The sequence below is a fragment of the Nelumbo lutea genome, chromosome 8 (assembly GCF_056320005.1).
Source record: "Nelumbo lutea isolate HS-2025 chromosome 8, American lotus-T2T, whole genome shotgun sequence".
Classification (NCBI taxonomy): Eukaryota; Viridiplantae; Streptophyta; class Magnoliopsida; order Proteales; family Nelumbonaceae; genus Nelumbo; species Nelumbo lutea.
Genome location: NC_142691.1, coordinates 2,676,303 through 2,779,002, shown reverse-complemented (window position 1 = coordinate 2,779,002; position 102,700 = coordinate 2,676,303). Strand labels below are relative to the sequence as shown.

General features: G+C 38.8%; 4 protein-coding genes and 4 long non-coding RNA genes across 14 annotated transcripts; 2 read left to right on the top strand and 6 right to left on the bottom strand.

Moving 5' to 3' along the window:
• Nucleotides 1-3,463: 3,463 nt before the first annotated feature.
• LOC148842185 (uncharacterized) lies at nt 3,464-11,464 on the top strand. 2 transcript variants are annotated; one of them, XR_016103245.1, is made up of 3 exons: nt 3,470-3,714; nt 3,859-4,347; nt 11,119-11,464. It is a non-coding gene; the product is annotated as an uncharacterized LOC148842185 (long non-coding RNA). The 2 variants fall into 2 exon arrangements; XR_016103244.1 differs by lacking the exon at nt 11,119-11,464 and having other exon boundaries at nt 3,464-3,714; nt 3,859-4,492.
• On the bottom strand, nt 11,320-16,847 carry LOC148842184 (GCN5-related N-acetyltransferase 6, chloroplastic-like). 6 transcript variants are annotated; one of them, XM_088957624.1, is made up of 10 exons: nt 16,349-16,847; nt 15,825-16,048; nt 15,633-15,681; nt 14,099-14,135; nt 13,131-13,196; nt 12,516-12,572; nt 12,331-12,423; nt 12,084-12,237; nt 11,634-11,713; nt 11,320-11,546 (listed from the first exon to the last, which is right to left on the bottom strand). In XM_088957624.1, the coding sequence occupies exons 1-10, from the start codon at nt 16,450-16,452 to the stop codon at nt 11,481-11,483; spliced, it is 930 nt and encodes a 309-aa protein (XP_088813750.1). In that variant the 5' UTR covers nt 16,453-16,847; the 3' UTR covers nt 11,320-11,480. The 6 variants fall into 6 exon arrangements, with proteins under 6 accessions (XP_088813750.1, XP_088813749.1, XP_088813751.1 ...); XM_088957623.1 differs by having other exon boundaries at nt 15,633-15,685; nt 15,829-16,048; nt 16,349-16,839; XM_088957625.1 differs by having other exon boundaries at nt 11,634-11,710; nt 15,633-15,685; nt 15,829-16,048; nt 16,349-16,836.
• A 1,964-nt stretch (nt 16,848-18,811) lies between these two features.
• LOC148842183 (uncharacterized) lies at nt 18,812-19,685 on the bottom strand. Its single transcript, XR_016103243.1, has 2 exons — nt 19,215-19,685; nt 18,812-19,118 (listed from the first exon to the last, which is right to left on the bottom strand). It is a non-coding gene; the product is annotated as an uncharacterized LOC148842183 (long non-coding RNA).
• Nucleotides 19,686-20,763: 1,078 nt separating this feature from the next.
• YLMG2 (YGGT family protein) lies at nt 20,764-23,404 on the bottom strand. The gene is made up of 3 exons (XM_088957622.1): nt 22,942-23,404; nt 21,598-21,797; nt 20,764-21,305 (listed from the first exon to the last, which is right to left on the bottom strand). The coding sequence occupies exons 1-3, from the start codon at nt 23,236-23,238 to the stop codon at nt 21,038-21,040; spliced, it is 765 nt and encodes a 254-aa protein (XP_088813748.1). The 5' UTR covers nt 23,239-23,404; the 3' UTR covers nt 20,764-21,037.
• A 9,452-nt stretch (nt 23,405-32,856) lies between these two features.
• LOC148842181 (uncharacterized) lies at nt 32,857-33,862 on the bottom strand. The gene is made up of 2 exons (XR_016103620.1): nt 33,586-33,862; nt 32,857-33,417 (listed from the first exon to the last, which is right to left on the bottom strand). It is a non-coding gene; the product is annotated as an uncharacterized LOC148842181 (long non-coding RNA).
• Nucleotides 33,863-38,140: 4,278 nt separating this feature from the next.
• Nucleotides 38,141-94,520, top strand: LOC148842180 (copper-transporting ATPase PAA2, chloroplastic). The gene is made up of 17 exons (XM_088957916.1): nt 38,141-39,102; nt 39,197-39,274; nt 39,802-39,899; nt 40,008-40,061; nt 43,038-43,124; nt 45,244-45,408; nt 62,012-62,122; nt 63,311-63,379; nt 65,255-65,364; nt 66,916-67,021; nt 69,632-69,698; nt 71,138-71,217; nt 71,361-71,815; nt 91,542-91,716; nt 92,836-92,967; nt 93,606-93,756; nt 94,164-94,520. The coding sequence occupies exons 1-17, from the start codon at nt 38,460-38,462 to the stop codon at nt 94,250-94,252; spliced, it is 2,670 nt and encodes an 889-aa protein (XP_088814042.1). The 5' UTR covers nt 38,141-38,459; the 3' UTR covers nt 94,253-94,520.
• On the bottom strand, nt 62,623-94,636 carry LOC148842179 (uncharacterized). Its single transcript, XR_016103288.1, has 2 exons — nt 94,511-94,636; nt 62,623-63,002 (listed from the first exon to the last, which is right to left on the bottom strand). It is a non-coding gene; the product is annotated as an uncharacterized LOC148842179 (long non-coding RNA).
• Nucleotides 94,637-95,190: 554 nt separating this feature from the next.
• Nucleotides 95,191-96,141, bottom strand: LOC148842178 (Putative membrane lipoprotein). Its single transcript, XM_088957917.1, has one exon. The coding sequence runs from the start codon at nt 96,051-96,053 to the stop codon at nt 95,427-95,429; it is 627 nt and encodes a 208-aa protein (XP_088814043.1). The 5' UTR covers nt 96,054-96,141; the 3' UTR covers nt 95,191-95,426.
• Nucleotides 96,142-102,700: the final 6,559 nt, after the last annotated feature.

Sequence of the window (102,700 nt, the reverse complement as noted above, 5' to 3'; positions counted from 1 at the left end):
AAGGTGGTAAAAAATTTTAGCACTGCATAAAAGAAGAAATAGTAAGAAAAATACAACAGATGCGAAACATGTAAAGAAGAGGCCCGGTAACAACTGATCAAATAAATCAACTCTTAGGAGACTAGAGTCTGTATGGATTATAAAGCAAGGTTCAAAGTATTGACACGTATTGGCCTGTATTAGTTGATACGTATCGTTCCGGTGCCCCACCGATGCACCCCTACAGTGGGTGTATCGGTGGTCTGACCGGTTCAGGGTGTGGCGAAGACCTAAACCAGCTTCCCTGAATCAGTTGGCAAAAAAAAAAAAAACCACCAAAAGGAGTGCCGATATTTTGAACCTTGCTACAAAGTCGTACTGTCCAATCAAGGTTCAAATTTTTTATACGATACACCTCGTATCAAGCGTATCATATCATATATGTGGCTTAATGATACACCCCTATAGGGGTTGTTTTAGGTTTGACCTGGTTCAGGGGGTAGACTAACCTTAAACCGGCTCTTCTGAACCTATTTCCAAGGTTCAAATCCAGGACCCCTCCGATACGCCCCTACAGTGGGTGTATCAGAGGTCTGACCAGTTCAGGGGGTAGAGGAGACCTAAACCAGCCCCCCTGAACTAGTTGCGAAAAAAAAGGCTCCAAAATGTGTATCAATCAGCCCAATACGCTGATAGGGGCGTATCAGGCTTATCGATATTTTGAACCTTGCCTATTTCAAAGAAAAAAAGGAAGATCGAGCTTCGATACAGGCCGATACACCCCCTATATCGATATTTTAAACATTGAGTCCAATCAATACACCTATCACACACCGATTCCTTGGTTCAGAAGAAAATGTTAGGAATAAAGAAAAAATGTACAGCAAATGTTCAAACATCGGTAGCATAGGCATTTTTTAGGCCTGATTTTCGACGGGAAAAAAAAAAAAACACCCGCCCAACTAGCATGTATTATCCATTTTTCAAGTATTTTGCTGCAGAGACGGGTAGGCATGGAACAACGATTTGCTGTTTGGTATGGTGATTTTTACCACCGCTTCTCATAGTTAGCATGCGGTATAAAATATGGAGATGCATGTTAATCCTATATCCTCCATTTGTTTAATGCCAATCCAATGGTCTAGATTCTTCATATGACCATTTTACATTGTTTATTAATAAAATTCAAATCCAACGATTAAATTTGTTCTTGGATTAGATCCAACACCTCTGCATGAATAATGGCATGTATTACTCGTATATTTTTGCCATTTGCTGCTCATTAGTATTTTGAGCTACATTATCCAGTGGTTTCAACCTTGTAAATGTTCGTGATCTTCCAATAGCATTTTTATGACTAATAACTGTCATAGATATTTGTTTAACAGCGGTTTCAGCTTCATAAATCTGATTCCTCCTCAATTAACCAACTGTTCCAACCTCCTAAATCTGTGATTTGAGGCTTTAGGCAACGAAAAAAATGGATGAGGCTTCAAGCAACTTGTTCCAAAGAAGGATGAGGGTTTGGACAACTGTTATGGTACTGTGAGATGAGTTTCTTCATGAAAACGGGGAGGAAAAACAATAGAAATAATATGCATGCTTACTGTCGTTACCGACGATGGCCGAATGATGAAGAATTGCAGTGACCTCATTCAACTCTAGAAATCTAGAATGAAGGTACAATGAGATAATATGAGTTTTCATGTTAAAACAGAAAGGAGAAAAATTGTATGTATGCTTACCAACATTGGCAATGGTGAGGAGTTGCAGCGGTGGGGGGCTTGACGATGAAGAAGAAGACAGGATATGGATGGAAAACCATTAAAACCCTATTTATGAAAAAATTGTTGCACAAAATGAATTAGTGTGCACTGAGAAGTATGGTAGTATGCATTTAACATGGGGAAATTTCTCAATATCCTGTACTTTGGGTCTAGTGTCACTTTGGTCCCTGAACTTTAAAATGTGACAATTCAGTACCTGAATTTTCAAAATGTGACAATCCAATACCTGTCGTTAAATAGATGTTAATCAGCCATTAAGTGATACTAAAAGACGCAAATGCCCTTTGAATTTCATCTAATTTTCTTTATCAACTATGCATTTGACAAAAAAAATTAATAGTCCCAAATCCTTGCTTCTTCTATTCAAGAAAGTTAGGGTCATCAAAATGTTCACTTAAATGTAATCCCAACTTTCTTGAATGGAAGAAGCAAGGATTGTGGACTATTAATTTTTTTGGTCAATGTTTGCATAATTGATAAAGAAAATTAGATGACACTCGAATGGCATTTATATCTTTTAAAATGTCACTTAACAACCGATTAACAATTAGTCAACAACAGGTACGGGATTGTCATGCAATATACATTTAACATTAATAAACACATGCAATATTAATAATCGGGAACAATGTAAAACACATGCAATATACATTGAAGGTGGGGGGCTTGACAGCGAAGAAGAAGGCAGTGTATGGATGAAAAACCATCAAAGCCCTATTTATGAAAAAAAAATTGTTGCACAAAATGAATTAGTTTATTAAGAAGCATCAGAACATTCCTATGCATTAAACAATAATAGACACATGAGATACACATCGACCCCGTGTCATTCAGCTGTTGGGGGCAATGGTGGGCCGATACATGAAACGCCAAAATTGACGTTTCTTTTATTAAGCTTATTTTGATTTATGAGGCGATATCGCTTTTTTTTTAAACTGCCTGAATCAAACATTCTAGGCGATGTTTGGCATCGATGTCATTTTTTTAGAAAATGATGCCATGTAGTCACCACATCAGAGAAAGTGGTGCTTCAAACAACATCCTCTTGTTTGATATCGTTTTTCCAGAAAAAAACGTTGCTCTTGACCATGCCTTGAAAATTGGAAAAGTGTGGTATGGAGCAATGCCAAATTTGGTGTTTTCTAGGAAAACAACACATTGTTGCTAGTGGTGCAATGATGTGGCATCATCTTAGACATTGGATAAATAGATCAATGTTGAAAACGTTGCTACCAGCAACGGTACCAAACAAAACCAACGTTATTTTCTCAAAAAACAACATATGTAACAACACTGATTCCAAATAAAATAAGCACTTACAATTCCACATGCCCAACACCATTTTTATGAGAAAACGGTGCGATGTTTCCAGCACCAATGCCAAATGCCTACCTAATTTATTCAAAAAATGGAAATGCTGAACTAGCTCCAACGTGGCACTGTTTTTTTTTTTTAAAAAAAAAACAACATCGACACCAAACATCCCTTTAATAATCCTGTTTTCCCTCTCATTAATAATTTTTAAATTCAAATCATCCAACCGTACAATTTTGGGAATATGGGTGATATCATGTGTCTATAGCATATAGTCCAATCTTAAAATAAATTATATTGATTTTCTCCGTATCTATCTTAAACATAATATATCTCATAAAATTATATTTCCACTACTTTGAACATAGAATGCAGCAGATGGTGATTCCTCTCAATTTTTAAAGTTGATATGCCTTGCCCTTGCTTGAGGATATAGACTTGAAACACGAGGCAAGGAATATAGTGTGAAAACTGAATCACAGCCATTTCCCTTCTTATATATCTCTGGAATTAACTGATCATGTCAATGACGGGAGAAGTCTATCACCAAATTAACGAAATAGCAGCAGCTTTATGGCCGCCTCATTAGCCGAACAACATAATAGGGTCCAATCCAGCACCGGCACCGCTCAATGTTGTACATCAGTTTTCTTAATTTCTATTATTACGTATTATTATTATTATTATTACTATTATGTGAACTAAAAGATAGCTCTGCGTTTCCTTTGATTTTCCTGAATTAATTTGCTAGCTTAATTTTGGGTTTCGGTGATGACAGCCACAGCCACAGTCAAGGACCCTGCATATTACGCGCCCTTGCACCGAGCTATCAATGAAGGTGACTGGAATGCAGTGGAAGAGTTCTTTAAATCGAACTCGGATGCCAAAATCGTCTCAATTTCCGACAGGTCCGAGACGGCTCTTCATTTGGCGGTATTTGCAGGAAATGGAAAGATGGTGGAGAAGCTGGTGGATGTGATGCCTGCAGAAGCGTTGGAATTGAAAGAATCATCGGGCAGGACGGCTTTTGCTTACGCAGCCTTGGCCGGAGATGTCAGGGCCGCGATGGCGATGGTGAGAAAGAACCCAGAGTTGCCAAAAATTAGATCCAATATTGGTATGTCGCCCATCGCCTTTGCAACCCTCAACCGTCAAAAGGATATGGTGTGATATCTTGTGCGACTCACCAAAGATCAATATCTCAGTCCTTTTCTTGGCTCTGATGGTGCTCTACTTCTCAATCATATCATTTTCGCAGATTTATATGGTATGTTATGTTTTATATATATTAGTATTAGTAAATTTGTATGTGCATTTATACGTGATATTATTTTTAAGAAAAATTATTTATAATTTTAAAACCATTATAAGTGGGTAATTTCTGAAGTGAGAGTAAAGGATATATATATATATATCCTCTTTATGCCTACTGTGTGAAAATTCCAGAAAAAAATAGGCATTCACTCTTTTGCGTTGCTCGTCAGCCTCCCTCTTAATTTATGGCCTTTGTATCCTATCTTCACATTTTCCTTTTCTTGTGGATATAACTTTACCTATGAGTTCGAATCAGCTCCCCACAAGTTGCCCCCACAACGTCCCACAATACATCCTAGCCGTATATTGAGAATATTTTCTGATGATGATATCATCATTCCTAATATATCATCGGGAGGTATTCCATAGACGGCAGGCAAGAATGTGCTGTGGAACGTTGTGGGGGCTGACTCGGTCTCCTTATCTATGGTCTTTGTATGAATCTAGCTCACATCTCTCATCAATAAAAATATATATTAGGCACAATCAGCTTACAGTCCAAATTTATATTGCTTTAATTTGGTGTAAATGCATGGGTGTGCAAATGGATTGAGTGTAATAAATTCAGAATATTACGCATTTCTGCTTCAGATTTGATTTTGTCTTTTATTCATTTGACAAACAAGTGAAGTAGGAAGCAAACATGCGTGGTGTACTCTCTGGTAGGAAGGTCAGGTGGTGCAAATTTTTCTTGAATTTTTTAAGATGCAAAATTTACATTGCCATTGAGTGCAAATAAGACAATAAAAAAATACTAATTTTGTATCAGATAAAAAATATAAATCATAATTACAAACAAATGAATGCAAAATCTGTATCTATTTCAGATTTGCACCGTAATTAGAACTTTAGACTTAATAGGCTCAGCTTGGAAGGAGTACAAATGCAAATATGTAGAGTGCAAAACCTTATATTTTGTATTATTTTGTATGTATTTACATTCTACATATTTGCATTTGTACTCCTTCCAAACTGAGCCTTAGGATTTAAAATGAACTCATGTTTTGGTAGTTAAGCACATAGGAAGTGTCTTAATCTTACAAATTACTATAAAAACTAATAAGCAAATAACAAAAAGAAATAAAGAAAGTTTAAAAAATTAATTATTTATAATTTATATATTTAAAATGAACTCATGTTTTGGTAGATTAGCACATAGGAAGTGTCATAATCTTACAAATTATTATAAAAACAAATAAGCAAATAACAAAAAGAAATAAAGAAAGTTTAAAAAATTAATTATTTATAATTTATATATGTACAATAAATGTGTGTAAATATAAAGTATTAAATGTCAATTATAAACTTTACATAATTATCAATAGAATGTCGATTATAACATCAAAATCTGGAATAATTAGATTTGGAGTCAAATCAGGTATTTCAGAGTCCACTTACAGCCCAAGTGTTGGTGTTAGCATTATTCTTATGGGAAAATCTATGATATGGAAAAGATATGGTATGGAAGGAGTTTTGACCAATCAAAACCCACTCATGAATTTTGATAAATCACACCATGTTCTTAACCACGTTTAAGATTGTGTTATTGGTCAGTTGTTTTTCAGTTATCATATCTTTTCCATATCATAGTGGAACCCTATTCTTATTTGATTGGGCGCATTAATCGTATGCTAAGGTCATAGTACTTATTCCTTGCAACCCCAAATTAAAAACAAACATCATAGGGGGCATTCTACAACATGGATGTTTTTGTTTTTATTTGTTTTGGAATCATCACATCAGCAAAAATAAATAAATATCATGTTCTTGAACTCTGTTTTTATTTTTAAAAGAAAAAAAAACAAGTTAGTTTTGATTCAAAAAATAGTATATGTTTTTTAACCAACAAAATATTGGTTTTTAAAACAAAAACAATTTTTTTCAGTATGGAAATTATATAATTTATGAAACATGAAGTTGAATAAACAGATTAAAACATGTTTTTGAAACCAGATTCAAGAACATATTTTGTATTCCAGTTTTGAAAACAAAAAACACAACCAAGAATATGTTTTTATATTTTTGTTTTAAAAAATAATCTATTTTTAAATTAAATGTGATGTAACCGTTTTCAGCCACGTACCAATGTTTTGTGATGTAAAATTTTTTGGCTAAGTACCTCGTTATTTGACCCGGTGGTGGCGTGCCTTAGTGATGAGCTACTTGGTGGTGAATTGCCTATTGGCGAACTACTCGGTGGAGAACTGCCTAGGGGCGAACTGCCTGGTGGCAAACTGTTCGGTGGTGAACTGTCTGGTGGCGAACTGCCTGGTGGCGAGCTCCCTGGTGGCGAACTGCTTGGTGGTGAACTGCCTGGTGGCGAACTGCTTGGTGAAAAACTGCCTAGTGGTGAACTACTTGGTGGCGAACTACCTGGTGGCAAACTGCCCGGTGGCGAGTTGCTCGGTGGCGAACTGCCTACTAGGCGGCCGGTGACTTAGAGAATGCTGGAGCTCCCTGGTGCGGCGCAATCCGACTGCCCTCAGCATGAGGTGGTCTTCTTTCCTTTGTAGGCAGCGGGAGCTGAGGGACCTGCGAGAACATCATCTTTTCCACCTCTTTGTAGGTGGTGGGAGTTGAGGGACCTACGAGAACTCCATCTTTTCCTCCTCTTTGTAGGTGGTGGGAGCTGAGGGACCTCCGAGAACTCCATCTTTTCCTCCTCTTCGTAGGCGGCGGGAGCTGAAGGACCTGCGAGAATTGAATCAGAGGTCCCGGGGGTATTTTCCCGGTGGGGGCTCTCCGACGCTTAAGTTAGCACTCTTATGAGCTTTGAAGATAATATGAGAGAGCTAGAGAGCAGGGTTACTTCCCTTTTTTTCATCCCCTCCCCTTTGGGGGGTGAGGTCTTTATATACTGGAGTCCTCGCGGGTTAGGTGGGTGAAAAATCTTCAAACGGTAAGACTCGTCGCATCCTGTCAGAACCGGGGTATGGCGGTGAACTCCTCGAGGTCGTCAAGCTGGCGCTTGTGTCAGGCGGCTAGGACGACGCCTGGGCCGGGTTGTCAGGGGAGCGCCTGCGTCAGTCGGCGGGTCAGTGTCTAGGCCAGGTCGTCAGGTCGGCGCCTGTGTCAGTCGGCGGGTCAGTGTCTAGACCAGGTCGTCAAGCTAGCACCTGTGTAAGTTGGCAGGTCAGTGTCTAGGCCAGGTTTGTCGGTGGACGCCTTATGGGTGGCTTGGCCGGATCATGCACTAGGCTGGTCCAGGTCAGCCAGGTCGCGCAGGCCGCACGCCGCACACAACTCGCGCAGGCCGTGCGCAGTTCTCGCGTGCCACGCGCAGTTCGCGTAGGCCGCTTGCGCGCTGTGCAGGTCGCGTGTGCCGCGCGCAGGTCGCGCAGGCGCGCGTCAGGCCGTGCCAGGCCGGCCAGACTGGTTCCCGGGCGAGTCACCAACTTTGTAAGTTTGTTGGCTGGGTGTTTTCCTAGTTGTCACGAGGTGCCACGTGTCACAATTTCACTGGAGGGCCAAATTTGCCCTCATCAATAGCCCCCCACTCCCGAGCTAATAGTAACTCAACGAAGGGAGTAGATTTCTTTTGGCCCGTAAGTCGATGATCTAGTAAGTGCTGATCCAATTACTAGTGTGGCCCGTAGGCTTTGGGAGCGACTCGTAGTCTACTCTTCTTTGACTTTTGCCCGTGCCAGAGAGGCGATCGGGTTTTTAGTAGTAATGTGACCCGTAGGCTTTGGGAGTGACCAGTGGTCTACTCTTTTCTAACTTTGCCCGTGCTGGAGAGGCGACCGGGTCTTAAGTAGTAATGTGGCCCGTAGGCTTTGGGAGTGACCAGTGGTCTACTCTTTTCTAAATTTGCCCGTGCCAGAGAGGCGACCGGGTTTTAAGTAGTAATGTGGCCCATAGGCTTTGGAGTGACTAGTGGTCTACTCTTTTTTTACTTTGCCCGTGTCAGAGAGGCGACCTGGTCTTAAGTAGTAATGTGGCCCGTAGGCTTTGGAGTGACTAGTGGTCTACTCTTTTCTGACATTGCCCGTGCCGGAGAGGCGACCGGGTCTTAAGTAGTAATGTGGCCCATAAGCTTTGGAGTGACTAGTGGTCTACTCTTTTCTGACATTGCCCGTGCCGGAGAGGCGACCAAGTCTTAGGTAGTAATGTGGCCCATAGGCTTTGGAGTGACTAGTGGTCTACTCTTTTTTGACTTTGCCCGTGCCGGAGAGGCGACCGGGTCTTAAGTAGTAATGTGGCCTGTAGGCTTTGGAGTGACTAGTGGTCTATTCTTTTTTGACTTTGCTCGTGCCAGAGAGGCGATCGGGTCTTAAGTAGTAATGTGGCCCGTAGGCTTTGGAGTGACTAGTGGTCTACTCTTTTTTGACTTTGCCCGTGCCGGAGAGGCGACCGGGTCTTAAGTAGTAATGTGGCCCGTAGGCTTTGGAGTGACTAGTGGTCTACTCTTTTTTTACTTTGCCCGTGTCAGAGAGGCGACCTGGTCTTAAGTAGTAATGTGGCCCGTAGGCTTTGGAGTGACTAGTGGTCTACTCTTTTCTGACTTTGCCCGTGTCGGAGAGGCGACCGGGTCTTAAGTAGTAATGTGGCCCATAAGCTTTGGAGTGACTAGTGCTCTACTCTTTTCTGACTTTGCCCGTGCCGGAGAGGCGACCGAGTCTTAGGTAGTAATGTGGCCCATAGGCTTTGGAGTGACTAGTGGTCTACTCTTTTTTGACTTTGCCCGTGCCGGAGAGGCGATCGGGTCTTAAGTAGTAATGTGGCCCGTAGGCTTTGGAGTGACTAGTGGTCTACTCTTTTTTGACTTTGCCCATGCCGGAGAGGCGCCCGGGTCTTAAGTAGTAATGTGGCACGTAGGCTTTGGAGTGACTAGTGGTCTACTCTTTTCTAACTTTGCCCGTGCCGGAGAGGCAATCGGGTCTTAAGTAGTAATGTGGCCCGTAGGCTTGGCCTGCATCAGCTTCGTAATGCCGGTCACCTACTCCTACAAGAAGCTACTAGGAGCTCGACCTTCAGGGGCAGCACTACTAACTTTAGGTTGCCAGCTCACACGGGAGCTTTGGAAGGCTCGACCGGTAAGGGCGCCTATGTCGTCAGTTGGCCGCTAACTCCCGCGAAAGCCACGAAGAGCTCATATTTGTAGGGGGGACCTTGCGAAGAGGACTGGTGTAGTATTATCTGAATTGAAAGTAAGGTTGGTAGAGCTACTTAGTTCGTTAGCTCCTTGCATAGTCTCTGAGTTCATAAAGAATGTAAACTATAAAGCAATAGTTTCAATTTCTAAAAAGTGAGGACTTAGTTTTGGCAAGATGAGAACTTAGCTTTTGTAGGATGAGAACTTAGCTTTTTGTAGCGTGTTCCCACAGATGGCGCCAATTGATGTAACCGTTTTCGGCCACGTACCAATGTTTTGTGATGCAAATTTTTTTGGCTAAGTACCTCGTTATTTGACCCGGTGGTGATGTGCCTTAGTGATGAGCTACTTGGTGGTGAACTACCTACTGGCGAACTACTGGGTGGAGAACTGCCTGGGGGCGAACTGCCTGGTGGCGAACTGCCCGGTGGTGAACTGTTTGGTGGCGAACTACCTGGTGGCGAGCTCCCTGGTGGCGAACTGCCTGGTGGCGAACTGCCCGGTGGCGAGTTGCTCGGTGGCGAACTGCCTACTAGGCGGCCGGTGACTTAGAGAATGTTGGAGCTCCCTGGTGCATCGCAATCCGACTGCCCTCAACATGAGGTGGTCTTCTTTCCTTTGTAGGCAGCGGGAGCTGAGAGACCTATGAGAACTTCATCTTTTCCTCCTCTTTGTAGGTGGTGGGAGTTGAGGGACCTGCGAGAACTCCATCTTTTCCTCCTCTTTGTAGGTGGCGGGAGCTGAGGGACCTCCAAGAACTCCATCTTTTCCTCCTCTTCGTAGGCGACGGGAGCTGAAGGACTTGCGAGAACTGAATCAGAGGTCCCGGGGGTATTTTCCCAGTGGGGGCTCTCCGACGCTTAAGTTAGCACTCTTATTGTAGAGAGCTTTGAAGATAATATGAGAGAGCTAGAGAGCAGGGTTACTTCCCTTTTTTTCATCCCCTCCCCTTTGGGGGGTGAGGTCTTTATATACCGGAGTCATCGCGGGTTAGGTGGGTGAAAAGCCTCCAAACAGTAAGACTCGTCACATCCTGTTAGAACCGGGGTACGGCGGTGAACTCCTCGAGGTCGTCAGGCGGACAGGTCGGCGCCTGGGCCGGGTTGTCAGGGGGGCGCCTGCGTCAGTCGGCGGGTCAGTGTCTGGGCCAGGTCGTCAGGTCAGCGCCTGTGTCAGTCGGCGGGTCAGTGTCTAGGCCAGGTTTGTCGGTGGGCACCTTATAGGCAACTTGGCCGGATCATGCACTAGGCTGGTCCAGGTCGGCCAAGTCGCGCAGGCCGCAGGCCGCACGCAGCTCGTGCAGGCCGTGCGCAATTCGCGTGTGTCGTGCGCGTGCCGCGCAGGTCGCGTGTGCCGCGCGCAGGTCGCGCCAGGCCGGCCAGACTGGTGCTCGGGCGGGTTACCAGCTCGCACAAGTCATACCCAGGCGGGTCACGAGGTGCCACGTGTCACAATTTCAGTTGAGGGCCAAATCTACCCTCATCAAGATGATGGTTTTGATTTATTTTTGGAACTCCAACAGCAATAAAAACAATTCACATTGTAGAATGCCCCATAATAATTGAAAATAAAATTCGTAACATAATGTGATCTGTTTTTCATTTGCTGTGCTGGTGTGTCCGTGTTCAGTTGTGGAGTCACAACGAAGTCGCAGCAGAGCCTATGTTAATTCAGGGTGCATTTGGAATGGGATCTTGCAGCCACATTTCCAAAGCAAGAGTTGATCGATTGCTTCCTTTGCTGGGGTATAGGGGATGCAGAAAAACGATCCCACATAAAAACTGCTAAAAGACAAGCCACTGAAAGCAGACGAGGATGGCGGACTCTGGCTTTTATACCAAAATGTATCCTGAATTTTTCTTGCAAGAAATAGTAACAGAAACTTCAACAGATTTCAACCCTTTTGGAAAGGTTTGATCAATGTAGAATATCCATATTCTATTAGAAATTTTTTCAAGACAAAGAATTGAATGAAGAAGTTGTCGGGTGACTCAGGTCTTTAACCAAAGCAAATAAATCTGACCCTCTAACCAACGAGAACTCTCCTTTTCAACTACCTGAAGGAAGAAAGAGCTTGCATCAGTCTTGAAAAACAAAAAAATAAAACCAGGAAGATGGCTAAAGAATCAAATTGGCCATATCACCTGAAAACCCATCTTATGGTACAATGCCCATGCAGGCAGGTTATCTCCATGAACATGCACAAATATATTTGCCACACCTGCTAAATACAAGTTAAAAAATAAAAAATAAAGGGGATAATTCATACATTTTCATTTTTGACAACCATGAGGATCTGTTTGGTTTATAATCGAAATCTTTTGGAATCAGAATCAAAATGATCAATTCCCTTCATCAGTTTGGTTCAGACTAGAATTAGAAACGAAATCCAAATTAAAATTGGTTGGAATGGATTCTCATTTCTAGGAGAAGGAGAAGAAATGACCATTCTCTAATATGCGGATGCCATTCCACCAAGAATGAAAATTAGATTCCAATTTTATGCAATCAAACAGTTTGAATTCCTGCAAACCAAACGCCAATAAACACTGAACAATGTTTCAACGAGTGTGACTACGGTGACATATGCATACCATTTGACTTGGCATATTCAATAGCAAAATACAGCATGTTACTTGCAATCCCTTGTCGACGTGCAAATTTGGCTACACACAAGTTGGCTATATAGCCGTATTTGCAAGGTCTCCCTCTGTTTATTCTGGAAAGTATCAGAGCCTTCACGGGTTCCTATTAATTGAAGGAATTAATCAACAATAGATTATTTCTTCTAGTGATTAATTTGATCCCCACATTAAATAGATCCATCACAACATATTTTACCCCTGGATGCATCTCTCCTTGCAACGCCTCCTGGATGTTTAAATCTAGAGTTCCAACTACAGTGCGTTGTACATTCCTCGCTTCTTTCTTTACCTAAAGATGTTTTTAAACAACATTGCATAAGAATCCCTTGTTACTTGAATTGAAGAATAAAGAAAAATAATGTGAAATTGTTTGCTTTGTACCTTAGAACTCACTTCACCAATGTTTTGATGAATTTGCATGGGCGCCCCACAGATAATCTATTCGTAAATTAGGAACATCACCCATACAAATATATTATTATTCATGGAAGATGTTCCTAATACACAATGATGTGGCTGTGAGTTCAGTGTCTATATGAGGACCAGATCTCAATTTCGTTTTAATATTATGATTTATGACGTTCATTTGCGATAGACCACTAAACAAGGCAGTGTACAGTGGGCTAGAAACCATCAGTCTATATATATATTTGGTAACAGATGTATTCATTCCTAATTGATTTATATAGCCCACTGTACATGTCTTATTTGCAACAGATTTCAACTGTGCTGATTTGGATCAAGGTTCAAAGTATTGATACATATCAGCTAATACGTATCGTTTGGAATCTCTCTGATACGTCTCTACAGTAGGTGCATTGAGGGTCTAACTGATTCAGACGGTGGAGGAGCCCTAAACCGCCCCCTGAACCAATTTTAAGAAAAAAAAATATTGATTCACCCGATATATCCCTACCCATATCGATATTTTAAACCTTGATCTATATTAAATTTATCACGGAGATGAATAGGTGAAGCAAACATTTGATGTCATACCGCAACAAGACAAATACACTCGTGGGCATGCTGCCCGCTGCATCTTCTTTTTAGTGCATTGAATTCCTACAGATTATATAATATAGTTAGAACTTACAAGTAGAAAGACTCAGACATGAGAAAATTTTGGCTGTTTAACTTCAATGAGATTGCATTTCCAACTGTGTGTTTGGTTTAAAACTGGCTTGTTCACATTTTATTCTCTAATGTGCCGGGCCAGTCCAAGTTCATGTCGGGGAGGCACAGCCCGATTTTACACCTCTAGTCATGTAGGAGAACCATGTTGACAGCCTACACAGCCCAGAAAGCATGGCCTCTGTTTGGAGAATTCACTCCCGCATTTGCTGCACCTATTGTGCGGTGTGCACTTCCATTAGGAGGGCTTTCATTTTGTTGCTTCAGCTTCTATAACCAAGGTAAAAGCTACTTAAAAATCCAGTAAACACTTACAGCCCATTTGGTTCATAGGAATAGGGGTTTGAAATTGGAATCAATAGCTGTTTGATTGGGTGGAAGCAGAATCTCATTCTTATTCCTGATGGAATAACATTCCCCCATTTAAGAGAATGACAATTCTCTCTCTCTTTCTTGGAAATGAAATCCTATTCCAACTGATTCTAATTTTCATTCCAAATTTTGTCTGAACCAGACTATGAGAATGGACTATTCTGATTCTGATTTCAAGGGACTATGATTCTGATTCCAAATATGAACCAAAGGGACCCTTAGATGATACTCCTTTGAAGTTTCTTTTGATAATGCAGCTTAGTTATAAAGTAACCATAGCTTTTTTCTTTTGTATGTGTGTGTCCTTGTTAAGCTACAGTAACTCAATTATCACTTAAGCCCCCCCAGGTGTCAAATGGGGTCTAAATCATGAATCGAAAAAAAAGGCCTAAATAAGAAGCACAACTGCATGATTATACATCATCTAAGTATATGGAAATGAAATAGCATTAAAATATTACCTGCTCTGTATATTTCCTTTTATAGCTATCAACATAACTGCATTAAGAAGGAAAATTTGTGACCAGGATGCCACATAAATAATGAATCCATTTTTATGTATATACCAGCAAAATTATGATATATGTGAGGCACGGCTCTCCCTAGGATTAGCTGTCTATGGAGATACACTAGTTCATATAAATACAAATTCTATTCAGGCCCCAATCAAGCTGCTATGGAGAAGCCGCGTTGGTTGAGCATGTGAGAATTGCTCAACTAGCATTTCGAAAGTTGTGGGTTTTCCTCATTTTCACCAAGCATTACTTTTGAATTTGTTACATAGGGCCCACCTTAAAATACCAGAAGCCGTTGTTCAAAAATCCCCCCAAAGGGGCCCTCAATAGTAACCTTGGCCCACATTGGCTGTATGGATTAGCATGTCACGCAGAGAGAGAAAATGGGCAGCACAAGATATCAACCAACCAGGCAGTAGGAATGTGGCCATGTGGGACATCATTTTGAAAATTACAATTGAATTGAGATTTCGTCCTCACAAAACTGTCCTCACAGCTTTTTTTTTTCAGCATGCATTAAGAATATCTACATACTTGTGGCTTAATTTGGAAGGAGTATAGATATGTATATATAAAGTGTAAATTTTGTATTATTTTTGATGTATTTGTATTATATATATTTGTATTTATACTCTTTTTAATCTGAACCTATGACTCAATTTGGAAAGAGTATAAATACAAATATGTACAATACAAATACATAAAAAATAATACAAAATATAAAGTTTTGCACTCTACATATTTTCATTCGTACTCCTTTCAAACTAGGCCTATGGCTCAGTTTGGAAGGAATATAAATACAAATATGGGAATAGACCATTCCAATTCTAATGCACATTATATATAATTCTGATTATAATGCAAAATCTTAGTATCCGTTTGGTTCCTAATTGGAATCAGAATTATAACCAGAATCAAAATCCTCCGGAATTAGAATTGGAATGGTCTATTCCCATAATCTGTTTTGTTCAGACATGAATGGGAATGAGAATTAAAATCAGCAGGAATAGGATTTCATTCTCAAGGGAGGGGCATGGAATGGTCATTCCCTCAAATGGGGGAATGTCATTCCAGCAGGAATGGGAATGGGATTCCTATTTCGCCCAACCAAACAGCCGGAATCAGAATAGTCCATTCCAATTCCGATTTCAGACCCCTATTCTTACAAACCAAATGAACTCTTATAATACAAATACAAATATGCATTATTTTATATGTATTTATAATGTGCAAATTTATATTTATAATCCTTCCAAAGTGAGCCTATATATTTTTATTCATAGCAAGATATTCATGATGCATAGCTGCAAGGAGCCGTGAGGACGAAATGCGAATTCATCACAATCACAGAGACTGAGAACTTATTGAGTTATTGGCCGGATAAGAGCTGCCCACTTCCTAGATTTGGTGGGTTTTCTACCAAATTTTCAGATAAAGAAAGGGGTGGAACTGTGGAAGGCAATTTGGTTTAAACACAAACCGCTCAATTGGTCGACCCTCCCAGTGGCTTTCAGCTCTCAACCAAGCCGCTGTCTACCACAAAACAAAAAAACAGTCAACAGGCTCACAGCCATAAACTTGTCAACAAAAGGAAATAGAGCAAAGGGGCAAAAAATAAAGAAAAATTCATGGTCGTGGTTCCATCTTGTATTAAGACCACATCTGACCTCACCTACCCAGTACTCTTCATCGAGAAAGGCCTCTCGAACCACAAATTCTCCGAATTTCATCATCTGGCTTTGCCCCCGATCGCACTCTTGATTTGATGACGGCAACCGGTCGAACCGGAGACCCGACGAACATGCGGTGTGAAGTTGGGTAGCTGAAGGGGTATGAACCTCCGAGATGGAGAGTTTTCCCCTTTCTCGCTTTTGTGAAGCTACCGGAGTGATCTTCCTGTAAATGGCGATGTGGATCGAGAAAAATCACTCCAATCTTACAGTGTTGCTTAGAGTTAGATTATCCAGAAAATTAGATTTGAATATGAACGAGAAAAGCAGCTCCGGCTCTAGTAGAAACAGAGAATTCGAAACAAAAAGGATGTAACCATGCAAATTCTTACTCCACCTCTCTCTCTCTCTCTCCACCCCCCTCTTAATTTTACTTTGATTTGAAGAAAACAACTAGAATCTCTGCAAATGATTAGTTTAAGTTTATACCAAACAAATTCAAACAGACACAAAATGGGCAACTCACATTGTCACAGAAACAGGAGTAGCGTGAGATAGGCAATGGTTTCTGAAGCCATGGTGTGCATTTTTTAGGAAAACAGGTCTGCGAAACAAGAGTGCCATCGACATGGAAGCTTGCTATATCCAGATTTGCCTCCGCAAAAATTAAATAAAACACGTAATACTTGTTCAAGCTCTTCCGATCCTGTGACGGGGAGGAACTAAGGAGATGCCAAGAAGGTCAGGATTGTAAATTAAATCGATTGGGTCATTCACCATGTCTAATGGTCTAGGCCGGTTCAATTCGGAAAAAAATGAAAATGAAATTGAACAAGGAAATGATTTCAACTGTCCAAGTCCAAAAATATTGACTATCTTCCTTGTAGAAAGCTAAGTTGATACTTCATAGTTGGGCCGTTCCTTTTTCGTAGATAATGTGTCGTGGTCCTTGTGGGTAGACGTTGACTCAGGGATAATGTGTCATGGTCCTTGTGGGTAGACGTGGGCAGAATTTGTGTAGTCCCCTGCATAATGTTATGTAAGAGGATGAGAAGTTCTTTATATGTGGTTGCGATGTTATGTGGGTAGACATGGGCAAAGTTTGTGTGGGTAGGAGATTCGGATTCAAATGCATAAGTTATTTTTAGGAAAGACTTTTCGAGGTAAGTGCATTTACCCATGTTCTTTTTATTTCTCATGTAAATAAGGCAATGACCATTTTAACCATAAAAATCCCTTATTAAAAAGGGCATTTTTATCTCATTCAAGTGTTGGCAACTTCCCCCCTCCCCCCAAGTGGAAAAGTTATTTACCCACCTAGGAAAATAAACTTTTCTCGGTCCCCACATAAATCTAAAAAAAGAACATGGGGTTTTTGGTCAATGGAAATCAAAATCCCATTGACCAACTTTCCCCCTCCCAAAATCCAAAAAAAAGAAGGATCCCTTGATATGGGGGCATTCGATCAAACTGCTAAGACCAGACAATACCAACATTATTGTTATTGCAGTCATTTACTAGAACACCCCCTATAGTTTCATTGATTTACTTAAACTATGCTATTAGTTTTCATTTTAAAACACCCCTACAATTTGCAACAATTTACTTAGGCGGTGTTTGGCATCAATGCCATTTTTCTAAGAAAACAACGCCACATCGATGCCATGTCAAAAAATGCGGTGCTTCAGAAAATGACCTCTTATTTGGCATCGTTTTTCTAGAAAAAGACGTTGCTCCAGACCACGCCTTGGAAATCGGGAAAGTGTGGTACAAACAAATGCTAAATTCAATGTTTTCTCAGAAAACAACTCATTGTTGTTAACGGTGCAATGACGTAACATCATCTTGTGCGCTGGATAATGTTAGACCAATGCTGAAAATGGTTATACAAGACCGATACCAAACAAAACCATTGTTGTTCTCCCATAAAACAGTCTATGTGGCAGCATCGATGCCAAACAAAAAAATGAGTCATTTTTTGAGAAAATGATGCAACAGACCCTCATGCTGACAGCACCGTTTTCTCTGAAAACATCTCTAAAGCAATGACATCGATGCCAAACACCTACTTAATCGACTCTTTCACCAAGAAGTGTTTGTATTGACATGAAAATAGTCTAAATCATGGTTTATTCCAAAAGTGTCCCTAACACTTATTAGAAAAAAAATGACCAAATAGAGTGGTTGCTCGTTTTTTATTTTTATTTTCTTTTGATTAAATTTATTCAAACAGACATTAGGGTCAAAACTATCATTTTCCACTATCATCTAATGGAAGGTCAATTAAGTAAATAGATTTACAAGGTTTGTAAATGTTTCTCTACCTTTCCCTACTTTTTCCTTCAAACCAAATATAGTCTAAATCATGGTTTTCAAAATTGGATTGGACCGGACGGTTGGACCAGAAAAAAACCAGGAACCAGTTAGGTGTATTTATCCAAAATCATTATTTTCCCAAAAACCATTGATTTGGTCAACGAACCGCTAACCCAAACGGTTGAACCATCCAACAGTTTGGTGATTTTTTATTTTTTGTCAGATTAGGCTGTTTGTTTGGTTCGAACAGTCAGACTTTTGACCCAAAAACCAGACCACTGACCGGTCCATTATCCGGTTTAGTTTTAAAAATCTTGGTCTAAATGACCCTTATTATTGAGCCGCTTTGCTTAGTTGGGCTTATTCATGTCTGCTATGCTTGAACTCGCAAAAGAACCTTCTACGATTTCATTCAAACATGGATACATTGAGGGGCTGTTTGGTAGTAGCTGAAGTGATTCAACTGAAAAAGCTTGTTTCTTTGTTTAGTGAATTAAGGTGGTTGTGAGCTCCTTAATGGCTTTAATGCGTTTTTCAATTCAGCAAGGTCATGCTCCTATAATGCATATCAGCATATGTCAAGTGACCGCTTTACCATTTTCAACAATGCCATGATAAGATCCAGTAATTTGGAACATGTCACGCCTATTGGGACCATAGAGACTATGGGGTGTTTATTATTGTGAAAATTCCGTGAATTCCTTGATTTTTTTAATGTGGACTGTTTATTACAATCAATCACCCAAGATAGTTTATTAAAAACTGTGTTAAGAATACACCCACTGACCCACACCACAATGTAAAGCCATAGAGATGGCATTATTACCATTATTTAGTTGATGACGCTCATCTAGGGAGTATGATAGTCCCACCCTCGCAAATAGAACCGATGTCTTAATTGAGGTGGACGCACAACAAATAAAGTCCTGCCAACTTTGACGAGCCAAAATGGAAAGACGAGGAGGTGCATCAAGCAAAACCTGCAACTAAAACACGGTCAGAGATTTTTAGGATGAGGTCATCGGGAAAGGCATTCTAATGTTCAAGTCAATAAGAGGTGAAAAAATCGGCCAAACCAAGTTATAAAGGGCGAACTAGTCTGGATCGAACAAGGTTGAAAAAGCAAAAGAGCAAAAAGGCTAGAGTGGAAGAGATTCATCATCGGAACCTCCGATCACGCTTTGGTTGTAAGTTCTGTTCGATGCATCACCTCGTTCTTCCACTTCAGCTCATCCAAGTTGGCAGGACTTCATTTATTGCGTGTCCACCTGGTGCGGACAACATCAGGAACTAATACCCTTGGTTTTATAACAGCAACTCAAACGGGTTGTATTAGGTTGAAGATCAACCAGGCCCAATTCTAAAGGTGCAAACTTCATGCCCTAATTTTCTGGCCCAGGCCTGACCCGTACAGAAAACCCAGATTGGAACGAATCGAGAATACTAATTCATAGTTCCAAAAATAGCAATCCCCCACAATAATTTATCATATTCTCCACCGTGCAAGAATATCAGAAAGGAAAACTCTCTCTTGACACTTGTATTGCCTGGTTCAAAAATCAAAACACAATCACGAAATAAACTACTAAACACGCTTTAATGTATCATATGCTTCAAAAAATGCATCTTTAGTTTCAAACAATGGGTCCTATTTTCTGGACCATGCCAATGATTTTTCTTATTCCAACCATGAAACAAACACTGCTTTGATAACTTGATGCTCATATACAGCAAAAACGTCAATTTTCGTCCTTTCTACATGAAGACAAAGGGAACCTAAGCTCACTTTGGAAATACAAATACAAATATATACAATACGCATACATACAAAATACAAGGTTTTGCAATCTACATATTTATATTTATATTCCTTCCAAACTGAGCCTATTAACTGCACCGTTTGACAATTTTAACTTGTAAGACAAACTCGAGTTGTGTGTGGTTTCATTGCTGTTTCTACCTGTTATGTTTAAGGTTGACCAACACAATTTTGTGAGTAAAACTCTTTCAAATTGATACAAATTGTTATTTCTACATGAACGTCAATTTTGGCCTTTCTTCTACAAACACCAAGATAAACAAAAAAAATATATATATCTCTCAACGCCAATGATCAATCCCAAGTATGCATTTTCTAGTTTATCTCATGTGATGTGACAAGACACCTTTCTCAAAAATTTGTATCGATCAACCCCAAATTGAAAAGAAATAGCCATATGACCAGCAGAATATCTGAATTCTCAAAGCAGGGCACAAATTAAAATAAACATCTCTGTTTTAATCGTCATTTCTTGGGCCATTGTCCTAAACAAATCCTGGCATTCTAACATTGTTAATACCTCAGAGAGTCAGAGTTTGGACTTTATAAAGTACCTTTTTTTATGAACAACTTTATAAATCATCTTGATTGTCATTACTCTCCATATTTCGTGTAAATAAAAAACTAGACCAGTATATGGGTGAAGTGCAAGCCTTAATAGAACAACCATATATTGGACTTGACTGTCCAATTGAAATGGTTCTGACTGGAACAGGCCCCCAATCCGGTTCAATGAAAATAGCCAGTTTTCGGTTTTTAGGTTGATCGGGAAACAAAAGCCAGGGAAGGGAAAAGCCACATTCTGCTTTAGTGCCCAATTTGCTTTTCAAAGCATTGATAAATAGTAAAAACTTCCCATTTGACAGCGTGATGCATCTGAAGGACATGACATACAGTTCTGCCACTGGTAGGTCATAAAGAAGGATAAAAAAACAAGGTAATTAAGGAGATTCTAAGTTTCTAACTAACTTGAATGACAATGAGAATACACAGAACATCCATAACTTTTTCATGTCTACATGTCATGGATTTCACAGAGAAAATCAAGAAACAAAGCACTCTTTAAAGTGAAGGAATTAACTAAGACCCTCCAGAGTTCTTTGATCCATTGCCGTAAACCCTTCTTAACCATTTCCTTTGTGCTGTAGTGGGACTAAAAAACCTTGATTTAGATGAAGATTGCCCTACTTCAGATGCTCCTGTAATGGGTAATTCAGCAGGAAGAGCAGCGGCAGTGCTGGTGAAGGCATTTAAAACTAGAAAGGCTAGAATAGGAGAGAGATCCAGTGTCCCTCCAAGAGGTGGAATAATCCCTCGGAATATGTTCAAGTAAGGATCACACAATGTGCTGAATGAAGGAGAAAAAAAAAAGAAATTCCAAATCAAAACATTTGAGGCATAGAAGACAAAAATAAAAAAAAATCAAAACAATCACTGCAAGGATAACAACAAAACCAGTTGTATAGGCTCCATTAGAATTTGAAGTGTCTAGAAAATCAGATAGCATATCTTTGTATTCTAATTGACGGTACACAATCACAGGCAAGCAAATTTGGAACTCCAATAGCTCTGATTGCTCAAGATTGATTTTTCTTTACACTAGTAAGTCGAGAGCATTCATGAGGGTTAAAGAAGCACACCTGAGGGGGCTAACAATGGCCGGAGGAGTGTTGGGAAACCAGGTCAAAACAAGCCGGACAATCAGCAGAGTGTTATAGATGTTCAAGAAGTTCAAAATTCCATTTGACACCACAATCCCTGCCACTGAATCACCAGGTAAAATGGCAGCAAAGTTGTGGTTGTACAAGGTATTGAGACTCCTGGAATTTCTGCAATGAATCTGAAAGAAGATTTCAATGTAGTACTCATGTTTCTTAAGAAATAAGAGAAATTTGTGCAACTTAAGTCCTGATAAGAGTTATATGTGCCAACCATTTACTCATGCTGACAACCAGCCCAAAACTCCAACCTAACTGTTAATAATCTGACTAGATCAATATGACTAATTTCAATGTAGTACTAGTACACAGGTCTCTTAAGAAATAAGAGAAATTTGTGCAACTTAAGTCCTGATAAGAGTTATATGTGGCAACCATTTACTCATGCTGACAACCAGCCCAAAACCCCAACCTAACTGTTTTCTTGTGTTCCTGGGCTACCATAGCTCAAACCAGTTAATAATCTGACTATATCAATATGACTAATTTCCATCGACATCTCCATCATCTAAGGCTTGTCCTTACTGACCTTCATCTCCAATGTAATTTGGCCCTGCCTGAATCTAACTAACTCCCCAGATTTCCCCTGTTAGAGATGGCACACCTCAATGGAATTTGTATCGTCAAGAATCAACCCATTGCCACATTTAGGTAAGTAAGTATCTGAAGCAAAATGACCAACTCAAATACCATATGAGAACTACTTGGCTGCAGATATAACTTTCAGGACAGACAAAGTCTATATTCAGACTATAAATTTTTCTCTTGCAGGAACAATACGAGTGTTTGATGTTTGAACAGAGAAAATAAATCCCTATCCAAGCCAAGGAATGAAGGAATAGCTTTTCACGTTTGGTTTGAACATATCCTTTAAGACAAATTTCTAATTTATCCCAGTGAAGGTTTTGTATGAACGAAAATCCCTAACCAAACAACTTATATATGGTATTTATAATGAGATAGAATTTAAGAAAGTATTTCCCACCTTTCCCAATCAATTGCACGTACAAAGGCCAATTGTGGGCAGACATTGTTTCAATTACTTGTCATACTTGGATATGACAGTCTTGAAGTGAAAATCCATAATTGTCTATATCAAAAGGATTCTAAAGTTTTATGACAGTCTTGATGTGAAAATCCGTAATTGTCTATATCAAAAGGTTTCTAAAGTTTTATGACAGTCTTGAAGTGAAAATCCGTAATTGTCTATATCAAAAGAATTCTAAAATATTTCATTAGGGGAAGAAGAAGGGTGCAGAGAATTACCTGGAAGAAGTTGCAAAAATTGGTAGGTAAAGAGAAGAGATTCTGAAGAAAAGAATTTGCAGAAATGATTGAGTTTAAAGTCTTGAAACACCGATCAGCGGATGATAACAGCGACCTGTGTAGCACCTGGATGATATCGGGGGGTGTTGAAACGAGATTGGGTTTCAAATGTCGAAAACGTGGGGGAGAGAAAGGTGTTTGAGGAAATGTCGAAGCAAGTAAAAAGTTGGAGACGATTTTGGCTTCGTAATTCGCCTCCCGAATCTCCACCTCATTTGATGAAGAAGAAGAAGCCATGTTTGATCTGCCTGTTACTGAGCTGAATGAGAGGAAGCCTCCGCTGTTCGGCCTTGAGAAGGATCGACTAGATAATGTTTGGATTATTCCTCTCGAGTTTCCTCCCACGTGGCGGGAGCGTGGGAAGGTCTGTGGCGCCAGCACCACCGCTTGATGAGAAGATTCAAACGGCATATGATTCAAAGTTTTCATCGTTTATATAGAATCGATTTTCGGTTTGATTAGCCGGTTTAAAACATTTAAGCGTAAAAAATAAATTTAAAAATTAAATTCATAATATAAAATATTTTAGACTCAGAAATATGGAAAATTTTTCACTTTCTTATATTAAAAATATAAAATATAAATATATATCTATATTCGGGTCATTCAATTTTGGTCAATTTATAAATGGGCAAAGCAAAACTAATCTCACCTGTTCAAGTTTCATCAGCATGATAATAACGCTAGCTGAAATTAATTATTGTTATTTTTGTGTTATAAAAAATTATTGATAGTAATATATAAGGGGAAATTTATGGTATCGAAAAAGTTTTGACTAATGGAAACCCACTCTTGAATTTTGATAAATAACACCTAGTGGCTATCACGCTTTATGATACGAGTTGATTGGTCAAATTTTTTTCAAATATCGTATTTTTTTATATCATTGTCAAACTCAAAAATATAAATAATTATTAATTATTTAAATTTTAAAAAAATATAAAACAATTGTATACTCTTACGTGTTTCTATTATTTAACTTTCACTTAACAGATCCCATGCATTGCATAGGTCCCGCTAGTATTAGATATAGGTTGACTAGAATCCTATCTTGTAAAGTTGTAATTTAAACATCATAAGAATAATATCATATAAATCTAACCCTTTAATCCAGGGATATGAACCTAAAGGATTTCTTATTTCATTTCTTGCATCTATATTCATGCATTAGTGAAGAATAACCACTTATACATGGCAATAAATTGTCAAATATAGGGTAAATGGGCAAGTGGGTAAGAACAAAATATAAAGAATAAAAAATAATCTATTTTCATATGCATTTATTCTTATTTTTATATTTATTTATTTGTTCAATGCATCAATACAAGGCATTATTTTTTTGTCTTAAATTTCTATTTTACCCTTATATAAGCCTTCATATTTAACATTAGCATGCCAAATAGTTAAGGCTCAAACCTTGAACATTACAAGGCCAAAGGCCCAAAGGCATAATTCTCAAACAACCGAGGACCTGATCCTTGTTGTGGGGTATTATGGAATATGAGGCTATTGAGGCTAGGCATTTTTTCCCTAGCCTCACTTCAAGGTTTTAAACAATGGGTGCAATTGAAGCAATCTTTAATCAAACGGTTTGGGCTTAATTCCATTAGGCTCAATTTGAGTTTCTCAAGCTCGACATTTTATAGGTCAAATTCAAGTTACAAAATTAATCAAGCTTATCTTGAGATTCAAACTTGATTATATAAGAGTGTTTGGTCGAATCAAATTAAAACTTGAATTTAAATATAGGTCATGTTTGTTTTTTGGAAACACATTTACCCATGTTCTTGTTTTGTTCAATTTACTTAGGTAAATGAGATTGCCTACTCTCATATGTTCTTTTGCAACATCCACTTTCCTGGGTAAGTTGGTATTTTTTTCACATCCTACCGATTTTTCCCTTTGGGCCTAAATCAATGTTTCAAACACCATTGCAGTATGCATGATGAATACAATGTTTTGTTATTAAAAACTGAAGTCTAGTCCTATACACCCTTGCAGTATGTTAATTTATTCTACATTTCCACAACAACTTCAAATCAGAACAGATGTCAAAGCATTTCGGCCCTTCATTACCCAGTTCTAATTTATTCATTTGTTTTGTTCATTTGCAATGCAAATGAAGTAGAGCCTGAAGCAAAGTAAAACCTGAAACAAAAGTTATTTAAAAATTGCACTCTCTTTTTAAGAAAACTAAAACCTGAAGCAAAAATTGACCAAAAAATTGCACTCATATACATTTGTATTAGTGCAATGCATTTTGCACTGCAAACAGATGGAGCATAAATAACAGAATGGTGATACCTGGTGCTTTGTCACTACATAAACCATCAGACTTCAATGGCATTACAAACAAATGAGTAGAGTGCAACATTTTCTCCTTCAACCCCATAACGGATGCCAAAGTTGTTTAGATGAGGAGAGAGAAAGAAGCTTGTTAGAACTGCAGTACAAACAATTATAGAGGAAGCCTATGTCTGATTATTATGTTGTTGATGATAATGTGATGAACTTATAATTTATCTATAATTTTTTAGGATTTTAGTATGGATTTTTATGCCGATTTTATTAATTTTTGCTTTAATTTAGCTTAATGTTAAGAATAAGTTTCAGGAATAATTAATCTAAAAAAAATGAAGGAAAAAGGCAAAAAAAAAGAAGGTTCAAAACGACCAATTTCAGCCCAGCCCGGTTGTGGAAGCAAGAGAAAGCACTTCGGCCCAAGAAGATAAAGTGGATTCCTTGAGAAAACCCAAGAAAAGAAAGCCTAGCTAAGAGTAGAATTCGACCCAGCAAAGAAAGTCCATTCTCAACCCAAAAGAGTAGCTCAAAATATAACTATCATGTGCTAAGAGAGAGTCTAAGTGCAACCCAAATAACAGCCATTAGGAGGCTTTCAAGAGAGCTCTAGAAAGTTCAAGAAAGGAGTGTAATATACCCCATTCTTGAGGCTTCAAGAAGGGGCAAGAGCCCCATTGAAAAACTATATAAGGAGACCTCTAGGAGGGGGAGAGGTGTTCAATTGCTTGAGAGGAAGGCTCTCCCACTCTTAGAGGTCCAGCCACCTTGAGAGAAGAGAAGAGAAGAAGGCTAGGCGCAAGGAAGGAGAAGAAGAAGGGCTGAAAGAGTTCAAGTCAAGCTAAGTAAGAAGAGAAGGTGAGTTCGAAATTTGGGGTTTTTTATTCAGAAATCTATTGTAGTCATTCTACTCTTGTTTCATTTTCCTTTGATTTGAATTCAGCTTCCTTGTTGTAAATTTTTCTTTCTCTCTCTTCCATTCTTTCTTGATGTATTTCAATTTATAAAATTTCAGATCAGCAATCAAATTCTTTTTGATTCATTCAAATGGTTGTGAATTGTACTTGAAGTTTCTTGAATAGGGGTTAAATTGTAGATTAATTCGGCCAATTAACTTTCAAAACTCATATCTGAATTCTCAAATCTGAGATTGCAAAATCTGAATTGCTTGAAAGAGAATTCAGATCTGCAAATTTCAGATTGGCCGAATGGATTTAAAGCTTGAAATTCCTAGAGTGCTTGAGAGAGACTCTAGGAATTCAGATCTACTATTCAAAAACTGAATTGAGTGCAAGGTTAGAGATAACTTGCACAATTCAGTTGGTGATCAATTCAGATTTGAATTGATGCCTTAGAAGTGTTTGAAGAAATGCATGCATGGGGATTAGATTTTTGCTAGAGATAAAAGAACTGTCACTCATGCATAGGATGAACATGCGCTTGAGAGAGGCTATTCATAACCTTGGGGTTTCACCAAACCAAGGCTCAATCATGATTTATTCGAATTATCCAAATTGATAGATTGTTGAATTCTGATATTGACATTTACTGCTTACTCTTCTAAACTGATTTGAAGGCAATTGAGCCAATAATTTAGATCGATTTTAGTTTAGAATTTTTAGCTTTTTGAATAAAGTTTTGATTTATTGTTGATCAGATAAGAAGTGCACAATTTAGTATTGATAATTGTTTCCTAAATCCTCGTGGGAATGATACTTCATTCACTACTTTATTACTTGAACGGCTAATGCACTTGCTAGTGTCACAATAAGCCACACCATAATGATGAGGGTCTGAAGTAACCTCCATGTTAGAAAATTGTAAAGAAAGGCATTGGGGAAGTAATGAACTTAAATAAAAACCTTCCTTTACAATAATCTACTAGGTGGAAGCTAATTGTCATGTTATTAATATTCCTTACTCAACAATGGCAAGTTTGGTGCAATGTTAAAATTCCATTATGACAAACAATGGGAAAGAAGGCTCTGAGTCCGAGAATGGCCAATTCATTCAAGAAAATGCCCGAATGTTGGGTTCATTTCCAGTCCAGCCCTCCCAAGATCCTAAATAAATAGGACCAACATTAGGTAATACTCCTTTTCATTGTAAGGATGAGTCTTTAGAACTAACACAAGTCAATCTGTTTTTATATTTCTATTGCAACAAGAAAGGATCAACAATACCAAATATATCCACATTTGGTGTAATTGCTGAAAGTTTAAACTTTAGAAGCCTGAAGTGGAGATAGATAGCTTGAATCAGTCGTATTACAAACTTGCATTACTACATCACTTCCATTTCATGCTTCACTATAGCCAAAAGTCATCAAATGATTTGTGTTTTAAGATACCGCTCATGATAAGCAATAACTTTTCAAGCAAGTACACTACCTCTCTGTAATCAAACGATATTTTGGTTGTAAAAACTAAACAAAACAATATAACAATCAAAGAAAAAATGGAACTCCATAGTATAAATGCAACTTGAACTGACAAGAGGAGAAAAGCCTTATGTGGTTGCCTAAAAATGTATCAAAGAAGCCATAGAAATATCCATTCACCTCAGAGCACATAATTGCAACTAAAATAACCTCAAATTTTACATGGACTGATTACATCCATTCACATCTAGTGATCTAGATGAGTCACAATGGGCTCTAGCTCACTGAGTTCTACTGACAAGCCTCAAAACCTAGATGAGGCTAAGGCTTGTGACTCTAAATATTAGTAACTATGTGATGTTCATCCTTTATGTCCCCAAGGTTTATGTTTCCAATTCTAATGTTAGTTCCACTACACATAAGTAGTGATGAGGCAAGCGCTAGTGATTGTACTCAAGTTCATTGAGGCCACTTGTTCCAATTCTGATAAATGTAGGAATGAGTTTAAGAGGGTTAGGATGTGTTTAGGAATGATCATAGGACAAAAGACAAATTTGTCCCAGTAGCCAGAACAAATTGCCATTATCATAAGAAAAACCAATATTATCTAGTGACTAAAATTCTAAACATAAATAGGGTGGCAATGTTGATCCTGACCCTTTTGACCCACCCACTTCAAAACCCACCCATTTCAACAGTGGGTTATATGGGTCAAGTGACCCATTAGGGTCAAGGAAAAGAGGGTTAGGGTGGGTTGGGTCGAGGGTGCCCATTGGGTCAAAAAGGGTTAGGGTCACTTGGGTAAGGAGAGGGTTGCGAGGGTAAGACCGTAAGAGGAGAGGGTCGAGAGAGAGTTGCTGCAAGAGTTGAACTGTCGAACAAAGATCTCTGGGTATTTTTCAGTTCTCAGTCGAACGAACTTCCACCATTGAAGATTAATCCATTATTTAAGTTTCAGATCTTTGCTCTTTGTTCCACTAGTCATTAGATCAAGTGCAAGATCAAAAGGTGTTAGGGTTTCTATCCATTCACAATTCTTTGTTCCATTATTGAAACAAGTTCTCCACCATTGAAGCAAGATTGTCGTCTCTACCATTGAAACAAGTTTGTCCTCTTAGCTTCAATGCCATTGTTTCTCAGTATTCTCAAATCTCAAGTCGCGTGTACATCAGAGTTTTGGATAGGTAAATCTTTTGACATTGCTCAACCTTCATTGATTATCTACCTCCCATAGTCATATTGTTCAATCAAAAAGTTGAACATGAAACATGTCTGAAACTTGTCCCTGTTGCTTATATTTTGCGCCAAAAGTGCCCAAAACATATATTTACTCTCCAGTGGACATAGAAAGATCCCCATTGGTTAGGTGGGATGATTCATGGCAAGTTGAGTCATGGGATCATGGGAATCTCTCTGTGTTGGACGACTGTTGGAAGAAAAAGATAAAACAGAGAAAAGAACGAAATGGCTACAAGGCTGTCGGACTGGATCAATGAATGTCTCCCTTAACTTGGTGCTTGTAATGAAGCTTCATTTATTAAACACCACAGATTTACAGTATAGTCTAATGCAAATCGACCCAGCAAGTATGTCTTCAGTTTGTTCTTTTATCAAATATCTAATGGCCGCTTGTCTTCTCCTTATATCTCGTCTAGAGGTGATGGTTCTAATTAAGTTGGGTTGACGTGAGCGTCCATTCCTGATAACTTCATTTCTCTTATTTTGTTTAAGTTTGACGATGACTTGTTTGAACTTAGATTCCGAGGCTGCCATGCACCCATGCCCATTGAACATGGTCATTGTTTTATGACAATCTTATCTAATATCCAGCACTGAACCCCACATCAGTTATGCAAATTTAAATTAAGGTCCACGGCATTGACTAATTGTTAATTAAATTGGAGCAATGGAAGTCACATCTTCCACTATGCTGCACAAGTCCAAGCTCATAAAAGTTGTATTATTATAATTTATAGCCTCAAATCCGTTGCTCTATTAAACCCACTGTGAGTCCTGTTTGTAAATATTAATTTCTCTGGTTGTTTATTCACTATAATATGGTTTGGTAAAGAAGTTTTCAATCAACACCATGGGATGGTCTCTAATGAATAAAGAATATTGGATAGAACAACAAAGTTGCAGCAGACTGTTTGAGTTTAAACATGACTTCATTTATAAAGAATTGTCTTTAGAAGTTTAAAGAATATTGATAGAAGTTCTTTGTGTCATTCAAATTAAATATTTGATACTAGAAGCATTCATTTGGAATCATATTCTAGTTAGCTGATTTTTGAGCCTATCACTCTCCATTCTAGGAGGGTGGGACACCTGAGTAGCTTACCCCAGGTTGGAACACATGGAAAGTTATATGGCCCCAAACTATGTTAGAGGTCTTGTGTCTAAGTAGCTATGAAAAATCCCTAGTTGTCATCAATGACCCTTGATCACAATTCACAATGTGTCTAATCTTCCAAGCTCACTCTTTTGATTAAAATAGCATTAACATTATACACCAGAAATGCCACACTTCAACAACTTCAGCTTTTTAACTACTCTGATACTTATGGTTTATAACTTTAACCCAGCACAGACATGACAAGACTTGATCATGCCCAATCTAGCTTCTAAAATAAGCATTCCAAATATTTCCTCAAAATCTCTATGTTCTTTTTAATTAAATAAGGTCTATTACTTTCCTTATTGTTTTTCTTCTGTTAGAAATACCAAGGCATGAGTTTTTGCTAGTATACTATCACTAAATCAGAAAGTATTATTTAATAAAATGAACATTTTCACTAATCTGCTAGACCAACCCATAGTTTCCTGATTCAACTTCCTGCTTGTGTGGTACTAATTGGCCTTGATTCATAATGAAGGAAAATTACAAATTGGGATAAACCATGCACAAGCCATAATCTTTTATTTATTTTGTTTATAATTAAGGAACATGTTAATTACTTGCTTTTGTAAAATAGAAAAATAAGTAAGTTGGTTGACAAAAAATTGATGTTTTTTGTCTAAAACTTGTCTTTGTGTCCCTGTTCCACATTGCTTATTTGGTTTTAGTAGCAAATATATAAATGTTCAAGGTTACTAATCATAATAAGGCAAAGCTTTTCTGAACTTCAAAGTAGAGTTCACCCATCTAGAATTTTGTATGCCTTGAAATTCATGTGATATTTAGCTAAAATGATTAAGCATATGTTTCAGTTTCCTTGAAGCAACAAGTTATTATTCCATCTAGAGGAGCATCCTTGAATTAGCAACAAACTATTGTAGGCATGGCCAAAGTATTGTTCCATGTCATACTCTAATATATAGCATATGTAGGCATGGTCAAAGTATGTACTTAATTTTGCTCATGGCTAAATATAATGAATGTTATTTTTGTATTACTTCTCTTATTTCTCATACACTTACAATATGAAATATGTATTTTTTTTTCTCTTTGTCATACACCTAAATTGTATGTTTGCATGTTTTTTTTTTCTAGATTTTGTTCAAAATGTCAGAAAGTTATACATTTTTTTCTGATTTTTTTTCTGCAAAAGTTATACACTTTTTTTTTTATAATTTTCTACTTTTTTTGCATTTTCTACATTTTTTTTGCAATTTTCTGGTATTTTTGGCATTTTCTGCTATTTGTCTGCAATTTTCTGGTGTTTTTTGTATTTTCTGTAAATTTCTGGGTTTTTTTCATTTTCTGCAAAATTTTGCTATTTTTGGTATTTTCTGCAATTTTCTACAATTTTTTTTGGTATTTTCTGCAATTTCTGCTATTTTCTACTATTTTCCTGCATTTTCTACAATTATCTGTTTTTTTTTTTTTGAAATTTTCTAGTATTTTTTGCAAAATTTTCAATTTTCTGGTATTTTTTACAATTTATTTTTTTTAGCAAATTTTTCTAATTAATTTCTGCATTTTCTGGTATTTTCTGTTATTTCGGCTATATGGGTCAACCCCACCCGTTTATACCACGTGACAATCTTAGGAGTTGTTTCTCTCAAAAAATTGTTATTTTTCGGGTATTACAGGCAGTCACGACCCATTTCTACCATGTGGCATCATTTAGAGGTGTTTCATAAAAAATGTTATTTTTTGGTACATGGATCGATCCGACCCGTTAATGTATTTATATGCGATGGTAGGTGGGTTAGTATGGGTGAGGGTGGGCAAGGGTCATATGAATGGGTCAAGTGGGTTAATATGGGTGGGTCAAGGTTAGGGTGGGTTATGACCCTTTAACAAGCATTGATGATGGGTCATGGTGGATTGGTGGGTCAAGATGGGTGGATTGGTATTCAACCCTTACCCAACCCAACCCACCCATTTGCCACCCCTAGTTGTACAAAACAGAATTTTCATCTAATATTACGTTCTGAATTTGAAATTGTTGGTGTTGTACATCAACATTTGAATATTAAGAAGAGGCACGAACTAGATATTAGATGAGAATTCTGTTCTACACAACCAGAGTATCTAGTACCCGTTATTTTCAATCATAAAACACTAGGTACTATTTTAACTCTACTTGTTAACTAAGAGATGGTTTACCATACCCACTAGGTATAAATAATATAGAAACTAAATCAATAAAGAAAAACAAATCAATAATAGTATCTTCCCTAAATACAAACACACCCAACCAAGTCTCCTAACCCACCAAAGAGGGCTTAAACTATCCCTAATATTTCCATACGTGTCTCAAACAACTATATACAAAGGTAATCCACAATTATATCTCTCTAACAGTTAGGTTTAGGGACTACCACTACTCTAACCCTTGACAGGTTTTGCTGATAACCTTTCTATCAATTGAGTAGCCAAACTTCAGTAATTTCAACCACGGATATGACTTAGTTTCTTGAATATTCGATAAAAAATCCTATTCATTTCAATAGAATAGATAAAATTTCCACTATCCCAATAGAAATTATAAAAAAAAATTGATATTAAAATGAGCATATGCTTTGCTTCCAAGAAAATCTATTGACAATCATAATCAAAAGAAAGGGACATGAATAAGCTTTTTTTTTTTTTTTGCATTATAAAACAGATTAAAACTGAAATATATGGAACCATAAAAAGTAAACAAGCATTCAAAATCACACACAAGAAAAGGAAAAGAGCAATAAATGGAAGCAGGACTGTACCTTAATCCTGCCCCAACTACCAATAAAAGAAAAAAATGCTTCCCATTTTCATTATTCCAAACTAACAACAATATGTTTTTGCTCAAAAAAAAAAGAAAAAAAAAGAAGAATCCAGATGTTGGTGTATGAAGCACTTGCATTTGATACAAAAAGAACTTCTATCGTTGATTTTTCAAGAAATTAATACCATATCCTATGAAACAACAACAATGGTGTATGATGCATTTTTCTCTTTTCTTCCCAGTAAACTAAATAAGTATCTCCTGTATTTTTGGCCATCCAAAAAGTAACATTTTGCTAACTTTTTCAGGTTGTTGTATGTTCAAAATTGTTACACAAGAACCTGCAATTAGAGCTCCTGTGAGACTTCGCTTGGGCTAGATTTCTTGGTAATCTGAGTTTTGCATGCCTTAAGTAAGATTCTTTTAATAGCATCTCAATTAAACAACATCTGGCCGGATTGATCGACAAGATAAGCATATCCATCATTTCTCCGCTCCCAAATGTGTATTCTGCCTCACTATAAGTTAATGTCCTCCAAAATCATTCAGGTACCCTTTCAACAAATTGGATTACCAAGAATTCTGGAAACAAAAAATCAAAATAAAAAAAAATGAAATCAATGAAATAACAATAAAAAGGAGAAAAATAAGATTAGAAACAATTTTTTGAATGGGATGAAAAAAATAAGATGCAATATGTGCATCAGAGAGGAACAATGCATCACTGGGAAGAGGAATAGTAATTCTTACCGTTTCAATGGATGAAAAAACAATGAGCAGCGGCGACAACTAGGCGAAGCAGCGACGACGACAACTAAGAGGATCAATGGTGCCAGCAACAAAGGGGCGGTGAAGATGATAGATTGTAGGAGGATAAACTCTTTGGCATCAGTAAGTAAACGGAGTAGCAACGATGACCTGATAAAGCAGTGGCAACAATTGAGGGAATTGGCAGCGGTGAAGCTGCTTTTTGAGAGAAGCAGGAGAGATACTCTCAATTGTGGGGGCAAATTTGAAATTTTAAGTTGAAAACCCGAGTCTCGCAAGGGTACCATTTATTCGAATAAATGATACCGAGAAAATCAATCTTTTCGTAGGTCCCACACATTATGAATCTAATTGACCAGACTTTCCCCCTTTCGCTTCAAGTCATGCTAAAATTCGACTCAAGTCAATTCATTTACACCTTTTTTTTTTTTCACCTAATCTCACCCCATGTCCCAACTCCCAACATCACATGACACCTTTGCTTTTTTTTTTTCCTTTTTTTGATATTGATATTATATACACATGCTTTCTCATGGTTTACAATTCGATGTGAGTTATTTGAAATTATCTTTAATATATATATGAGATATTTTGAAATGAGATAACAAGAAAAAAAAACTCAAAATTGTTTGGTTGTTGTTTTTTCTTTTAGAGCTAAGTTATTAGAAGTTTTAGTGAAACCATGAAAGGTCATTTAGGTGACGTTCGGAAGCGTGTTTATTTCATAGATAGACCATGTCGGTCCATGCCACGGGATAAGTTATTTGGTTGGTTGTGAATTGAATTGGTCCACATTATATCGTGGACTGGCCCTATCCACACCCCAAAATCTTGGTAATGACAATTTCTCATGTCTTTGGTTGGTCTACACTTAATTTTTTTATTCAATACTTCTATACCCTATATATTTTTCTTTCCTTTTTACCGTTAGAAGTCCTTCACCACTGCTCCTCTTTCTCCACTACAGGGCAAAATCAGTTACATTTTCAAAATCATTGCAAAAAGAGTAAGTGGGAGAGTTTTTTACTTTTTTCTAACCAAAATGACCTTAACTAAAAGAGTGGCCCAATGAAACCTGCCTTTTCTTTTTTTCAATCTTATTCTCCCTTATCCCTTTTCTCATTGTCTTCATTCTTTGAAAGTCATTATCTTCTCTTATCTCTGTACATGTAAGCATCTCTCTCTCTCTCTCACACACAAAGACCGAGCTATTGTTCAAGTGCTTTTTTCTTTCTTTTTTATGTATTGGTTTCTAAAGCTGAGTTTGGATTAAGATTGAGAACCATGTTTATGAAAAACTAACGATATTGAGATGTCATGATTTGAAGTTTGTATCAATAAGGCTTGTGATTGATATGTTGTCATTCAAACTAAGAATCAATTTGAAGTTTGTATCAATAAGGCTTGTGATTGATATGTTGTCATTCAAACTAAGAATCAATTTGCTTTATGTTAAATATTAGTAAGGCTCTATATAATATTTAGTTGCATGTGCAATATTCACAATATATCTTAACCACTATATATTGATAATTTAGAAGTGCAAGATATATTAACCATCTGGGATTAAACTGATTAGATGATTACTTACAATTTTGAAACATCACTTATAGTTGTAAACATCTATCCCGATCTAATTGTAGTTATACCATCAAATGCATTTAGAATCCAATAAACCACATGATTCTTTATAATTCTCATATGTGTGTAGACCATCCAGTATTGGACATACCAAATGGTGTTTTATAGACTTGGAAATCATTTGGCATCACTAAGTCTTTATGGTTTGTTACAGATTTGAATCATCAATTGCAATTGCAAATATCTACCACTCAAGTGATAAAATAGTATTTGCACCTCTAAATTCATCTAAAGCCCAATAAATCATAATGTTGTATATGATTCTCACAAGTGTACAGACCATTCGATATGGGGAAGATTGGATGGCGTTTTACAGACTTATAAACCATCTGGCATTACACAAACTGGATGATTGATTACAATTTTGATTCATCAATTACATATGTGATAAAATAATAGATGCACCCTCAAATTCATCTAATACCCAATATCCCACAATGTTGTATATGATTCTCACAAGTGTACAGGCCATCTAGTATAGTGGAGACTGGATGGTGTTTTACAGGCTTAAAAACCATCCAGCATTAAATAGACCGGATGGTTTCTTGTAATTTTGAATTATCAATTATAGTTGCGACATCTATCACCTAGGTGTATTTACACCATCAAATGCATTTAAAACCCAAATAGACTACATGGTTCTCATAAATGTACAATCCATTCAGTATTGAACAGGCCGAATGGTGTTTTATATATTTAGACACCATCTAGCATTAAACAAATCCGATGGTTTCTTGTAATTTTGAATTATTAATTATAGTTGTAAACATTTATCATCAGGCAATCTAGTAATATTTATACCATTAAATGCATTTATAACCCAATAAACCACATGGTTTTATATGATTCCCATAAGTGTACAATCCATCTAGTATTGGATAGACTAGATGGTGTTTTACAAACTTAGACACCCATTAAGTTTGTAAATGTGTGGTGTTTTACAAACTTTTCTGTTGTTTGATCCATTAAGGTTCATTACAAGCCATTGTTAGTAGTTCTATTTCATTCCCACGATAAAGAGATGGGCACAAATTATGCTTATGGTAACACCCAGTTTAAAGTTGCAAAAAAAGAAACATCAAGAAATAGGTTGTTAGAAAAGAGTCGGGATCTCTTGCTCACACTTACCCACAATACACTACCCCCGTGAATTGGGAACATCTCCCCCTGCATAATACAATGCAGAGGATGAGATGTTCTCCATGTATGGCTGCAATGAATGCGGACAGAGTTTTGGTGGGCAAGGGATCCGGGCTCATCAGAAAAGTCATCTTCTTCCATTTCGGTGCTGAATTTAGTAACATCAAACTTACCCCTACCTGAAATATGAGGTTCCAACTATACCAAAATAGTTGCACAACGTATCCATCGTTAGGCTTAAAGAGAAAAGAAGGCTTTGGAAACCATCATGCGCAAAGTGGCTTAAAATTTGGATCAAATATTGACCAATACTAGTAGCAGCTTCATGAACTTCGGGTACAACAACAACCAGAAAAACATCACTAGGAAAACGAATGGCACCAGCGACATTACCCCCAATGACCCCATTTGCACACACCCAGACAATGAATGATGAAGAAGTCACCCCATTAGAAAAAAATGCACTTCCATCTCCCGTATAGTTAAAGCTAAAATAGCATCTTTGGTCATAAGGACTACCTAGATGAGCAAAGTCCTAAGACTTTAATTGTAACAGATCTCCCTATACTTCCTCTGCATCATTCAAAAATGAAAGACTCCCTTACAAATGACCCACGAGGACTTCACCATGAGATACCATTAAGAAGAAAATAAAGAACCTCAGAGAAAAATTTGCATCTATAGATGGAGAGGGAAAACTTGCATAAGCGAGAGGAAGAGCCATAAGAAGGAGAAGACAGAGTGAGAAGGGGGAGAAGAGAAAACGAGAGAGATTGAGTGGAGAGAGGAATATGGTCTTATGGGTGGGTTTTAAATGAAGGGCAATTTGGTCTTAAAATTTTAAAAACTTCTCCCGCTCACTCTGCTTTTGCAATTAATATGCAAAAAGCCCATTAAAAAGGCCTTTCTCATGAAACTTCTTTTACCGGCTTCTCCAAAGTGGCTCAAAAAGCTTCAGTCATCCCAAACAGCCCCTTATGCCTTTGACCACAACCTTAATCTTATACTGACTAATAAAAGTGGTATAAAAAGCCGGCTTTAAAAAATGGAAAAAAAAAAACTTTTAAAATGCAGGCCGGGTCAAACTGTCTTGGTCTAACATTTTTTAAGTCAAAACTTCCAACTGTCTAATATTTAATTAATCATCCACCTACCCTCAGAAGGCAATTTCGATGATACCGGAAAGGTGCGATAAATAGAGAATTCATACTTAATGGGAATCTCTAATTTTGAATTTTGACAATACGTTTCGTTTTGACCTAAGAATGTGTACCCGCTTTCAGATGCTTGAGAAAGCTGGATACCAGCTCGGGTTTTAGGCTTTTAGCCTTTAGGAACCAACCAGGAAAAGCCACAACTTCTATTGTTTCCTGAAAACTGAAACATTACGCACCCAAGCAGACGACCCCGCTTTTGCTTCCATTATTCCCATAAAAGATAAAAGAAAATGAAAGAGTGAAGGGAAATTGGAAATGTCATTCCAAGTTTCCAACTGCACCACCGTTCAAGTCGAGAAGCTTATCTTTTAGGCTTTTGATTTTAGCGATCGTTTACCCAATCCGGAGCGGAGTCACCGATGAGACGAGATTTTTTGGTAGTCAGATGAAATTATCTGCTACAAACACGGCGTGGAAAGCAGGCTACTAAGACAAATCAGAATTAAACACGTCACTGTTCCGTACTGGTTCAGATGTGCCATCAGCTGACGTGTTTACTTGTGTTCTGGATTTCTAGCAACCCTGTCTGTTGTCACTTTGGTGGATCCGACCCGAGAATTGAAAGGCGTCATTTCAAGTCCTGATTTCGTGACTCGTATTACGCGCAACTTCGTTTTCGTTCTACATAAACATGAACATGTGGCGATAAAAATTGATCTGGATATTACCAATCCTACGTGTCAAATCACTCTGCGACTCGTCTACGACTCCGAGCGCCTCTCTACCTGTAATTGAGTCATGCCATTGTTCTTCTCTGTGCTCAGCATTCTTAAGACTGCCATGATTTGAAGTTGCTTCTGTGGATAGCTGCCAACCTAGCTTGCTCATCGGCTCCTCCCTCTTCTCCAAATTCCGTCGATGGCGGCTAATCTGTTACGGTTACCTCTCGTATCTCAGCCCAAGTTCTGCTTGAATTCCAACAGAAAGCCTTGTGTTCGTCCCTTCCTTTTCAATCCTCTCCTCCTCCGACGATGGTCGCAGACGACCTGGCCGACCTCCGATCGGAAAATCTCAACTACTTTCCGAGCAAAGGCTGTCGAGATTGGCCTTCCAGCAGGAGCACCGCCTCTTCCAAAACAGCAAGCAGAAGAGTCTTCGGTGCTACTCGATGTGTCGGGAATGATGTGCGGCGCCTGCGTCTCTCGCGTCAAATCGATCTTGGCTTCCGACGAACGTGTTGACTCGGTGGTTGTTAACATGTTGACTGAGACAGCGGCGATTCGGTTGAAGACAGATGGCGTTGAGAATGGAACTATTCCGGTCAGCGTTGCAGAAGATCTAGCTAGGAGATTGACGGAGTGTGGGTTTCCGTCGAAGAGGAGGAATTCAGGGTTTGGCATCGGGGATAATGTGAGGAAGTGGAAGGAGATGGCGGAGAAGAAGAAGGCGATGCTTGCGAAGAGTCGTACTCGGGTGGCTTTTGCTTGGACTCTGGTGGCTCTGTGCTGCGGATCCCACGCTTCGCATATACTGCATTCACTTGGGATTCATTTGGCTCACGGTATTGCATTTACTTGATTTTATCTACTATCGTAAATTCTAGCGATCCGAGATAAGTTATTTTAATTTCTGAATTGCTATTTTTATTGGTGAAGGATCATTTTGGGACATATTGCATAATTCGTTCGTGAAAGGTGGATTAGCATTGAGCGCTCTTTTGGGACCCGGCCGAGGTCAGTTGGCAGCGCTGTTTCATACTAATTTAGCAAGTATTATCTCTTGCGAGTTATTAAATACGAATTGATTGATCCGGTAAAAGGTCATTAAACTGCAACGTGCTTATCTTTGATGAATCGGGGTGTCTATACTCCATAGGTTAATTCTATTGAAAATGCATCTACTTATTTTTGTGCCTGACTCCAAATCACCAGGATACAGCTTAGTTAAGTTGGCCAATCTAAGAGGTATTGATGAATGGTTCAATTGTTTGGAGTTTTTATTGGTTGAAAGAAGTCACCACCCTAATTGGTAGTGATTCTTGCAGCATACGTCTCTATTGTTCACACATTCATACTTGGTGACATGGGAACATTCTTTGTATATACAAAGAATTGACCCAATAAATGGATGTTTTCTTCCTCAATTTACAAAGTCAGCTTTTTTGATGATCTTCTGTTTAGGTTGATATATTTTTCTTCTTATATTTACAAATTTACAGATTTATACTTTTCTATATGACGAATCTTTGTTACTTCTGCAGAATTGCTTCTTGATGGTCTAGAATCATTTGCAAAGGGATCACCAAATATGAATTCTCTTGTTGGGTTTGGATCAATTGCTGCATTTATTATAAGTGCGGTGAGCTTCATTCAAATCTCTCATTTTATTCAGTATTCTTGATTCTAAAACGTTTTTACTTTATTTTGGTTATTATCCCTGTCTCATCTATGAGATCTTATGGTGTAGGTGTCGCTTCTGAATCCGGGTCTTGAATGGGATGCTTCATTCTTTGATGAACCGGTGACTTGTTTTAGTTTCACCTTTTGCATTACTTTGAAAGAAAGTTTGTTGCATTTACATATGATCCTAGTTTAATGATGTAGAGTTTACTTATTACATGGTGCAATCTTGAGAAGTAGGAAACATTAAAGAACAAAATAGGTTATGAATCTATCTATTGGACATGCAAACTAGATATTCTGCTTTAAGAATTTCCTTGAATTCCATCCTTCCATGTAGCCCTAGTTTCTGTTGTACTTAACATTCAGAACAGTAGTGATACATACAGTAAGAAAATTTCAGATATATTTGGATGTTACAGTAAATAAGAAAATACTTTAGTCTTGGAGAAGGTTTATCTAAGTCTAGGAATTTGAGAAGAACTAATGCAAGTCTAGAAAAGAAAGCTTCTATTTGGGTCAAGTAGGGAGCTTCCCTACAAGACTTACTCTATTTCTGCAATGCAGTTGGGTGATGTATCTGATTCATACCATCTGTTGGTTAGAAGGGGATCTCTGGCTTGGCCATGTGTTCAATCCTATTGTCCACACCGGCCCTATGCCCACCTTGTATTTGATTTTTTCCTAAGCAACATTATCCTTTCAAGGTTGTAACCTTTTTTTTATTAATAATGGTTCATGAATTTTATTGCATTAAAGAGTAATCTGTCTAACTGGAGGATACAAGTAGGGGTGGCCATGAGCCAAGCTTTTCACAAGCTATTCGAGCTTGGCTCGGCTCGGTTTAAACCGAGCTTCGAGCCGAGATTGAGCCCAATATATAGGCTCGTTTGCTAATCAATCCGAGCTCGAGCCAATGAAGCTTGGCTCATGAGGCTTGGAGCCAAATCGAGCCTAGTATAATAAATAAATATTTTTATTATATATATACAAACATACATTTACATATATGTAAAATAAATAATTTTTATTTATATAATAATATTTTTATTTTTTATTAGTAGTAAATAATTTTTATAATTCTTATTTTTTGTATGTAAAATAAAAAATTATTTTTATATGTATAATTTTTACTTTTTAGAAAAAGCTCAGCTTGCGATCAAGCTCAAACTTGCGAGCTTTTGAACTGAGCTGAGCTCGAGCTCGAGCTCAAGTCTCTAGCTCGAATTGAGCTTGAGCTCAAGCTCGAGCCTAACACTATTTCAGCGAGTCTAGCTCAAATAGCCAAGTATTCGGCTTGGCTTGAATCCACCCCTAGATACAAGCGAAATGCGAAGGCGCAATGCAAGGTGTTGCACTACTCGGAGGTGTGAGGTGAAGTTTATAATGTAAAGGTGTAAGCGTCCCGAGCACAAGGAGGCGTAAGATTAACCAAACAACTTATTCTACAAACAAAAACGAAGGTTTGATTCTAATGAATCAACCATAAAATCTATTATACAAAGGAAAACTAAGATTTAATGTCATGTACAAAATGATAATCGAGATAGCTCAAAGTGGTCATCATGTCCATTAGGAGGACAATAGTGTTGCTACTCCACATAACTACAATGTTGCTGCCAATACCATCTCATGTATTCCACATAGTGCTAGAAGTTTTCATTGGGATTTGTTGATTCCAATAATATTTTATGGAAATATTAGGAAATATGTTAACATTTTAAACCATGAGAAGATCGAGCAATTTAACCACCTTCCCTACTTCATGATCTTCTCAGACCTATACTCCAAGGAAGTCTTAACAAGGAATCGGAGACATAGGAAGCAATAAGGGAAATTTTAGAATTTGATAAAGCAAATAGTTTGGGAAATTGATGAGAAAAGGAACATTTTCCTACCATATGTAAATCATTTTTTTGGTAAACACACTATTGGTAAATCCAGAACTTAACACTATCCCCTAGGGGTGCAACTTGGATTGGGAATTTGTTAGATTTTCAATGAGCCCAAACCCAAACGCGAGTTAGAGGCAGTTGAAATTCTCCAAATTGGGCAACCTAACTTGCACTCTTACTATCCCCATATACTTGTTTGAGACTAATGAAATTCAAGAAAGGTTGGAGAACATAGTTTTAACGGTCCTTACAAATCCACCATCCCACCCTTTTGCATGAAATCCATCAATAATTTGAATGTCAGAATATCAAAGTTTGTCCACTTCTAAAGGAAATTCTGACAACCATTTACTTAAACTAGAGGAGTTCTTCAAAGATATTCTACCGACCCTTAATTCCCCTTTTTCTTTGGGGAGACATGCAATGTTTCAATTGATGATCTGGTCTTTCTGGACTCCCCCAATTCCCACAAGAAACCCTAATTTTCTCTAACCACTTAATGAATGCAATCAAGGCTCTGAAAGCTGAGAAAAAATGCATTGAAAGTTGTAGAAAGTGGATTTGATAAGGGTTATTTTTCTTCTTAGGGACAAATAATGTTTCTTTCCAATTGGTTTTTAGGGAAAATCAACCCACTATTGCACTCCAAAATTCTAAAGCCTTTTGGGTTCCCTTTTGGAGGCATTACTAAGTATTTCATATGCCATTTAGTAGTAGAGCTACCAAGAACCTAATCATACTCCTCCATCCTATACTCTTCCAAATTGATACCTGATATTTAGATCTTTACCAAATTGATATTGGAGTTAGATATCCTTTCAAAACATTTAATGACCAATTGTAGATTTTTTACACCTTCACAACCTTAATCTTCACAAAGTATGATGATGCCATCTACAAACTGCAAATGGGTGACAATTATATCATCTTTGTCCATCCTAAATCTTTGACCAACCCTAATCTATCAACTCACTGAATAAGCTGACAAAAAGACATACCTCTAAGGTAAAAATGGAGAATACCAAGAAAATGTATATATGTTTGTATGTATGGTTAGGATTAAAGTTGAGAAGTAAGCATCATATATTGTTTCCGCATTTTTGCATATTAATGGAAATGTTTGATTACTGAAAATCATCATCTGTAACTTCCTATTCTGGAAATAAATTTCTCATTCAAGGCTGTTGCTTTTTAGTATGCAGGTTATGCTTCTTGGTTTTGTCCTTCTTGGACGTTCTCTTGAAGAAAGGGCAAGAATTAGAGCTTCTAGTGATATGAGGGAACTCCTGGTAAGTTCTAATGTTCTTTATGGCTGTAATTTGACAGAGCTAGAGTAAACTGTCCATGTTTTGTTCTGTGATTTCTGCTTCAAAATATTAATAGGGCTCACAAATGGATGTTTCGGAGTGTTTATAGTGTCACAGTACCCAATGTTAAATTATTTATTGGTTGCTTCACATAAGGTACACAGATGCATAAAAAATTGAAAGAAAAGAAAAGGAGGTTTTGGATTTAGAATCCACAGTGAAGGGGGATTGAAGTATGACTGAAAGTATGTCTCTGTATAGGGCATGACTTTTCAAGGCACAATTACATATTATGAACTACTTTCTTCTCTTTTTAAAGAAAACCTTACATTTATGCATTTTACATAAACGAAGAGTCCAAAGGTAGGGTACTGTGGTGGATTCCACAAATATTAATTGCTGAGGATGATTTCAGCTACATATTAAAATCTTCTGTGAAATGTCAAACTTTACATTTCCTTCCTCACTTCATTGATTGGTTTTTGATATTTTGTCGGTCAAAATTGATTTTGATACTCCCAGAATTTGTCCTTTCTTGCAGCTGTTAGTACTATTCACTCTTCTTCTATTTGATGTAGGCTTTTGTGTTCTTCTCTTTTCTTTTCTTTTCTTTTTATTTTTTTCTGATGACTGATTAAAAAATTTTTATTAAGGATATAAAACAAGCCAAAAGCAAGATGCTTTACTGATATACCATCCTTTATTCCTAAAACAGAAAACCCATTAAGCACAAGATCCTTTGCACCAAAGATCCAAATGGAGACAAATCATTGAGAAGGCTGCCATCTTCCATGCATATATAGGCAGAAACTCTGTTTTTCCCTTCAAATATCTACAATTGTGCCCCTTCTGAAACATACAGCAAAGGGAATCATAACCCAAATAGAAGCACTAATAGAACCTGCGGATATGGACCTCACAAGAATATGGCATCCCAAAAGGGGAGAAGATGGCCCAATGGGAGCTTCAACGAGGAGCAAAAGACTTCCAAAAAGGCGATGGGGCATTGAAGAAACAAGAAGTCATGTGGCAATGAAGAAACAAATGGCCAACCAACCCATCCATGTTCTCGTACATAATATTTATTTGGGATTTGAAGACTTCTTTGATTTAAGCGGTCAAAAGCAAGAACCTTATTGAGAAACACCAGCCACATAAATGTCTCAATCTTGGGAGGAACTCACCTATCCTAATACTATTGGCCTCATGAGAATCAGTTATGCGTCTAGTACGAACCTCTGCAAAGTATCATAGAAAGAATTTTCCTTCAGATCCCTCTTTCCAAATAATTTCATCCCTTTGTTCCAGTAAAATGGGAGCCACTTTTGAGCACTCAACAGTGAACGTTCTTTTATTTTCCTATGATAAGCAGGTTCCATGCCATTGACATCATGCAAGGAGTAAAACTAGTAGATGGTTTTTCCAACTTGAATAGAAACTTGGTAAATCCTAGGGCAAAGCTCACATTGTTAGAGAACTGCACATCAATTGTCTTCCCAAAGCAGATTCATGTGCCTTCTCCAATTCCCCTCTATCATACAGCTGTTGCTGTCTCAGTGCTATAGTATTTGTTATGCATGCTTAGCACCACTGTTGAAGACTAAACAACGTCAGTTTTAATAGGCAATACATTTAATCCATTGCTGAAAGAACTACATCCTTGTGTACCTTTTTCAGCCAATGTTAAAGCCTGGAATGCATGATGTATGCCTCAACAAGATAGTAGAAAATATTAAAACATAAACAAGGAAATGATAGTCTAGACAGCCGAGAACACTGCATGAGTAATATTTGGAAATTGCAATGTCATGCTTTGCTAACTTATGATACCTCTGCAATCTTTTGTGTTGCTCTTAAGCGAGAAAAAAGGAGATATATAAAACTTTCTTGGTTTTTATATTAATGCATTTATTGTCCCTTTATTCATAGTTAGAATTTGCCTAATATGATGATATTAATCCTACTGGCTATTGGATGAATTAATCAATTGCTGCCTGTTTGATTTCATTGTGTCAATGTCTGGAACTTGGAAGATAATTTCGATTCACATTATGTTTCTTTTAAATGTAAAAGAAAACTAACACTATTGCTATTCTTGCAGTCATTGGTATCCTCTCACTCACGTTTAGTGATTACTGCCTCCGAAGGTGATGCTTCTGTTGATAATGTGCTTGAATCTGATGCAATTTGCCTTGAAGTTCCTACTGATGACATTCGAGTTGGAGATTCAGTACTGGTTTTTCCTGGAGAAACTATTCCCGTAGACGTATGCCTTTCAAGCAAGATTTTCTGTTTACAAGGAAATTGTCAATACTTTAAGATTGTTTATGATGTGAAGCAATAAGCCTTCAAAGTTCCAAAATCTAACTAGACATCTATCTCTTACTCCTTTTCACTAAACCAGCATGTACATTGGCCTTTTATATTCAAACTGAACCTGCCAAATTTTCCAGGCACCACTCAAACCCTAAAATTCCAGCTTACAATTATCATCATGCAACCACTGGCTGAGGACCTCAAGAAGTGACTGGTTCACCTTTGACCTCCATAAATGTCTTTCGCTCTCTGACCCTTTTTGTCATGTGTAATACTGCCATGCAATTTCCCCACGGTCTCTTCTCTTTGTAATTTGTATTGGAAGGTCCACTATCAATTCTTTTCCTCTCACATACAGCTTTGATTTTCTCAGACTAGTGAAGCCAAGAACTAGTCTATCTGCAACCACAGGCACCAGGTCCAATTCAGAAGGTAGTGGGGGTTTAGCAAGAGGAGTCTCATCTTCACTGTCAGAGGAAATGAGATTTAGGGTTCTCAAGGTCACACAAACCGTGTCTGGTGTTTCAGCAGGTGAAGATGGGTTTGGGTCTAGTTCATTTCCTTTTTACCCTTTTACCCTCATTCAACCCAAGATTTTTCCTTTTTTGATAATAACTGAAATTTCATTAATGAAACACAGATCAAAGAGTACTAGAGCCACCACCAAGTTGCCCAATCAGGCAACAAGACACTGAAAACTGACCCTCCAAAACAACTTTACAAATTCATTCGCAGCCCAGGACAACCTCAAGCAAGTCGATCTCTGGCACCCCAGTTCTAGCTAAAGAACCTGCCAAGGAATTTTCATGAAAAAAAAAAAAAACTGCCAAGGAATTGACACTCCTAGGAACCCAGTTGAACAAGCTATTTAAGCTGCTCTCAAGGATCCAAGCCTTGCTCACCAAAGCTATGAAGGTCCTCAGGATCTCCCTTTGTTTCTTCATCCACAGAATAATAATTTGGCAGTTCCCTTCCACCTCCGCATTCTTTCAATCATTCCTCTGAAAGAGTTCTATGAATTAGGGCCAGTAGTTCAATAGTTCTGCTCTCTCTGAGTTGTCATGGTCCGCAGGACCTGAAAAGCTGAGCAAAACAATGCCATTATGGTCCTTAACCACACCTCCCACACCAGATTGGCCCCAATTATCCAAGCTACAGTCATCAAAGTTGAATTTTAATCTACCTGCCTCTGGAACGGTCCACTCTACAAACCTTTGCTGCTTGCTAAATTGGAAATCAGCAATAATATGCCAGCCTCTCAGGAGATCATTCATGCTAACACCATGGAAATTAATGTCCACCAGGGCCCAATGGGCTATTCTCACCATAATTACTCTAGTAGACACTCTGCTTCCAGCTTTTTGTCTTCAAATATTCTGGAATTTCTTTCATTCCACAAACCCCATAAAACAGCTTCCCTAGTATACTCCTAAAGGATCTTATTCCTTTTTGTCTTGCAAGGCCAAACATTTGAGATGAACAAATCTATAACCTCTTGAGGGGCTACCCAACTACTGCCTACCAAAGAAATATTTTTCTATAAGCCTCCTGATAACTCCAGCTTTGCATTGACTCTCCTAAATGAAGTCTACATTGTCAGACCCGCAGTGGACTCCAGTACTCCTTAGATTCTTGACAGATATACCCAAGAGATATTTTTTCCTTGTCTGATCAGATTCTATCTGATTGCCCAAGTAGGGTTCCGAAGATAAAGAAGGTACAAGTGTGCAGATCTGGATTCTTCTTCAAATATATCAGCCAATAGAGCTCTGTTACTTCAGCACTGGAAATAGGTTTCCATGATCTAATTGTGGCTTTGCTACCATGCAAACCTTGATTGTTCAATAAGTCCAAGGTTGGAGAATACACCATACTTGAAGAAGACCAAGACTAGCATTTTTGGGTTGTCTTCTTAGAGTTAATGGTTGGCTCCACCCCAAAGGTCAAAATATATTATAAAGGGGCCAAGGCTGGCTAAAGCCAACTTCTCATCCCCAGAAATTATGCTTTACAAATCAAGCTCCTTTAATTGTCCCCCAAACAATTGGTTTCTGTTTACATTGTAATCTGAAGAGCTATACTCGAAGTAGCAAGGAGGAGAAGAGAACCACGGAACTGAAGAGAATGTCGAACTGTACTAGGCAGTCGACCAATCTTTTATTTATAGATGAATTAGTACAAGGTACAAGAAATTACTGGGATGCCCCTAATTAGTGATGGAACACCCAGATGACTTAAATCACTAAACAGGATTAAGCCCATTAACACAAGCCCAGTTACAAGATAAGTTAAACATAAGACTGGGCTAATAAGAACTCTTATCAGCCGAACATCACTCTAACATTCTAACACTCCCCCTCAAGCTAAGCATGGATATCAATCATGTTTAACGTGCCAAGTATGTCCCTGAACTTTGTTGATACCAGCCCTTTTGTTAATACATCTACAATCTGCATCTCTGATGGAGTATAAGGTACACAGAGTTCTCCTGAAATAATTCTCTCTCTGACAAAGTGTCGATCAATTTCAATATGTTTTGTCCTGTCATGCTGTACGGGATTGTTGGCAATGTTGATAGCAGCTTTATTATCACAATACAGCTTGAGAGGACCCTCGGTCTCGATACCAAGCTCATTAAGGAGAGTTCTGAGCCATAAGAGTTCAGCAACCCCGTGTGCCATAGCCCGGTATTCTGCTTCTGCACTTGATCTAGCCACAACATTCTGCTTCTTACTGCGCCATGTGACTAGGTTTCCTCCTAAGAATGTACAGTAACCTGAGGTGGATTTTCTGTCTCCAACAGACCCAGCCCAATCAGCATCAGTGTAGGCTTCAATTTCATGTCTGTTGTTTTTTTTTTAATAGAATTCCTTTCCCTGGGCAAGTCTTCAAGTATCCGAGGATTCTTTCCACTGCTCTCATATGAGGGGCCTTTGGTGAGTGCATGAATGGACTGACAACATGCACTGCATAGGCAATGTCTGGCCGAGTAAGGGATTAGTATATCAGTTTTCCTACCAATTTTTGGTACCTTTCCTTATCACAGTATTCCTCACCCATTGATTTTTGTAATCCATGGCTTGGTTCTATTGGAGTGTCTGCTGGCCTGCACTCATCATGCCTGTTTCCTCTAGGAGATCTAGCACATACTTTCTTTGGCATATGTAGATTCATTCTCTTGATCTAGCAACTTCAATCCCAAGAAAGTATCTCAGATTTCTCAGGTCTTTGATATCAAATTCTGAAGCTAAGAACTCCTTCAGCCTCTTCATCTCTTTCACATCATTTCCAATAATCACCATATCATCCACATACAAAATGAGTGTTGTAAGTTTGTCATCCTGTCTCCTTGTAAACAATGTATGATTTGCACTGCTCTGAGTGTACCCTACTTTCTTCATGGCCAAACAAAGTCTCTCAAACCATGCCCGGGGAGATTGTTTCAAACCATATAATGCTTTCCTTAGTTTGTTTACATACATTCTTTCCAACATCATATCCAGGTGGGTGTTCCATGAATACCTCTTCATGAAGATCACCATTTAGGAAGACATTCTTCACATCTAGCTGATGAAGTCCCCAAGAGAATTTTGCTACTAGTGACAGTAGAACCCTGATTGTGTTGAGCTTTGCTACTGGGGCAAAGGTTTCCTTGTAGTCAATTCCTTCCTTTTGTGTAAATCCCTTTGCCACGAGTATGGCCTTGTACCTCTCAATTGACCCATTTTCCCTGTGCTTTACTGTGAATACCCACTTGCACCCAACAGTGCCTTTTCCCTTTGGCAGGTCCACCAATTCCCACGTCCTTGCTTTCATTAGGGCTTTCATCTCCTCATTCATGGCTTCTTTCCACCTTGGATTAGATGCCGACTCTGAATACCCGGAAGGGATACATACAGAGGAAAGAGCAGACACAAAGGAATGATAGGCAGGGGATAAGTGTGAGTAAGAAACATAATCAGTTATGGGATGCCGAGTGGTACAAGAGCAAACAGGCTACGGAGAGCAATAGGAAGATCCAAATCTGAATTGAGTGAGTCGGAATTACCTTGGATTGCAGAGACAGATTGATCTGAGTTCAACTGGTTGCAATCATGAGGTTGAGGGGCCTTCTTCCTTCTACTGTATGTAAGTATCTCTTTCTCTTGTTCACTGGAACCTTCAGAAGCATCAGCCGAATCTGGAGAAGTAACTAGCACAGTGGGAGTCTCACTAGGTTGACCCGGAATGTTACAACTAGTAGTAGTGGAAGGTGATGAAATGGGAACAAAAAAGAAGGGAGAATGAGAATCCTCTTCCATCCCACTACTCTCCCTCTGAAGAGGATTCTGAGAAAACTAGAAATAGGGTTGAGACTCAAAAAAAACTACATCTCTGGTGACATTTTTTTTCTTGGAGATAGGATCATAACACTTATACCCCTTTTGTGTAGGAGAGTACCCCAAAAATATTCCCTTTGTAGCCTTAGGATCCAGCTTGGTTTTCTTTGGATCCTTCACATGTATGAAGCATGTACAGCAAAAAACCCGTGGGGGAAGAGGAAATTCTGGAAGAGTGGGACACAAAACAGAGAAAGGGGTCTTCATACCAGTACCTTAGATGGCATCTGATTTATCAGGTATGATGCAGTGAGAACAACTTGAGACCAATATTGCTTGGGCACATTATGTTGGAAAAGAATGGCTCGAGCTGTCTCCAATAAGTGCCTGTTCTTGCGCTCAGCAACCCCATTTTGCTGAGGGGTGTAAGCACTTGATGATTGATGTAACATGCCTGCATCTTCCATGAATGAGTTTAGGGATCTTTCAAAGTATTCAGTTGCATTGTCTGAACGAAATTGCTTGATATTTTTATCAAATTGTGTTTCAACCATCTTGCAAAACATCATAGTTATCTGGGGAACTTCATCACATCCTTTTCAACAGATAAATCCAAGTGCACCGAGAATAATGGTCAATAAAACTGATAAAGTAACGGAATCCATCAATGGAAACAATGGGAGAATGACCCCAAACATCAGAATGAACTAAATCAAAAGGGGCTTGAATTTCATTTCTAGAAATCTGATACATTGATCTGCATTGTTTTGACATTTGACACATCACAAATTAAACTCTGACTCGGAATGCCCTTACATAATTCGGGAAACAACATTGCTAAAGAAGAAAAAGACAAATGACCTAGCCTAGCATGCCACAAGTGCAGCCTAGCTATTGACTCCACACATTCCAGACTAGTAGTAGAAGCTTGCAAGGCTGAGCTGACAACTTCATCAAAATGGTAGAGGCCCCCATACTCATGACCACTCCCAATCGTTCTCCTCGTCAATCTGTCCTGGGAGACACAATGAGAAGGAAAGAAAGTTATACTATAGTTCAAATTTTTTGTAAGCTTTAAAACAGACAACATATTTGTGGTAAGACTAGGAACATGTAGGACTGATTTAAGAGAGAGATCCTTGCTTAGGTCAACCACCCCCTTTCCAGAGATGGTGGAGAGGGACCCATCAGCTACTCTCATCTTATCCTGACCAGACAACAAATGATATGTAGAGAATAAGGACATATGTGTGTGTCATATGGTCAGTGGCTCCGGAATCAATCACCCAAGAGGTAGAATTAATGGAACTAGTTGCACTAAATGCAGAGGCTGTACTTGATTTGGCAAGAGAGGTGGAAGCTAAAGAATTGTTCTTCAGATGGGCTAATGCCCGGTTGAGAACCTCTACCTCACTAGTTGTGAAGCCCGAAGTACTTGGTCTAGAGGAGTCGGCAGCCTGCCTTGCGGTGGAAGAGGACACTGTCTGAGTACTCTGTGAGTTGTCACTACTATTGTTGGTGGCAAGATTCCCACTTGCTGTGTGGCCCTTATGTTGCCTTTTGTCCTTTCTCAGAGCAGTTGGCTTCAGATGAGGGTACAAGACCCAACATTTCTCTTTTGTGTGTTTCTCGCCACCACAATGGGTACACTTGAGAGACTTCTTGTCTGAAAATCTATTCCCCTTAGTTGATACTAAGGCTGAATGTTCTCCAGGTAGTTCTGTTGAATGTGTCTGGGAGTCAACTTGCATGGTGAAGCTCAGGTAATTCATCTCTCCCTAGAATCCGTGACCTTATACCTTCATATACAGGGTCAAGACCCGCCAGAAACTTGAAGGCTCTGCCCTCCTCAATCTGCTTGTCATGCCTCCCCTTATCATTGGCATTTTCCTAATCCAAAATCAAGTGGTGGTCAAGCTCTTCCCAGAAGCCTTCTAGTGTTGCAAAGTAGGTTGCCACAGACATGTCTCCTTGCCTTAGGGCTGCAATGTCTTGGTTCAGCCTGTAGATTCTAGCATTGTTCTTTTTCTGGCCATATGTCTTAGATACTTTCTCCCAAATTTGAGCAGCTGTAGGGAAGTGATGAACAATTCTGGCCACCCTAGGAGTCATAGAAACCAGCAACCAAGACATGACTGTGGCATTTTCCTTGCGCCACGTGTATTCAGGACTGCCAATTTCTGGTTGTTTCTTGTCTCCATCCAAATAGCCAGTGAGTTCACGAGAGGTAATGAACAACATTGCAGAGACGGACCACTCTCTGAAGTTGTACTCATCCAGTAGCACACTTGTAATCTGCAAGTTGTGCAAATTAGGGTTTTCCAGGTTTGAGGACCTTGTGACAGGTTTGTTATCTCTAGAGGAAACTTCACCGGATAGTGAGGACATCCTGACTTCAGTCCAAGAGTTGTTCACAGTACTATAGGTGATTCTGTTAAGGACTGGCCAAAATGGTCATTGTGTTCATAGTACTAGTAGAAGTGTTCACAGTTCGGGTACAGTAGCAAGTAGAGGTCTGTAACTGAACCAGTTCACAGTGCTGGTAAAAGTTTAAGGCTGCAACTGTGTGGTGCAAAAGTTGCCGCAGTTCTGGTAAAAAGTAAAGGTCTGTAACTGAACCAGTTCAGTCCAAGAGTAGGGCTGATAACCGACCTGAAGAAAATCTGTAACTGAAGTTGCCGCAGTTCTGTAAGAGTCTTGCTGATGCACCGAGACTGCAACTGTAGAAGCTGATGCACCGAAACTGCAACTGTAGAAGAAGCTAATTCTTTACCACTTGTTCTGCACAAGTCTTGCTGGAGCACGAAGCTGCAACTGTAGAGGAAGTTCTCCCCCTCTCGGCTAGTGTTAGGACTGCTGAATCAGCCCTCAACCAGGTCTGTCCTATACAGACCTCTCTTAGTAGCCCAATAGCTACTACTTGCTGGAAATAATCTAGTAAGACATCTACTTCTGGGTCTTACTTCCCTTGAGTCCTACAACCAAGAGAAACCCTAGGTTCGAACTTGCTTTACTCTCTTACACTCCTAGGCCTTTACTGCAACAACCCAGAAAAAGAAGAGAGAAGATGAAAAGACAGCAAGAGAAGAGAGTGCACCTGCTGAAACCAGGAAGGAGCTAATGCTCTGATACCATGTAATCCGAAGAGCTATACTCGAAGTAGCAAGGAGGAGAAGAGAACCACAGAACTGAAGAGAATGTCGAATTGTACTAGGCAGTCGATCAGTCTTTTATTTATAGATGAATATAGTACAAGGTACAAGAAATTACTGGGATGCCCCTGATTAGTGATGGGACACCCAGATGACTTAAATCACTAAACAAGATTAGGCCCATTAACACAGGCCCAGTTACAAGATAAGTTAAACATAAGACTGGGCTACTAAGAACTCTTATAAGCCGAACATCACTCTAACATTCTAACATACACCAGTGTTTTAAAAGCGCAAGGCGCAAAAAAAGCGCAAGGGCCAATTTGCGCTTGAGGCGCAAGGCGCAAGGCGAGGCACACGCCTTTTAAAGAAAGGTGCAAAATTACAAAAAATAAAAGCTAAAAAAAAAAGTCAGAAAATTCCAAAAAAATGCCAAAAAAATTAAACATAATGTTAATAAAAATATATACTTAAATTTTAAAATAAATGATTTTAAAACCTATTATCTAAAATTAAAATACATAAACATAACATGTAAAGTGTATTCAAATGAAAATTTAAAAATAAAGCAAACATATAAAGCATTTTCAAGATGCTCGATTGTCCTTTGGCCAGCCCCAACTCTAGAATCACCTTCAACTACCAGATTTCTGAGATCCAGATTTCTTGCAACTCTTAAGCCTTCAGCTATCATCTCAGCCCTGATCGAGTCTCCATGCCCTATAGGGTTAGAGAATAAAGCAATTATCAATTTTCTACTGTTAACCATCCTTGGATATATTAGGGGTGCTTATATACCAGTTGTGTTGTTTTATCTTGTCACGAATCCTCTTAGGTGGGTCCCAAAATTACCACCTTGTACTCTTGTCTTGTTCAAATCCTTAGCTCAGCTGGAGCCATTGTTTTCTGTAGAGGAGATGGGCCGAATGGCCCATAGACTGTCACTTCATGTTATGTTATGTTTCTCTCTGTTATGAGCCTTATTCTAGGCCCATACTCTGTAGTGTTCTGTTTTTTGTATTTTTCTTCCCACTCAAGGGCTTCTCTGTAATTTATTAAAGATTAACTTAAATAAAAGGTATTAGAGTGTTAGAGGGAGGATTAAGTTCAAACTCATCCTCTAACCCTTCTTGCCGCAATTCTCTCTCTCTCTCTCTCTTCTTCTCTAATATTCTCTAATATTCTCTTGTTAGTTTTTTATGGTTTTCTAGCATAGTCCCTACTTCTAGGACTGTTTTTTCAACTTGTTATCAGAGCGGGTCGTTACTTGGCGTGTCCCTCATGTGGTTATAGTTCAACCAACTGCATGACGAGGTTCTAGGGCTGAATGTTTACAGTCGTTCGCCTGGTTCTTGGAGGTCATTGGAGGGTGCCCAAGTTTTCTATACACTTGGAGAAGGGTTCAGTGACCAGGAGGAATCAGAGAGCAAGTTTTTCAGCCTGATTTGAAATCAGAGAAAAGGGTTTTCGAAGCTAGCTCAAAGAGCAAAGAGTTCGGCCTGGTTTGAAGTTTAAACCAGAGATACTGTAAGTTGTTTTCTCAAGATCTTTACTGAGTTATTTTTCGTATTTGGGAGGATTGTTAAAGCATTCGAAGCACACCTCCATTCGGCCCACTGTTGCTGGACTGATTTTTGGGTTATTCTAGAAGTGTTGTTCGACTGTTTTTTGGGCTTCCAAACTGCTGAAAACTAATTTAAATTAAGTAGTACAAGCCTCTACTTTAGTTTAGTTGTTTCTTGGACCTAAACAAAGTGTTCTTGAAGTGATTTCTGCTTGTTAACAGTGAAGTGTTGACTGTTGCATGCATAGTGTTTGTAAAAGGTCCTCTTAGGTACTGTGAACTGTTTTCTTTGTTCTCCTTGGGAAATTATTGTTGGGAACCAAGAATACATATTGTTTGGAGGCCTACTGATTGTTCCTTGAAGGCTGAATCAGGGTTTCATCTCTTTGAAAGTGCTGCCACCGAACTTGGTTCTCACGGTTGTCAGTTCTGAACTGAATTTGTGAGTTGCTGTGTTTGCTATTATTTCAACACAATCTGAGTTCCTTGAAGTCATATCACTTTTAAAGGCTTGCCGAAACCCTAATTGAAACTGTTACATAATGGACTACTCAGAAATTGAGAACAAGAGCATTGCTGAATATGGACATAATTCTGGAACTACAACTGATTCCTTGTTGGCTGTAACTACAGTTAAATTGGATGGAACCAATTATTTGGCCTGGTCACAATCTGTGAAAATTCATATTTGCAGTAGAGGAAAGTGGGGGTTTATCTCTATGAGCAAGAAAGCTCCCCCAGAGGAGGATCCCTCCTATGAGAAATGGGTGCAGGAGAATTATACAGTGATTGGGTGGCTTGTGAACTCAATGCAGCCACAGATTAGCCAACATTACCTGTGGATGAACTCGGCTAAAGAAATCTGGGATAGTGTTGCAGAAACTTACTCCCAGAAGTTGAATGTTGCCAGAGCCTACAAATTGAGAAGTGATGTGAAGAATCTAAGGCAGGGGGAGAAGTCACTTGTAGCATACTTCTCAACCCTGAAATCTCTATGGCAAGAGATTGATTTGATAGAGGCTGTGACATGGGATACCCCCAAGGATGCTGAAACCTACAGAAAATTGGTTGAAAGGAATAGGGTCTTTGAATTCTTGACAGGGCTGAACTCTGAATACGACATTACAAAGCAAAACATCTTGTCCAAGGAAGATGTTTCCTTGTCACAAGCATATACTTTGGTCAGCGGTGAAAAAAGTAGGGGGCAAGTGCAGGTTCAAGGAGTCGGTATCAATGATCATTTTGCAAATATGGGAATTAAACCCAAAGGGGTTACAGAAGCTCACAGTGGCATAGGAAGGAAGGAAGTGGTGTGTGAATATCGTAAGAAGCCGAAACACACAAAGGACAAGTGTTGGAAATTGCATCCCAATCTTGTACCTATCAGATTCCAAAAGAAGAATGATAGTAGAAAGACAAGAAATGCATATGCAGCCACAAGCACAAATACAGAGGTTGAGTCTACCAGTGCACAGTTGGCAGCCATGAAAGCTGAATATGAGAAGTTTGGAAAGATGATCAGTCAGCTTGAAGGTGTATCTTCATCATCCATCCCTTCCGGAAGTCCAGCCACCATTGCATTTGCTCACTCAGGTATAAGGGCTTCCGCTAACCATGCATCCACCTCAGGTAATCACAAAACCCCTTGGATCATAGACTCAGGTGCTTCTGATCACATGACCAACATTTCCACTTTGTTCGTTTCATATGATTTACTTCCTGGCCGTGACAAAATCACCTTAGTTGATGATTCTCTTGCCCCTATTTCTGGCAAGGGAACTATCAAGGCTACAAACTCCTTACTCTTATCTTCCACTCTTCATGTGCCTAAATTAAATACCAACTTATTATATGTAAGTAGCCTGACAAAGTCATTGAATTGTTGTGTAACCTTTTTCCCTTCTCACTGTATGTTTCAGGACCTGAAGTCTCAGAAGGTGATTGGGAGTGGTCATGAAGCGAATGGAATATACTTGCTCGACACCCCTGGCCAATTTTTTGATCATCCTAAGAATGTTGCTTTTGATTCTACTTTTTCAGTGTGTGTGAGTCAAATTATGTTGAGTCATTATCAGTTGGGTCATTTACCTTTTTCTGCTTTAAGCCATTTGTTTCTAAAACTGTTTAAGGGAGTCAGTGTGTCCAGTCTCAATTGTGAGTCCTGTCAGTTGTCAAAGCATTGTAGAAAAAATTACCCTGTGAGCAATAAAAGATCATCTTTTCCTTTTCATATTGTGCACTCTGATGTGTGGGGGCCTTACCACTTATCCTCTATGGGGGGTTACAGATATTTTATCTTGTTTATTGATGATTTCTCTAGATTCACTTGGATATACTTAATGAAATCTCGGGATGAAGTCCCAAGACTTGTGAGGCAATTTCATGAGCTTGTTTTAACTCAATTTAATACCAGAATCAAGGTTTTCAGATCTGACAATGCAAAAGAGTATTTTGAGAAGGGTTTATCCTTGTATCTCTCTGACATGGGGGTTATTCATCAAAGCTCCTGTGTTAGAACCCCTGAACAAAATGAAGTTGCTGAGAGAAAAAATAGACATATTGTTGAAGTTGCAATGAGCCTTTTGTTTGCCTCACATGTTCCCACAAGATTTTGGGGTGATGTTGTACTTACTGCTACCTATCTCATAAACCGTATGCCATCCAGGGTTTTAGGGTTTAAATCCCCCTTCTGTCTTCTTCATCCATACAAGGATCTCTTCCCAATTCCTCTTCGTGTATTTGGCTATACCTGCTATGTTCACATTCCAAGTGTGCAAAGACATAAGTTTGAACCAAAAGCCCACAAATGCATCTTCCTTGGTTACTCCCCCACACAAAAGGGTTATTGTTGTTTTGATCCAAAGACTAGCACCCGACATGTCTTTATGGATGTTACCTTTGATGAACTTTCTCCTTTTTATGGTTCCTCTCAGGAAGGACATTGTCCACAAGGGGAGAGTCTGTCACAAGTTTTTGCCCTTCCTCTTCCTGTCCCAGTTGAATCTCTTGACAAACCTGTATCCTCACCAAATGAGTCAAAGGTGGATCAATCACTTCATACCTCTTGTCCTAGTGCCCCCATTTCTTTACCCCCTCGTCCTATCCATAATCCCAAAGTGTATCAAAGGCAGAGATCCAGGAATGAGCAAGTAGTTTCTTTTACAACAGATGAGGCTCATACATTCCCAATCACAGATGAGATAACAGGTACTGCTTTAGCTCCTTTGGAATCATCATTCCCAGACCTTGATGTCCCCATTGCTATTAGGAAAGGGAAGCGGAAGTGTACTACACACTACATTTCCAAACACCTTTCTTATGACCTGCTTTCTCCTTCATACTTTGCCCATCTCTCTTTTATTGCTTCTAACCCCATTCCTAGGTCTGTCTCAGAAGCTCTTGGGATTCCAGAATGGAGAGATGCCATGGAGACCAAAATGGATGCTCTACATGCAAATGATACTTGGGAGGTGGTGGATTTGCCCGAAGGGAAGGATCCAGTTGGGTGCAAGTGGGTTTTTACAATTAAATACAGGGCTGATGGAACTATTGAGAGGTACAAGGCCAAACTTGTTGCAAAAGGTTACACAGACATATGAGATTGACTACCTGGAGACATTTGCCCCTATTGCCAAGATGACATCTATGAGGGTTCTTTTATCTCTAGCAGTTCACTTTGATTGGCCTCTCTATCAGTTAGATGTAAAGAATGCATTTTTGAATGGTGACTTACATGAGGAGGTCTACATGTGTCTTCCTCCAGGGATGTATGGGAAAGATATGCAAGGAAAGGTATGTAAATTGAAGAAATCTCTTTATGGTCTTAAACAATCTCCTAGAGCCTGGTTTGAGAAATTTAGAGCTGCACTTGTTAAATTCGGCTATGTTCAGACACATTCAGATCATACTCTGTTTGTGAAGAAAAGTAGATCTCTAGTAGTGTATCTCATTGTGTATGTTGATGACATTATAGTGACTGGTGATGATGCCTCAAGCATTCTGGCTCTTAAGTCTTTCCTTCGTACATAATTTGAGATTAAGGATCTGGGGGAGTTGAGATACTTCCTTGGCATAGAAGTTGCCAAACCCAAGGATGGGATTCTTATTTCCCAAAGGAAATATGTTCTTGATTTGTTGTCTGAAACTGGAAAACTGGGTGCAAAACCGACTGCAACTCCCATTGATATGAGTCACAAACTTTCAGCTTCAGATGGAACTTTGTTGGAAGACAAAGGGGTTTTTCAGAGACTTCTTGGGAAGCTTCTATACCTGTGCATGACTAGACTAGATATTGCGTATGCTGTCAGTTGCATTAGCCAGTTCATGCATGCTCCTAAAGATACTCATATGGCAGCAGCAGAACGGATTTTGTGCTATTTGAAAGGATCTCCAAGGAAAGGAATCCTATTTACCAAGCATGGTCATCTGAAACTTGAAGCCTATACTGATGCTGATTGGGCTGGAAGTATTGATGATAGAAGATCTACTTAAGGATATTGCAGTCTGGTGGCTGGTAATGTTGTCTCTTGGAGGAGTAAGAAACAATCTATTGTGGCCCGATCCTCCGTAGAAGCAGAATATAGAGCCATGGCACATGGAGTCTCGGAATTGTTGTGGCTAAGGTCCTTAATGGAAGAACTTGGGATTGATCATGACAAACCCATGATGTTATACTGTGATAATCAGGCTGCCATCAACATTGCTCACAACCCGGTACAACATGATCGAACCAAACATATTGAAGTTGATAGACACTATTCGTGAAAGAGTCTCCTCCAGAGAAGTGTGTCTTCCATTCATTACTTCTGAAGGACAATTGGCAGACTTTCTCACCAAGGGCATTTCCAAGGCAAGGCTTCATCATGACACTGGCAAGCTAGGCATGATTGACATCTATGCTCAGCTTGAGGGTAAGTGTAGAGGAGATGGGCGGAATGGCCCATAGACTATCACTTCATGTTATGTTATGTTTCTCTCTATTATGGGCCTTATTCTGGGCCCATACTCTGTAGTGTTCTGTTTTTTGTATTTTTCTGCTCACTCAGGGGCTTCTTTGTAATTTATCAAAGATTAACTTAAATAAAAGGTATTAGAGTGTTAAAGGGAGGATTAAGTTCGAACTCCTCATCCTCTAACCCTTCTTGCCGCAATTCTCTCTCTCTCTTCTTCTCTAATATTCTCTAATCTTCTGTTGTTAGTTATTTCTGGTTTTCTAGCACAATCCCTACTTCTAGGACTGTTTTTTCAAAATTTTCCCTTAATTCAAGTAATTAAAATTTATTTGCATCTGACTAACCGAGCTACAAGTAAGGTCATTCAATACTGGAATTAGTCATTTGTTTACTGATCCATATTAACTTGGTTGCACTCTTGTTTTGACCTTAGTGACTATGCTGAGTGCATATAATTGTGGAAACCCATTACAGTGCATAATTTGGTTTGAACTGAAAGAATGGTAGGATCCATCTAATGGACGCCATAAAGGTTGGGGAATGGGTGGGCGAATTTCAAAAAATTTTCCTACCTTCTCCCAACTGGGAATCGTATTCCCTAAATTCAGAATACAATATTCAATGATCATACTTGAACCATAATTGAACCAGATTTGAACCAAAAGGAAAATGGAGGATTATACCTGATCCGGAGAAACAATATCTCCCAAAGTTGGTGTTCACGCCCAAAGAAGACACCAAGATCCGATCCTGATGAAGATGACACAGCTGTAGGTGGAACGGAACCAGCAGAGTGTGTCCCACACACAGGATCCTTCTCAAGAACCCTTTGGAAACTCTGAGCACCAAATTTTTTACAGTCTTTTTGCAAGACTGATGTCAAGAAACAATTTCTTGATCTCTTTCTTCTTCAAAGATCGAATCTTGTAAGGAAGAATGGCGGTGGTTGGAGGAGAACTCCTGGGACGAAGATGGCTGAATTGCTTCTCTTCTCTTTGGAGTGTAAATGAGATCCAAATCCCAATTCGCAAGAAGCTTTCTTGCTTGAACCCTTGGTTCGAAAATCTCTTTTTTTTTTTTCTTTTAGGGTTTCTCCTCTTTTTCTTCTTGATTAAGAAACCCCCTAATTAGGAGTTATCCCAATCCAAATTAGTATTTGGATAGGGGATGATCTTAATCTTATCTGCAAATTAAGTTAGCTTACTCCTAATCTTATCAGGAGTTTACCATATTCAAATCTGATTTGAATTTGGTCTCCCAGAGTGGATAAGGTTAAAGGCCCAATCCTTTTGTTAACATTAATCTCAGATCCGCCCCATAGATGGGTGATCATATCAGCCTAGCTCAAAATGGGCTTTTGGCCCATTAAGTTTTCAGTGCTTAACTAGTTTCCAATCTATTGCCCAGTTGGGCTTCTTTGTATGGCATGGGACCCAAGCATTGATCTACACACCAGCCACATGGGTTCGGCCCAGCCTTTATTACAAGGCCCAGCCGAATTCACTGAAAAGCTCAGTGAACCCTTGAGCCCATCACATGAACCCTATGGGCCCAACACTTACATTAAGTGGTCCCTGGGCCAAGCCATCTTATAAAAACCCAGGGACTGTGGGCAGGTGCAAGATTAGCCCATCAGGTACTATCCTAAATGGTCTTACACTTAACCTCTCAGTCCTTAATGATCAAGCACTGCCCGACAAGAGAGAACCTCTCCCTCGGCTACAAGGAACAGTGTCGCACTCTCCACACACATGGATTCCGAGAATTAAAACCATTTGCAAACACTTTGAAACCGTACAATATATATATATATATATATATATATGTATATATTAATTTTGCAAAACAAAATTCCAACGATTGAAATCAACTGCCGACAGTTTGGTTTCCATCAGAGAGTGCATTCCCGATCATTACCTTTGTCCGACAAAGGGGCTGATCCTGTCACTATGATCACCCACTCAGATGAATTCTCAGACTGTTCCAACATACCCAGGTTTTGATCTCCGCTAAGGACCTCACTGATTGACATATCAAAGACAGCCCGATCCGACATCTAGTGAAGTGTCATAATCGAGCTAGGGGTCAGGTGTAACTTTCCATACTGCGTGTGACTTGGGTCTTACCCTGGTGGCCGAGACAGGCCATCCCAACACTTGGTGGCACACCAATATCAGCCTTGGCAAGATAAATCTCCCCAGACTTATCCAATCGGCTGTGAACATTTAAAACTAACACGGGTCTCTATAAGTGTCCAGTTTTAGGGTCTTACACAGAATTATACCAAACAACATGAATCAAACATGCACTTTATTTATTTACACTAAATAACAAAAGGACATCAAATCGGATTGAAGCTAAGGGCATACGAAACTGTCTAACATGAACATAAAAAGTCCTGGCCTCATTCAGTTTTAATACGAAAGACCCTAATGATATTTAGGGTTTCAGTATGGCTTTAAATGCTACTGGATTTGACCATGAAGTTCATAATGCTTTTTCTTTCAACTCACTTGCATGGTTATCTAAATTATAGCTGACCTTTCTGTATTAACTACCTATGCAGGGGATGGTTCTTGCAGGAAGAAGTGTTGTTGATGAATCCATGCTTACAGGAGAATCTCTTCCTGTATTCAAGGAAAGAGGCCTTACAGTTTCAGCTGGAACAATAAACTGGGTACAGTAAGCTTTTAAAGTGCTCTATGTTTTTTGTTGAACTTACCATTTCAAACACGTTATTTTTGTAATAATTTTGTTGCTATGAGAAACAGTGAAAATAAAGGCATTTATGAATGGTGTGTATGGGAGAACATGATATGGTGTAACTGCAGAAGGATAAAGCCCTGGTTTAGCCTAGAATCTGATTTTCTGCATATCTACTTGCACTCATATTTTCCCCATTAAAGTGCCAGATCCTAAAGTCAACTTGATCAGATGCAAGATCTTGCACAGGGGCTCTTGTATTCCTCGTTCTATAAATCTTGAACATAAACGATACAGTGTTTGTTGTGTTCAATCATCATCTCTGGTTCCAGTATGGATGAAACTATAGCTTTAGTTCTTTGTAGTGACTAAAACTGTGCAACCAGAATAATATTTTTCTTTTTTCTGATCAGTAATGAAAAAACTTATTAAAACGATATGGAGGCATTGCATTAATAAGGAGAAGCATATCTTTTCTTCTAATGGACTACCACTAGTAAAATTAGCTTCAAGATTGTTTTACACAATCATTTGGAACTTTTTCCCTTATATCAATTAATTCTACATTTATTAGGTTTACACACATAATATTATTTTTTTACAATTTTCTACCTGACATTGTTCAATATATATAAAATATATATATATATATATATATATATATATATATATATATATATATATATATATGCATGTACGTATGTATGTATGCATGCATGTATAAGTGATAAGAATTTTATTAAAGAAATATCAGAGAGTACAACCAGAACAAGAATCCCTTAGAGAGGTGCGAGGTGCGTCTTCTCACACAACAACTTCTGAGGAAAATCATGAGGATACAAATAATCTCCTTCCTGGAAGGACAAAAAGAAGCCAAAAGATCAGAAGGTTGGTTAGTTTAACGCAAAGAATTCTTGACAACAACTTAATCATTAAGGGTAAAATGTAAAAGGCATTGGTCATTGATTTTGAAATTGTTCACAAATATATGCATCATTGAGAAAATGAAGTTAGTACAACATATCAAGATTTAGACTTCAAATAGTTAGGTAACTTTTCCTCCTAAATGAATGCCATGAATTGGCATCTTATCGTTGGATTTTTGACCTTTGGATGTTTGGAATGGAAATCCGAAATCATCTATTTTTTTCTTCTTCCCCAGGATGGACCTTTAAGGATTGAAGCCTCTACCCCTGGCTCTATGTCAACAATTTCAAAGATAGTTCGCATGGTTAGTATACCTTTTTTTTATTAGCATTATGGTTAATACAGTAAGATACATTTACATGGTACCTTCTTGAACACATTTAGTAGTTGTACTCAAATGCCTATTTTGTTAAATAACATCAAATATGGTTGATCATGAAGTGCAAGAATGGTGCAATTACTATGTCAATCTCAACATGCACTGATACATAAAAAGTGTTTTTTATGCTAAAAGATGCTATAGATAGTTGCCTATTCTCTGAAAGGGGAGCCTACCATATTTTGCATTTTCTTGTAAATGTAGCAAAATTTCTTCATTTCTCAAGGAAAAAACAAATCTCTTGGAATAAAAGATTGCAAAATTGTCCTGATATTTCCCTAATTTAACAATTTATCAGCAAAGCTTTCAATTTGCCATGTGCAAGTAATTTAAGCTTTGATGAAATATTGGGGGTTTTCCTTATTTTTACAAAAACTGTCGGGAAACATTATGGGTCATTAAAGACAATCAGGATGCACTTTTATAGAAAATAAAAGAAAAGCTTAGATTTATAGGTTTCAAACACTAAAACAACAACTCAATTTGGATCTTGTTCTTGAATACTTTAGTTAACTAACTTAAGAATAATAGAACTTTTTATAATACTTATTTGAAAAACTTTAACTAAATAAGCATATAAGTCCTTTGATCTTCCCAACACAGTGAGCATTTACTCAAAATGCTACAATAGTTGGAGCATTTTCCTAACATGCTCATCATATTGGGAAGCTTACTATGGATGGAAATGAAGAAATTGTTTATAATCTATGTCTATTGAAGTCCCTTTCTCTTCTCTGTTCATACTCACTTTGATACAATCTACTTTTAACAACCCCTAAAGTTCCACTTATAAATTCCATTATTTTTTAAATTCACTGGATTTACTGAATTTCTTAGCAAAATTTGTGAAAATTCCCCATTTTCTCATGACAAAATTTCCAAAGAAATTGAAAATTTGAACTTTGATCCAACTACTACCCCAAATTTTACCTATTTCTTTAAGAGTTGATTAATTGGTTGCATTATGTATTGAAGATATGAAACAAAGCACTACTTTCACTTGGTATATAGAGTCATAGAGAAACAAAAACAATCATTCATGAAATGGTGCAATGACCAATGTTAGTGCAAGGCGCAAGGCGAGGCACACGCCTTTTTGAGGCAAGGCGCACAATTTAAAAAAATGCAAAAAATTCAAAAAAAAATATAAAACATAATATTAATAAAAATATTAACTTAAGTTTTAAAATAAATGTTTTGAAAAACCTATTATCTAAAATTAAAATACATAAATATAATATGTAAAGCATATTCAAATGAGAATTTAAAAATGAAATCAAACATATAAAACACTTTCAAGCATATAAAACCCACAATCTCTTTTTTTCTCAATTGCATCAAGTAGCTAATGTGATATATTACATTCCTAATTCTACGAGCCGCCTAGGCGCACCAGGCGTGTGCCTTTTGAATGGGCTGCGCCTACCCTAAAATGCGCCTCGCCTGAGCGCCTAGGCGCGACTTTTAAATCACTGGCAATGACAAGTAATATTTGATCAGTTGTGATATGAAGATAGTGAAAATCCAACTTTTATGACTTGTAAAGCTATAGTTCTATAACATGTAGAGAAGGATTCCTATGGTTTCATGATCATGGGCTTCTATTTAATCTTTATAAGTTTTAAATGGTTAAAAAACTAAGTACAGTTAAATGTCAAATGTCAAATACTCAAGGAGTTAATAGTGATGCCTGATTTCAATGTAACTGTCAATTAGTCTTGTTTCATTGATGCTTCAGAATCCAAAGAAACTAGTTCTAATGTAAACAAGAAGTTTCTTATGTTGATTGTTGACCTTTAGGTTGAGGATGCTCAAGGCCATGAAGCACCCATACAAAGGCTTGCAGATGCAATTGCAGGGCCATTTGTGTATGGTGTAATGACATTATCAGCTGCAACATTTGCTTTCTGGTATGGAATTTGCCACTACGTTCCATGTTTTTTCCTTTCAAGAATAATATATTTGCAACTAATAGCATGAAATTGGAAATATTTTTAACATTGCATCTTATGGAGCATCTTTCTGGGACAAATACCTTCTTCCTGTGAAACTAATGAGAAGCCTATGACTGTTAGAAGTTTCAAATACTACATGAGCCTTGTGTTGTTGCAATAAATTTTTGCATTGAGATTTCATTCAGTAATTTGATATAATCTTCTTAAGATTCTTATGTTACAGTATAATAAGAAAATTCAGTGGCTGAGAAACTAATCTTAGCCATTTATTTAACATAATTATATTTACTAATATCATTTACCCAAATAATACCACTACTGTGGTGTCTGTCTAAGGCGCAAGTTAGCATTCAAGGTCGCTTTTAAGCCTCAACTGATGGGAAGTTGTGAAGTCAAAGATGATTTTCAGCATTTCCTAACACAACTCCTTGATCAAATACTCTATGGCCCTTATTATATGGCTGCTATAGATCATAGTTATTCTCAGTTTGTGAAAACTTGGATTTAGACTCTCTCTCTCTCTTCTTTTTTGCACAATCTAAGGAAGCTATCATAAAAAATATTTCAGTGGGATGGGCCATTTGGTCAAAACTTTAGATATGATTGTTTCCTTCTCTATGGATGACATCTTTTGAGGATTGTAGTGGGTATCATCATCAACTACCAGAACTAGAGTCTTATTGCTATCGTGTCCACCAGATATGAACCAAATAAGAATAACCTTTGATGGATGCAGATTGGGAGACCATGAACCGTTAGGGATAGGACTCAGAGGTTGTAACAGGACAATCTTTTTTTTTTATCTATAATTGCTACAAGACAATCTTAGCCATACATTCATCTTCCATTGGCTATAGAGACTACAATAGCTGAATTGTTGTTGGCAGTATTACAAAGATTAAGGATGGGGAGATCACTTAAGTTAGTACTAGAAATTTAATGGTGGAAGGGAACTCAAATGTAGTTGTGAGTTGACTAAAAACAAGCAAGAATTGTGGCAATACACAATACTAAAACACCATGAATAAGACATGATATCTAGAGTGGGAACTGGGAATCACTTTCTCCTGGATTCATAGATCAGCAAACAGTTTGACTGATGCAATGGCCAAACAAGCAGTTAATAGGTTCAGTTGTTTTGTGGACAGAATCTAGACTATATTTGAGGGATGCTTGGCATATATCATATAACTCATTCTTTATTTACTACTAGCGAAACCTAAGGGTTACCAATTGTAGGTAAAGAGCTCTTGCTGAGATTGTGAAAAGATGTACATGGGAAAATATACATGATTTACAAAAAGAACATGAATTGCTGTCTTACTGATTGAACTCTTAAGACTGTTAACCATTGTTCTCCATCTTTGATTTCTCTACTACAAGTTAATTTAGTCATACTATTCAGTCTTATTTTTGTTATCTATATCACATAGAAAGCTTGCTCCTGGATTACCATAGTGTTAAATCCTTTGTTGATATTAACTAAAACTTCACTTTTGCATTTAGGTACTATATTGGGACACACATATTTCCAGATGTTTTGCTCAACAATATTGCTGGGCCCAATGGAAACCCATTAATTTTGAGCTTGAAGCTTGCTGTGGATGTCTTGGTAAGTCCTGATAAACTAGTTTTATATTACAAAAATAACAAGTTCAAACATATATCCCAGTGTCCTCTTCAAATGGGTCTCTAAGATTTTATTCTCAACTTATCTCTTTATCCTTTATATATCAATTATGAAAATGTGCTAAACACAGTTTGTGTTCCAAAACTAGTTACACTTAAATAATGGAAGATGGATGTTAGTTTAATGGGCTTTGCTGTCACAGGCCTATCAAATCACAAAAGATGTAACAATTTATAACCTCCTGATATGCATAAAGGCCCCATTTTATATTTGTCCTTCTGCGATTTGAGGTCTCCATGACAGACAAGGCCCTTAAGTCCTTGATACTATTAATAACATATCAACAAAGGCTAATAAAATTAATTGGCAAAAAAATGTATAAAGAACCACTTGGAACCAGCAAGTTCGAAACAAGCATGCCATTGCCCCAGTATAGCAAGCAGAACGAACTAGGACTGCTGAAGATTGTTTCTTGATGACTATAAATATCCACATCCCAACCACTATTATCATATATAGTCAACAACAAGTAATTTTGCCTTCCTAATATTCATATGCTTTCACTAAATGGTTATTTTTGGGTTTTGGATTTGTAATTATTCCAAATTTGACATTTTCTAAAGTTTCAAAAAAAAATTGTTCTTAATATTTGTTTCAAATAGAAATGCTTTACATACTTTTAAATTTTTCTTTCAAACTTTCTATTAAAATTCTATGGAAGACCAAAGTTTCCTGAAAAGTTATAAATTATAAACTTTGCTTGGACATGCATGGCACTCAAAGGGACCTAGTGGTTTTGTATGCATGCAGTCCTAATTCCCCTCAAAGGGGCGAGTAAGCCTACGCAACAAACACACACAAAAAGGCAACAAGATGGAACGCGAATTAGCTAAAGGCTATTTGTATTGCAATAATCAGTGGCAAGCACAAGCACACAATACAGTGTCGAGGGGATCTCGTGCTTAACCTTTACACGCTTATGAACTCACTCGACTACCTACCTCCCCTCAAAGAGTACGTTAAGCTTTTGGGGGAGTGACAATAAGAAACATCAAAAAGGTGGAAAAGAATACTACAATATTACAATAGTGCCATTGGCAATCCCCCATACAAAAGTACATGCATAGTCCACCCATGGCACACACTTGGATGCTGGAGTGGTGGCTGTAGGCATGGTGGTTGGCACTTGAAGGCGCAGCGAAGAGAACACTTGTTACAAGTGTGCACATATGGCCCACTTTCAACAGTGCAGAGAGCCTACCTATCCTCAGGCTTGAACTTGTGTCTCTTCATTTGGGAGGGATTTTTTTATCCATTTTTTAAATTCTTACTGGGATATACAGCCTTTTTGTGTAAATTATATGTCATTCTTGAGAGCCACTCTTGATTTTTGGCAGAATGTTTTCTCAACACCCTTTTTTGTACATTCTAATTTTCTTTTGATCTATGAAGTTTATTTTGTTACTACAGGAAAAAAGTTCCAAACAGTCCTGGCAAGTCTACATTTTCTTGAACCACTTGCATGATTACTATGCTCAACCCAATTTTGAGGTGTTAGCTTGAAGTTATTCTAGAGTCGATTATAGGATTAGGCCCTCATAGAAATATTTTTCAATGTCTTTAGTGGGCCAGGGAGTGACTTCTTATTGAGGGGCTTTGGGAGCTTTGGTACTTGAAGTGCTGTTTGTTTCAGGTCACATTTTTTTCAGGTGTATGACGAGGGAGCCTCTCATTGGGGTTTATATGCTCCATTGACCATTCCACGATGCCATAGATGAACATGTCTTGGAAGGTTTTTACCAAGCCAGTAACACAATGCTAGTTTCCAAAGTAAGAAATGTTGTTCCATCACAAGTAACAACTCGAAAGTATCCTTGTTTGAGTTGTAGATATGAGGCAAAGGAGTAGAACTTGGAGAGGCCTTGGAAAAATTGTCAACTTGAACATCTCATGTATCCTCTTTATTATGGTGCAAGCTTGCACAATGTGTCTGTTTTTGTTCTTTCTGGCTTTCCTTGACTCTGCAAGCTCTGGTAAATAGAAAAAGGTCGAAAAAAGTATGAAATCTAGTGGGAAAAATATTACAGAAATGGGGGTGAGGAAAGGAAAATGATGGTTCTTCCATTCTCATCATTCCTATTATGTACTATTATTTCATATGTATGGTTAATTATACCCTTCTAAATTACATGAATAGCTAGTATGGCTTCATAAAATGAATAGAATAACATTATCCCAGAATCTTCATTTTGTTTTTGTTATGTAGATAGACATATAAGGGGCCTTTAAGCCTTGTCAATTTTGTGTGTAGTGTGTACATATTACATGAATTAACTTATTACAGGTCTGACCAGTATCCACAATGCCACTTGCCTTATTCTCTATAAGAATTTAGATATCGGGAAATTATGAAATATGATGGCGAAAACCACTGCTTGCTTGTATTGTTACTATGTATGTGGCCTATGTAATATACATCTCGGTATGTAATTTGAAAAATCTTTTAAAAAGGAGAAAAGTAAAAAGAAAAGAACTTTATTATCAGATTGCTTATTTGGTTGGAAGTAACTGTTCTGTACCATCTATTTTCAGGTAGTTTCCTGTCCCTGTGCACTGGGCCTGGCTACACCAACTGCCATTCTAGTGGGCACCTCTCTTGGTACTAACTTCATCACTTTCATTTACTTTCAATGCAAATGTTTAATGTATATAATTATCAACAAATGCAGGAAAACTACAGAAATTTCAATTTCTGAGGTTTATTCTTCTCCAGTTATGCATATTATCCCAGAATTACCTCAGAAATTCTCCATAACTCCTTTTTTTTATCAATAACAACATTATTAAGATGGTGAAAAAACAGATAATTGCAAAGATCCAACTAGAAGTTAGCCAGCCTTCTCAGAAGCCCCAGGGAAATAATTCAGTATTTATTTATAAAAAAAGTCAGTAATTAAGAAAGTTTACAACTGTCTGCCCTCCATGGAATAGCCCCAGTGCAGGTCTTCCCTTTGACTCCATTTCTTTTCAAAGAATCTTTAGTTGTGTTTAATGATCCTGACAACCATCCAAATAAGGTGTTCATATTGGATACCAAAGATCTGGCCTTTTTTATTGCATGCAAATGAATCCATGGACCTGCTTCATTGCCTCACAACTATCCAATAAGAAGCTGTAGGTCTCCTACAATCAGCTCCTCAGTCCTTGTAGAATGGAAAATAATTCCGTACATATGGAATTTCCTGTGCTTATGAAACCTGTATAGGTATTCAAAATTCTCCAGAAAACCTTGAAATACTAATTTGTTGTCCTATCAAGTATCAACTTTCCTGATTTCTTAGAAATATTGCCTTAGAGTTTCCTATTGACCATTCTGTGTGCCTGTTTAGTCATCCCAACTATTTGCTTCTGGACATGTTTATAGTTGTATGTCCAAATACCATGAGTTAGAATAGGAAGAAAGACACTGGTGGAATAATCTGAAATAGGGATGATCATGGGCTGTGTGATGGACTAGGTTTGGATAGGGGTGCAAGAACACTCTGAGCTGCCCACACCCGGCCCAGCCTGCACTCTGGGCCTGATAATACATATCCAGGCCCACTCCCATTCTGGCCGAGCTGGGACTAGGCTTTCCAGCATAGGCCATCGAGGCATTGAATCTATCAAAACATCAAAATAAAATCCGAAGTCATTACTCATGTTCAAGAATTATATATTGCCGACTTCTCATATTTAAAATCACAACTGTATGCATATGGGCTGGGTTGGGCCTGGCTGGGCTTGGATGACAAACTTATGTCCAGGCCCAGAAATTCCCAGGCTGGACATGGCAGGAAATGTGAGCTGGGTTGGATTTGTATCTCTAATCTCAAACCTTTTTTTTCTGGTGAAAGTGAAAAAGATATAAAGTTGGTCCTAACTAAGATGCATGAAAACTCAAAGAAGAATTAGGACTAACACACAGAAATAGGGTGCACTGTATTCCCGGGAGTCCAGCTGAATGACTATTAAATTTTGTTGAAGAGTGTAAGATGTTGTATAAATGTATTTTCTCTGGAATCTCTGACTTGTACTTTTTCTGGATTTACTGAGCAGGGGCAAAACAGGGACTTCTTGTAAGAGGAGGGGATGTATTGGAACGCTTGGCCAGCATAGATTTTGTTGCTTTAGACAAGGTACTTGTGTAAATTGTACGACAAAGTTTCTGCCCATGTGTAGCCATTTTTTGAACTTAAGAAGATATATTGGTATCACAATAATTTTCTATTAGATTGTTTGAGCATCCTATTCTCTAACTAACTCACTTTTTCAATTTCAGACAGGAACTCTTACAGAAGGAAAACCAGCTGTTTCTGCTGTGTCTTCTTTGATTTATGAAGAATCAGAAATTCTTCGGGTTGCTGCTGCAGTGGAAAGAACAGCATCACATCCAATTGCAAAAGCCATTGTAAATAAAGCAGAATCTCTGAATTTGAAAATCCCAAGCACAAGAGGGCAACTCACAGAACCAGGTTTTGGATGCTTAGCAGAAGTAGATGGGTCTCTGGTTGCAGTTGGTGCAATGGAATGGGTTTCTGAACGTTTCCAGAAGAAATCAACAACTTCTGATGTGATGGATCTAGAGGATATTCTCATGCACTTGTCATCTAAGAGCATATCATCATCTGATGATTCAAAAACATTTGTTTATGTTGGACGTGAAGGAGAAGGCATCATTGGTGCCATCGCAATATCTGATCGTTTGCGCCATGATGCCAGATCTACCATAACCAGGTACTTCGTTCTTCTAGAAAATGATATTTTGCAGAAAATTCAAAATGAGCATCATCATCATCCATGCCTTATCCCAACTATATTATCTGCTAAACGAATCCTGTTTTGCCAATTCGTTCTATTTAAATCCATATCCACTGTTGTGCTTAAATCATTTCTTACTACTATCCATTTCCTTTTTGGGTAGAAATAGTGCTTAAAATTCAAAATGAACATCCAGCTGATTTTATTATTGATTAGAAAGAACCAACAGTTGAAGTATCAAGCATTCAAGCCACGGAACAATACACAGCACATGGCTTACCAACAAAACCGAAATGGGATATGAAGAAAGACAGTCTCTTGGCTGAACCCCTCAGTCTGGCAACAGGCTCCTCCCATCCTAACCTCCCTATTTTGCAAGCGAGTATCCCAGGTCATTGTCTGTTTTAGATATCCATCAGAATGCATTAGCTTCTCTAGTGAAGGCATCTTAAGGCCTTCTGTTCTGGTTGACATTCAATCCAGCCTGATGAGTGAGCAAGTTTCAGACCTTGTAGAAGAGAAAGAAGCTCACCTCTCAATAAGTTCCCTGCCTAAGTCACCCCTAAATAACTAAATTAAATAATACCCATCCATCTAAATAGAACCACCCACTCTGAATGGGCCAGAAATTGTCAAAGTTCGTTTTGATGATCCCTTCACTTGGAGGTACCCATGGTTGAATCAGAAACCGTCTTTCTGGTGAAAAACAACTATAACCTGCTAACCCCTATGAATTCCATTGGAACTACTTTGAACTCCTCACTCATTGGCATTGGATGAGTAGAAATTACTGATTGTAGATTTAGTTGAATTTCTTGTGAAAGGAAAAGGGGAGAAAGATAAAGATTTCAGTAGTAGAGAAGAAAAGAGAGGGAGAAAAGAGTAGGAAGTCAACCAGGATTCTTGAATTAATCCTAGCCGCCAACCCGTCATTATATTTATACTTAACTTAAAGGATGAGATATTACAAGGATGCCCTTAGTAGGGCGGCTACTAATGTAGCTAAACAGTCACAACTTAAAAACATAAACTAATGGGCATAAAGCCCAACAACTTCCTAACTAAATAGCTTAAAATAAAAATAAAAAACAACTAGGCCCAACTCAACACTCCCCCTCAAATTGGGAGTAAATGTCACACATTCCCAACTTGCGTAGATCATGCTCCAGCTTGTTCTTTGCAACACCTTTTATGAGAACATCCGCGAGCTACAGATCAGAAGCAATGTATGGAAGACAAACTTCTCCAGAAAATTCTCTTTCTTTGATAAAATGTGTATCCACTTAAATGTGCTTAGTTTGGTCATGCTGGACTGGGCTATGGGCAATGTTAATTGCGGTCTGGTTACCACAGTATAACATCATAGGTTCTTCTGCCTATATACCAATTTCTTCCAATAGGGAACGGATCCAGAGAAGTTCTAAAACTCCATGTGCCATGGCCCTGTATTCAACTTCAAGACTTGATCTTGCCACCACTGTTTGTTTCTTACTCTTCCACAAGACAAGGTTACCCCCAACAAGGGTGCACACTCCTGAAGTTGATCTCCTATCATCAAGACATCCTGCCCAATCTGCATCTGTATAAGCCTCTAGTTTCAACTATCCATGATCAGTAAACGATATGCATCTACCCAGGTGTCCCTTCAAATAAGCAAGAATCCTGTCAACTGCCTCCCAATGCTGAACTCGTGGAGCATGCATGTATTGACTTACCACACTTACTGCATAGGAAATGTCCGGTCTTGTCATACACAAGTATAGCAACCAACCTACAAGTCTCTGATATCTCCCAATGTCCTTTACCGGTTCACCTTCTGATGCATTGATTCTATGGTTCTGATCAATAGGGGTACTGATTGCCTTCGTTCCAAGCTTCCCTCTCTTGAAGAAGATCCAAGACATACTTCCTTTGAGAGATAAAAATTCCTATGTTTTGATCTTGCAACTTCAATGCCTAGGAAGTATCTCAGTTCTCCAAGATCCTTAATTTCAAATTCTTTATGTAGATTCCTTTTCAGACAATCAATTTCACTTGGGTCATTCCCTGTGATAACAATATCATCCACATAAACGATTAGGATTGACACCAAAGATCCCCTTCGCTTCACAAACAAAGTATGATCAGATTGAGTCTGAGTGTATCCAAAAGCAATCAAGGCCTTTCTGAATCTGTCAAACCATGCTCTGGGAGATTGTTTCAAGCCATAAAGTGACTTCTTAAGCCTGCATACCTTTCCCTTTTCAGTATCACTATCATAGCCAACAAGAAGATTCATATACACTTCCTCTTGCAAATCCCCATTTAGGAAAGCATTCTTCACATCAAGTTGAAACAAGGGCCAAGAGTATGAGGTAGCAAGAGAAAGAAGTATCCGAACAAAGGTCATCTTTGCAACTGGTGCAAAGGTCTCTAAGTAATCAATACCATAGGTCTGTGTGTACCATTTTGCAACAAGTCTTGCCCTATACCTTTCTATACTTCCATATGCCTTATATTTTACCATGTAAACCCCATGTGCATCCAACTGTCTCCTTGCCTTCTAGTAGATCCACAATGTCCCATGTTTGATTCTTAATCAAAGCTGTCATCTCTTTCTACATAGTTGTCTTTCACTCAGGTTTGGAGAGAGTCTCACTAACACCCTTGGGTATAGACACTAAGTCAAGGGAGGAAAGAAAAACACGGTAGGAAGGAGAAAGTCCACTGTAAGTATAAGTACTGTGAAATACAATGAGCAGTACACTTTCTCTTCCCTTTTCTGAGAGTAATAGGAAGATCAAGGTTATCTGTAACAAGGTTAGTAGAATCAATGGGAACTGAAACAGTAGTGGGACCAAGAGGAATACTTGAATCCATGTTAGCCGAATCTGGAGTCCCCCAAGTAATGCTGAGAAGCAGGACGCAAAGGAGGTGGTAAGGTAGGTGACACAGGATGGTCAAGCATAGGAGTAGACATAGGGACTGGAATTGGGAGAGGAATAGACTGCTGACTCGCTTCCCCAAAACGCTCCCCTTGAGAAGGATTCTTTTAAAAGAAGTATGTCGATTCAAAAAAAGTGACATCCATGGTAAGATACCGGCTCCCAGAGACTGGATCATAGCAGCAATACCCTTTATGATTTTCTGCATGTCCAAGGAAGACACACTTTGCCTCGGGATCAAGCTTCAAGCAATGAGGACCAAGGACATGTGCAAAGCAGACACACCCAAACACCCTGAGAGGAATATGAAACATCTCCCCCTCAGGAAAAAAGAGACTGAATGGGGTGTTGAATCCAAGTATACGAGAAGGCACCCTGTTAATCAGATATACAGTTATGAGAACTGCATCACCCCAAAACCAAACTGGAACTGTAGATGTGCTCATCATGTTTCTTGCAATCTCAACAATGTGTTTATTCTTCCTTTCTGCAACACTATTCTACTGTGGACTGTAGGAACAACTGCTCTGATGGACGACAACATATTCTAACAGATATGAAGCAAGGTGTTTTTCAAAATAATCCCTGGCATTGTCTGATCTGAACACCTTTATTCTTGTTCCAAACTGTGTTAGCACCATCTGATGAAATTGCCTCACCAAGGATGGTACTTCATCGTGGGATCTCATCAGGTAAATCCAAGAGTATCGTGAGAAATCATCCACAAATAAGAGAAAATATCTATAGCCTCCCATAGAAGGAACATGGTAAGGTCCCCCACACATCCGAATGAATAACATCAAAAGAAGAACACCTTTTATTACTAGGTTTAAATGAATGTCTACAATGCTTTCCAAGTTGACAACCTTCACACTCCAGACTTGACAAACTAACAGACTCAAAAAGTTTTGGAAACAAAATACTCAAAGAAGAAAAAGGTAAATGGCCCAAACGATTATGCCAAAGCATAATTTGACCCACAGACCCTGACTCACTATCCCTGCTGACATGATGACTCTGATGAGGAGGAAGAACATCTAGGAGGTAGATCTCATTCACTTCACGACCACTCCCAATCGTCCTCTTTAAATCCAGATCCTGCAAAATACAACGACCAGGAGAAAAAATTACTGAGCAGTTCAGGTTCTTAATAAAACTAGTAACAGATAACAAATTAGTGTTCAATCTAGGAACATGAAGGACTAAGGGTAGAGAAATAGAATCACTAATCTTGATAGATCCCTTCCCAGCAATAGGAACATGGGATCCATAAGTTGTGGAGACCCTATCTCTGTCAGAACAGAGCTGGTAAGAAGAAAAAATAGTAGAGCTATGGGTCATGTGCTCTAAGGCTCCAGAATCTATAACCCAAGAAGGTCCCCTCCTTACCTGAAGTAGAAACATAATTTGCAGGGACATGTGAACTACCTGTGTGAGCAAAGGTAGTAGAGTGGACTCCACCAGTGCCACCTGTACCTTGTTGTCCGCTTGCTGCTGAACTGGAACTGGTTGTACCCCGTTGGTTCAAAAGTTGCCCATACCTCTCAAGTTCAGCCTTTACTGCAGTAGCTGCAACAGACTCTAGAGCAGCTGTAATAGGAGGGGTCGGAATGTCACCAGTAACTGCCATGTGTGCATTTCCCTTCTTATTTTTCAGTCTAGTCGGCACAAGATGTGGGTGAAGCTTCCAGCAAGTATTTCTTGTGTGTTTAGGCTTCCTACAGTAGTCACAAATGAAATCTCTTTTTATCTTCCTTCTTGATTTCACTGCCACTCCGATCTCCACTTTGTTTAGGTTTCACAGTACTCACCATGGCAGACTGGTCAGAAACAGGATTTTTCATCATCACATCTCTCCTACTCTCCTCCCCTGACACAAAGGCATATGCCTGGGAGAGGATAACATTGTCCTTGGAAAGAAGATGTTGTCTTGCAATATCATACTCAGGATTAAGGCTAACAAGAAATTCAAACACCCTATACTTCTCTAGATGTTTCTGATAGGTAGTTGCATCCTTAGTGGTTTTTCAAGCAAATGTCTCTAAATGATCAATCTCCTACCACAGGGTTTCAAGGGCTGAAAAATAGGCTGCAACAGGTCTATCTCTTTGCCTTGTAGAAATAATATGATTTCTTAACTGATAAGCCCTAGCAACATTCTCCCTCTGTGAATAGGTTTCTACAACCCCATCCCATATTTCCTTAGCTCTATTTGCCTATAAAAATTTTTTACCTATATGGGGCAGCATGGAATTACACAACCAAGTCATCACCATATAATTCTCTTGTACCCATCGGAGTTGCTAGTTTCGGATTTCACTTCCTCACCAGTGATATACCCTAATTTCCCACGAGCACCAATGGCCATCTTTGCAAATTGTGACCATTCAAAGTAATTTGCACCATCCAACCTAACTGTAGTAATGGTCCCAATCCCGAAAAGGTCTCTAGCACCTCCTCCCACTGGTCTCATTTCACTCTCGGGCTTATTTTCAACTCCGTGACCCTCCATGTTTCTCAAAAAATGTAAAGAAAATAATTGAAATATGTAACAAGATCAAACGGAACACTTTCGGAACCAACAACACCTTTCTGGTGTCTTAGACCGTCTTCCCACAAAAGATTTCTTTTCTATGGGATGGGAGAAGAGAGAGAAGAGGCAGTTGCTCTCTCTAGAAGCCTCCAAATCAGGCAGGACTTGAACCACCCCTTATAGAAAACTCCAAGGAACCCTAAAAAATTAGGGCGCCACTTCCTAGGTCAAAATTGAAGAGTCCAACAGAAACAGGACTCTTCCCCTTTCTCCAGTTTTTCCTGATTTTGATGAGAAACCCTAGACCAACTACAGGGCACACAGATCCACCAAAAAATCCAAAAACTAGGCTTACCTGAGAACTTCGATCAGCCTCTTAAATCACCATGCAGTCGGCCGATCAAGGGCTGCATGAGGAAACAAATCAAAGAACCTTCGGTCTTCTTTAACACCAAGTGGAAATCACTGATTGTAGATTTAGTTGAATTTCTTGTGAAAGGGAAAGGGGAGGAAGATAAAGATTTCAGTAGTAGAGAAAAAAAGAGAGGGAGAAAAGAGTAGGAAGTCAACCAGGATTCTTGAATTAACCCTAGCCGTCAACCCCTCATTATATTTATACTTAACTTAAATGATGAGATATTACAAGGACGCCCTTAGTAGGGCGGCTACTAATGTAGCTGAACAGTCACAACTTAAAAACATAAACTAATGGGCCTAAAGCCCAACAACTTCCTAACTAAATAGCTTAAAATAAGAATAAAAAACAACTAGGCCCAACTCAACAGGATGAATCACTCCTTACTAGAACATCAATTAAAATATTAGCTTTCTCTTTGTTTAAAAAATTCTTTCATTTATTCATTATGAACACTCTTTGTGGGTCTCTACATAATCATCCCCCTTTTGTGTTTGGAGGAAGACAGTGCGAGTCAGAAGCCCCAAAATGTAGGCAATATGTATGTATAAGATAAGAAGTAGATGATTGTCTGTTCGAGCAAGAAGCTTTGGGGTTGTAGTTGAAAACGAATGGATCTGGGTGGTTACAAGATATGAGAAAGGGAGGAAGGTCGCCGCTCATGGTGAAGAGAGAATAGAGGGATCTTCTTCCAATTCAGGTGATAAAGAGAATGTGGTGAGCTCTATGACACTGGTGGTGAACGAGGGCTCCAGTCCTACTCTATAGAGAACTAAGGACTCAGGTTCTGTGCACTGCACTCTATCCCAAGAATTTCCATGTCCTGAGGCTAAGGAGATAGATAGTTGCGAAGTGGAGGGAGAAGAATCCGTAAGGAAGCCTAATAGCGCTGATGATGGAACTTCGAAGGAGGACTTTGGGTTCCCTTCCCAACTGGCTTAAGTGAAAAACAAGGCCCTCTCTGTTATCCCCACTGAAGCGGTAAGTTTGGAAACCCTGTCTCCCTCCTCCCTACCCTCTGTAATTTCTGCTTCCCTTTCTTCTTCTCTTGGAGCTGGAATCTCGAAGGTTGTTGGAGCTGGGGTGGGCAGGGAGTCTGAAGATGTGGGAGGGAAGGGAGTTAGCCGGAAGAGGAAGAAGTCTGGGGGAGAAGCTCACAAAGTGTATAATAGAAGGCAGTATGAAAAGAGGGAGAATTCAAAGTTGAAGGTGGTGAGGGGTTGGGGGAAGGAAGAGAAATTTCAGCAGAGGTCAAAGAAGGGAAAGAAAAAGGGGAAGAATGTTCTGAGAGAGGGAAGGTAGATATTGGTAGCTTGGTGGAGAGACAGGTGAAGGTAGGCAAATCTCTTGGGCTGTTTTCCCTAGGAGGGGAAGGGACTGTGAGGAGAGACATAGAATAGTTCAAGAAAATAGAAGGAAGATCATAAAAAAAAATAATTGTTTCAGGGGAGGGGGAGAGGTGTGAGAAGAAGGGGAAGGGAGGGAAGATGGTTTAGTTGATGATGAGTGACGGACATAACCACCTTTTGGGGTTCCCGCGGGGGGGAGGTTTCAGAGTATGATTCCGGTTTCCTGGATTGTGAGAGGGCTGAGATAAGAAAGAAGAAGAAGAATAGTCATGATTGTATTAGGAAAGTTTGCGCCAGATGTAACTCTTCTGCAGGAATCGAAGTTGGAGGTTCTTGACAATAAATCTGATTGAAATATGAGGAAGTAGAGAAGAGATGGAAAGAAGAGAGAAAGGAGAAGGAAGAAAGGAAGAAGAAAAAGTTTGGAGCAATAGAACAGTGCTGGCAGCGCCAGCTTTTATTATATTATATAGGGCGGCAGAAATAAGAGGGGAAAAGACCCGTGTGCCCCTGTTGTAAGTGAGTACAATAACAGACATAACAGAAATAAAAAAAAAATGTTTTAACTAGCCAAACAGACCCTAATACAAATTACTAAATTATTTCAACACTCCCCCTCAAGTTGGAGCATAGATGTCAATCATGCCCAACTTGTCACACAAATCATTGTGCCGCACATGATGAAGACCTTTGGTGAAGATATCTGCAAGTTGTTCTTCTGAGCTGACATATGGAGTACACACTTCTCCATTTACAAGTTTCTCTCTAATAAAATGCTTGTCCACTTCAATGTGTTTCATCTTATCATGCAGGACTGGATTAGCAACAATATTGATGACAGCTTTATTGTCACAGTAGAGTGACATAGGATTGTTCACTGCAAAACCCAGTTCACCTAACAGATTTCTTATCCACATGATTTCAGCAATCCCATGAGACGTCGCTCTATATTCTGCTTCAGCACTAGATCTAGCCACCACACTTTGTTTTTTACTTCTCCATGTGACCAGGCTTCCTCCTACAAAGGCACAATACCCATTGGTAGACTTTCGGTCATCGATTGCTCCTGCCCAATCAACATCAGTATATACTTCCACCTTTAAGTGACCATGTTTTTAGAACCACAAACCAGCTCTGGGTAACTTCTTGAGGTATCTAAGGATCCTCTCTGCAGCTTCAAAGTGAATTGTCCTAGGATTGTGCATGAACTGACTAAGGACACCCACTGCATAAGCAATATCAGGCCTGGTCATAGACAAATACAAGAGTCTCCCTACGAGTCTCTGGAACTTCTTCACATCTTTCAAAAACTCTCTCTGACTGTCTCCCAGATGATGATTAGATTCAATTGGTGAGTCAATTGGTTTTACCCCCAACTTTCCTGTATCTTCTAGTAAATCTAGTACATATTTCCGTTGGGAAATAAAGATGCCCTTGTGAGAGCGGGCAACTTCAATTCCAAGGAAATAACGTAAGGGGCCTAGATCTTTCACCTCAAATTGAGTGGCTAAGAATTTTTTTAGTCTCCGTATTTCAGCCTCTCAATCTCCTGTGGTCACTATGTCATCCACATACACAATAAGAGCTACAATTTCCCCTTCACCTCTTTTCACAAATAGAGTATGATCTGACTGGCATTGTTTGAACCCCATCTGTTGAACTGCTAAATGGAACTTACTAAACCAAGCCCGAGGTGATTGTTTCAACCCATATAAAGATTTTTTTAACCTGCACACCTTTTGTTCACTACCTTTGGCATAGAAACCTGGAGGTTGGGTCATGTACACTTCCTCTTCCAAGTCACCATTCAAGAAAGCATTTTTTATGTCCAATTGGTGAAGTTTCCAGTCAAGATTTGCTGCCAATGAAAGAAGGATCTTGATCGAGTTCATCTTGGCTACTAGAGCAAAAGTCTCTGCATAGTCCACTCTTGCTACCAGTCTAGCCTTGTACCTTTCAACAATTTCATCAGCCTTGTGTTTCACTGTGAAAACCCACTTGCAACCCATTGGTTCCTTCCCTTCAGGAAGGTCCACCAACTCCCAAGTGTCATTTTTGTATAATGCATCAATTTCTTCCTTCATTGCATTTGTCCATTCAGGTTTAGATAAAGCTTCTGTCACATTCTTAGGAACGGGGACACTGTCCACAGAAGAGGAGAATGCACGGAATGAAGGTGAAGTGTGATCATAGGACACAAAATTAGAGATAGGATGATTAGTGGTACAAGATCTAACACCCTTTCTCTTAGCAATAGTAATATCAAGATCATTGATGACAGGTGAATCAACATTTAGAGGAACAGACATATCAATAGGAGCAAGTGTACCTGGCTGATGAGACGGATCTTCCTCTGGTGAATCCGATGATGTTGGTTGCATAGTGTCAGGTTCCACGGCTCTTGAACTCTGCTGGCTTTTATGGCGACGATGAAAAACCCAGAAGGGAGGAGGATCGGATAAAGGAGGTAGTTGAATTTGAGTCGCCTGTTTCTCCTCAACCCTACTCTCCCCCTGAGGAGTAACCGAGAAGAAAGGTTGATTCTCAAAGAAGGATACAAGAGACATAGTACTTGCGAGAGGTAGGACCATAGCAACGATACCCCTTTTGAGATAAAGGGTAACCAAGGAAAACACAAGGAATAGCCTGAGGATCAAGTTTACCTCGAGTAGGGGACAGGTTATGGACAAAGCAATGACACCCAAAAACACGCATCAGAATGGTTGACAACGGAGCTGTAGGAAACAGAAGCTGATGTGGGGCCTTATACTCTAGTAACGGAGATGGCATACGGTTGATGATGTATGTAGCACACAAAATTGCATCCATCCAAAAACATTTTGGCACATTCATATGAATTAATAAGCCACGAGCTACTTCGAGAAGGTGACGGTTCTTTCGTTCAGCAACACCATTTTGTTGGGGTGTCCTAGCACAAGAGCTTCGTTGAAGTGACCCACTCGAAGCAGAAAACTCCGTGAGATCACTATGGAAGTATTCCTTTGCACTGTTCGACTGGAAGATATGGATTTCAATTTGGAACTAAGTGAACACCATGCGTTGAAAGTCTTTCACAATTTTTGGCACTTCATCTCGAGATCGCATAGGGTAAACCCAAGTGTATCTAGAGTAATCATTAATCAAGGTAATGAAGTACTTATATCCAGCCTCAATGGGTAGAGTAACAGGGCCTCAAACATCAGAATAAACAATATGAAATGGAAATTCAGATCTTTTATTTCTCAAAGGTAAAGAACTTCTACAATGTTTACTCAATTGACATGTCTGACACTGTAACTAACTCACTGACAATGACTCAAACAACTTTGGGAACATAACTTTTAATGACTCAAAAGAAAGATGACCCAGACGACTATGCCATAAATAGGCTTGACTCTCACTTGACAAACTCATGGACTATGTAGCCACAAGACCAGCTTTATTCTCCAACACGTAGAGACCATCCACCATGCTTCCTCTACCAATCGTCTTCCTCGAGGCCAAATCCTGAAACACACATGAAGACGGAAAAAAAGTGACTGAACAGTTCAAGGAGTGAGTTATACTACTAATGGACAACAAATTAATTGGTAATTTCGGAACATGCAGTACATTAGAAAGGGTAAGGTCGAGTGGGAGAGGTATGGTACCTTGGCCAGCTATGGTAGAGAAAGAACCATCAGCTAGTCTCACCTTATCTCTCCCAGAGAGAAGGTTATATGTCTGAAATAAATTTGACTTACCGGTCATGTGGTTTGAGGCTCCGGAGTCAATAACCCAAGGAGAATCAGTGGTATGAGATGACACATGGAAGGCAGTGGTAGCGTTACCTGATGTAAAAGCGAAAGAGGTAGAGGGAGTAGGACCAGAATCCATCTGGCGGAGAGTCCTACCATACAATTCCAAATGGTCACGAAAGGAGTGATAATTTCTTCCTTAGGGTCAAAACCGGGATGCCTCTCCTAAGTTACCAATGGACCAGTCTTTGTCGACGCTATATTAGCTGTTATACTTTTTTCTGATTCTACTGGCTTGGTTTCTTGCCCTGATCAGGTGTTGACTTCTTACCCAAATCCTGTGCCCATTTAGGTTTTCCATGGAGATCCCAACATGTTTCTCTCGTGTGTCGTGTATTCTGGCAGTGAGTGCACCAAAGTTTATTCTTATCATCTGTTCTTTTCTGAGAGTCACCTTTCTTAAAAGCACCTTCGACATTTGTATCTGAATTTCCCCGGACAGCTAGGGCAACTAACTCCCCCTCTACACAATTCATCACACTTCTTCTACTCTCTTCTGGTTGCACCAAGGCATACACCTCCTGAACTGATGGTAAGTCTTTACTACCCAAGATCTGCACCCTGATGGACTCATATGAAGGATTCAGCCCTAGGAGAAAGGCAAAGACTCGTTGCTGAGATACAAGTGGCTTATACGCCTTTGCATCTTCATCACACCTCCAATTCACATTCTGGTAGTGATCAAATTCTTTCCATATCGATGTCAAATCAAAATAGTACATCTAAAGGGATGGGATATCCATCATATGGACGCCCAAATCTTGTGGAATGGATTGGGCGAATTTCAAAATTTTCTCCCATCTTTGCAGGGAATTAAATTTCCTATTTTAGAAAAACATATTTTTCAAGGATCAATCTTGAACCATTACCAAACCAGATCTGAACCAAAAGAAGTAAGAGGGAGGATGTACCTGATACAGAGAAACAGTATCTCCCAATGGAGGTGTTCACGCCCAAGGAAGGATCCAAAATCTGCTCCCACTGAAGATGGCACAGTGTAGGATGGAGCAGAATCAACAGTGTTCTTCCAAAAGAACTTGACCCTTCGCAAGAATCAACAGGATGGCTTGTGAATACAGCCCCAATCAATCTTTTCCCCAAAAGATTGGTATCAAGATCAAATCTTGATTACTCTTGTAGAGAGTAAGAGATCGAACTACTGGAGGTGGCGGCTGCAGGAAGGAGGAGGCAAGAGAGTATTCGCAAGGTGCAGAATTCTCTCTTCTTGTGATTTCAGCTCAGACAAATTTTGGATTGCATGTCTAAAGGTTGTTGCCCCCTCCTCCTTTCATAATCTTAAAGGGATCAGCTCCTAATCCCATTAGGAGTTGCTGATCCAAACCATATTTGGATTAGAAGTTCCTTTAAGTGATAAGGGATAACCCTTATCTTATCTGTAGATCAGATCAGCCATCTCCTAATCTAATTAGGAGGCTTCCAGATCTAAATCTTATTTAGATCTTGGATTCTCTAAGTGGATAGGGTCTGGGCCCAATCCTATCAGTTGATCCATCTCAGAATTCGCCCCTTTTAATTGACTGATCAAATCAGCCCAGTTCGAAATGGGCTTAAGGCCCATTTAAGGTTATGTATTCACTTAGCCTTCCAAACTGCTGCCTAGTTGGGCTTCCTTGTATGGCGTGGGACCCAAACATTGATCTACACATCAGCCACATGGGTTCAGCCCAGCCTTTGTTACAAGGCCTGGCCGAATACACTGTTATGGACAGTGCACCCCCGAAACCCATCTTATGGGCTCTATGGGCCCAACACTTACCCTAAGTGGTCCCTGGGCCAAGCCACCTTGTAACACCCAGGGACTGTGGGCAGATGCAAGAATAGCCCATCAGGTATTATCCTCAATGGTCTTACACTTAACCTCTCAGCCCATAATGATCATACACTGCCCGACAAGAGAGGACCTCTCCCTCGGCTGCAAGGAACAGTGTTGCACTCTCTGCTTATATGGATCCCGGGAAGTAAAACCTTTTAATAACCTTTTAGAAACCATTATATATATACTTTTATATCTCATATAAAATATATTTTGCAAAACAAATCTCAACGATTGAAATCAGTTGCCGGCAGTCTTGGTTTCCATCAGTGAGAGTGCATCCCTGATCATTACCTTTGTCCGACAAAGGGGCTGATCCTGTCACTATGATCACCCACTCAAATGAATTCTCAGACTATCCCAACATACCCAGGTTTTGACCCCCGCTAAGGATCTCACTGAATGGTATATCAAAGACAGCCCAATCAGACACCTAGTGCAGTATCATAATCGAGTGTAGGGGTCGGGTGTAACTTTCCAGTTTTGCCCATCAATCTCCAAGGTCTAGGGCAATACTGAAAATCTGATCCAGTTCATAGATTCAATTAATCATACACTGTATGTGCCTAGGGTCTCACCCTGGCAGCTGAGACAAGCCACCCCAACCGACTTGGTGGCACCACAGTGTCAGCCTTGTCAGGATAGGTCTCCCCAGACCGACCCACTGGCTGTGAACATTCTAAACTAACACGAATCTCATTAAGTGCCCAGTTTAAGGGTATTATACAGAAACATACCAAGGGAACATGAATCAAATATGCACTTTTATTCATTTACAATAAACTCATAAAACACATCATCTTGATTGAAGCTAAGGGCATACAAAACTGTCTAACAACATCAAGAGACTCTTCTCCCCCTGCTTGCAAGTAGAGGATTCAGCTTGCAATTGATATATCTTGGCATAGTGTCTCTGCTCTAAATAGGTGGTCTTTGCTTGTTCCCATATCTCACAAGCAGTTTCAGCCCACATAAAAGTCTTCCTTACCTGTGGCAGCATGGAAACCAAGAGCCATGACATCACCATACTAATCTCTTGGTTCCACCTATCATATTCAGCACTTCCGTACTTCGGTTCCTTCACTCTCCCATTGATGTATCCTGTTTTCCCCCTAGCAATGATGTAGAGTTTTATTCCCCTAGACCACTCAAGGTAGTTCAGAGCATCAAAGGGAATAACAGCCATGGGGAAACTCATATCCATTCCCCCACTCACTCCATTGTGGCTCCCTCGAATCTCTGAAGTAGCAGAATTCTAAGATGACATGGTAAGCACAAGTTTTTTTATCTAAACTTTCAATTTAAGATCCCTCCTTATATCGACAAAAAACTTCACAAACAACAATTCAGTTCTGGACTTAATCTGAGCACAAAAAACAAACAACACCAACTTCCAAAGAAGAACTATGGCGAGACTGATTTTCACCACAGCATTAATCAATAACGTGTAAGTTCCACCACAGCATTAATCAATAAAAGAGATCCTAACACACATGAAATCAGACTAGCGAGCAGAGAAAACAGGTCATCTACGACCTACAGTCACCTTTTCATAGGTACAGGATCACACGATCCAACAAATAAAAGATATAACCCTCACAAAAGTCTTCCGACATTTACAGGATCACACGATCCAACAAATAAAAGATATAACCCTCACAAAAGTCTGCTGACATTCAGTGGTTTGGATTCATTCGCTCTCAACTTGGTACACAACCAAGTAAAGAAATAACGGAAGAAAGAAAACTTTAGGGTTGTACCAGTTGCAGATCTGATTTGATCAGCCCAGATTCAGTCCTCTGTTCCGCCCAGATTCAGCAACTTGAAGAGAGAAAACTTGGTCGCCCAGATTCAACAGCCTTGCTCTAATACCATCTTGACAATAAATCTGATTGAAATATGAGGAAGTAGAGAAGAGAAGGAAATAAGAGAGAAAGGAGAAGAAAGGAAGAAGAAAAAGTTTGGAGCAATAGAACAGTGCAGGCGGCGCCAGCTTTTATTATATTATATAGGGCAGCAGAAATAAGAGGGGAAAAGACCCTTGTGCCCCTGCTGTAAGTGAGTACAATAACAGACATAACAGAAATAAAAAACGCTTTAACTAGCCAAACAGACCCTAACACAAATAACTAAATTATTTCTGGGGTGCTAATAGTGGGAATTGGGCAGAGGAAGCTTGAAAGTTTGGAATATCAGGCTTTCAGCCAGAATCTACTGCAGAAAGTTTGCCTTCATGGCCAAAGTTGAGGGGAAGCAGGTAAGCTAGATTGCTTTGGAGTCGTATCCCACTTGCAGGTTACTGGAATGTTTGAAAGAAAAAGAATCGAAGAATTTTTGGAGACAAGTATTGGAATATAGGCAAGGTTGAGGCAGCTGTTAACACATCAGTTGCCGTTTGGATTTCATCATCTCTAGACTTTTTTCAAGTTTCTAGGAAGATTTGGGGAACGATTGGGGAGATATTGTGGGGATTCATCTTGTATCTTGGATGGTTTATTTTATTTCTCCTTCCTAGCAATTCTGTTCTGTTGTTTTGTTTGCGGGTGATTCCTTATCACGTTGTAGGTTGTAATCTTTTTCCTTTTTTAATGAATTTTCTTTTTGACGATTGTCATTCTCTCAACCCATAAAGCTTAGGGGCTAGGGTGCATATTCAAGTTTCTATGTTTGTTGGAGCATCTCACTAATGTTGATTATTTTAAAAGCAACCTCCTAGCAAAAATATTTTGACTTTTTGATGGAGTAGGACCATCTAAATATCTTTAACCAAGAAATGTTGGAGCAGTTGGGAGGAAATGTGCAAAGCTTTGGAAAAGGAAGAGCGAGAGAAGAGATTCAATAAACTGGAAGACCATGCTTTATATGTTACTTCTAGTAAATTGAGTAAACCCATCTTTGAGAGATTCAATAAAACCAATCACCTGAATATTCGTGATCTCTAAAGCTTGTTTTAAAGTCCCAAATGATGAAATAATACTCAAAGAGGAAAAAGAAACCGCTTAGGCAACCCAGGTTTGGCAGGAGTAGGAGGTGTTTACAGAAACAAGTGGGAGGAGATTCTGGCACAGTCATAGGGTGGATAATGAATAACAGCATCAGACCCTGGTGCTTTAGGGACCCCATTTGAGAGGCAACAAGGCGAGCAAGGCAAATGGGAGTTATTTTCAGCTGGAAAAGATCAGCAAGTGGGATGGCAGATGCATTAGCTAGACAAGGGCCCACAGGGACCAAATATTTTGGGGGAAGTATTGATAGGGAAGCTGCAAACTCTGTATCCTAGCAAAAGAAAAAGGCCCTGGAGTTTATGTAAGATTGGGGTGCATTGGCACAACCAATGCTGTAAATAGCTTTTTTATCAGTCTGTAAATAGCTAATTGTTTATCTACAATTAATAAAATTTTTAAGCTACCCATCAAAAAAAGAGGAAAAAGAAACAAAATTTCAGATGGGTTTGTTTCTACAGAGTGATATACAGAACAGTGTAGGGTGTTTCAGATATGACGGCATGTTGCCTCACAAAGTGTCGTTCTGGAAATAGATTCTTTAGCCAGAAACAGTGAAGCATTTCAGTTCTTTTGTCAAGTTCATAAACACGAGGACTTAAATTGCAAGTGAAAGCAGCATTCTAGACTTCAAAATCTACCTTTTTATGGGTTTGGAAAGGAAACATGCATAGGATTGCCAAGAGCAAAACATGATGATCTGGGAAAACATTTTTAGGCAGAATTTTTGAAAAATAAGATGTATAAAATGCATAAGACAGTAATTCATGTTGGAAAAGAATGGTCCCACAAAAGGGTATAAAAAGGAAAGAAAATTCTGAAGTGTTGGACCAGAATCTGTGAACAGTCAAGAGTCTGATTGTGTCTGGTATGGATACTTTGTCCATTTAGAAGAGGCATTGCAATATGTCTTGGTATACATGGGAGAACTGCTAACTTTTCCTAGTCTCTGCCTAGTGCAGCATGGATGGACTTCATCCAATTACCTGCTTTCCCAGTCCAAAACTAGTTTATGTTGATCTTAAACTCAAAGTAGAAGGTAGTCTCATGTTTAGCCCATAAATAAGGACCATCCAAGGATTCTCATCCTGAAGTAGGCAAGCTTTAAAACACTATGGGTAACAGTGTGGATGGCTCCAGGATGTTCTCTATTTTTTCTTGTGTTATGTGTTTATCCTTGATTCTCAAGTTATTTCCTAGAGAGAACCACTATCTTTCTTTATAAATGGCATTGTACTATTCATTGTCAAAATAATGAAGGTTATTACCTCTTTAAAACTTCTATTCTTTGCACATCAAGTAATCACCAACATTCTTTTGAGTAGCTGAGTAAAGTGTAACCAGATACCATACCCAAAGGAATAATGCATGAAAATATGGTTCGGTGACTTCTCTTCATTGCACAAGCTGCAAGCATTAGCCATGTTCTCCCCTTTCTCAAGCAGCCCATCAATCATTAGAATTCTATCCAGAATATCCTTCCACAAAAAGAAGGCTCACCTTCTATGGGACTTGCCTTCCAAATCCATTTCAATGGAACAGGCTTTCCCCTAGGATCCAGCAATGCCTCATAAAATGAGTTAACTGTAAAACCTCTCACTTGGCTGTTTTCCATAATTGTCAGTCTCGGTTGTCTGGATTTGTTTGATCTCTTCCAACAAAGTCACCACTCTAAATTATCAAAAAAAGAAAAAGTCACCACTCTGTCAGCTTCCTATTAAAACCACACAATCTTGCTGCCAATAATCTCGTAGCAATCTTTGATGGTAGCATCTTTATTTTGTACCAATCTGAACAAAGAAGAGTACAAGGCACATAGTAATTGATGGAGCGCGATCCGGCCGGTCTTAGCTGTCCGCAGCCTTGCTTCTGAACGGGGTAGCAGGGAACCTGAAACGGAGGAAATGGGGAAGCTCCGGGGGGAACCCGGTGTAGAGGCTCCGAAGCTCAAGTTAGAATCCTTCAAAAGCAAGGTAATACCAGATAGCGCAAAGTTTGCATACCTCGTATGTCGGGGGGCAGGGGGCTCTTATAATCACTTCGTGCACTCGCCCCGAGGCCCTTGTCAGGTCGGGTATGATTACCCTTGTGCTTGTCAATTCGGCCGTCGTCCTTTCTGTTGAGACAGAACCGTCACTGCCTAACCGTCTTTCTAACTGGAGATGGGGGCGTCATTGGCGGTGGCAGGTGGCCGTTTAGAGATCTGCCACCAAACGTCAGATCCCAAGTCAGTCAGGCGCGGCGCCCTCGGGCACGGACTTCCTTAGTGTCAGGCATGGTACGACTTGTTTGGTTTTGGTGCCCAGAAGGTGATGTGAAGTGCTGAGCAAGGCGAGGTCTTGAGCTCGGAGGTATCTATAGGGCAGGTCAGTTTGGCGAGGTGTATCCCGAACTGTTACAAAGTGGGTCAGTTCGGCGAGGTGTATCCCGAGCTGTTACAAAGTGGGTCAGTTCGGCGAAGTGTATCCCGAGCTGTTACAAAGTGGTCAGTTCGGCGAAGTGTATCCTGAGTTGTTACAAAGTGGGTCAGTTCGGCAAAGTGTATCCCGAGCTGTTACAAAGTGGGTCAGTTCGGCGAAGTGTATCCCGAGCTGTTACAAAGTTGGCCAGTTCGGCAAGGTGTATCCCGAGCTATTACAAAGGGTGAGTTCGGGCCCCCCGTAGGGAGTTCAGTCCGCTGGTGTCCCCTTGTCCCCGCCTAGGCTTGGCCCCTTTTGCCGAGCTGTTGTTTCTGCCACATGTCACGTAATAGAGAGGTCGGGCCAAATCTTCCTTCATCAGTAATCTTGTCCCACATCACAGAAATTTCTAACAAATGGTGTTGCCTTCAGCTCCAGGTTGGTATTAAATGTAGTGAGAGAAAGATTACTACCATAATACCTTTCCATAAGCTGGATCCATATGAATTCCTGATAGGGACCAACTCCCAATCAAGGGCCAAGCTACCATACTTTCCTTGGATTAACTCACCTTCTTCCCCATATCTCCATAACCATTTACCTAGAAAGCTTGATTTGTTATTCCAAGGGGAGCAAATGTCAAATAGCTCCCATTTTTTTAGTCTGGCAAACCTTAGACCAGGCCACTAGATGGTATTCATTGTTAAATTACGGGTCCTTGGGCAATTTCTCACTACTTCAATCCATGTCCTTTTTGGTGGATTATAAGCTTCTGAATTATGGTAAAAATTGGACTCTGCTTGGTATCACAGAAGAGAAAAGACGAGAATAGAATTTTTTTTCCTGACAACACTACAACAGTTTGGTTGTCCATAAAAAGAAAGAAAAATTTTAATGAATTGTGATAGTTGTGGGACTCATGAGCCTTTTTACCAATTGAGTTTTAACTTTTAAACACCTACTGCTATATGTGGACCCCTGTGACTCTTTTCTTTTTCCAAAATATTTTGGTCAGAAAAGTAACAGTAAAGTTTGAGGGAATATTGTTTAACTCAGAAAACCTGACAACTAGAACCCACAGAATCTTCTTTGCAACCAAACATACCTTAAAAGCATAATTAGAAAACCATTTCTAGTCACCCCAACTTTCCTGCATTTTGGGCAACCAAAACAGTCTTATGCTACCTATATTACTTGATATTTGAAAACTTTCTCAGAGCTGTTGTAGAATATTTATAACATCACTTCTTTTCTTAGGTGCTATTAATGTCACTCACAATGCCATTACTATCCCGATTCTATAACTTCAAATGAAGGAAGTGACATGCTATGCTTATTTGCTTTGGGGGATTCCAGTACATAATCATTCTATTCATCATACTCTGCTAATTTGAAATGGTGCTATTGCTTACTGGTTCCATGTGCTTACTTCATTGTTCTGGTGTCAAGGCTCCAGAAAAAGGGTATCAAAACAATTCTCTTGTCTGGCGATAGGGAAGAGGCAGTGGAAACCATAGCCAGAACAGTTGGAATTGGAAGTGCAAGTGTCAATGCATCCTTAACTCCACAGCAGAAATCTGGTGTCATATCAAGTCTTCAAACTAAAGGACATTGCATCGCCATGGTAACCCACTTTATTGGCATTTTCTGTAGTTCAGCTATTATGCTTGACATATTTCAGCAAACACTCCCCCATAAAGTGCATTCCCAAGGTTTAGTGATTATGGACATTTCAAATAAGCTAGAGGAAAAAAAAAGAGTGATTGATTTTTTTTGTTGGGTGTTTTTTTTTTCTGTAAAACTTTGTCAGAAAAAAAACAAAACAAAACAAAAATCTTACCCATCAATAATAAATAATGGGGGAGTGATCTGGGCACATCCTATTTTGATAAAGGGGGCACACCCCTAATCATTACTCAAAATGTACATGGATTAAAAGTAAAAAACACTTCATGTTATGACTTTTGTCATAACCAACAGTAGTTTCTTTGTCTTATTACTAGGGATGTACCCAGTTTATCAACACAGTTATTGATCAAAAAAAAAAAGTACCCAGTTTATCAAAAATGGGATGTGCCCATTGTCCAGATCAGTTTCCATAATAAATAGAAGAGTTACTCTTCTTTTTTTCCCAATTAAGCCCCACATCAGTCTATTTTGCATTTATCACTGCAATACCACCTCCACTTGTTTGTTCCACGTATCTTTAATGTATCAATCCCAATGTAGCTCTCTTCTAGATCATTTTTAGTAGGTGGCTTATGTTTCATCCTTCCAATCAGTTGCAGAGAGGCCGCCTATGGGTATTTTTCCCAGGCCAGTTTTAGGTGATGTTTGCAAATCCTAGTTTGGGATTCTCAAATAGCATCCTTGGCATAAAATTTTGGATTTTGTGGATAGTTTAAACTTCTTAATTTTTCTTCATTTGAAAATATTTTGAAGGATTTTGGTCATCTAGGACTATTGTCAAAAGACAAATACAGGGATCAAATGCTTCCAAATAGAAAAAAACTACAACACAACACTTGATTCCCTGAATAGCAAATTGAAATTAACCATAGGTGGTTCTTCTGAAATTTACTGAAAATGACTAGAAGAGGTTTCAACTTTCAACCACTCCTATCATATTTGAGTTTAGGTGCATTGTATTGCCTTAACTGTCTGAGCAAGCAAGACCTAGATATTCTTGTACTTTAGTTTTACCAGGGAAATTATATCTGACAGATGTCTGTATCTCTCGAAGGTGGGTGATGGCATAAATGATGCGCCATCTCTGGCTCTTGCTGATGTTGGGATTGCTTTGCAAATTGAAGGGAAAGAAAATGCTGCATCTGATGCAGCCTCTGTTATTCTTCTTGGCAACAAACTCTCACAGGTCTGTTTTTCTGCTAGAAATATGTTTTGTAGTTCACCTGGTAAATGATGCATCATTTATAACCTCCACAAGTGCAGTTTATAACACAAGCTGACGTACAAGAAATTATTTTAATAGCTTGGCAGATGATGGAATAGTGTTATTATCTCTATATTTGAATTTATAGATGTAAACGACATCCTTGTTGTATTCCTATTCTCAAGATATTATTTGGAAATCGGAGTTCATAATTCTTGAAGTAATAAATATACCGAATTTTCATTCTTCTGTTAATTATCTCTTGAGAACTCAGGCCATTGTTAGTCTAAAAACACAGAAAAGCTAGTTGCTCTACATCCACTATTGTTTTCACTGATACTGAAGGTATCAATGGAACTTCCAATATCAATTGTCAACAAGTGATTAAACTTTTAAATAATTAAAATAACCACACGCAAACATAACTAGGATTCTCTCAAGGCTTCTATTTATACAACTATAAATATTTTCCTGTGTTTTGTGTTCATTCAGTTTCTTATAAGGTTGTTGGTGGCCTGTTTCCAGTTTCAATTACTATCATGAGTTGGAATGATTTTTCTGACTGAGAAGAAAATCATTGTTTTTTATTCTCACATATTTATCTCTTCTGAGGTTGACAGGTGGTAGATGCACTGGACCTTGCACAGGCTACAATGGCGAAAGTCCATCAAAATTTATCATGGGCAGTGGCATATAATGTCGTTGCTATACCAATTGCTGCTGGGGTTTTACTTCCAAATTTTGATTTTGCCATGACGCCTTCACTTTCAGGTGAGAAAAATTGAACTAGCATCAGGATATTTGAGGTATTTACTGTGGAAAAAAAGAGTATTTTAGATATGCATGGCAAAATATTCAAGCTACTGGAGAACAGTCATCCTTTGTGTTTCTGTTGTACAAGTTGATAGATTTAGGGTTTTGGCTCACCATCTTATGGGCCGCAAAGTTTTTTTTTTTCTTTATTTGCCCTGGGGGGGGGGGGGTATTTTTGTTTTTCTTTTCCGTGTTTTTGGGGGGTCTTGACAGTCTGCATGTGTGTCCAGATGATTGGGGAATGAGGTTGTGCTCCCATTAATGATTTTGTAGTTTTTGCTTCCTTAGTCTAGAAATCAAGTTGAGGTTGGTTGTTAAAATCATTTTAACTAGAAAAACACTAAAATACTGATGTGTTTTGACAGGTGGACTGATGGCTTTGAGTTCTATATTTGTCGTCACTAATTCTCTCCTTCTACAGCTTCGTGGATCTACCACAAAGAGAAAGAGCTAGCCATATGCCAACAACCGGATCTGTAATTTTTTTTTCTGTAAATTAGAATCGTATCTTCAATGTGCATTGTATGCGGAGGATGATTCAGAATGGGAATAGAAGAATAAGTAAATATGTAATATATCTCTTTTTTTTTAATTCTATTAGCGTCAGTTGTTTTTTTTAACCAAATCAAAATGTGTAGTCAGAAATCAGAATATACATGCCGCTTGACTAAAAACATGTAAATGTGGCCAGTTTGTGAAAGAAAACCGGTACCTTTGTTGAAGCCGTGCTTTCCTTGAATTTCGTACCTGTTCCTTCCTTTGCATCAGAATATACCACGATCAACCGCAAAAATTTGCCCAGAGAGATCAGCATCCCGAACTCTTCCAACTGCTACAAGAGATAAAAATAAACTCTTGCTTGCTGAGTTTCTGGATCATATCCTATATGACCGATACAAGCGTACCAAGTTGTTTGGCCTGAACGAATGTATCCGAGGGGGAATCTAGTTGTTGTAATCCTGCCACCCATATTTGCATAAATGATAGTCTATAAATGTTTGGACAATAGATTGTGGGGAAAATGATATCTTGCATCTCCCTATACGAGTATCAAACGCTCATTATTTGAGCGAATCTGACCTTGTCTCCGCATATAAACTTGGAAACAAGTAGAACAATTTATTTATTGTAATTCTTGGTTCGGACAACGGAGCGGAAATTCATCTTTGCAACCTGAATTATAGAAGAAACTTTTCGAACCTTGGGCTTGGGGATCAAGAACTAAGATGCGTATTTGTTGAGCTCTATATAATCTTGGAAAGCTAAGAAGAGAGAGCTCTCCGGTATCTGTTCCTGTTCTATATATTTCTCAAATAGCGGCTAAATTTGAACCAACAAAATAAACATCACTAAAGAGCAACGCTTATAGATCACAGGACCCATGAAAGTAAGTTGAAGAGAGAACGAAGAAGATTTCATCACAAATCAACACACACACACAACTCAAGCTTTACATTAGCTTATGGAAAGCCATAAAGCATTACCTTCATATACTTAAATACAAGTATTACCAAAAAAATGATACGAAAGGTAGTTAAACTTGGAAACCTTCTCCCGTGGCCACCCCATAGTGACCCCCAAATGAAGGAATACCTCGTCACATAACCACAGCTTGTTATATATTTTTGTTAGCCTTCAAAATCAGTTTTCACCCACTGCCCGTATTTGTTCTTCATCTTCTCATCTAATTCCTTTGCGCGAACCTCTGCAATCTTGGCCGCATTTGCCATCGACTCCTCCTGCACTCGAGCCATCCTCCTGCTTCTTTTCCTTGCTGTCGCCTCCCTCTCAGTTTCCAACCCCTCGTACTCCTTCACCCAACAGCTGTGAACCGCACAAGCCAAGACCAGAACACCCAGGTCCGTAAGGAGCATAGCCATAAGAGTCCCACACTCCACCCTGACCAAAAACCGAGCTTCTTTTGGATCCCTTGGAGAGCTTAGCAATTGGAGGCTTGAATTCTCTTGCGTAAACAAGGCCAGGATGCCGAGCACTTGGCCAATAGATGAAGCGAGGAGAAGCGAAATATGGGTTATGAAACAGAAATGAGTTAGCTGAGAGTAGAAGCCCACAAGAGATGAAAGAAGTGAGAGGCAGGAGACCACGAGGAGTGCCCAACCGAGTGAAGTAGGGGGATTCTTGAGCAGAAAAATGGGAGGAAAAGAGGCTGATGATAGGATGAATAGAATGAAACTGAGGGAAGACAGGAGGAGATTAGGAAAGGAGAAAGAACTTCTAAGCTTGGAGGAAGCCATTTCGGTGGATGGAGTATTCTCTGGTGAATGATGATGATGTACTAGACAACGGGGTAAGTTTTGCTCTGATGAAGGTTAAGTCTTCTTAAGCAGGGTGGGCAGAAATTTGAATTTTTATACTGAGTGAAATTTGGCCGTTAGAGTAATGAGATTACAACGGCTAGGTAGAAGAGGGCCCTCCGCCCTCGGAGGCAGGAGCCCAAGATCTTTTCAAAATCACGGTTGCTGTAAAACTCTCCCACTGACTGACCCTTTATTTCCCTTTTTTAAAGTGTGTAGAACACTAGAACGTTGGTTTTTTAAACTTTGAAACCTCTCTCTGTGGTTAAATTCAAATTTGAGCCTAAACTCATTTTTGGAAAGAATATAAATATAAATATGTATAAATACATACAAAATAATATAAAATTTGCACTCTACATATTTGTATTTGTGTATTTATATTCTTGCCGAACTGAGCCTAAAGGAAAAGCAATAATGTTTACATCATTATTTATGCTAATATTAAGTGGCGTCGAGTTTTATATTTCTCAGTGATTTTGAGTTGTCGCTGGTTAGATGAACCAGCGAAGAGATGGCTTTTCAGGTGACCGAACTGTAAACTGTTCTTTTATATATTTGATGGATATTCCATGCGAGGTCGAGAGTTTCAAATTGGAAAATTTTAGTATTAGGATCATGTTTAACAGGAAATAGTGGAACAGAGACTTTCTCTCAGGTGGTATTTGGAATTAATGCTTTTTTTGAAAGGTGTTTTCTCTAAGGTGCTGCATAGGCATGCCATTTTTTCAGGTTTTCTATTTCGTACCATTGATTGCTGCCACATAAGCATTTTTTAGTCATGTCAGCATATTGTTGCTAACAAATAGATTTTTTATGTTGTGCTAATGTGGCACTGTTTTCGAAGAAATGGCATTGATGCCAAATACCTGCATTGGTGGATTCTGCTTTGGATCCAGTACTGCATTTCAACTTGTCTGAAAAATTCTTGGCGAGACAACACCAATTAATTTAGTGTATGTTTGGCATCGATGCCATTGCTCCAGAAAGTAGCGATACATCAGCGCCATGTTAGAAAAAATGATGCTCCAGGAAGTGTCTGTTTGTTTGAAATCATTTTTTCATAAAAAATGGTTTTTCAAGCCATGTCGTGAAAATCATGAAGGTATGGCTTGGAACAACACCAAATTTGGCATTTTCTGGAGCTGCAGCTCGTTGCTGCCAACAGGAACATGATGTGGCACTGGATAATAGGTACAAGTGCTGAAAACGTTTCCTAGAGCATTGGTACCAAACAAAAAACGTTTCTGCTGCTCCAGGAAACGTCCTACCTGGAAGCACCGTTTTCTGATGCCAAATATATACTTATTTTGTTTTTTATTTGAAGGAAAAAAATAGGAAAAGAAAAGAAATAATAGAAAAACCTTTATAAACCTTGTATAGATTTCCTTACCTTCTCCTTCAAACCAATCATAGCATTAGCAAATGAGTTACCATTTTTTCTTTTCAAGAGAGTAAGAGTTTTGTTTGACAATGTCCTTTGATTAAAGAAGAAGAAGAAGAAAAAAGAGGAAAAAAAATAGAGCAAGCAGTGAGAGAGGTAGTAAGTCAGTGGGACGCTGGTGTTATTCGTGGAATGAAAGGAAATAAACACACCCAAGACCAAGAGGCCAAGACTCGACTATTACCAGCAAGAATTCAAACGTGGATTCTGGCCAAAATCCCTCGACCTACCTTAAGCCCTGCCTCGGTGGGCAAAGGTGGTGCCAGTGTTTTAGAATTGTCGTTGACCTGAACAGTCGGACCATTTGGCCCAAAAACTGTTCAGGTAATTAGTTCTGTTTCACCCTCAATTCCTCAACTGTTGATTTGGTCAATGATCAACTGACTCAGGTGGTCGAATCATCGATTCATTCAATAGTTTTTGGCTATTTTTATTTTAATTATTTTTTAATTTTTTCAATTGAAACAGACCTTTCATTAGAAGTAGATGGTCAAACTGTCGACCTGAAAACCAGTGATCAGCTTGCAGACCAAGGTGGAGAAAAGGATAAATACACAATTGTAAGAGGAATGAGAGAAAGAAAATGGCACAATTCTAGCAAGACGTTGAGGATTGAGCAGGACGATCTCAGCCCAAACCCAATAAGGCCCATTCTTGGTCCAAGGCCTGAAAAATGCAAAAGCTTAGTGGTGGGCCAGATCACGGATGGTAAGACGGGGCTGAGATCACTCCGTATCTGCTATTCATAAACTGTTCTCACATCTCTATTCACAGGATGCTATCACCGTGTATTAGGAACATCTCCCAGAAATTCCCATTGCACGGCTATATAATGTCCCATACGTGGATATGTGGAAACAACCTGTGGGTAGTAGATCCACATCTGGCTTAGATTGGGCCCTCTTAATCATTCCTTAACTCTGTTTGTAGAGCAATGAGCTGAAAGTAAATTTTGGTTTGCCTTACCTCGTCTACTTCGCTTTGTTTGGAAGCAGTGAACTTTTTAAGTAGGAATGATATGATACCCTAGGCGTAGAGTTGTTTGTTTATGAGGAAAATAAAAATGGGAGTCATGAGACAAGAAAATGCAAATTTTGTCTCCATAAATATTGCAAATTATTATTCCAAACGAATATATGAAAATCTGAGCGAGGTACATATTTTGTATTTGGTTTGAATTTAGAAGAGACATAAATGAAACCTTAAAAAGCAAGTATGAGGAAGAATCTTCATATACCCTCACCTCACCTTACAAAATTTTACTTTACCGTACAGTTGGGACTAGTGATCAAGGGCATAACCAGTTGCAGCGGCAGATCTGAACCCACCTCCCATCTCTCTTTCGTTCTCTTTCTTTCTCTCTTCTTCTTCTTTTTCATCTTCTTTCTTTGCTTCCTTTTTTTATGTAAACTTTTACAGAATTTACATCTTGATAACCAAACAAGTTAGGTGTAAATTTTCAAAATCAACCGATTTTAATTTTCAGGAATCACTAAATCGGTTCATTTTTTCTATAGTGTAAATTTTGAATTTACACCTCAAACAAATGCAGCCCAACTTGTAAAGTTGCCCTAAGATATGGGTTGGATGGTTGAACGAGTGAAACCTCAAAAGCTTTCCAAAACTTGAGACCTGGCCGCCTGTCTGGTTCATCTATCACCACAGGATAAATAATTTGAAAACACTAATTTGAAGTTGATAAATAATATCTATTTTGGGCTTTCTTAAACTTCTCTTGTTGTTTTCTGACAACTATTTTATCTCCTTTGGATTTTGATCTGTTATATAATATCAAATTATATTTTTATCATTTATTTGCACACATGCATAATATATGCCCTTACACTAGTTTAGAATAAATTATACAAATTGACGCATTCCATTAATTTGAGTTAGGACTGTCAATGAGTTGGGCTTAATCAAGATTAGGTGTACCCGTCCCAAACTGATTATTGATCAAGACAAAATCATACATCCATATAGTTCAAGAGGCTAAAAGGAAAGGATATTTGTAGAAGGAGGAAGAAATAACGGTTATGGCTTTAAATAGAAGATTGGTGAAACAAGATTCACGTAGTTGACTTCATGTAGTTGGGATAAAGCATGAATGATAATGATGACAACAAAATAGACACAAAACCATCCCAATTATTAATCAGGATTGATGTAGGCGCAGATGGCTCTATCCCATTAGGGCCTACATGTGTCAGGCAGCGCAATTCAAAGTGGACCCAATTAAGGCACGCGTTGGGCAGAGCTCGACGGGCTTCAAGAAGCCAATAGCACAAAGTCACCTGGCGGCCTTGGATGGCCACACTCCCGCATACGAACTACATCCAAACAATCCAAACTCACTTACCTCCAGGCAGCCTCAAGTATAAATAGGAAGTAACCCCCTCAAGGTAAAAGATTGTAACTTAAGCTCTCTAGCTAGCATTTGAGATCTCCTATTTTCCTTCGTGACCTCGTTTGAGCATTCACACCTCAGGTCTCGTCCACACCATACCATCTCCTAAAACTAACTTGATCGTCGGAGTCTCTGCCTCAGGTATCAACCCAAGGCCTCTGACATCCTCTTCTTCGCAAGATCGACTTACCAGTCTTCGGTCACCTTAAACATCTCTCACCTCGGACCTCGAATCACTCCACGACACCTCAGCTTAGGAACAAAATTACAGTGTTGTCCTCGGCCCATTTTGAGCATCAACAAGGACAATTATGTTTGACCTATAATTTTTTGTCAATTACAAACATATATAATTGCCTATGTTAATAAGTAATAACCACTTAAAACTTCATTTTTTTATAAAATAGCTTAATAAAATTGACAATAAACTAGTAAATTGTTCATATGTCAATAAATCAATGGTTTAACCAGAACTATTTTATATTGTCTATTAAATCTACCTTTTAGATATAAAATATAATAAGATTTACAAGAAAACTAGAAAAACGTTTATATATAATTAAACCTAATCATTTTGGGTCTTAATTGTTTGAAGCAAAAGGAGATGATACAAATCCGATTATTAATCAAGACAAAGTCACAAAATCATAAACATATTTAATTGGTTTGGTTTGGTTGGGTAGATCCAACCCATTAACAACCATAGATGTTTCTTTGAAAAGTTTCTTTCATGATGATGATGACGAGGAGGAGGGAATTTCTTTAAAGAGTTTCTTTTAATTATTTTCATCTTCTTACTCTTCATATTAATAGATGTTTCAATATCAGGAGGGAATTTCTTTTAATTATTTTCATTTTCTTACTCTTCATATTAAGAGATGTTTCAATATCCTTATTGATGAAGGAAGATTTGGCCCGACCCCGTAATCACTCAACACGTGGTAAAGGCAACAGTTTGGCACAATAGCACGTTCGAGGCGCAAATTCCGAAAGGAGGAACCAACGGTCCGAACTCCCTACGAGGAGCCCGAACTCCTCGCAAGGAGCCCAAGCTCTCCCTTAGGCCCCGAGCCTTACAAACACAAAGAGCAATAACCCGAACTGGCCTGTCTCATAGCAGTTTGGGACACACCTCTATCCGAACTCAAGACTTCACCTCGCTCACCACTCCAGCACTTCGCCTCCAGGATGTCGGACTGAACAAACATACCATGCCTGACACCGAGAAAGTTTGTATCCAGGGCGGCGCACCTGACTGATTTGGGATTTGACACTTGACAGCCGCACTTCAAACGGTCACCTGCCACCGCCATCTCCAGTTACAGAAACGGCTCCGACAAGGAGCAGTGGCAATTCTGTCCCAGCAGAGGGGATGACACCCAAACTAGCAGAAGCACATAAGTAATCATACCTGACCTAACAGAAGCCTCGGAGTGAGTGCGCGAAGTGGTTATAAAAGGCTTCATACCCCCCAAGAACAATGTATGTTAAACTTTGCGCCATCTGATTTCATCTTGCCTTTGAAAGAATACTAACTTTAACTTTGGAGCAATCTTACCGAATTTTCCCCCGGAGTTCCCTCATCTTCTCTGTTTCAAATTCCCTGCAACTCCGTTCAGAGACAAGGCCATCGACAACTAGGACCAGCCGAATTATGCACCATCACTTATCTTTGGATTTTTTTTTTTTTTTTTTTAACGTAACATTCATAACAGCCGCCAAAGTCAAGCTACCAATACGAGACGGCCTTCAAAAGCAAAAGTTTATGAGAGGGGAAAAAACGTAGGGATGTAAACTGATCGCATTGGATCCGAATCGGGATATATCCGATTACAACCCAACAATACGAGAGTCCGAAGATTCAATCGAATCTCTGACAATTGACAACCTTCTTTAATTTCTCTCGGGAAGGGCCCACTTTCACTTTATCTTACCCACAAGGCCGAGAAAAAAGGGGACACCTTATTAGGATTGGTGGGGGTATTTTGCCCCACTCGCTCCATCGCGGCTCCCGGTCCCATTTAAAGTCATCAAACGCTGTCTTAACGAAAAATCTATAGTATATAAAAGTGTGAATATAATGTTAATTTTTTGGACTAAAATTACCTTCTACTTTTTTATTTAATAAAAGATATAAAAGTTATGTTATTATAATTTTAATGTTAATTTTAATAGATACTAAAATATATATTTATATATTTAATCAATCTCTAATCGTAAAAGTTGAAAATGCAACTTCAATTATTACTTTCTAACTCGTTTAATCCCCTCTCATTAATTATTATACTTATGTTATTAAATCTCATTTTATCTTATTAAGTCCTATATTTTTAAGCTATTTTTCACTAATAAATGCTATTAATTAGATCTATGTCAATATTTGTAATAATATAAATCCATATATTTTAAAGCTAACTCAAAAATAAAACCATTTTTTATCAAAGTGGTGGCTAATCAATTCAACCATCCAAATCAAATTAACCTACAAAGTCATGGTTAGTTAATAAAATTTTAAAATATATAAATAAATATAAAAATTTACAAAAAAATATAGGAAAAAAAGTTGTTATATTTTTATTAACCAAATTAAAAAATAAGTGCAGTAAAAATAATTATTTTTATTAATAATGAAAATAAAATATATAATTTAAAACTAACAAAAATGAAATATAAAAGAGTAATAATAAATAGTACAATTTTTTGGTTAAATGTGTTAATTTTTAATGTCATAAATAA

Coding starts and splice junctions, on each gene's coding strand:
- YLMG2 (XM_088957622.1), bottom strand. CDS start 23,238: ATGGCTTCTTCTTCTTCATCAAATGAGGTGGAGATTCGGGAGGCGAAT. Junction 21,798..22,941: donor ATTTTTGCAACTTCTTCCAG/GTAATTCTCTGC, acceptor ATCTTCTTTCAG/ATTCATTGCAGAAATTCCAG. Junction 21,306..21,597: donor GCCATTGTTAGCCCCCTCAG/GTGTGCTTCTTT, acceptor TCCTTCATTCAG/CACATTGTGTGATCCTTACT.
- LOC148842178 (XM_088957917.1), bottom strand. CDS start 96,053: ATGGCTTCCTCCAAGCTTAGAAGTTCTTTCTCCTTTCCTAATCTCCTC.
- LOC148842180 (XM_088957916.1), top strand. CDS start 38,460: ATGGCGGCTAATCTGTTACGGTTACCTCTCGTATCTCAGCCCAAGTTC. Junction 39,103..39,196: donor TGGGATTCATTTGGCTCACG/GTATTGCATTTA, acceptor TTATTGGTGAAG/GATCATTTTGGGACATATTG. Junction 39,275..39,801: donor TCTTTTGGGACCCGGCCGAG/GTCAGTTGGCAG, acceptor TTACTTCTGCAG/AATTGCTTCTTGATGGTCTA.
- LOC148842184 (XM_088957624.1), bottom strand. CDS start 16,452: ATGTCGATGGCACTCTTGTTTCGCAGACCTGTTTTCCTAAAAAATGCA. Junction 12,424..12,515: donor TTGGTGAAGTGAGTTCTAAG/GTACAAAGCAAA, acceptor AAACATCTTTAG/GTAAAGAAAGAAGCGAGGAA. Junction 11,547..11,633: donor ACCATAAGATGGGTTTTCAG/GTGATATGGCCA, acceptor TTCTTCCTTCAG/GTAGTTGAAAAGGAGAGTTC.